This window comes from Cygnus olor, chromosome 2 (genome assembly GCF_009769625.2).
Source record: "Cygnus olor isolate bCygOlo1 chromosome 2, bCygOlo1.pri.v2, whole genome shotgun sequence".
Taxonomy (NCBI): Eukaryota; Metazoa; Chordata; class Aves; order Anseriformes; family Anatidae; genus Cygnus; species Cygnus olor.
In genome coordinates, this window is record NC_049170.1 from 17044698 (window position 1) to 17188876 (window position 144179).

Here is a 144179-nt window from a genome sequence, read left to right on the forward strand (position 1 = left end):
CAGTTCAGGGAAGACTCTGTGAAGCCACTGCAGACTTCTGCACTGATTCAAATGCACTCGTAATCTGAGTTTTAGATTAATACTGCAAGGTGGATTCAGTTAATTTTTTTTCCCATTATTCAGAAGTGTCCTGTCACTCATTCCAGGAGATTCCACAAAATGGAAAAGCACACAGAAAAGATGGTGTTGTCTTGAAATTTTATCCACCTTCACTGAAAATGTCAAGCCTGTGCAGAATTTGAGTGTGCAACAAAACAAACAAGCAAGTCTGATTTCATTTTTAGACTTTTTCCTCCCCTCAGGAAAGTTATAGATTCTCATGGCTTTTTCTGAATTTAAGGTTTTTAGGATCACAGTATTAAGACTTTTCTCGTGTATGTATGCTTTGCTTACTGCATACAAATGATTGAGGCATAACAAAAATAATTTACAACTACATTAGATTCACTGATAGAAACTCTCTCTTGAATAAATCTGTGTTAGTGAGTGAATCCCTCCTGCTCCAAAGAGAAAATCCTGTAACCCCTATTATGAAGAGGCTGAAGATATGATATTATATTAACGTTTCTACTTGTCAACTAGGGAAGCCGTCGATGAAAAATGCATATAATTATATTTCCCTCATGAGAACTCCTCTAATAATCAAAATCTCACCCAAGTTCAGCAACATGAAAGAGTAAAGTGCCATTAAAAATACAGAATACCGTAAATGCCTCTTTGATAAAATGTTCATGGCAGGTTTCTTTTAGGTGGTCCCCATCTAGATTTGTTTAACTGTGCAGTCTTGAAGTTTTAAGGTTTAAGTCTCTCTACATCTTGATGCTTTCACACCAGATCATCCAAAATCTAGCGCCCACGGCTGAGCGTATTGAATGTAAGCCCACGCTATTCTTGTGAGTAGCTTACCTAAAAATAGTGACAGATATTTGCCTCAGTGCTTGATAATGGAAAACTCTTTTCAGACTACAAAATACTGAGTAATTTATCTATAGCATGCACAAAGTGAAGTCCTTTATTAACTACTATCCAGGGATGATGTTTATCATCCTATTATCCGCTCGTTTTGTCAGATCACAGCTATGCTTTACCAACGCCATGAAGATCAGCCACGTGCATCTGCAAAAGCACATCATAGCAAGCCCTGTCAACCAGCTACCAAACAGTTGTCTCCTGTTCTCCGAATTATACTTGTAAGCCTAAGTGTCTTGGAAAAATTGCTGCCATTTCAGATAAAAAACAGAAAGGCGTAGTCAGAAAGCTACACCTAACACATTAACTCTACTTAATTTTATACTGGTCACCGATCCTGTAACTGAGCAGTAGAGGATGAAACAGCCTGAGCTGGCGTGGGAGCTGTGGGAGCCCCCCGGCCTGGCAGCCCACCCCTGGACCAGCAGTGGGACATGTGCGTGCTCACGGGGCTTGCAAACACCTTCCCAGAGCAGCTCAGGTGTTCGGGAAATGCTCCAGACTCCTCAGGTGGCAGATGTGGATAGTGGAGATGATTTTTCTTGTTGTTGAGAGATGGTATCTAAAGAAACCATCAAGGCATGATCAGCGGCTCCATGTCAGTCTAACAGGGAGCAACAATTTAATATCTTATTTGAGACACTCCTCCATTCACATTCCAAACCTGCCAAGATGCACTGTTTGCCCTGGGATGGGTGCTTTGTTTTAAACACGTTATTGAGAGCACGGTTGATAATTCTGCCTTTACTTTTACTTACTTGAAAATTCATTGTACAGTTAATGCAGCAGTTTGACTGCTGGGTCAGGACTTTTTTCTGCTTGCACACACGGATGTGATATTTTCGGTGACATTTTCAGGTGAATGCATACCTGCATTCAAACCTCAGAAAACTATATAGCCATCTTCACGCCTCAAGCTCCCCTCTTTCCACACGTACCTCTGTGTTTTAAGAAATGCTAGACTTTACCATTTGAGCTTACTGCTGCCCAAAGGGTTATTCTGACCTCTCCTTCAACAGTGGAAGGGCAAGGGCCCTTGCTCAGCCTCTCCAGCCTGTGAAATCAGCAGATACACGTACCACAGGTTTCTGCTGGGGTTCGCTCCCTGATCAGCTTCAGAGCTGGCAACAGGAGCACATCATGGGAAGGAGGGAAGCGATAAGGAAGGGTCTGCTCTCATTGCAGGGAACAGGATGTTAGGTAAGCTCTCCTGCTGTGTGAAACCTCACCTCAACAGGCAATTCTTCTTGATGAAACCACCCGTGAAGAAAAACAGGAGTACTTATGTCCTATTGCAGTTACATACAGACTCCACACTCACCTACACATAGCCTACATCTCTAATTGCTCTGGTGAAGAGATGCCATGGGATGTGACATCAAAATATAGAACAAATTATAAAAAAAATAATAATAATTTAAGTGAAATTTGGAAAACACCCTAGGTCAAAGTGAACTTTGAGGATTTTTATTCTAGAAGAAAGAATAGTATCAAGAGGTTCACCTAGCCATGTTTCTACTGGCAATGCTACTGCAAGCAGAAAGGCAGTTCTGTTCAGCAAGTGAAGACAGGGACACACTGCCAATGGTTTAACAGCTTTCCCGTTTTAAAAAAGAAGAGAATGCTAAGGAATTAAATCCTGACAAGAAGAAAATTAATTAAACTTTTCAATTAAACTCTTCAAAAGGTGGAAGAGAGAAAAAGCCTTTATTCCGAGCATGCATAGCAGCAGCTCTGTGAACCTGGATCAAAGTGGGGGACATCAGAGCCCCTTGGCACCACCACGCAGTCCAGAATTACTGACAGCATGGTCACCTTCTGCAGCACCATCTGCCACAGGCTTCGGTCCCTTTGCCAAATAACTCTTCCCAGTGCACAAGCTCTCTGCTGCTAATGAGGACGCATCTAGCAGAACAGGAACCCCAAGCAAACTCTGACAGCATCCCAATTACACTGAAAAAAAATATCCAATCATTGATTTTTGGACAAGGAACCGTGTAAGATCTGGACAACAGATCTGCCAGGGCAGGCAGAAGGAAGCTGTTAGGAGGTCTGAAAGGCAACACACTGACAGACAGCCACATATCAACTTTTAAAATTTAGTAGGAAAAGGGGAGGAGAATTAAACATAAGAGACTTTGCACCATTCTAGCTACTTCTACAGATGGTGGTGACAGTATTACCTGTAATTAATTGAACTTGTAATATACAGTAAAAATGGAAAATGAACATCACGGACCATTCTGACCACTCAGTCCAAATCCTGAGATTTCAGCACAGTGCTGCACACAGAAGTAAACAGTGTCCCTCTGAAAGTGCTCTCTGGTACGTGTGACTAACAGCAGGTGACAAAATACTGTCACATGTATTGAATAACCATCTGGAAAGATAAGGTTGTTCAAGCCACGTTTGCAAACCAGTTATGCAGATATAAGGAGCCATATAGTACCTGCTGTCCTGCGCCCTAGGGGATCAGGCAGGGCCTGCCTGCAATGAGATGACAAGATCTGCTGGGATATTCCCCTGGGAGACAAGACCCAGCAGCTCATTCTCTAGGAAGTGCTAGAACAGATAGGTAGAAAATCTAGGTCAGTCCTTTCTCCCACATGGGATTGTCAACCAAAAAGCCACAGCTGAGAAACACAGGAAAAGGTAGCAAGGAGCGTCTTCCAGGAACCATCCCTGCCGAATTAGTAAAGCAACACAGGAATTCAGGAAGGTTAGAAAAACAGGGCTAGGTGCCTACAGCTATGAAGGATGCAATCTTTCTAAAAGCCTGTTGTAACAGACCAAAGAGATGCAAGAACTTAAAAGATACCTTACAAGAATGATGTGTAGCAGGAATTCAAAACTATCAAAGCCGAAAATTCTCTCTGCATAGTAAGTCGACATGCATGTGGATCTTGGTTGGAAATGAAAGCTTTTGCCTGACTATTTCAACTGCAAAAGCAAACAGCTGCCAAAAAAGTTGAACTGGGCAAAAGAAACAAGTTCCTCCTAGATCAAAAGCTCCAATTCTTAAAAACATGTCACACGACATATCATTCCTAAGTAATTATCAGCTGAAGGGCAGTGCTAGTATCAACGAGATGGCACCTTGGCTCAGAATATTCCTTGGTAACTTTCAAAAGTCAAGGCACTATTTCTATAACACCCAGAATTACCTGATTATCTTATGCTTGTACAGGAGAGAGAGCATTGGTGAGGACAGATTATTGCTTCAGAAACAGCAACAGAGATGAAATATTCACAAAAATTTCCAGCTCCTAGCTCTAATAATGGACTAGAAATTTTGCCACATATTCAGTACCAAATATTAATTTAGGGTTGAAGTGAATGGCCCTTATGTACAGATGACGTGTGAATATCCCCAAAGCACAGTGACATTAGGACACTCAGGGCACACCACTCCTTTCATTCAGCAGAATACGCAACATTGACCACCGTGGCTGACCACATAGCAGCAAAGGACTCAGCAGAGCATCAGCATCAAGGTGAGACTGCAATGAAAGGGGAGACTGTAAGATACAGTCTTCTTTGATCCACGGACTTAGTAGACATGACATAAATACCCACTTTGTTCTCAACTGTCTTTGGAGGCTGCAGGTATAACATCTCCTCCCACCCCCCCCCAAAAAAAAAAAAAAAAGCAAAATGCTTTTAATTCTTTTGCCTCAATTTGAAGGCCAAGCAAATAAAATATACTATTTCTGGATGTGTTTTTAACTGCAATAGTGAAGACAACATTGGCGTCCACCAAAAGAAAAGGCCCTTCTACCAAAGGAAATACAGTTAATAAAACAAGTCCTAAAGGAGACTACATTGCTGTAAAAGAACATCCATCTGAGCAGCGGAAGCTAACATTTGACCATGTCATCTTAATGTCCAGGCTAGTGAGGAAGATAAACAGATCTTCAAAGACATCGGAAGGCCTGTAGAGTAGCAAAAACAATAAATAAATAGTGGTGTTACAAATCAACAATATGGGAGTCCCTGGGACCAGTTGTGGTTTTAAAGAAGGGCGGGCTTCACTACCAGGGCTCCTTGAGCACACCACCAGATGGTTAAACACTGGCCCAGCAGCACTGCTTGCAGCTGTACAATCAAACTCTTGAACTAACTCTTAACACCTCCTCTTTATTATATTAAATAGTTGCTTAGCGAATACCTAAGAGGAAAACCAAATGCAACACATTCAACAACTGCTCTTTTTATCAGATCTTCAACACTATTGCTTGACCAGCCATATCAAGTAATTAACGTAGGAAACACATCCCACAACTCCAGTAAATGCTTTCTGAACATCTGCCTAGGAAGAAAACAAGCCTTGCCCCAGAGGAAATTCACTCAGTATGACTTGCAGGTGTAACATGAGCCAATAAAGAAAGCCCCTTCCAGTTAAAAATGTCAATTACATCGGAATGGATAGCATCATTTTGGGGACAGATAATAAATGATAAGCTGGTAATCAGTTCTCAGTGCACCTGCCCATTCCTTTGTTGTCCAGCTTCAGAAAGATTTGTTAGGAAAAAGCAAAATCCTGCTTCCCCCAGGCCCTGCCAAGCACTATATGGACGGACGGTTTCTGTGTGTCGCTTGAGATCACGTAGAAAAGCCCAAATTGCATGTGTGTTAGTGAAGCTGTTTTGAAGGGCATTAACTCGGTCCCTGCCATTTGGTTGGCATCTATTTTAAAGCAGCGCCCGCAATCCTCTTCCCCAAATTGCCTGATGAGTTTGGCAAGCTGTCGCTCTTCTGCTAACAACAGCTCCAGGTTTTGGAAGGGGGAAAACAAGCTATTGCGTGGTGAGCAGAGCCAGGAGCCAACAAGCTTTCTGTATGTCATCTGAGGCTGACAGAGCAGTCCTTACTGCATTAGTTCAGAGGACATCACCTGACGAGCGTGTCTGTGTGATGTATGTGCATGCATCTTAAACAGTTAATTAGCAAATTAATCCTCATCCCTTCCAAATTATCTGTGACCACTCATGCATTATGAAATCCTGTAGTGTGAACTGTGTTGAAAACATGCAGCAGATCGACTAAGGCTACACAGGGGCTCAGAAGAATGATCAGGGGTATGTTCATTGTGAAAAAAATGACTCAAACCTTTTAGGCTGGAAGAGACTTTTCTGTAAAATGGTGAATGATGAAAGACCCATAGGCAGCAGCTAAGCATATAAGAAAAGTCACTTAAAACAGAGGGTTATTTAAAATAAAAAAAAAAAACAACTCAAAGGAATTTTCAAGTAGTAGAAAATTAGCCTGTGAAGTTCATTGGCAGAGGATGTTATAGCGGATAATCTATGAATCAAAAGGGAATGAAGTGAGCTCATGAAAAATAGGCCCCCCTTACCTATTAAGAGAAGCAATCTGTCTTAGCTAATAAGCAATGTGCAAAATACCAGAACTAAGGACTACCACTGGTGAAACACCACCTATACTTCCAACTGTTTCAAGTGCCAGTTCCCTATCCTAGGCAACCCCAAGACCACACGCACCACAAGAAATAGGATGTTGGGCAAATATAAGAGTCTCAGGAAGCCTTGAGTCACTTTGCCTTGGCTGTCGGAAAAGGCAGAATGATGTATATTAAAAATAATGCATTCAAGATTGTTCTATTCCCAGTTTCTGAGCAAAACCAAACATTTGCATGATACAAAACACAAGAGCAGAGACTACATTAAAAAGTGAGCAACAAGTTAATCTGTCCTGATGTCTGATTTTTTTTGCTGTTATTTCAATTTGCTCCATTCAGAATGTCTTCTTAGGACAGAGCATTCAACTTCCACGGATTAAAAACTACTTAAATAAATAAAATCAGTCTGAGCTCAGGAAGAGAAAAGGCAAAAGAAAATCAAGTACTATTTCTGGTGCTGAAAGATAGGATTTTCTAGGAACACAACATGTAGCATCACATGTCAATACCTTTATCATTAAGGTTATGGATTAAAAAAATGAACTATGAACTTACTCAAACTACTGTAACATACGAACCTCTGCAAATAAACTGGCAGTGCCATCACTATTTTTGTTGTTTTTAAGCAAAGAAAAAGTCACGTTATTTTGTAGTAGCAATAGTTTCTTTTTTATTTTTAATATACTTTAGGAAACAATATACAAAGCTGAGCTTTGCCACCATTTTCAAACGGTGGGTTGCTCCAATTACACAAATTCAGCGTTTTGTGATGGTTAAGAACAGCAGTCAGCACCAGACTTAAACAGTTAGCTACAACACAAACATCCTTCGAAATGAAATGTCATAATATCAAGACAAGTAAACCAGGAGTTAACATATGACAACTGTTGGGGAGGTGTCTTAAATCATTCTTGTTGAATTTTATATTTCGTTAAATATTTTATACACAATTTCCTGTTTACAAGTTTTAAACAAAACCTCCCTTGAGGAATTATTTAAGTACAAAAACGTTCAACAAGAACAGTTCTAATAAAGAGTCCCCAAACAGACCAAAATTTAATGTGTTGACCAAAGGAAATGAAAACCAGTGTTTCTTTGTTTTAACATGTTTATTACAACAGATACAATTCACATCTGACTAGCTTTTTTTTTTTTTCCTCTTTCCCCTCCCACAACCATGTTAACATGTTCATTGGGCTATTTCTTTATATTTGAGCAAGTAATGTACTTTCAGCACACATGCCCAGCAGTACTATAAGTCCATTCTTACAGGGTGCAAATGGAAATACGTTTCAATAATTTATACAAACAAGTGGGTTATGCTCAATCACTGCAATTTTAAGCTACTGTACACAGGAATGAAAAGATTATAGAAAAAGTGCCATAGCAACAGTGCCTTAAGAAAAAGAGAAAATTAGAAGCATTAAAAAACTGATAAAATCAGATTTAGGATTTCACGGGGAAATGGAACACAGAAAATGAAAAACATTTCTCTGTAAAACAGAAATGGAGAAGCACTGCTCTTGATTCGGTGCAAGTGTGGAAACAGTTGTTTCATGATATTTTTGTACATTACCCAAATTGTTGCAGCCTTAGACACAGATCGCCTGGCGCTTGCATTGAATTTTAGGAAATGCAAGATTTCTGAATGATAAATTAACTAAAAAAAAAAAAAAGAAAGCTAATTTTTGCAGACAGGTTTACATGTAAAAGGCTAGGTATTTAGCCACCTCAGCATTGATTAGTTTTGGATGTCTAAGCTCTGATACACATGGCTTCCCATGGCTTCACTCTACAAAACATATTTACAACGTGAAGAATACATCTACAAGAAATCTACATTTCAAGGGTTTTACAAATCATTCTTGTATCTTTCCCCTGAATTTGACTCCCTCCTGTCCCCTTCCCCATGTCATCTTTTTTTCTGCCCAGCTCAACGGTCCAAAGTCTACTCAAATGCAGCTCAAAAGTGTTAAGACTGGGCATCAGTTTAATAGTTCCTGTACTCAAAACCATGTGCAATTGTTTACAACTTTTCACACCATGAAGGAATTCTGATTCTTTAGCTTTTCAAGTTCTTTGATTTGTTGTCTCAAAAATAGTATCCTGCAAGAGGAAAAAAAAAAAAGATTAGTGTAAACATTTTCATCACACAGATATTAAGTATCTACACAAATACTTTACAATTTCCTGGACGCCAAGCTTCTTAGCTCCATTAATAAACTTGAAGTATTTTAAAATGAATTCCCAATCTATTTAATCACCTACAGACTCCATGTGCAGGTGCAGAAACTGCAGTATTGGATTCCGTTATTAAAAAAACTAAGCTGCTGAGTTTCATTATGACCGAAACACAGTGACATTTAAGCCTACTATTCAGCTGAATTTAACTTCAAGAAGAAGTGGAACACAGCAGAAGAGTACACTAGCTCAATATTCTAAAAAATGCTGTTATGCCTGGGATGCAGTCTTCCAAACTGTGCAACAACCCAAAGCACTCAAGTTTTCAGTAAATACAATGCTCCTCTGTCCCCACCCTAAGCTCAGTACCTCCAGTGGTACAAAGGTTAGTTTTTTTTTTTTCTTCCCCCATGGCCTTGTTTTCTATCTAAACTTGCCTGTTCTTGGAGACACAGTACCACCAGGGAGACAAGCCATTGCTCTCACATCTTTCAACTTATTTCCTCCCATTGTTCTAGAGGATTTTCTACTGCACTAGATTTAGGTAACAGTGCAGGCAGAAGGGTTATACATGCTCTTGCTTCCCTAAAACAATTATCTCCTTAACACGGCCCGATGTATTTTAGTTTGATTCAGCCATATACAGAGTAATTTAGTGAAGAAGTTTTAAACAAGGAAACTTTCTTCTAGGCAAAACACTTTTTTTTTTTTAATTTAGTATTTGGCTCTGTGACTGGTAGAAGAAAAAATATTCTGAAGTTTGCCTCTAGTTATGGAAAATTCCTATATTAAAAGATCCAAGAAAAAAGCTGCAACTACACTTGACTTAGAAATCAATTACATTGCTAGCACTTCCCTTATGAACTTTTCTTCTACTACTGCACTGGCCTAAACAATTATTTCAGTTAACAAACATGTGGTTCAGATACCATTTCCTACAGTTTTTAATAAGTATTTTGTAACAACTTTTCATAATGCTGAAATGTAACGCAAGCATGTGAATGAAGAAAAAATTAAGAAAGAGTTGAAACATGACATAAATATTCTGCAAGTCCAAAGCAACTTTAATAAGATAGAGAAAGTTCATCCACTTTAGCAGACGTTTGCAGAACCCTTTTCAAATACATCCCCAGTTCTGTAAAAATCAATTTTCTACTGAAAAGTAGATAAACAATCAGGATAGACACACTGAAAAACACATTAAGCTCAAAAGGTATAGGCGTATGAAATGTATCAGTGAGTGAAGAGTGTCATTTCACAAACTGTCAGTTCTGGTTCAAACAACACACTTGCTATGAACAAAGATCAAGATCCTTCTCACAACAAACTTAAATAGTTCTATTCTGTACAAAAATACAGAAATTATATCATTATTCAGGTTGATAGGCTTTGATAATCCCATACTTTGTGAAGGCCTCCCCCCTATCCACCCACCCAAATTAGTACTTATGCCACATATTCATTGTCTTTGGGATGGCAGCAAAAACAAAAGAAACGTATTATCAGAGATTCAAAGTCGTAATCATCGCTATCCATTCACGGCTTAAGGATACATGGTGTACAAGAAACAAGGTGCCATTTAGGGAGCTCAACAATGACATTTGACATGTTATGTCAGATAAAATGTGCCTCCAGATACAGAAATGAAAGCTTAAGAGGTTTTTACTTCATCTGTAAGGAACCAAGCAGTTCCTACAGAAACTGTAATTTATGTAATGACACTATGAAGCTATGAATAAAAAAAATATAAAATGTTCATTCTTTAAGGAAAATGTAAAAATATTTTACAGCCTACTTCTGACTACAATGATTGTTTTTACCAACTACCAAAAAGCAAGAGCTTCTGGTATAGAACTAGCTGTTTAAAAGGCATACAACACTATTAAGGCTGCATGAAATAGGAAATAAGAATCACAGTAGTCAAACTACAGTGTGACTTAGTATACAGGATAACATCATTCAGAAAGGAAACTTAGTATGAAAGTTAACTCAGGATCATGACTACCAGTGAAAAATGTTTCAGCACATGTTTTAAGACTAAACTTCTCGATGTTGCACAACAGTCTCTGAAACAATATACAACCATGCTATTAATAACAAAGACATCCTCTATTACTGATTTACGAAGCAGAGTCTACTTTGCCATAATCACCTCTTTCTCGCTAAAGAACCCCAAGACCTTCTCAGATACCTCCTACCCAAATAACAAAAATTTATTTTTCCTTGGCTTGTGGTATCAACAAGAACTTGTCAGACGTGTTTGACCCAATAAATGTCTCATGGACACTATAGTGGTTAAGGCCAGTATAAACCACATCGATGTGTATCTATGTAATCTATGCATCAAGTATGGACAGGTATTTTAGAATTATTCTGAACTACTGTGAGAATCTTAATCCACTAATATATCTGGAAAGATCTGCCTTTTCCACTTGTATAAGCAAAAATATATACAGATGTTGCATATCTGCCTCTATTCACTTGACACTATCAGGAGTTATCTGCGTGGGAAACAGGTAGAACGTACAGAGGGAAGACAGCTCTCAAACCTGGTAAAGATGAGCATACTTACAAAGTCATCGGTAAATACAGCTCATGCAAAACAATACTCAAATGGGAATTCTAATGCCACCTTGAAAATTACCTTTCTGAAAACAAACACACTTACCTTTGCTCACGCAAAGTTGCTTGAATTTCACATACTCGAACTAAAGATCTTAAATTCTTTAATTCAGTACAAATTTCTGACATATGAACACTTCCCATGTTGTGGGCTTCCTCACGTAGTCTTGACGCCTACAACAATTAAATATAAAGGTTAGGATTTTGACTCAAGCACTGGAAACAACTGGCTGTAGCCAAAGGACTGTTGGATGAATGTGTCTTGAAACAGCAAAGCACTGTAACTCTGAAGTGCTATGACTTCTAAACACACTGTAAATTAAATCAGAGGAGCATTGAGTTCTCTACAAAAGCCCATTTAATATCAGAAATTAATTATATCGGATGTCAATAGATTCTGTAACTCAGGCTCATGCAGGAATGTTTTACATTTCCTTGATCCTAACAAATGTTTGTTCAATCATCTTAAAGTTAGCACATGACAGAGTTCTGAGTTTCCCAATTAATTTGTTCAAGTAGTTAAAACCCTCCAGCCACTTTTTCAATGGCCAGCTTCAATTTCTCATCTAAATTAAGCCTCAGTGACAAAAACAGTTGAATGCCACCTTCTTTTCACCTACTTCATATAGAAAACAAAACTTAACCCTCTTCAGGAGCTCTCTTCTAGACAAACTCCATTATTTCAGTATTTCCACTTAGCCATGCGGAGATGAACAGATGTGTATACTCAGAAGGCACGACCCATCTTCCCAGTTTGAAGATTTCTTAACCTCTTGTCACTGAACTAGATATATGACTCCAGCTAACTAACTCAACAGCACCAAGAATAGTAGTGTAATTTCTCAGATTGCAACATAGAAAGAGGACTTCTTGCAAGCAGCACAATGAAAAAGTTTATTTCTCAACTAGATCCTTTTCCTGCAGTATTACTGTTTAGCATTGTTCTCTGCTGCACTGGGCCTGGCTAGGATGGAGTTAATTTTCTTCACAGCAGCCTGTATGATGCTGTGTTTTGGCTTTGTACCTGAAGCAGTACTGATAACACAGCCGTGCTGTAACTACTGCTGAGCACTGCTTACACGCTGTCAAGGCCTCCTGTTTCACATGCTGCCTACCCAGCAAGCAGGCTGGGGGTGCGTACGAGGCTGGGGGAGAACACAGCTGAGAAAGCTGACCCAAAACCACCAAAGAGATATTCCAGATCACATAACATCATGCTCAGCAAGAAAACTCTGGGGGCAGTGGGAGGGTGGGTGCAATCTTCCAGGGGTTGCTGTTGCTTCAGGACTGGTTGGGCATCGGTCAGTCACTGGTGGTGAGCGATTGCTTTTGCATTGCCTTTTTGTTTTGTTTTGTTTGTTTCCCCTCCCTTTTCTTTATTAAGCTATCTTCATCTCAGTCCAGGAATTCTCTCACTTCTGTTCTTCCAGTTCTCTCCCCTATCTCAGTGGGGGCAGTGAGCAAGTAGCTGTGTGGTGCCTAACTGCCTACCGGGGTTAATCCACAACATCTGCTGAAGTACTTGTACATCTCATGTTTCCCTTCTTGAACAGAACTGTATTTAGCACAGGTCTTCATCAACTTCTGGAATTTATCCAGTTCAAAGAACTTTGTGATCTAATTCCCTCCATTAAGTTTTCTTTTCTGAATTGTGTTGACAGCCAGGAGTACACCTGGTCTCCAGTAGGACATCATCATCTCACATCCTACATACACAGCTCCAAAGCCTTTTAGAGCGATAGTGAACTAGCAATAACCAACTCTAAGTAGTTTTTTAAGCTGTCCAGCCATCCATCTTAAAGCAACTTCACCCAGAAGGTCTTAGAATCATTTTTGCATGTAAGATTCTTGTTAAAAGGTGTTAACAGCCTTGCTGCAAATCAGGATATAACATTTGTTATTTTCTAGTATTACCAATACCTGATCATCAAAAGAGAAAAATCTGACATAATTTTAATAAAACATTGTCCTGGTTTCAGTTAGGACAGAGTTAATTTTCCTCCTAGTAGCTGGCAGGGTGCTATGTTTTGGATTAGAATGAGAAGAGCGCTGATAACATGCTGATGTTTTAATTGTTGTAGAGCAGTGCTTACACCAAGCCAAGGACTTTTCAGCCTCTCTCTGTCCTGCTAGCGAGCAGGCTAGGGATGCAGCAGAAGCTGGGAGGGGACAGACCCAGGACAGCTGACCCAAACTGGCCAAAGGGGTATTCCATACCATCTGACGGCATGCTGAACAATATATAGGGGTGGCTAGCCGGGGTGGAGGGGGGGGCCGGCTGCTCGGGGATAGGCTGGGCATCGGTCAACGGGTGGTGAGCAATTGCATTGTGCATCACTTATTTCGTACACATTATTACTATTAATACTATTATTATTATTATTATTGTTGTTATTCTTTTCCCTGTCTTAATAAACTGTCTTTATCTCAACTCACAGGCTTCACTTTCCCGTTTCTCTCCCCCATCCCGGAGAGGGAGGGGGGAGGGTGAGCGAACGGCTGTGTGGTGTTTGACTGCCAGCCGGGCGAAACCACAACAAACATCCACGCTGACTACCATCAGAATTTTCTTTTTAGGTATTTGTAAATTATTTTTCTTACTGGAATGTTGTTCAATACTTGTATTACCTCTATGTTTACTGAGTTGAGATTGTCAACAATTCCCTTTCTCATATTACTTAAGGAGGAGTTAATTATGCCAATTATTTTCTGATTAGATACATTACTGCATTATTTTCCAGTTTTCTACATTAATCTAACTTTTAGCTACGTTCAGGATTAGTTTCAGCCGCTAATTACTGTGCTGTACAGACTTCAAGAACTGACTGCTTTAACACACAATTTTGGTGAGCAAGACCAGATATTTATTTTGATGTTTACTCTGGCACATGCTCTTAGGCCTTAATTTCAATGTCAGCTAAGCATCTGGTTAGACATCTAAAGAAAAAAAGGCACTGTAAATTGCAGCCCCTACACTTTCACCTAACTTACCTTCTTCGCTATGTATTGGAACCTATACTTTCCTTCATTTTTCTTTTATATATGTGACTTAAGTCCCTCAAGTACAACTATTCAAAGCTGATCTGTTAACACTGTCATGTGAAGTCATTGGAAACAGCAGACAGGACAACACAGTATTTAACAACTGGTACAAAGGTAAGAGCATCCAACAGGGTTCATGACTCCACAGCATTAGCTGGTTTTCTTTGATCTCTATTATTGACACTGGAGGGAAAAAATGAGCTATAAACTGTATAAATCTACATTTTCTATGTTACAATAACTCTCAGTTCAGTACACAGTGAAAATAACACTACCACTCTGAACTCTCCAAGCACTGGGCCAAGACCACGGGGAAAAGTGACTGTGCTGCATCATGTCCTTCCGTAAGCGCACATTCCACAGCAATGGTGGTTTGACTCAGCACAGCTTTTCAGTATCTTAAAAATGTATTTAAAACTTAATGGGGAAAGAAAACAAGGCAACAACCAAGAACCCAAAGCAGAATCCACACAGAGAACGAGTCTAGACTGCGCTTCTAGGAGTCACCCTGCAAGTCACTTGCCAAAAACTTCCCGTGTAGGCTTGAGCCAGCAGGCAGCCACTCTTCAAAGGACCAAAGTAAGCTGGGCTAACTAAGGTTAATACCGGACACAGACTTTGTCAGACAGGTTTGCCTGTGACAGAAAGGACTTGAACTGGACTCAGTATCAATACAGTTTCTTTGAGTAACACATTTCAAGTAGCTGACATGCATCCAGTTTCCCTATATTACCACCAAAAGGGTATGTTTCGTGCACTTCCTTTTAACAATGACAATTTTATGGATTTCCATTTATGGAAACAAACAAACAAAAAAACAAACCAAAAACAAGGTCCGAATATAGTCTGAGACCCCTACATCACCTTAAAAACCAGGTACCACAAACAAGGCGCAGTTCTTTTTTCACTGCAAAGAGTTAATAACTCAGTGACTCAAACTGTGGATTGGTCTCGCATAGTTTTAACTATATCACCTAATTAATGACATCTTCCACATCGCAAAAATACCATTGTTATTGAAAAACTATGTTGAAATTTATGTTCTTTGTAAATTTCAACAGACCTTTGGCAGTAAGAGAAAATAGCTATGATGACTATTCTTCCATTGGAGAGAATTTCAAAAGCACTGGTACATTAAGCAAGAAAATACCCAACTGCTAAACAGTAATCACATGTAAAGCCTGCAAGGTCTGGCCTAACCTCCCACCTCCTTCTGGCTGAGGACAAGCATGGGGTTTTGTTTCTTTTTTAAAGATACTTCCAATTTCTAGAAAAAGCAACCTGGGTAACAAAAGAGTTTTTAAGCTACCCGTTTAGCACCCTCAGAAGGAACAGAGTAGAAGCGTACTCACCTGCTTTTCCGCGTGGTCTGCAGGCCAGCCTTGAACATGCTTTATAAGGTTTTCATTGAAGTGTGCTGCTAGCGTAGGTGTTAATGAACAAGTGGGTCGTACAGATGTATTCTGCGGTGCAGATGTTGAATTCGATGCACTAGTGCTAGAGGTATGATTTGGACCTGGTGATGGGCTTCTTTGACTACTAGAAGAAAGAATTTTTTAAAAAATAAGCATCTAAAAACATACATAAACATGTAGAGAAACAAACAAAAATCACTGCTTCCAGCCACAAAATACATGAAGCATTTAAACTGTAAATATTTCTGGTAGATCAACCCTCTGGCACTTTTCCACAAACCTTGTGGTTGTATGGGAACCACCTGAGTGCTACAGCATGGCAGAGTTTTTTTTCTTTAAAGACTCTGATAGCTGGTCAAGAAATGTAAGCTGTGCCTGTATTTTAGTGTTACACAGAGAACATATACACGTGTATTCCACCTTCTTGTTACGTATGCAAATAGCTGCAAACCTAAGATTTTCAGTAACTACGTATCAGAGTCAGGCAGGCCTATTCAAGAGATTAACAGCAAGTGCCACCATAGTTATAAAGCACAAAGCCTGATCTCCTGATCTAAAAATACACCCATATGGGCTTTGAGGGGTTTAGCCATTTACCAGTGGTGCCAAAACACCAACGCCTAGGGGACTGTTAACACAGCACATCCTCGTTTCAGGTGTTCAGGAAACCAGAAGCATCACAGCAAAGCATCACAGAAGCAGCAGCACATTTGTAGCTACCAACTCGACTGCTTTACTTGAGCATATTCACATTAGTGCACAAACCAGAAAAATGGCAATCGGTTACTGGAGAATTTGTTCACAGAAGCAAAAAAAAAAGTGGGAACAAAAGATGTGTTCAGTTAATAACTCTATACTGTAAGCCAAATCAAAGACACTGTATCCTGAACAAAGCCTTTTACTGTCCTCTTTCAGATCTCCACATGCAAGCAAAACTGACTTCCACATTTTCTGAACATGACTGCCATACACGGCTTTTCCAATTCTATTTTGCAACTGTATTTCTTGGTCAAAAACTCTGCTAGTTTTTACTAAACAAACCCTCTCATGCTGATCTTTGATAACAGTCTTTTGCCATCCACTGAGTTCAGTATTACATTATCTATAAAGTATTCTAGCTATTGCTTTAAGCAACTTTTTTTTTTTTTTTTAAAATCACATTCCTCTAATGGTTGCCCTCTCACTCCACTTTACAAGACACTTTTCCCCTCTACCTCATGATGCTCCACGTGTATGGGAGAATCATACAAGTTCCTTTCGAAGAATCCCATCTCATTAAAGGCCTATTCCTGCTGCAACGTCTAAAAGAGGTGGGTACTGCTCAGCTATATCTTTGGTAAACTGATATACCTGGCTAATAACCCTTGTACTCCCAATTTCCAAGTACCCACCCTTCACCTTACACTTAGCCTGTAAGCTCTCAAGTTAAAGAAGTCTTTTCTTGTTCCGTTTGTACCACTTCCCTCAACAAAGCCGTGGTATAGAAGCTGAACACCTAACATTAAGCCCAACAAGCTACAGAAGTTCCCCCCAAAATAAATGAAAATCACTAGTACTTAATTTCCAAGTGTCTAGAAGCCTAGGCATCAACACCAGCACAGACATCATGCTCACACCGTATGGATCCAACCACATCTGACAAGTGCCAGAGCTGCAGCTACACAACTCTGCTACGTATGGAGGTGAAGTTTCAGCACATATCCTTTTTCACTCCCTTGGCTCTTGCCAAAACAAGGCTTTTATATTCTTACATCCCTTCCCAGTGCTCTCAGTCGCTTCCACAGCCCCTCCACTCCCAGAGGGAGGCTCTGCTCTTGCACTTAAGTGAGAGGCAGGAGTAGCACTGGTTAAAGCATGCTGTGCGGGCACAGACAGGTCAGGATGAGTTCAGTCTGCCTCTGTCCTCACCATCCTTGCAAGGGAAGACAAAGGGAGCAGCAATTTTAAGCAGGAAAAATAATATCACTTTATATATAGTATCATAAGAGTGATGGTACCTCACAGTTATGATTTTCTTTGACACTCAATATGCTGAGAAATGGTAGCACTAATTACTTAAGTACCTAGCCATTTCACAAGATGCACTTGCTCACACTCAATTTCCTCTTGCACTGGTAGTAGCTTTCAGTGCAGCCCATAATTTCAGTCTATTTCTTAAAATTTTCTTGCTACTTATCTGCAAGTAACGTAAAGAAAAAACAAGTCTGAGAGGAGCTATCATAATTCATCGCCTAACCACCCCCTTGAGGACTGCCACAACATCCCAGCACAATGCAACTATCTTCACAGCCCAGTGCCCAGCCATTTACCCTAATCGCTCACACTTGCAAAGTACAACAGCTTTCCAAACAAACAGCCTACTAATTAGGTATGGCACACTGCTCTGCAGCAACAAAGACTTTTGTGTTCCACTCCAGGACTTTGTTTAGCCTCACTCCTTTCAGTGCCCCCTAACTTGGGTAAAAGCTTATATTAAAAACACTTATGCAGAAAGACTTTGTCAGGCAGCTTCCTTACAGTTGTGTACATAAATCTCCCCTGATTTCAGACAGTAGAAGTTGTAAAAAGGAATGTAAAACATAATGAGGGAAAAAAATATTACTTTATGCTATATGCTCTTCAGTAATTGGCTTAACCACTTTAAAACCACTTACAAGTAAAAATGACTAACAGTAGACATAGGAAATGTTCAGTTGATAAGGAAAAAATGAAATTTAGATTTTGAAGCTGGAGCTCAAACTATCCAAGAATGTGAGGGTAGCAAGGGCTGCACATCAGCAGCAAAAGAAAGGCTAAGGAACAGGTGGGGCTGTCCCTCGGTAAGGCAAGGGAACCTGCTGACAAAGGACATGGATAAGGCCAGAACAGTCAGTGACTTTTTTTGTCTGGGTTTTTACTGTTACAGTCTGCTCTCAGGCCTCCCACACGTCTGAGCACATCCACACAGCCAGTTCAAGTGAAGCCCTACACTGCAACAGAGAAACACGTTAGGGAGCAGTGAAACCAACTGCATGTTAAGCATACGCAACCAGACTCTATGCACCTGAGGGCAAAGAGGGAGCTGGCCAGTGTAACTGAGGTGCTGCATCAAGGTGAGCAGGAACTCTGCCTGATGATGTGGGAAAAAGGCAGATGCTACATTACAGCCATCTTCAGGAAGCACCCAAGGAGGACGACCTGGGGAACTACAGGCCTGTAGACCTAATCTCAGTCTCTGTGAAGATTATGGAGCAGGTCTGCCTGGAAGCCATTTCCAAGTACGTGAAAAACTAAAAGGCAAAATAAAGAGAGCCAGCACAGATCTGTCAAGGGCAAATTCTGCCTGACCAGCCTCATTTACTTCCATGATGAGATGATCGGCTCAGAGGAAGGGAGAAAGCAGCGATGTTGTTTATCAGCCTTCAGCAAGGCCTTTGACATGGTCTCCTGTAGTTTTCTTACAGCTTAACTCCTCACTTACTGACGTCCGTATTTCATGCGCAAGGTGAACACAAAACTGACTGGATTGTCAGGCTGAAAGGGTTGAGTCAGCAGGACAAAGTCCAACTGAAAGCCAGTGACTAATGCTGTCCTTCACTGATCCATACTGGGGCCAATACTGTATTATGTCTTTATTAGCAACACAGACGATGCCACAGAGAGCTCCTCTGGTGAGTTTGCAAATGGGAGGAACAGTCAATATGTTGTGGGGTGGGTTGTTATCCAGAGGGACCAGAATGAACAGACAGGAATCAATTTCAAAAAGAAAAGGCAAATGCAAAGTCCTGCAGCTGGGCTGGAATTCCCCTTTGCAACAATACTGGAACCACCCCACAGAACAGCACAGGCTGGCTGCTAAGGGGGTAGAAACGTGCTTTGCAGAAAAGGATCTGAGCATCCTGGCAGACAAGTTAAATGCGAGTCAGCAGTGGATCCCTGTGACAAGGCAGGCCAAGCACATGCTGGGGTGTATCAGAAAGAGCACGGCTGAAGAAAGGAATTCCTCCTCTCCATAAGAGCTTTTAAGAGCCACAGTACCTGGAGTACTGTGCAATGTGGAGCCCAAAACCGGGCAAGAAAGAAGCTGTCATACCAGAGGAATCCAGCAGAGGACCACAGAGCTGTTTGGGGGCTGAAGCACACACCAGGAGAAGCTCTAAGAACTGGATTTGTTCAGTCTGGAAAACAGAAGACTGGGGGAAGGGGGATGAAGGATCTTCTTACTGTCTTCAACTACGTATGGGGAGCGCAGACAGGGCCAGACTTTTCTCAGAGATGCACAGCTGTAGGCCAAGAGGCAGAGGTGCAAGTTGAAACAAATGAAACTCTAATTAGACGTAAGGAAAAAAAAATCACTGTGAGGGTAGTCAAACATTCAAAGATGATGCAAAGAGAGGCTGCAAAACCCCTATCCTTAGGGACATTCGAAGATCACCAAAACAACGTGATCTTCGGTCCTATTTTGAGTAGGGACTTGGACTAGATCACAACCAGAAGTCTTTTCCAACCTAAATTATTCTGCATATTCACACAGCATCAGCATACTGATGGTTTAGAGAAAGGCTGTATTTATTTACTAAGCAGAACTGAGGCACGACCTTCAATGCTTATTTACACCTTAGCTGCAATAGGATCAAAGTCCCCCCGTAAATTGTTTCCCTCATTTATCATCCTGACTTCCCTAACTCCTACCTAACCAGTAGGAATCTCAAGACATCAAACATTTCAGGGAAATAACTAAAGTCTGTAGGTTTCTCAAAAATACAGTTTTATCTTAATTATACGTAGAACACTTTTCATAAAGTATCCTAGCATTGCTACGTTAGCAGCAGGGGGAGCTACTGATGCAGCAATGATACGAAACTACTGATATGTTTTTTAATGCTTCGCTAATGCCAAATACCAGCCTTAGCTGCTAAATGAATTACAGACTGTCTGTGCCACAAGTAATGAAATGTTTCCAGACAGGCAAAAGCATCTGTACAAGAACATGAAAACAGGATGGTTGTGAAATACACTACTACAAAATACAGAAATCTTACAACACGTAAAAAACTGGGGGAAAGACCTCCCGGCAGCAGTTTTGCATTTTCTGAAGAAAGGGAAAAATATTCCTGGCCCTTTACAGAAATAAAGAGAAAACAGTAACCTGATGAAACTAATTACAGAGGCGCACACATTTATTTTTGTTTTTAAAATGGTGATAATTCATGGCATGTCTTTGGAATCATCTCTTAGAAAAAGGCTCACTGTATGCCTACATTGCATTCATTTCCTAACTAACAGCAATGAAACGTTCAAAACTTCTGCAAAACGGATCTGTGTTGAAACTAGCACCATGCAGAGAAACAGATCCTTAACTGTTACAGCCTCTTTTCAGACCACCCATTCACAGTTCAGGTGGTGAAGCTGTTGTTCGTTTGTATAAAAAGACAAAAGGGAGTCAGACCTAAGAGCAGTCCAAAATCCAAGCGATTGCTTTCTCCTACAAAGAAAAAGCATGTTCTTAATCAGTTCAGAAGCACTGCTCAGATGTAGGAAATCTGCAGATGAGTAAATCTGCATCTCGGCTGGTCCTTTTTTGTTCAATTCCACAGCACTGACCAGAACAAAATACCCATCATACAGATGTTTCCAAATCACCTGTTCTGTTTTTTTTTTTTTTGAACAGAGACACTTCTAAAAGCAGCAGAAACGCACGAACTTCCAATGCACAACATACCACTATCACATACATGCAACATTTCGAGAGATACAGGACACTAAACAACACGAAAACCTTTAGATAAAGATACTGTCACAGCATCTCTGATTCTAGACTGCATAACTCTCCTCTACTTGTGCGCTGTCTCCTTTGTCTCCTCCTCGAACACAGGAGGCTGCTGCCCCCATGACCCTTCTAATTCGGCTGTTCAGTCCTGGGTCAAACCCAGCTTCCCTTCTGCAGCACAATGCCGACGCCAAGTGGAACACTGGTTTGTAGAGGGGCAGTAGATACCTGAAGGCAACTGGATGTGGGTAGTGGTTACGCCAGCACAGGAAGACCTAAAACCCAAAAGGGTGAGGGTATGGGACAGCAGACCAAATGCTAACCAGCATCACCTCACACAGACTCCAACCCATCGTGAGCGTGCCCAAGAAAATGTGTGCCTTCTTTACCAAGATTTCCTATGGGGAAAAGGTGATCAAAGGACAAAAAGGTCTCCCGACCGACCCCCAACCCCTAACCGCTACTTACAAAAATATCAATTTATTTTTAGTACTACTATTCAGAAAGATTTAAACAGCACCATCCGTAATTACTAGACACTGAAGCTAGTGCACTGATAACACACGATCAAAGTCCTCCTTAATTAGTCCCAGAAGGGCAGCCAGAAGGACCTCACTATATTATGATATAGAAAGCACCGCTGCTTTCGAGGATGTTGCCATGGGGAGAGGTGGGTTTTTTTTCGTTGGTTGATTTTTAAATATCACATTGCACACCTTATTCAACAACTGTAAAAATCTAGTTTTTAAGTGCAACACAGCTTGCAGGTTTTCAGGAATCCACTGCGATGCTGCACTTTTTAAAGACAAGTATCCCTCCTGCCACAGTTCTAGATCATGACTGCACCACATCAGTATCTTACAGCCCCTGGAGCCAACATGATTAACTACTCAACATCCTACATACACAATGGAAAGAACGTCTCCTCAAAGAAAAAATTCAGACAAGACACAGATTCTAATCACACCTCGTAAATCAAAGGCTAAATGTTGGTAAAATGCAACATCTGAATGGGCTGCAATGTTGACAAAAAAAAAGGCTAACCAAGGAAAAGCATTTATGAAACAATTTTTTTTTCATTAAAGCAGCAAAATCGTATGTTAGAGAAAAGCTCTAATTTAAAAATCAAGTTACACTACAGCAAGACAGCACCAACATCTAACAAGAAGTCAGCCACACAGTTAAAGCACTGAATCCCAGAACTGCACAGGAAATAAAAAATCCCGAACTCAGAATCAGAATACAAGGAATCACTTATATAATTGACCCCAGAGAGACAGGGCAGAAACAAGAATTTCGTTTTGCTTCTGTGAACAGAACTCTTAGAAACGGTCCTCAAATGGAGGAATCGACCACATTAGATCTGTAATGAAGACGTGTAGCTGCATCCTCTCTGCAGCAGCAGAGCTAAATCATACGTTCAATAGATAGCCAAGAGGAATCCACGAATTGCAACACATACTACATAGCCTGGGTTCAGAAGAAAAGCAAAAAGACAGTACAGAGAAATATTTCAACATACCTTGAGCGCTGAAGACTTCGAGGAGAGGCAGGTTCATGGCCTGCCTGCTTGTCAGCTATTACCGGCTGCTGCGGTGCTGACTGCGAAGCTGGTCCTTGTTTAACTCCTGGAGTAGCAACCTGAAAAGTTGAAAAAATTTCATTAGGTTTCCTCCGCAGTGAATATCAGAGGAAAACATGGAAATTACAAGGTACAAGACCATTTTTTTTTGGTACATCTTACGTTGATGGAATTTTTGTATTTTTCAAGAGGGTTTTTTTTGTTTGTTTATTGTAAATCATCTCTTCTGAGCATCAAGCACATTTTAAGCCTCAGAAGAGCTGATCATTATTTTAAGTGCTACTGCCTTTTTTCCTCCCTTTTTTTCTGTGAATTCCTGAACTACAACAGGATGAAAAAAACAAGCAGGAACATACTAATGTATGCTCAAGTTACAGCATCTGGAGTTCAAGATTTTTCTCCCCCATACATACACCCCTGCCCTTTTTAAACAAAGTGCAAGAGAGGCAGCAGCTCCAGAAGTTTTATCACCCTCTGCCCCCTGCAAAAAAAAAAAACAACAAAAGAACAAGGTAACAATTTTAAGCAATAGTGAAGGAGGCCAAACAGATTCTAGAGATCCATATAGACAAAAACATAAAGCAGGGTGCCTGTCTAGCATTTGCTGACATCAAGTTGGTGTAAATTAGCAGCTAGTTGTTATCAGAACCTCAAAAAAATCGCTCTATTTCAGAAACAGATGCCAGTGAAACAAGCCGCAGACAGTCTCTGCTGAAATAAATGAACTTAGCTCCTGAGTCTATTTAAATACACAGGAAATATTAATGTAATATTAAACCTACTTATTTGTCTAAGAGGAAAATCTACCTATTATCGCAAAAAGCCAAAAAAAAGTCTGACTAGTACATGAAAGCGTCTTGGTTCTAGAAAGAGAAAGCAACATTACTGTAAGATTACCCAGTGATCATTTCAGTTGAAATCAACTGAACTATACAGTTCAGGAGGATGAAATACTAGTAATTCCTAAATTGATTTCTGAAGACTACCTAAGTATCTTTATGAAATGTGTGACATGAAAAACTTTGCTGTCAACGCCTGGATTTTGCTCACCCTGTGAGCAGACATGACAACTACTGAGGCTGCTCTAACAGAAGGAATCATTTCAAAAGGAAGGTCCATCACAGATAATACTATACATACAGCACACCTCCAGGCAGCCGTACCAGCTCAAGTTTAAAAGCAGTTTAAAAAGGCACCTATGTGCAGCCCCTAAGAAACAAGCCCTGTTGTGCAAATAGCACTACGTTCCTTCCAGAGCCAGCCTAGAAGTAACCGCTTATCTGGCGCTGGGCTTTGCTTGCATGGTGCCAGTTCCTTTGCCTACACCTGCTGCAGAGAAGCCCCCTAAACCAGGCAGATTGTGTTCTGAAACAGTGTCCCGGCATCACACCACATCTGGATTATGCATAATTTACCTCAAATTCTTAGTGCTGGACAAACTAACCTGACTGAAATATCCAAACAAGTACTAAAACAGGCATGCTTACATTGGAGCTACAACCACCAAGGTTCCCATCTTGATACTGTGCTCAGAAATTTAATTTTGTGAATACAAGAAACATCAAGAAAGTTCTTTCCTTACTGAACTGGAAAACTATCTGCTGCTGAATCAGAATTTGCTATTTCTGGGACTAACAATTCATGTTAATATTCCAACAGCTCTGTTGTTAGCATGAGAATTGAGGAACACCAAAACTAAAAAAGGCTCCAGCTGTCAAGCGCTGCCACTAGTTCTGTTTAGATCTGTTAGGTTACTCAAGGTATCCAGAAAAAAGAGAAACTTCTACTGCTTATATCCTAGTGTAGTAAGAGCTATAACTTCTTCACAGAGGGATGAGAAGATCAATACCTCCCCCCAACCCCCCCCCCAAAAAAAATCCAGGCAAAATTTTTGAAGGAAAGGTGGATTAAAATATAGCAATTTCTAAATATATGCCACAGTATGGTCATCAAAATACAGGTAACAGTTTTGGAAGATCTTCTACGTATATACCAATAAAGCACGCAATATCCCTACCTTGAAAATACCAGAGGTGAAAACCTGCAAGCCAAGCCAGTGACTACAGGTAACCACACAACCCCACAGAAGTGGAGATTCTCAATGTAACAAAAACGTGAAATGACCACCACTCTCCCACCAAGAGTGGTACCATTACTGTAGTTATGACTCGAGCTACACTTAACTCTCCTCAAACCTCCATTTAGCTTTTAAGTTTTTTGCTTCCCCTGGAAACCTGAGGGAAGACTTGTGTGCCCAAAGGCATATTCAATTATGCAGTTGGTCTACCAAGACACACTGGCCTTACCTATGACACTTGGCTTGCCTTCACTTTCTCTTAACACATACTGGGCCACCTATTTTATAGGTATAATGCTGGCCTTTGTACTGGTTGAAAGGCAGTGGGTACACAGTCCTAGGAAAACACCTGTACAAAGCGTGAGTACTAAAGAAGCTGTAAGACAGGGATAAATGCCTTGCAAATAAAAATAGAAGAAAATATCCTGCTGAGCTGTCATTTCTTCATGATTTCTTTCAGAAAGTACTGTAGGTAGAGACGATCCCACAGAATACAACTTTTGAAAGCTTTACAGTGTAGCTGATGATCAGAACTTTTATAAAGTTGATCCAGATCTCTAGACTGTAGAGACCAGAACAGACCAACTTTAGATTACTGAAGCTAAACAGCTTAAGAGAAAAAATATGTATATTTTCATATTCCAGCATTTGAAAACGCCGGGCATCATCTTTCTTAGTTTCGAGCCTACTATTTGATAATTTAAATACTTATCACCTAGATATAGGACGTGACCACATAGATTCATGATGCTCTCCACGGACAAAAACAAAGACAACAAATAGAAGGATTAGTACACACTTCAGGCTTTCAGATCATCAAACCATTGTGAATCACAAAAAAAAAAAACAACTCTGGGAATTATTTGGTTTTCTCTACATCCATGAAAGAACTCAAGAGTAAGAAAATTAGGTGTTTAGGAGAAAATGAGGAACGTGATCTGTCCTCCTGGAGATAAAAGTATTCTGTTAAGGCCATCAAACTACAAGAGGTTCTCCTCCTAGCAGAAAATTGAAATAAAGGCATCTTAGCTAAGCACAAGAGTCAAGAGGGGAGGAAAACAGATTTTAGGAGAGGAAATAAAAAGAATCCCAAAGTCTACATTCATGCTTCTTACACTGATGAAATACTACATACACCGAGCAACACACTGACAGACTGGGTTAGAATTTGAGGGTCTCTATCTTAAAGATCTATGTATACAATGAAGAGACAGGACGACAAGTCCCCACTGCATGAAAAACAAACCTCTAAGGAAGTGTCAAACTCCTCTTTAACTTTCTTCCATTATTCACAGCCAAAATTACGTCGATTTGTTCCATTATTTTTAAAATTTGCCTAAAAGGTGTAGGGGCAACCTATCTTGCATTTAAAAATGTTACATTCCACCATGAGGTAGAAATCAACAGCTCTGCCTTATACTAAGAATATCCTCCTTAATAGAAGGTCCTATAGCCCAAGGTCTCTTCCCACCTTTGATCTATGATATGACTTTCAAGTTTTAAAAAGCAGAAAGAAAAACTCTTGAGAAAAGGGAAAGAAGTTCATCTTCAGTACCCAATTACATCTATGTTCCTGATCTGCTGGACAGAGAAATTCTATAAATGAAATAAATAAATCTATCTTCGCTTCAAAATTATTTATTCCTCAATATTGCCTCTCGTAGGATATGGAATACTGAGCTCAGATTCTGCAAAAGACTTTTCTTCCTCTGAACAGGGACCCATTAGTGGGAATCACAAAAAGAAAAAAATAAGTCACAACTTTGTTTTCTTCTGCATATCCATCCACTTCTAGGAAGAGAAGCTTATTTTTAGCTTCAATTAATATTTCCTTGTCACTGATCTGATTAAGAAATTCTCAATGAATGGGGAGTTGGAAGGGAAAGGAACATGATGTTATTGGCCTTGTAAACACCTAGAACCAAATCTGAGACTACATCAAAGAAAAAAAGTCAACTTCCCTAAGAATCTCTCTCTCATTCTAACAACCTTTTTTCAGCTGAAAGCCAAAGAACTGTTACCTTCATAGCAAGTTTTTCTTCTCATACAAATGCGCTACAATATTGATCTCTTACTACTATATACGGACACTACTATTGCATAAGATAGCATCTGAAGTGAGCACAATATTTACTTCAAGAACAAAAAAAGTGTACTGTAAGACCATGCTAGAGCTGTACTGAGAAAACACAGCTGAGTAGTTGCTTCCAATTGCTTCTGTTTCATTTGGGAAAGATATACTTATTTTATCATCCTGTTTGTAACAGTTAGTACCTGGAAATGTAAAGCAGCAATACTTACTATTACCCTTAATGGTTTCTTACTGCGATATGCCATAAATCAAGAGGAGCTTACCACCTTCTGCTGCGATGATACCGGTGGTGTAGTCATCAAAGGTTTAAGTGGAACGGTGTTAGTCTGAGGCGTGCTTATTCTTGGAGATACATATGATCTTGGTGATGAGGCATCAGATGTTAAAGACATTGGAGACTGATTAGATGGCTGAGCTGTAAATAACAAGATTGTTTCTTATAAAACCATATCCAATCTTAATCTGAAATAGATCTTGTATTTCACAGTATCTTATATTAGATAATATACAAATATATACAAATATACAAAAAGATTCAACTTGGAAGGATGGGGGTGGGGGTGTGAACAACTGGAACAATCTAATATTCAACAACAACCCAAACTAAATAATTGTATTTTCCCCAAAATGTTCATTTCCAAAACTTGGCAGAATGGAAGAGGCCTTTGCTCAATGCTTTTTACACATGACGAGATTACATTAGTTTCACTTGTGATTTCTATTTTCGAGTGCTCAGCTCAATGTAACAGAGAACGCATGAACACTGTACCTAGAAACCTATTCACTCATCCTAAAACAAAACAACCAAAGTCACATTTCCATCATTAGTTAAGTTAGTGTAAGTGTAATACAGCTTATCTACTCAGTATGATGACAATATTTATGATTTCGATTTCAGTTTCTAGCTTTAAGTTACAAACCACAATGTACTACAGACACCTGAAGCAATACTATGCCTGGAAGCTGAAAATTATCTACAAAAGACTAAAAAACACCAGGTAAAATAAACTCCTTTTAAGAATTTAAGGTCTCCCTCAAGAGTCACAGCTGCACAGGCTTACAAGAGGGTTGTTCCACCACAGAAGAGTTACATTTTCTATTAAATATTAAGTAAGTCTCATTAAGGTTCAGAACAAACTTGCAAGTTTCACATTACTCATATAAAGTTAACAAACAAAGAAAATCCCAAAAGGTGAGACACAAAAGCACGTTTACTTGGTTGTTTGCCAGCTTCTTGATCCCCAAGTAAAGACTTCTTATCCTATCTTTGGGAAAGGAAGTTGTTCAAGATCCTCTACACCATGTGGCCAAAGATATGACAAGAAACAGCTTCTACAAGTTTCAGTTGTATCAACTTCTATAAAATACAACCTCACCATTTTACACGAGTGAGAAGATAACTTTAAATACCTTGCGTAGACAGTTGTGCGGCTTGAGAAATAAGGGAAGTGATATTGAAAGCAGATGGTCCAGCCGTAAGAATTTTATGGAGTATAGACTGCAGAGAGGCTTGTGTCACAGCTGCTGTTAGAACTAAGAACATACAACATTTTACTGAGAATTCTAAACATCAGTTTAAACTGTTCAAACTGGCTAAACATATATAAGCTGTTCTTTTATCAACTTTTTCCCCACGTCCACAATAAATCAGAGCACCACCTGATCTATTTTTCAATGACATGAATTCAATACATGGATGCTTTGCATGTCTAACCAAGTCCTTTTTACTTAGCAGCTTATGTTGAAGACATACATTTTAAAAAGTCTTTTAGAAACTGTTTAACTCTTCAACTTGATCTTACGGATCAATTATAATTCTTGCAAACAAAGAAAACATTTGTTCTATTTGTTATTGTTATAAGCAGAATAAGCATTTTTTTTTTTAAAGTTACCATAATTATGAAATACTAATAATAAAAAAATAAAAGCTGTATCACTTAGCACCCCAAAAAGAGATTTGAGGGGATGGGGGAAAGACCATTCCCAATTCAATAAATAACAATACCTTAAAATACCAATTGTGGTAAAATCAAAATGCTCTAGTTTTTCTTAAAAAAAAATAAAATGATTTGTTCTGACTTTCAGTTCCGTTTGCTCCCACCTCATTAAGAAATTATTAATTTTCAACCAAGCTGCACTACACAGTTAAAGCACCTTCCAGTCTGAGCCAAGGAGATCCAGCCTCTGAACTATCTTTTCAAAAAAAGGTCTAGAGTCTTTGCACGATACTTACATACACTACCCGTGAATAAGTCTGAAAGAAAAAAGACCCACCAGCACAAACACAAAGTAACCCTACACTACGTGCACAGTGAGGGAAGCCCTGCTGTGCAGGCTGAAGTCACATTGCCCATTTGTATCTGTCAGCCATGCCCTCATGCTATCAAGGCAATACTAAGCACTTTTATTCCAAGACAGACAGGGTTGCTGCTTAGAAATGTACAAAGAAAAAGACAGGGAACTTAAGTTAGCAACCTTCCAATAAAATACAATCAGAGTCTTAACAAGACCTGTCATTTTTCAACACAAACTATGACACTCCTACTTTTTCAATCCAACCTGGTATAATACAGTTTTAAAGATTTCCCCCAACACAGGCAAAAAAAATAGAATAACCTACTTGCCTACTAGCACTGAATGAAGCCATAAGATTTGCTGATTAAAATGAAGCCAACTGAGAGTTTTTCCTCAGAAATGATTGTAATGTACAAAATCCTAAGTTTTAAGTAAAATTCTACTATTTTGATTTTCCTGGTGTGCACTTTCAAAAAGTTCATTATCACTGGGCACTACATGTAAATGTTTTTCTTCCAACTTTAATTGATGATCAGTGCAGAACACGTTCGAACAACAAAACCAACAAACAAAACCACAACCCAACATCTCCTCCTCCGATAACTTGACACATGCAGACATCACGAGATAAAATTACAATCAAGACACACCAACTCTACCTGTTCTTGTACTGAAAGGCACTACAGCTAGTTCTAAACCTTCTAATAAAGTCTGTGTGACAAAATAGCTGAGGGACACGGAATAGATGCGTAAAATTTAGCTGGTTGGAAAATTATCAATATGCTATCTTTATTCAGAGCAGCTAACATGTTACGTTAAAGAAAAAAGTTGCCAGGCGACAAAATTTAATAATCCCTAGAAGTTTTGGTATTTGAAAACATTATTAGAATAGGAGCTCAAACTATGGAAAACAAAGAATATCACATGAAACAAACAAATAAAAAAACTAAGTAAATTCTGGGCAACAGAATACTGATACAGTGCCTAAGTCACCAATCTCAATGAAACTGCTCACGTACATCAGAATTTATTAGCTTAGTAACCTTAAACATTCCTTGGCTTGGCTAAATTAAGAACACTTAACAGATAAACAAGCTAACAAAAATAACTCCCACTTTAGCTAGGGATGTGTTTACTTTTTACTGAAAGCAATACTAACATTTACTACTACTTAGCACCCTATCATACAGTAATGTGCATAAATAAAAGATTACATCAGCTTTAAAGAACCCTTACCTTCATTGATTTTGGATATATCTACGCTAGAATTATTAAGCTGCAATGTGGCTTGCAGAGCAGGCAGCAACTGTCGAAGGAGATTTGGGTCCTGAAGTAACGGAGGAATTGGTGATTGTGGGACAGGTGAGACAGGAACTGTAGGAGCAGATGAAGCAGGTGCAGAAGCTGGATTCAGTCCAGAAGCAGAAGATGTAGAAGGAGTTGTGCAAGAATGGGATACAGACTTGTCCACGGATGTAGACTCTGAACAGAAGACAAAAAGTAATTTTCAGTTTCCTCAATACAACCTCACAACTTCTCACTACTCTAATATTCATATTCAATTCAAAAGATCAAAGTCTTAACTGTAAGAAAAAAGCTACATATTCACATAAAAACTGGAGATATTTGATAACTAGTGTAATTTAGGCAACTGAACCTAGTATTTATTAGGAACACACAAAAAATACTTTTACTTCAAAGATTTGGACTGAAAGCTGCCAATATGACAAATGGGATTTTTTTCTACCATTAATGTACTCCTAATTATTAAGACAAACTTTAAAAGAAAAAATCACTGAGGAATTTTTGTCTGCTGTGCATATACTCATTTTGTATGTTTTTACCCATCGTTCCTATCTTTCTTCAGAAAACATATAATGAAGAAAAACTTTTTGTAAAATTAATGGACTTTACAAACAGACTAGTATGTCAAATTTGAGGGAGAACAGAAGTCATACTTCCTCTATTCAGAGACCAGACTAAGAAGCTACAAAATAAAGGCCAAGTCCATCATATACAATTCGCCTAGATTGCTCAGGATTACAATATAAGATGGCAAGCTGTTCTGAAAATTTAAAACGAGCTCCTCACATCCTGTGGCATCCTCACAGCAGAAGGGAAAAGCCATCTAAAAATGGAATACCATTTCCACACACTATGGGTATACAGTCACTTCAAGTATCCTTTCTTTAAGAAGCCTGGATCTCTGTACTTTAATTTTAGCTTCCCTTTCTCTTGCCCCCATTAAACCACACCAGAAGGCTTGACCCACAAATTCCATCAAAATGAGCACCCCTATAGCACCAACAGGTTGAATGAAGAATGAAAAGATGAATGTGGATCCAAGATCTCAACCAGGATGCTTGCACATTATACTGAAGACCTGATTTTAAACCCACCTCAAACTGGACAGAGAACATCAACCTGGATATTCCACATTTCAGGTAAAATCCAAACGAAAGCTAAAATAACTGGTTGAGAAACTCTGTCACTTTTTTATTATTTTTTCCTTTGGAGAGAAAGTAAAGGTAATAAGAGGTTGACTTTTAGTATAGAAGAAAAATCAAAAGGCCTTGTTTTATTTTACTACTTAAGAATAACATGTCACACAATTTCTAAAAGCTGTTGTTGTCTGACAGCATTAACTGAAATTTTTTAGTTTGACACTTCGTGGGAGAATGTTAAAAAAAGTGACTGAGATCATATATCTCTAAGAGAAACAAAACACAGAAGGGACACATGGTTTCTGCAGTAAGATCATAACAGGTCACAAATACTGCAAAAAAAATTTAAAAACAACAGAAAAAATAACTTTTGCTGTCAATTAGTTGAGAAATCTAAACCAGAAAAAAATGCTGAAGAACCCTATTTTGACTGCTTGTAAGGATGCAACAGCCAGGGCACACAGACATTTTCTGATGTTTCATGCAATCTTCTAAAAAAGGATGTGGCCTTATCTGGTTAGAAAAGCCTTGGGATAACAGATTTTGTTTGGTTTGGTTTTTACTGTATTTGTAAAGGGACCTGGTTATTTGGCAGGAGTGTTCATAAGAACGCAGAACTTCCAATAACACAAAGGGACAAGAAGCATTACAAACTGAAAAGAAAAATGATGATGTTACCAAATTTTTTTTACATTTTTCAGTCACACGACTAGGACAACTGATTACATATTAGCCCTCACCCTAACACTGATAAAAGTCTCTGTTATAGAAGTATTACATACAAAATCCTACAATGCTATGGTGTTCTAAGTAAACATATCAAAACTACTGCAAGTCAAGATACATCAAGTAAACAAGTACCTTATCATACTAAAAAACACGTAAAGTTTGAACTAAATCTGTATCTGCCATAGTGCACTTAAGGAAAACAAGATATATTGGCAGACAAAAGCAAGGGGATAAAGCAGAGTGGGGCATGCTAGTACTTTTAAGTTTTTTACCGCAGTTTTGAGACCCTTGCAGGGGGGACCATCCTAATTTAAAAAAAAAATAAAAAAATGAACAGAACAAAAATAAATAAATGAAAAAAACACCTAAGCAACTGCTAGGACTAGTTTTAAGACATATTTAGTGTAGCTAGGCATGTCTTCACAGTTAGATTGCATTATTTTACTGGTGTTAGATCAGTCCAATCATGTTCCTATGACCGGTGGTAAAAAGAAGAAATTAACTACTCCAAGTAAAGAAAACACTCACTACTGTATTAAGAATTCACATAGGCAATACCTGAGCTTCAAACCACAGCACTACACCATTTTTCGCCCATGTTGCAGCTTTGTACACAAAAAAGAAACTGAATCAAAGGCAAACTTTAGTGAGCAACACATTGAAGGCAAACCTCAAGATCAATTCTGGGTATTTCTCATTTCTTGTACAGAAGGACTCAAAGTCTGTCCTACAAAACCACTGAATGCCAGAGGTCTTTACAAGTACTTAAGTTTGGGTGAGCTTCTCTGCTACAAGAATACAAACCAAATTGTATCAAAACAACCAACACAATCCAATTAATTCTTTTAGAGAATATGAAAACGCTACTCACTATTCTGTAACTGCACTATTACAGACATTTTAAGTACATGTTAAAATACACCTATGAAAGGTATGTTTTGTTTATTTCTACCCAAATTAAACACCTAGAGAAAATGACGTGAAAACATTCATGGCTAACGCTAACATTCCCATCTTTTGAGACTGCTAACATCACGAAAACCACAGTCCAGATATAACATACGAATATATCTCTATGATCACGACTACCTACATGTACTTAGTAATATAAAGGGTACAAAAGTGTTTCTGCCATATCAGAAGTCTGAAAAGTATTTTTGTGGAAGTATTTGTCATTTTTAAGAAGCCTGAACGGCCATTTTCTTATCAATAATGGGAAACTTCTTTGTGATGAAAGCAAACATGCTAAAAATACAGAATACAGACTATTTCTGTAAAATCGCATTTTTCATTACTTATTTTAAACCAAACTACTTCACTCCGTCGCTTCCAGACTGGACACACTATTTCACAGAAAGAAATAAATATTAAGAAATTAAGAAAAATTAAGAATTAAGAAAATTAAGAAAAAAGCTTCTAAATACTTATATAACTGTTTTTGTAGATTTAAAATTTGTTTCATTTACGATACCATAAGTTGCAAGTTCCACCTCTTGAGTTAACATAACCAGTCAAAACTCCTCAAGATGGAGTGTCAGTTCTACAAAAATTGCTCACTGCAGTGTTTCTCCTGCTTTTCCTACAAGTAGGAGCAGAAACTTCTCACCCTTTTCCTCCTCCCTAATAGCCCTTCTCTGATCTGCTTTAAGTTCAGACTGTTTCACTGTACGAGTTGCCACACAGTTAAGTTTGTTTTTTCAATATTTAAATGATTATTTCCTAGTTCCTAAAACATTTAATCAATTTAAATAAAGCATTAAGAGTTACAGGACCGTATAATTCTAAACCTGAAATCACAACCATCATGGAACACGTTAAGTGAAGACTGCATACTGAGAAAAGTTGGATTTCTTTACAAATCTAAGTCTCTCAGAAATACAGCTCTGACAAGCTGTTCTGTACTCCTGAATCAATACAATTTCATGTTCATACGCTATGTACAGTATTATTGCAAAATAAGGCTTTTGATTGGCAGCCATTCATAAATCTGATTTTAAGCATTAATACATCTATCATGGATTAATTCTGAAACTATGAAATTTTACGAAAAGAAAATGCAAGTTTTGTGTGTGCTATAGAATAAGCATCCTTAAAGAAAACATATTGCAAGGCCTGTAAAAAAAAGTCTTAGATGATGATGAGTTAAAACTGCCTGCTATTGGACAAGGCTATTCTCAAGTCCCTTCACATCAACACCAACTTCTACACAAACTACACAAATGACTCTAATCTCGCATAAAACTATCATGAAAGTCCCAAATAAAACTTCCTTTTAAAAAAACAAAACAATTAAAACCAAGAGCAGAACATAATCCACTGTGATCTTTTGACCTGTTGGAAACCTCATTAGCTGGTATTTATGTTTTAGCTCTTAAGATCCCTGTCCCAAATCAAAACAAGCAAGCAAAAAAAAACACCAAACAGATAAACAAGCTAATTAGATGCAGGCTATATATATTTTAAGACCAAAACAAGTTTCTGGACCAATATCTGTTATCATGGGGGAGTGGGGGAGAAGCAAGAACTGAAGCCATCCTAAAAAGTAGTCAAACAAAGTAACCAGATGGTAAACAAAAAACAGGCATGGAGATTAATTTACAGTAGTACAAAGGGCTAGTAAGCGGTTTTACATTAGAAAGAAGCATTTTTGAAGACCACAATGATTAGAGGAGGGCTTTCTATTTATAATCATTCTGCTGGACTATGAGAAACCCAAGATGTACAAAGGTGCGTCTTGGTTGCAGGTTCCACAAAGGGGAAGCTGAAAGGAAATGAACTGGAGGCTCCTGCTTGCCCTGAAACATCATTTCAAGGCAGATCTGAAATACTATGCTGAACATTCCCAAGCACTATGGATTTATTTTTTTTAGCGAAAAGGACAAGTAATCCTTTCAGAAAAATTCACCACAGATTATTTTTGGCAGTTGTGCCACAACGTTCTTCAATTACAGCCTAGATACAAGAAGGCAAAAGCTTAGATCCTCAAAGTTTGAGGCAGTAAATTAAGACTGCTGAATCTTGCTGTCACCAATTGCTGCCTCTCGTGACAAGACCACTTTGCTCCTAAGCAAACCAGGATCTACAGGTGAAATGCAGTTCTTGGCCTAGTACGTTGCCACTGAAATAAAGTTATTCTGACTAGATTTAATGCAGGGAAGTGAAAAACTAAGTCCACCCAGGCGTCCTGTTCCAACAGAGCCCTGTTAGCACCACACTGTGCCAGCTGGAAACCTCCGCCCCCCCGGGCACCTGTAGCACGGGGCCTGATCTTTTCGCCCCTGCGCTGCGCAGGTGTGACAGTGGGACACAGAACTGAAGGGGGAACGACGAATTTGTGTGTGTGGGACACAGAACTGAAGGGGGACGAGGAATTCGTGTGTGCGCACGCAGCAGCTTCCTTCACAGGCCTTCTCCTGACAGGCAGCATGCTGAGGTACTCCTTGCACATTGTGGCGAAAGACTGCTGTAGATGGCTTGGCTCTTATTCTGTCATGTATGTGGACAGGTGATTTATTCCAACAAAGATATATATATATATATATATATATGTATGTATGTATATAATAATGATATGCAAATTACAGTTGACTGGGTAATTCCCAAGTTATCAAAAAGACCTGTTGAGCATTCCAATAGCTCTAACTACTCAAGTTTTTCTGTTTTGCTTCTTTTAATGATGTCAGAAAAAACAATGCACTCCAAGTCTCCTAAATTCATATATTTTGAGCTTGGGTTTTATCTCTGCCGCTGACAACAGTCACACACATGCTCTCATGCTGTGCTGTCCATGGGGGGAAAACTGCCCAACAAAATGTTCAGAAAGCCAATGGCTTCCTGCCCCCTAAACCTCACTTCTGCTGTATTGATTGAACAACTACCACCCAGAACAGCTCACCAAACTACTCTGATTCACTACTAATGGCTAAAAATCAAAATGCATTCACTTGTGCTGAAGTACCTAAGTGCAGAGCCCACTAAACATTCTCCACCATGTTCTGAGCAGTGAGAGTGACGTTTAGCTTTTTTACACAGCTCAATTACATCTGTAAGGACCTTAAGCCCTACCAAGATATGCAAATATTTAGAAGCAAAGCATTTTGTAAATACTTTAGGACAAATGCAACTAAGGCAACAGTAACTGGGTTCTCAAACGTGCTCAAAAATCTCCAAAATAATAAAAAAAATCTGTATTCTATTCATGTTGGATTACTTCAGTCTCAGAACATAATTTTTATAATTTTTCTCTATTGCCAAAATAAATGTAAAAGCTATGCTCAGCAAACAAGTATGAAATAGTGGAATAAACCTCTAACAACCTCACTAATGTCATTTTTTGTAACCACTGTATGAATGGAGTGAGGTACTTAGAACTGCAAAACTCAGCCAAAGAAGATGCAACAATACCAGGAGCAACGTTAACAACTGACTGCTGAAGACTAGTAAGTGTTAGAAATATGAAAACCAAGAGGGTGAGAAAAGGATAAGGAAGAAGCTCAGCTGTCACTGACCAACCACCTCGATCTGTCAGCATCAACATCACCACCCACACAACGCTGCAGCGGCCATCCTGCTGAATTCTGCCAGGCATTTTTCAGAGTATTGCTGCACTAGAAACAGAAGTGGACTTGGACTAGAAACAGGACGGGACTTGGAAAGGTGTGAGAATTATCCTACAGATACACACGCTGTTAAGATACAGACAGTAAAATATTTCATACAGTAACTGAATTAGAAATAGGAAAATATGTGATGTGCCCTACAGATAAAGCAGCCAAAAAGTAGGAAAAGCAACCCCACACTTTACCTGCATAAAGCACTCACAGTGAGCACAAACAGAAGCAGCAGATTCTGACTGGAACATTCAAATCAAAGGGTAGAGGTCAAATAGTTCCCCAGGAACTCTCCACCACTGCCAGCCATTGAGGGCAGAGGACTACTGCTAAGAGCTGAGCTATAGTTCAGCCAGGGATTTTATTCAATCTCCTTGTGGGACTACAACATACCCCTGCAGCAAAAGAGATTGAGCTGAAAAAAGTGTTCTTGTGTTTTTTTTTTTCCTTCATAGCTATTACTGCATCAAAAAAAAATACATACAACAGAACTATTAAAACAGTGGTAAACATATGCTGGTATATGGCCACCAGCAACACACTGACAGGAACGAAGAATTCATTTAGGCAAGATAATTCACATATTATTCAGTCATTTGGACCAAGCTACTTTTACAAGCAATGCTAAAAGACAGCTTTACCTCTTTTTAGAAAGAGATAGTGATGGCATAGCTATTGACCAGAAAAAAAATGAAAATGAAAATAAAAATAAAAGGCTGTTTGCTCTACTACCATAAAAATGAACCTCTCAAAGCATTTTCCTATTCTACAAAGACATTTTTAAAAGATTGTTTGAACTGACTGTCTCAGGACAACAACCATGAACAAATACTTGAAAAATGACATACCTATCATTCTACAGGTTCGCAACCACATCTGGGAGAATGGGTAACAAAAGAAAGCTAGACAAAAACATTGCAATGTACAACACTGCTTACTTCCTTCGTTCAAACACACATGGTGCTACAAATATTATATTGGTCAAATTTCTTATCCAAAAACCAAATGAAAGTCTTACCAATCACAAAAAAAGAAAAACAAAAGACTACTGAACACCCTTTTAACGATCTTTTATCATATTACAAACTGCACTGAATTTTTCTGTTTCTGAAGGAAGAGAGAGTTCAAGCAATATGTCAAGTCAAAACTCATGAAGTGTGTCAAGCCTAATATTAACCTATTCTAACTCTTCAATTACTTACTAACTTTAAAACTGCAATCCACCCTGTCTGAAGCTCAGGAAGTGTTATATTTGCTCATAATTGTCATGAAACATTTACATCAACTAAGCATCATTATGGCAGAATCTACCCATTTCACTCACATAAACTTAAAAAAAAACACTATGTAGGAATACAGGAATTATGTGATTATTAAGACAGAAGCATCCAAGGGAACACAGATTGACAGGTAAGATTTATAGTGTTAAGACTGCCCCATATGGTCATCTTTGCTGTACGTACCCAATTGTATATGCTCAGTTCTCAAACAAATGTCGTATGTAAGAAGTACTAGAACTACCTGCCAACATTTCTAGCAGTTGTCACAGTGGGAAATTCCTTCAGCTGCAGTAAAATTCACTTGCTCAGTTTAACTGGAAGCAAGTAATAAAGGTATGTGGTAAACAGGTAAAGAATACCCCGTCTGAAGTCCAACCACACACCAAACAGGAATCAAACATCCAAAATGGAATAAAAAGAGTTTTCTTTCAGTGTATTTTAAAGATAGCACTGAAAAAAGAAATAACATGCTTAAGAATAGAACATTTCACATGGACATTTTGCACTGTCACATTTAAAAGAGTGCAAACTGCACTCAAAGCACAGAGGTTGAGCTGAAGCAGGTAACTTCATGGTGTTCCGTACAAGAACCACACAGACACCTTGCTTCCTGCTTTACAGTGTTGAATAGGAAAGGGCTTGCCTCTGTTCCTCTGCATTTATAGTCAATTATGTTTCAGGACCTGTGAAAACTGCACAAAATCTAATGAAAAACAGAAAAATTCTTCACATGTGATTTCCTTACATTGCAGTATTTGCCAACGAACAATACTGTTTGGATTATCTGGATTGCTTATATCTGCACTAAAATCTGCATTTTTTTTTTTAATTAAAAAAAAAAACAACTGGAAGGCAGGAAAGCAAATGCAGAGCCTAAGACCAACATCAGACCTGAGTCTTCTTGGTGTGCTTTTTAGGACTCATCATTCTTCCTAGACAGACTCACAAATTTCAACAGGGCAACAAGCTGTCGTTCAAAAATCAATTTAGTGTCATCCTAATTAGGTAACACTTTATATTAAAAACAGATTATCTTTTTTTCCCTCTCCCAATTCCCCAAAAACATCGTCATCTGACAAAATGTTATTCTCTAGGAGCTCAACTATATGCAAACATCATTAATAATACACTTCTCCAATCCCACACTCTTCTTTAGCTCTTCTTCCCTAATAATGAAGTCAATCCAATTGATTTGTAGACTTTTGAAAGTTCACAACACACAGACAAGTCATGATTTTTGTTTGCTTATTCTAAATGTTTAAGGTATATTATATAGAAATACAAACTTCAGCAACCTAGCTCTGAAGATCCAGTATATCACGAAACACAGATCATAACAGAAGAGCAGCCATTAAACATATGTAGAAAATTTTGTTGCTTTCTGTAAGAATGGCACTTGCAGTTTGACACTAGCATTCCAAACAGTAACAGCAGTTCAGAAAATGTAATGGTCCAAAATGACTTTCAAACAGTGTAGTTACATCTATGTTAAGAACTCAAAAAATGGCAAAGATCCAAAACAACATGAGGGAGGAAAAAAAACTAAAATGTATTACTAAGAGATCATCTGAAATGATAATTTGCAGAATAAGCCAGTAAACACTACAGTGTCAATTTAAAATTGTGTAAGATAGAACCAATGTGGTTTAAGTAAGCACATCAAAATACTAATTAGGTTACAAACAAACAACACAAGAAGTATCTCAGTTCCAGAAGTAACATATTTGAACCAACAAAGCAGAGCAAAGCATTGCATCATTTTAAATACTACAAGGAATTGCATTAGACATACCTTTTCTCTCTGTTTTCTGTGAAGGGATGGAAGATGTGGATGTAGGCAGTTTTGATAAAGTAGATGCTCCATTAGCATCAAAGGATTTCTTTGGCTGGTGATCGGATTGTAGAGAAAATGGACTAGGAGGAACAGTGCTTGGGGTAGCAGTTGGATGAACCACCGGTTTGATGGGATGCTGTACTGGAGTAGAACTACTGTGAGTCTCTGCTCTTGGCAGTCTGTAGTCTCTGTCATTGTGCCTGCTTGTTTGAGATAAAATATTCTGTGGGAGCATACTACTGGCGTCACTGGAATGCTTGTCTTCCACTTTTTTCAGGATTCCCCAAGTAACGTTGCAAAAAGGAAAAAAAATAGATTAGAAACTTGTCTAAGATTACACTGCGATTAATACAGTTGCACATCAATAACTAGAACTGATTGAACTTGTTATGATTAAAAAAAAACCTCAAGCAGATTAGCATCAAAAAAGGCGAAATTCATTTTACTCACTGACAAATTGCATTTTCTCTGACCTGTCCTTGATTTAGAGTTCCGGTTAGGCACTGTGTTTTGATGAAAGGCTGCTTATAATGAGCGTTACAGTCAAAGTTAACTTTTGAAGTCTCCTAAAATAAATCTAAATCAAAATCTATTATATCCATCTTATATTACATCCATCTTAGTGTTAAAAGGTAATTTGCACCATTTTTCTTTTGTTCATTAAAAATACTGAGCACCAAGTATGATTTCATAGTTTCAAATCATAGCCTTCAAAGAATTCCACTTCAAGTTACTTCAGTACTACCACAAAGAATTACTTCTTAGTTTAATTAGTTCAAGACCACCACACACGAAGTAAGCAACTAATCTGCATCTGTCGCATGCTAATGCGAGTCCTGAACATTTTTTTTTCCTCAATTCCTAGATTTTCATGTGTCACAAACCAAGTAGTTACTGAAATATGCAATTACGCTTTTTGGTTTAGCACACAGTTTGTTTTAGCACTGCAATACTTTCAGTACACACAGAAAAACAGTCCTTTATACACCTCTGCTTTGTCAAGTCCCTTGCAATGCAAAGAAAAAAGATACTTTAGAAAAATAAACTTTGGTTTCTACTTTTAAACCATCTTGAGACGTATGCTACAAAAGTTAACAAAACTAAATCTGCATATAGAAGAAATCTCACCCGTTTCTAGGAAACGGTCATGCATTTCCTAGAAAAACTTGGCAAAGATTAAAGCTAGGTATGAGCAAAAAGAAAATTCCAAATAGAAATTCACGGTCTGAGAAAGGCTTTGCTAATAATACTGGCTCAGTACAAATACCCTTTCAATAATGTATACCAGCTTCTGAAAACCCCAATATCATAATCCATCAAGTTACTTTACTATTCTCAGATGTTAAATCAAGGTTTTAGAAGAGACTTCTTTATGTCTAATTTCATGCTCAAAATTGACAAGTCTCAATAATCGCAACACTTCATCTATACCATAAACCATGCAAGCTTCTATAACTACATGGAGAGATTAAGTTACGCAGTGAAGCTGCAAAAAGGAGTACCATGAAAAGCATTAAGCAACTGTTGTACTAATAAATGCTCAGGGTTATTTTAAGAAACATTTGGGAGAGCTGTCCGCACCATCAGCTTTGGCTTTTTTATATAAAGAGGGGAGAAAAACAGTTAAGGAAGAGGAATTATAAGTTTGGAAAAGAAAACAGTAAGGCAAGCAAGACAAGAATATATTACTGTAAGAAAAAAAAACAAAAAACACATACTTCCACTGGCAAACCCACTGGCAGCTGTCGCCTGCATCACCTCTCTTCTGTAATCCCTATCTTTTGGAAAACTGTTAACTGACATTTTGCTTGCTTCTTTTTGCCTCTGCTCTCTGAAGAAAAGAAAACACAATTTAAGTGAAAATTTACATCACCTAGTGATACTTTCTACCAGTTAAGTTATGTAAGATGAATTAAATCATGCAAATAGGTCACTGCTGCAGATGGGGTTGGCAAACTCCATCTATTGCTTCCTGACACCAGCACTTGTTGAAGCCCTGTTTTGGCTTGCTAAGATAGCAAAGAAAATTTGCATTTCCCTCCCCTGCCTCTGGGATCATCGAGGGCTGAAACAGGTGCAAGAGGCCACGTAAGGGTGCAGAAAGACTAGACTTGGACCGCGATCTTTTATAGCAGTAAACTACTAGATAAACTCAACCACTCCCTACATGATCGTAAGAGTATCTGTTCTTTATACATTGATAGTAGACACACACAAATACCTTTCCAGCCATTCTTTTGGTTTTTCCCACTGTGAAACTTCTGTTCGGCAGTTGTAATAGTACTTTTTGCCTGAAGAGCTGATGTGTTCAGACCAATCATCCGCAGAATCGTAAGCCTTTAAAATACAAACAGTGTTGGACAAAAGACTACCCCAGAGTTTTAACATACGCGTTTAAAACTATGTGGTGTCCTCATAGGCACCCATATCACTGTTTTCCATTTAGACCACCTCTAAATGCCTGTTTCATTTTGGATAGTTTAAAGATATGACCACTATACTCCTGTTGCATTCTACAGTAGTTTCTTCTGTTTTGTTCTCACCAGCATCCCCCCCCCCCCCCAAATATAATAGTATGTTTACTGGGATACAGCAATATCAAGATTGTTAACATTAGTTTTTGCACCTTAGAATTCCTCCACAAACTTTGCAACTACATTATCAGTTTTTTCTGCGCTTTGCAAATTCATCTATTCGGTTTTCAATGCAATTTTTAAGCAAACACCACCCTAACTAGAAAGTCACAATAAAGTGACTAAAATTCACATGTAGTACATCTTATAAATAATTAAACCTAGACAAGACAATACGATTTTACCAACAAAGTTCATGGAAATATTTCTTTCTGTATCTACTTCATTTAATCCTGTCATATTTTAAATTCAACACATATACCTCAAACGATTATCAATTAGCATGGCTTTACAACATGTAACAACCGCAGCTTGCGCATGCAGAGTGTTTATAAAATAAAGCCCAATGTTGGATACTTCAATAAAACAGGTAATGTACATCCCCCTTCCCCCCATTTTAGACAAAGCGCTATTTAAAATTCTGTTTGACTGGGGTGATCGATGCAAGGACAAATACCAATCAAAAATACTCACTGCATCAGAAGTTTTGCTTGGATTATTGCTGGGATTAGAAGAATGTGAATTTGAACTATGAAGAGCACTGTGGTTATGTGAATTTTCTTGTGGAGAGTAACTGGTCCCTAAAAGAAAAAAGAACGACAGTTACCATGTTTGTTTTCAAAGAAATTGAGCATCTGCACTCTAAGGAGGTGGGAAGGGGGCACATCATCCACAGCCTGGACCACGACACAGGTCAGATGCAGAAGTATTTCAGAAGACATACACGTATTTCTTCTGTTGCATAAAGGGTAAAGCTCACTTTGTTCTTCCAGTTACAATAATGTAGGTTGTCCTTGCGCTATTCTTACTCTCAAATCACACTCCACTACAAAATATGTAGCTTGTTTATTTGCTTTTATTTTTCTTTTTAGTAGGCTGAAAAAATGCTAATGTGTCAACTCAGAAATTAAGAAATATTTTCTCCTCAACATTCAGTTAGAAAGTTCAAATGGGTTTATCGTTAGCCCACCGTGTTACATGCACAAAAGCAGTTTTTAAGTACGCTGTTTTCTTAACCCTTTTGAGACTCCCTGTAACTATTTCTATTTATGCATATAGACTAATTTTCCTGCAATATAAGTGCCTACATCTAGAGTACTAAAAATGGCCTTTCCCAGAGGGCCACACGCTTCTGGCCTTCGAACAACTGCTTCTTGAGATAACCTAGTTTTCTTCCTTGCCATGATAGCACTCGAGCATAAAGGAATATCTGGGATATGAGAAGGGAGACAGTTTTAAGCACTTTTTACAACCACATTTGTGTCTATGCTCAAGTCACCAATTCAACCTGAACGGTTCTAATTTCCAGTTAAACAATCCCATCTATTTACCCTTTGTGATCTTATTATAAACATCCTGCTCTTTCAAGGAATAGGAGGCTGTAGTAAAATTCTAAGTAAGTAAAAACTGTTCAATTTTTCTATTCTTCCTAATTTTTAAGTGTTCACATAAATCACACCAAACTAAGAAAAATCTTTTATATTCTTTTTGTCTTTTCCTCTACCAAGTTTTTAAATACCCAGGGATACTACAATAGGAACTACTAGCTTCATATACCATAGAGCAAACTAAATACGAAGTCAAAGAGCTTTGTAAATAGCAAAGACTAAATCTTATGAGCAACTACAATAAACATCGGGAGCCCCACCAATACTGGAGTAATAGGTAGGAATGAATGGAGCCATTACGAGAAGTTGTTAGGAGTCTTCTGAAAGCTACACACCCAGATGATGACTGGTAATATACCACGTACAGCACAGGAGAGATTACAATACAAATTCTGATTTCTGACCCTTCTGACTATGCAAGCACTGACAGAATTACTATTTCAAACCTGTGCCCCCATACGCAGGTTAGAAAAACAATCACAAAAGAGGTATACCGTGACTAACATGTTTAGTCCCCTACAAAGGATAAAGACTGAGTTGCATATACACGTTACTGGCAACCTGAAGCATCAGTAATTCTAAACCTTTTCCAGCACTATTTTGGCTAACAAATATATGTCATTCACTTTAAAGACTGGGGGCAGAGGGAAGAAAAAGGAAGTCTTCTAAAATGTCTCCTAGCTAAAGCAAGACAATTAGGCCTACACCAACACTACCTGGTGTGCTCAGAGCCAGGTGGAATGACATTTATAATGGGGGGGGGGGAGGGGTGGTGTCAATCTTGTCAGAGCCATACTCATATCATGGGCATTGCAAACATATGAATAACAAAAAATTGAACATATAAACATATATAACATGTCATAACATATAAACATAACATATAAAACAATAACATATATGTTATACATAACATATATAACATAACATATAAACATAACATATAAAGTCACATCGTTCACTATAAGTTAGAATATTCCAGAATTTAGACTTTAATATGCAAAAAGACTAATTCCCTTAAATGCATGAAAGAACGTTATAATTACAAGGCTGTGCTCCACCATCAGCCATATCAACAGAGGCTTGGTCTTTTTCATAGACTGATTACAGAATGAGATAGATGTTTATTATTTTTGTATTAATCATTCTGTTAATAGTCTTCATCTATTTACTGTACCCTTTCCAGACTCTACTGAGATACAGTTACTAAATATCTTCACGTATTTCTGTAGGTTGTTTACCACAGACACATTAATTTCTAGTATGCAGTAAAATCATCCCTGTTTTCAAAGGAAAAAAAAGATGGAAATTTATCAGATGGCTTGTCTAAACAAATGGTTGCTATCAGCCCCTTTAAAATTTCAAAAAACATGAATGTAGTTAATTTACTGCGATCCTCTACTACGGATGCAGTTCCATTACACTATATTCAGCATACTCAAGATGTGTTTGGTGAGTTTTAAATACTATCGTGGTCTAAATAAACAGCCACACTGAATAATCTAATATGCGCTTTCCAAACAAGGGTATGAGCCAACAACGTATGTATTAAATGAATACAATCCTTTAATGCCAATTCCATCCATCCTGTAAACAAATCCCTCGAACTCACAGAACAGCCTTTCAGCCCCCACTTGGTGTAAGAGCTCAGCGGCATCCCCCCCCCACTTCGCACTGTTCCCTCGAGGGCTTTTTTCCAGCCACGGCCGTGAGTCACAAAGCACCGCTGCAGCAGTCACACCCACCTACAGCTGGCCCTGATAATGGCAACGCCTGCTCTGCCGCAGTTCCTGCCCGAGGAGCCCCCGGGCCTCCCGGCCCAGCTGCAGTGCTCCTTTTGCAGGACCGCCAGGCTGCACGCACTTGGACTTGCCCTAAATCAGCGATCTGAGCTGGCCCCAGCCGCACGAAAACCTGTTGTGGCCTCTCTGCAATGCCTCGGGTTGCCAGGACAAGCTCCTTGGGCTTTTAGAAAGGCCACTCGTAATTACATACCTGGTGGTGTCTGGGGCAATTAGAGTGCAATCAGAGGTGCGGCTTTTCCCCACAAACCTCCGTTTAGTTTTATGGTTAATGCCGCTCTACGTTTGGATCAGGCCCAGAACTTCAAGGGAACGAGCACGCAGGGGGCTGCCGACACGGTGCTTGCTCCTAGGAAGCTTTTAACACAGAAGCAGACAAGGCTCTGAAGAACAAGGGCTTTAGGCACTTCATACAAGGTAACGGCTTTCAGACCATATGTAAACAGCAAAAAAAAAAAACCACATCGTCAAATTAACCACACACTAAAACTCTGCGATCTCAGTATAAAAAGGCATGCAGCAATACTGTAGTCACCTCTTAGTTCTGACAACCCAGCCCAGCAAGCACTGCCAGCTCAGGTTCCCAGGGACAACTGCTCAGGATCTTCAGAAGCCCCCCAAGTTAAACTGGTACTCAAAGAGCGACCCACCTGTGGAAGTCTGCCTCTACCCAGAAGGGGAGTTCCCCTCGTACGCTGGCTTTCACAATGCCTAACCCCAAGTCATTTTACACGGCTGTGACTGTTGCAATCAGCTCTGCATTTCCCAGCTGCACGCACAGCAAGCTGCTGACGAGCAGCAGATCACAAAGACAAGATTGCTGAGATTACTTCATGGCCCAGAAACAGGCCTGGTAAGGCAGGCAGTGCTCACTGCCCCTGGAGATGTGCTCTCGTAGCACTTCCTACTGTTTCTTCCTAACAGTTAGAACCTCCTAGTTAAAGCTAGCAAGGCTTCAAGTTTCTTAAAAAAGAGGGATAAGGAGTCTTCTGGATTTTAAAATACTTGTTAGCTCATCTTAGGATGTAGCAATTACAGAACTCCCTATGGAAATCTCTACAGCACCGTCACCGTGACTTTGCTCAGCTCAATCATTTTTTGGGAAGGAGTAAGCCTGGAAAGAGCTATTTCTAACTGCAGATGGCCAAGAAGGGCACGGCACTAGGGTTGTACAGAACTGCAGCAGTGCAACTGTGACAGCAAGCCGTCATTAACACTATCGTTAGTTATGAACAGGTCATAGGACAGGTTAAGGTTAAATTATCATAATTATCTTCAAGTCTTTCAAACAACAACGAAAAAAAAACCACCCTCCTCACTCATGCATGAAAATCAGCAGGAAGTACAAAAAGCATGGTTCTGGGAACCAATTCAAAAAACAGGCTGTGACTTTATGCCTACTACACATTGGAGGTTCTGCCATGCCAAGTCTCACTTTCACTTTTTTTTTTTTTTTAAAAGTACTCTCCAGATCCAAACTCCTGAATCAATGACATTTTGATCTGCAATGAGGCTTCAGTACTATGCTGGACTTGGAAACAGACATAACATAGGGTGAAGAAAATATCACATCCTGCAGCATAGTCAACTTTTTCAGTATTCACATTTAAGAAAAGCTGAAATTCTGAGTTAGGTACGGATCAGATACTAATAAAACACCTAATTTCTTTCCCTCCTTCCCATCTTTCATGAACAAGCTGAAATACTTTCCCAAACCTCTACTAGCAACTACAGCATCGATTTGTAACCACCTTAAACCAATTTTCTCACTGCCTGATTACAGGACTCAAACATACTACCATGCAGTCAACACTTTCCTCTGGCATCCAGGTGTCTTAGCCTAATTAAAACTACTTCTGTCTCATATCATGCAGTATCAACAAACCTCCAACTGAAACAGCAATATCAGAACACTCAGACACATTAAAGTTATCTTCAAAGGATAATCTATAATCCACACCAGCAAACGATAGGAAAATGCTGGCTTACATCCTTTCCAAACAAACTAACACTGAGAAATTAGGCAGTAAACACGACCACTCACCTCCACTGACATCCAAGATTTTGCCAAGCGTAAGTTTACACTAATTGCAGCAGTATACCACTGAACAGTATGTACTATATGTTAGTTAATTTTATACTAACATACACAGAGCACTTATGATCCCTTTTTGTAAGATAAATACCTTGTTAATATCCTCACTTTTGTCCATAATAAAAAGTATCAGTGCAGATAATACATACAAAGTTTACAAATGCCCAGCAGCCAGGCAGAGAGCACAAAAACTGCTCCCCAGCAATAACCAGTGCTGTAACTCCAACTCAAAGCCAGTCCTTGCCCTTCACTCCCTCCAGTGTGGAAAAGGATTTAGGAAGGGCTTTAGGATAGCCTTCTGTGCTCAGAAACCAGGCATAGGGCAAGAAAACACTGGGCAGCAGAAAAGCAAGGAAAGGAAGTTTATTCAACTTATACTCCACAGACAGTGTTCTGTGACTCCCCTTTCCATCCCTTGGCTAATAATACAATCCAATTTGTTCAACTAGAGACGCTACTAGAATGTGAACCTTCTCAACAGCACAGACATTATTTGTTAACAGAAAATTTAACAGCACGATAGTTTATGGTAGTGACACTTGATGGAGATAACTAATTAAGACTTGTTTAAAGAGTGCAAACGGTACAGCCTTGGTATGCCTAAATTAAGACGTCTGAAGTGTATTTCAGCTAACATCGCTGTTAATTCCATGTAAATCTTTGTGCAGAACACTTTCTAAAGTTCTGCATGTGGGAGGGAATAAAATAACTTAATGGGAACACAATACCCAAGTCTCAGCAGTAACTGAACAGCTTATCGGTCATTTATTTGCCACATGTAAAAACATGAAGACAAAACACAATTTTTCTTCAGTGCATTTTTATGTGGCCTGCTGTATTGAAATAAAATATGGCTGTCTTCCATAGGCAACTAAAATCATAAAAAAATGCATTTTTCTAGCAGAGCAATGGCCTCAGAGAATATACCAACTGTGCGGTAACATTTTCCAGAAATTCGTAACATACTAAGTTCAATGCACAGTGCTCTGCCAAAGAAAGAAATCACTAGCCTGATCACTCTACTACCCAATTAAATACTCTTTATGCCCCCAGAAGTAAATGTTTTACACTGTGAGCAAAATAACTTACAAAGCCTCACTTCCTCTCATGCCCTATCCCTTATCTGGAACAGAGAAGTCTGTGCTGTTCTCTAACAGTTGGCTTTCAGGACAATCCTCCCATTGGAAAAAAGTTTTCATCTTTTTCTCCAAGTTACCATTTGCACAAGTTTTAGCAGAAATCAGTCCAAGACCTTAGCATGAACAGTCAGACATATATGGAGTGGGACACATTACTAATAAGGGATGAAAAGGATACTACATGCATATAGTTTTCTTCAGAAAAACACCATAAAAGTAGGTCTTTCTTTCTGAAATGATAAGGAACACCTCCAGAAGGAAAGGCAGGAGCAATAAACCAGTGAAAGCCAAGGACTTGCACTGTATAAGTAATGAAACAGCCAAAGAACTCCAACATACTACTGATCATTAAAATGAAAGATTAGCTTCTAATTTTATCTTACACATTACATAACACAAGTTTGCTATCTTCTGTGTAAATTTCTATTTTTAATTAGATATGTCCAATTTTATTTCAGAAACTGAAGTTTAATTTTTGGCCAAATACTACAAACCACTCTAGAAATAAAACCAGTTATCTGCCCATCAAAAACAAAAGCAAAGGCAATAATAAAATGGCTCAAATTAAATTCAGACTGAGCTCTCACATATCAATATTCAGGGATTTACTACTCCAGCAGCTAACCAGCAGGCTGTTTTCCTAGAGCTGCACTTTGGTCTGAATGGACCTAACAGCTCAGGTGCTGTGTATCACTATATCACTGGCAGAAGAGACATAAACCTATTTTTGTCCAATCATCCCCTTCTAATCTGTTTCCTTCCTTGCTATAGCTACAGCAAAATAATTACAGATTTTTGGGGCTGTTTTCTTCCTCCCCTCAGCCCCCAGCCCATCCCCAGTTAACAGTGAGAAATCATTTTTCAACCTGTACACAACACTGAAAACAATCAGGTTCAATGAACAAAGTTCACTGAATCCAGTGAGCTGCTGAAACACTTCACGTCCCGAGGCATTCCTTGTAAAAAGGCTAGGGGATGAAACACGCATTTCCACTGCACTCCAGAAAAAATATACATAGGTGCCCAAAAAGTGGAGGATTTGTAGCATTACTTCAACTACAAACAAGCTGGCAGCCAAGCCATCTCACTATAGCTTTTTTTTTCTCCTTTCTATTTTTATCTCTTGAAATGCACATCAGTTCACACGCAGAACAGTTTTATTCAGGTGCTTTACCAAAAAACAGTGACTTCCTCTCTACCTTGGCACAGAGAAAAAGAGGATAAACAAGTGCAGGTTGCCTTCCACAGGTCCTTTCACAACAATTAAGAAGCTATCCAGGAATTCATAGTTCAGAGCAAAGAAACAGAAGTAAGATGCATGAATAAGAAGGGAAAGTGAGTAGCTGGCAAAGACAAATGTGTATCATTTCCATTTTCCAAAGGTGATTTGTTTAAGCTCCTTGACATCACTACACTCCTAGTACTGCAAACAACAGATCCAAGTCTCCTGACAAGTAGGTTACACATTTCAAAGATTTTTCTCTTTAACCAAGTTAATATATATGTTAACTCAAGGTAAGTAGTTGGTTAGACAACAGAAACTTCAACCAAGCTACACAAAATGACTTTCTACCAACTCAAAAATTCAAACTGTTTTGCATAAAGGTTTACCTTCCTAAAATATATATATATATATATATATATATATATATATATATATATAAATATACCGTATTTCCACAGGTGGTGCTTCCTTGGCTAAGACTGTGATCCCCCTAGATCACAAGCGAATTAACCACTGTAACGTAGATAAGTCTACATAAACACAGGCACATAAATGTAAAACACTTCTAACATAGTATGTGAAGCTACCACAGAAGTCTCTCTCCCCTCACAAATCCCTGCCAGCTTTTTTTTTTTTTAAAACAGAAAACATGTATTGGCAGCTTTCTTGATATCTCAACTATCAAAATAAAAACAGGCAAAAAAGATTAAAGATATTTAAATCACCTGTAAAAATTTAAATTGGTATTATTTCATTTCTGAAAATCAGTAAGCAGTATTATTTGAATGAATTTCCTTGTTTCTCCTAAAATAAGGCAACAGCCAAACAGATCCTAACCTTTCCTGGTAAGAACACCTTAGAAAGACCCAAGAGTTTCTAAAGCAGACCCATTTAGACAAGTTGAAAAGTACACGTTGAATTTAAAGGAAATTAAGAACTGTAAGTGGACACCAAATTCCTCGTATTTCCATTTGCTCTTTCCTCCCTTTGGATTAGGGCAGCTAATAGAAAACATTGCTAGCAACATCCTCAACACTGCTTAGCATGCCTAAAATGCCTGTCCCGGCATACCTAAGCTGCCTAACTCCTATAGGAGTTGGACTCGATGATCCTTGTGGGTCCCTTCCAACTCGGGATATTCTACAATTCTATGATCTTACTTGAGATCAATCTGCTTGAAAAAACAGCTTAAGCAATTTTACCCATGTAAAGTGTGAAAAGGCACTGTGAACTTCAGCAACTCAGAGTCATATTCCTGACCCTCTAAGAAAAAAACAAAAAGCGCCAACCTCCCTGCTATTAAGTCTTTTTAATCTTGCACCACTTGTTAACATTATCACATTTGCGTTAGAGTGGAACGTTACCCTAAGAAGTAATTAGATGTAGTTGAGCCTAAAGGAAAACCATGCTTTAATTCTGGACTATAGCTCAGAAAACGTATCTCTGATACAGCATAGGAGAGTATAGAAGAGAGATTTCTGTCCTCAAGCAAGTGCTTTTTCACTATTTTTGGTTTCAATTATGACACGCAAAGCAAGAGTGTTAAAATGACAGCCAGAACTCTTACGACAAACTAAAAATGATGTTATCTCAACTCCAACGTGGATCTGCACAGCATAAGGGCAATAGACTGAACTTCCCCATTCTGAGGCCTTGCCATGAAACCCAAGCGAACAGCCCTCCCACGAAAATGCTGTAATACAGCACAAAGAGATACAAGTTCGGTGATAGAAGTCTAATAACACCTCTACCATGAGCTTCCCATGCCAGGCAACGGTATTTTCACAGTCCTGATCAACTCAAAGCAAAGAGAAGACAGCCTGCCACCTCCTCATGCTTTTACTAAAGCCAGGGGGGGAAGCTGACATAACCAAGGAAGAGTTGGACTCCACATCAAATGTGACAATCTTATTAAAAAAACATTACTTTGTTAGAGGTTTCAAGGGTGTGGACACATGACCCATGAATACCAAGAAGACTGAGCAGCAAACAAACACCACTCTTTTCATGCTGGTAAGAGAGATCAAAACAGCAAAGAGAGGAAAAAAACATTTAAAGGAAGCTGGTGCACAAAAATTGTGTATTTAAACCCTCAACACACAAAGGCAAAAATTCTGTTTGATCAATACTGTTTCAGAACTAACAACCTTGCCTCCATACTGAGTGCAGTTATCGTGTTTAAGCTATAAAGCATCTTCACTCAGAAAAAAGATCGCGTACTGAACTACTGGTGACATTTTAATGCTTAAATTCTTTAAAAAAATATACACTTCTGTGTCACAATTTGCCTAAAGGGAACTTTCTTTAAAGTTTAAGCAACAGTCATTAACGAAAAGTTTGTTTTTTAAAAAAGAAAGAAGCATTTGTTCACCTTTGCTTCTTCTGTTTAACATGTTGCTAACATTCTCCTCAAAGAAGAAAGCAAAGAAAGCTAACTTTTATAAAAATCAACAAGGATACAGACTTCTTTTATTTTACCCTATCATAAAAAATGCATTATCCATCCCTACAGTCACGCACAGATTCTGGTCACATGTCTCTTACAAGACTTACCTTTTTCTTTGTCTCAAGCTTTAGATTTTAATTTCAGAGATGACCAGACCATTTAAATGGTCGAAGTACTCTCTTGAAACAAAAAATGCATGAAGAAAGTTGCCTCCAAAGAAATGCAAGTACACAGAAATAGTAACTACATAGAAATGGATCTCCTTGTGCCATTCAAGTAAAATCTAGTTGAATATATACTACATTAGGTCTTTTTCATATGCATGCAGTACAGTTACAGAAAAATACTCAATTATAGCAAGGATCCACCTACAGAGATTGGATTCCCAGCCAGTGTCAGGCTGGATGTTTAGCGTAGCTTAACGAAGGTGCTGTGCAATACAATCCTCTAACATATAAAGCACACTAGATGACAATTCTTCCCTCCTCCAATTAAATACTTCTTAAATATATATATGTATAAAATCAACTGATCTTTCCTGGAATTTCCTTACTGGAAGAAATCCCAGGAAATCCTTACTCTCCACAAAAGCTAAAGGTATGTTTACAAACTGAAAATACGTTTTACGATTCTCTGGTTGCTGAAGTGTCTCTTTTATTTCCCTAGCTAAGTAAACACTGTCAAAGGACTAGAGAGAGATTGCAATCATTAGTACAGACAGTGTTTTGCCAGTAAGAAAGGTGAACTTGACATCACTTGAACTGGAAAACGATCATATTATTTCTCATATTACATCAGGTAAATATAGCATTCTTTCAGAAGAAGTGAGAAGATTTGAAAATTAAGTCTGTGTTAACCTGTCAGCTGCAGGTGCCTGGATAAGCAACGTACTTAACCAGGAGGTGTGTGAATGCCTGCTGATGTCAAGGGTGACAGCTGACATGAAATCACCATCAGCCAGAAGAATGTAATTACGTGAAATTACCTCATTTGTTCCTACTGTGTTTAAGTGCATTACCTAATTTGTATAGAACCTACGCATAAACGTGCGTTACATGACAAAGAGCAAAGTCAGGACCCTGAACTTCAGAAGAACGAACTTGCAGCTCTTTGAAGAATTAGTGGATGGGATCCCCTAGGAAGCTGTCCTTAGGGACAGAATCAGAGCTGACAAATCTTTAAGGACACTTTTCTTACAGCACAAGAACTCTTCACCCCCCTGTGTGAGAAAGCAAGCAGGCAAGGCAGGAAAACAGTACAGCTAAGCAAGGACCTACACGTCAAACTGAGGTGCGAGAAGGAAATGCACAGGCAGTGAAGTAGGGACATGTGGCCTGGGAAGAGCACAGGGATGCCATCCAGATGTGTAGGGACAGGACCAGGAAAGCCAAAGCACAGGTGGAACTGAACTTGGCAAGGGCTGCAAAGAGTAACAAGAAAGGATTCTAGAGGTACACTGCTCAGAAAAGGAAGGCCAAGGAGAGCGTACCCCCTCCGATAAATGAGAAGGGAGAAATGCTAACAACAGACTCTGGGAAGGCTGAGGCACTCAACAACTTCAGAAGAGATGGATTTGAACAGTGGAATATTCAGTGTATGAAGAATTGGCTGGTTGGCCACAGCCAGAGAGCTGCAGTCAAAGGCTCTGTGTCCAGGTGAAGGCTGGTGATGAGTGGTGTCCCTCAGGGATCTGTCTTGGGACTGGTGCTGTTTAGTACCTTTATCAAGGCCATAGAGAGACGGAGGGCACCCTCAGCAAGTCTGAAGATGACACCAAGCTGAGTGGTGCTGAGCGGTGCAGTCAATACAACAGAAGGAAGGGATGCCATCCAAAGGGACCTGGACAAGCTTGAGAAGTGGGTCCACGTGAACCACATGAGGTTCAACAAGGCCAAGTGCAAGGTGCTGTACCAGGATAATCCCAGACATGAGCACAGACTGGGAGAAGAGCTCATTGAGAGCAGCCCTGCAGAGAAAGACTTGGGGGTTCTGGTGGATGAAAAGCTCGACATGAGGCAGCAGCGTGCTTGCAGCCCAGAAGCGCAACTGTGTCCTGGGCTGCATCAACAGATGGCAGCCAGCAGGGGAGGGAGGTGGTTGTGCCCCTCTGCTCTGCCCTTGTGTCCAGGTGTGGGGCCCCCAGCACAAGAAGGATGTGGAGCTGTTACAGAGGGGTCCAGAAAAGGGTCATGAGGATGATCAGAGGGCTGGAGAACCTCTCCTGTGCAGAAAGGCTGAGAGAGCTGGGGATGTTCAGCCTGGAGAAGAGAAGGCTCAAGGGAGACCTCATCACGGCCTTTCAGTACTTAAAGAGGGCTACTAGAAAAGATAGAGAGCAACTTTTTACATGGGCAGATAGTGACAGGACAAAGGGTTTAAACTAAAAGAGGGGAGATTTAGATTAGAGATTAGGAGGAAATTCTCCACTCAGAGGGTGGTGAGGCCCTGGCCCAGGCTGCCCAGAGAAGCTGTGGATGCCCCATCCCTGGAGGTGTTCAAGGCCAGGCTGGATGGGGCTTTAGACAGCCTGATGGTGGCATCCCTGCTCGTGGCAGAGGGGCTGGCACTAGATGATCTTCAAGGTCCCTTCCAACACAAGCCATTCTATGACTCCGGGATTCTCTGGTAATTATTTGCCTTGACTAAAAAACAAACAAACAAAACACACCACGTTTTTGCCCCCATATTCGTAAGTGAACAGATATTTCTGAAACACAGGAGTACAGCAGATCATAGATTTCCTTTCCTGTTTTTGCTACTGATAGGCATGAATAATTTACAACTCAGCTACTCTGACAAGCTCAGTAACAAACGTACCCAGAAAAGTGTTGAAGAGGACTGTCGCTTTTGGAGGACATAAAACAGCAGGGTATTTAAGAAATACAGGAAACCAAGGGAAAGCAACTAATCTGTGTAACTGAGACAGAGATGTAAATACTGCTTCTTAAAAATGTTTCAGAAGACTGTCATGCCCTATATTTTCTGAAATAGATCAGAATTCTACAGTAATATTCTCTTCCACAAAAATAAGTTCAAAGAAAAAAAAAAATCTTACCAGGGATGCTGAAATTTACTTCTAGTAGCCGATGTAACAGGTTTGAAAAAGAGATGGGGGAGATTTTTTTATTGGAAGGTTTAACTAGGTTGAGATCTTTTTTTGTGGTAAAGCTCCAAAAATGGCAATTTAACATACTAACTTAGTTTGAAACCAGTAAAATCTAATGCTAACACACCTATTACTATGGTTATTTTTTCAAATGATCATTTTTTCCTTTAACAAAAAGGCTGATCCTCAGACTCCTGCAATAAGCAGATGTAAGATAACTAGTGGCAAAAGCAGAATCACTGAAACCTCAAATCCTAAGGTACAGTTACAGAAAAAAATGTAAAGCTCTCACTTCACTAAAAGCAGACCAAAAATGGTTTATATTTTTACCTTAACGTTGTTTTTTAAACAAATATTTCGAAGTATTTATTATCTCATTGCATTTTGCTTAGGCCAAAATTAGTCAGCATGCCCACAGCTTTCCTTTTCACAAGCTTTTCTTTGGTAGGCAGCTTCTCTGACACAACAACTGCATGGAGTAATGACAGCACCAGTTCTAAAGTACACGACTCTTCACGGGAAAACAGCATATTAAAGATGCTACTTTACCACAGTAATGGCCAAACTTTTTGGTTTTAAAATAAGCAAATTGCTCATACTGGGGATTAAAACGCACATACAAACACATCACAGATAAACACACCTTCTTCCTCCAAAGTGATGCTACGTCATTCCCTGTTCAGGATCCACTACATGAGAACTTCCATTCTATTAACTCAACTCTACACACATGCAAAAAGAGACGAATCTCTATTCTTCCACTCCTAAACATGGCAGCATTTTGGGTTTTAGTCACCTGCCCATGAGGAGGCACAGACGAGCCATTGTTGTTTGCACTTCAGGTAGGTATCTCAACTCTCTGAAGTTAGGAAGATGTTAAGAAGGAACTTCACTTTATCAAATGAATTGGACTCACAAGAACACCTCGGCAGATTTTACTCCAAGAATTTCCTGAGCCACAAAATCACGTGCCTTCAGCCACTACTCCCTTAAAACCTGAGAAGGTATGAACCGATCAAACACACGCAGCTACAATCTTCTAACCAAAGATCAAAATAATGTCACTTTGTATTGCTGTGTAACACCCGTTTTTTCGCATGTTTTTTAAAGAAATATCAGAAATAGCTTCAAAAAAAGAGGAAAATGTAATTTTACAAAAAATTTCTTTAGAATTACTTTTTCTTGCAATAAGAAGTTGTACTGACTTAACCACAGGCTTTTATTATTATTATTATTTAAAATGTTAGTGAAATTACTGCAAAAGAGGATGTGTGAGCAATTTCCATTCAATATTGCCTTATTTAATACTTAAATAAAACAGATTTGATCTTAATGTAAACAGAAGTAACCTAGTTTATCCTGCTTCTCGTCTCATCCTGTAGCTATCTCTGTCTCCACGCCCAGATCTGTTTCTCACATTCAGTCAAAGCTAAAGCTGAGGAAGGGAATCAGAAACATAGGTAGCAAGGAGCCAGATGTCACTATCAAGCTGTCACCCTCCTATGTCCAATTACTTTGCCTTCTTCCCTTTATGGTCACAATGAATTACAAGAAAAGTATCCAAATAGATAATTCAGCTGTCCTGGCATGGAGAGGAGAAAAACTGACAGCAGTTTCATTTGGATAACTGATCGTGTATCTTGACTTCATTGTCTTACACATAAGAAAAGCGTTGATCGTTTAAAGGAAAGATTTCACAAGTTCTTACAAGTTACGAGTTCTTTCTGCCTATACCATGCCTCTTCAAGGAATTCTGCAAGACACACTAATCGTTTCTATTGAGTGAAAACATCTGTATTACAATTCAGAAAAAAATGATTCTACATCATTTTAATTCTCAGTATACTTAAACCAAAGTTAACTGTAACAAACAAGAAAACAAGATTGGAAACACCAGAAAAAAACACAACACAAACACCAGAGTCTGATAAACCTAAAAACAGCTTTTAAATGAGGGGAGGGAGGATTATTTAATTCAAATTCCCTGAATTCACATTATTCTGCAAAAACACGACGTACACTTGACGAGTTTAAAGAATACAACACTTCTCTAACCCAAACAGAAATCTTTACCTACGGAGTGTATCAATTACTCTCCTTCATATCAATAAATTTAATTTTGAAATCGTATGTATGCTGGGGGGAGGGCAAGTAGAAGGGCCTTATAAATAATTCTTTAAAAAGCAACCCAGGCAAGCATGTCAACCTTTCTGTAACAAGTTCTGGCAAAGAAAACAAGAAACTTAAGAACTTTACATTTGTTTTGGCATATGCAAATTCTGCAAACCTGAAACAGTAAAGCAATTTCAGGATACTCAGATACTGTCCAAATAGATGAAGCTGTGTAGTTACAGCCAACTCATACTAAAATCCAATCTGGCAAATATAACAACCAGTCAAGCAAATCTAAGCATATACGCTGCCAGTAGATCTGTCACAGTTTCACTCGACCTCAAAACAGCACTCAGAAGAACATACTCTCAGTGACCAAAAATCCTACAGTGCAATACAAAGTACATTCACAGGTTTGTAACTGTTGGACTTGATGATCTTAAGAGGTCTTTTCCAACCTATATGATTCTACGATTCTATTCTATGATAACCTTCGTGTGCCAAGAGCTAAGTTCAACCACTCGGAAAAAAAAAAGTTATCACAGGAGTGCTACTTACAAAGTTAACTAACAATTTTTAATCTGTTCCATTTTGAAGAGGCCACTAATCTAGATCATTTGAATAACAAATATTCATGCTACTGTTTTATCTGCCAATGGATCTCTGAACAGCTAGTTCAACTTTCTGCACTGAAGATGCCTCTGGGAACCGTCTTTAAGTAATTCTGTTTTAAAACATCTAGCCCTGCAAAAATTGTCACAGTAAGCTTCCCCAATTGTTACTGACAACATCGAAAATTGTGCCAAATTTCTATTTTCTGAATACTTCAGTTAAGCTAACAGGATCTTGCTGCATCTTTGTTTGCTAAAAAACTCATTACAGTTCTTTAATTTGAATATTAAAGCATGCCGTTTCTTTTCCCTGTAATCATTAGTTGAATTAAACCCTTAATGCTTCCATTGTAACTAAACCAAGAGTTCACCAAGTCTCTCCTACTAAGGCCCAAGTATCAGTTACAGCCTCTTTTTTTTTTTTTGCCTCTTCTCTGAAAATCTCCACTTGTGCATCCTTTCCGAACTGTGAAAATCAAAGCAGAGATTGTATTCCAATAGCTGTCACATTAGCTGTAAGAGGTAACCTCTCTCTGGTCCTACTTGATATTCCTCTGATTATATAGCCTTTCTGGCTAACACTGCACTCAATATTTATGCTCTTAATTGCGTCAGGAGTTTCGTATCTGTTTTAAAAGTCATCGCTATCTGCAGTCATCTTCCTTCTTTTAATGCTTCCACTCCTTCCTGTAACATTTCACACAGCAGACCACTGTTTACCTGCAGAGAAGTTAGCATTTTCACTTTCGCATAACTTTGCTAGCTCTGTACAGTTGAACAGTTTCTATTATTTGTCATTCGGTCACAAATTATTGACAATTTGTGAGGAATCCTAAGACTTCTTCCTCATAGATAAAAATGCTACTACTTCGGTCTAAGACCAAACCCATCCACATACAAAAAAAAGTTCATTCAATGATCACAAGTTTTGTACTTGCACGTTTTCATCTATAAAACACACAATGTTGGCAATATTTTTAGTTAAAAAACTCCAAGTATTTAAATTCAGTTGGTAAGAATCACCAATTTCACATGTACCTGAGATAGCAGGTCAGAGAAGTTAGTTTACAGGTATCAGAATATTAATGACAAACGATTAAAGAAAAACGACCTGCGAAGACTCCTGCTGTACCTCAAATGTTATGAGTGGAGGAATTTAGCTCTGGAAACTAGTTGTTCATATTTTTGAGTACCTTGCCTTTGCTACTTGGAGCAATACTGCATTACATGCCTTTTTTGAGTGATGACAAAAGCAGGAAATTATCATTTTATCGTATCACTGTTGCAGAAACAAAATTAGGTATGTCTTAAAAGCAAAACAGAAAAATTACAGCATCAAACTTTAACACACTGCTCCTTTTCAACTCTTCTCGTTATAACAGACACAGTCAGAAACAAATTATTCTGAAGTAGCATGGGGCCTAATCAAGAAAGGTATTTAGGTATCTTGTTTTCCATTCACTTAAAACACACTGTAATGCTACTGCATGCATGGAGTCACAAGTCAAGGCCACAAACATTTAGCAGATTTCTCATAAAGAGAAAGAGTGAATAATGAGGTCTCTTGTCAGTCATCCACTCAAAAATGCATCTCCCTTTCCAATAACTTGGAAGTCAGAATGTCCAACTGGGTGTTATTTTTGAATACTGCTCCAAGAGTCTACTCTTCATCAGTTTCTAGTTTCTAGAACCAAGTATAATTTGTCTTAAAACATGCATCTCAACCTCACAAGCTTGAAAGCAGTAAGAAGAATCAAGTGCTGTCCAAGAGAAAGAAGATGGATACATAAGCATCTCTTCTTTCAGACCTATTAACCTGTGGCAAGATGATGGGAGTCTGCCAGTATTCATCCACCAAACTCTGATTTGCAGGAGATCCTCCCTCAACAGAATTTCTCGTGAGACACTCGTATTTCTCCAAGCTATGCAGGAGAACGCCAGGCTGTTTCACTGATAGCCAAGTTTTCTGAAGAGCTGAACTGAAAATCAACAGTCAAGGGTTTTATTTTTGTTTTCATTGAAGGCCTGCGAAAAGCTTTCTGCAGCAGAAAAACATTTGAAGTGAATGTCAGGTTCAAGAGATGTCTTTGGAATAATTTAAAACGCTGTTAAAATTTACAGCATCAACTATTTATTTTACAAGCTTACACCTCAGAAATTGATGCAATTTTGTCCCTTACGTATCACCATAGATTTGCCAGTTACTGCAGATGAATGAATTTTAAAGTATTGTTCCACAAAGCAACACTTGGACAAAAATTTCAATAAATAAGTTATAGCATATGGTGAAATTCTTCCCTGTGCATAGAACTGCAGACAGAAATGCAATATTCAGCAAAATTCTGGTAAGCCACAACTATTATTGGTTAATATTTTTAGCAGCACTGAAGGACCACAGGTTTATTCCAAAATCTAGACAAGGATTCCCTGCATCATTTGGCTAGTCCTTTCAAAGGGAAAAAAAACACTACTTCACTTAAAGAAAAAAAAAATGAAACCTGTGCAAAACAAATAAGGAGAATAAGCCTGGTAGTAGATAAACAGTGTTCTTTTATGAATACTCTCTAACAAAGTAATATTGGGATAAAGGAACAGCTAGTGAGCTAGTGAACTTAAGCACTTTTTCTCAGGTAGTTTTATTGTGAAAAGCTAAGAAATCTTTTAAAGGTCTTGAAGAATGGAAACAGAATCATCTAATGCTGAAGTTACAGCAGAAACACCTACAGTCAAATAAAACAATGTTTTAAGACCCTTCAGAATTCAAGAGAAAACGCTAGCAGGAGATCAATCTTGCTCAACATGTATAAATGCTTCTCTCTTCAGATGTTGGAAGTCCAGATACTCATTTTTGCACTACAACCGTGTATTGGCAATGCAAGGGCCTAAAAGCATCACTGTCAAGAACTGTTTTTCACTGCCAGAACACTTTTTTCCCCTTACTGAAGAACTTACATAAAGAACAATTTCTCTGTACACCAAGAATAAAGATTTTCCTAGGAAGTGCCTACGAAACTTGTCTAAGAGCCTGCCTTCATAAATAAATGTAGTTCACACTGCAAGTTTGGTGCCATTAAACTACTGTTTTCCACCAGAAAGTTACTACAGCACATTGAACTAGAAGACTCCTTGCAGAGGGCTAACGATACTTCAACAAAAGCACCTCTTCTCTCAGCCAAACCAGACAGGCCTTTCCCTGCAAGTTCTGCATCATTTAATGATACATGGCTTACTTGATAGTCTGTATGGATTAGGTAAAACAGCATGAAAAACAAATGTAAATTGTGAATAAACATTATTTCCTCTCAGAGAAAACAGCACTGTCACAACCAGCAGTTATGGAACTAACTTTAAGCATGGGCCGTTGGTCAGTACAGTGATTCCAGCAAAAAAAACTACATTATTTACAAATTGCTATCTTTACTATTGCCTGGCAGCAGGCAACTCATCAGAAACTACCAGTGTTCGTTGTTGCTTCTCATTTCCAGAAGAGCAAGCCAAAAGTACAAGTTCAAAAGCCCAGGCAATAGTTTGCAGCAGCAGAATACACAGGCTCAGCCTAGAAGCATACCTTCAGAAAGCAGGATGGTAAGTAAACTCATCACAAGGGAATGCATTTTATGTACCAATGACAGGAATTAAAAACTGAGAGCAATTTTTCATTAACATTCTGCACTTCGAAACTAAAGAAAGTGCATACAGAAGTTACATCACTCACTGTGATTCTATTATCACACTTTCCAACTTTTTTCTATTAGAGATTCTCACAGCAGAAGAAAAAAAATGAAAACAAAACCTAACCAATCCAGCAAAAACTCATTTCAGAAATGCTGCCAAACATACGGAGTAAAGTTATCATCTACAATTCCCAAATTTTTGAAGCAAACTCTTAAAATTAAGTGCAACCGACTGAAGGTACTAGTATTTGTGAAACAAGAAAGCAAGCTTTTATTCAAAATTAGAAAGCCACAGAAATCGACTTTTTCCATCTTTTTTGTGTGTGTACGTGTCTGTAATCCAGAGAAAAGCTGCTAAAGAACTGAAGGGTTCTGGAAACAAATTTTTTAATTAAAAATAATAATAAAAGGAAAAAAAATCCCACCCATCAGAGCCATCCAAACTACTAGCAGTAACTAGCAGAGATTCTTCTTATTTAGTTATTTATTTAAAAAAACACTTGGATGTTGGGGGTGGGATGCAGCTTTCAAAGTATGTGTCAGGGATGATGCACTCTCATTTGGATCCCAGACTTCTCTCATCCCAGCTATCTCACGGTTACTGTGAGAAAACTGTTTTCATAGTACTGAATAATTACTTTAACAGCAGTTAACAGTGACTCAACCCTTCACTATGATTCACTATTCTCAGACTTCCCTCTTTCCAGCAGTCCTGTAATTTCCTCTCTGCAGTGAGTGCTGCACAGGCAGCTTCCACTCTTGCACCTGCTCTAATGCCCCGTTCATTTCTGACTGGTGATCAACGATCGTGCTAATTTATCAATTTATTTATCATTAGTTTTTCAAATGTCAGCTTCTTGTCCTCCTCTAATGTGAGGGTTGCTCACACAGGAAAGAAAAGCTAGCTTCCTGCTTCCAGCTGTTCCGTGTTCCTTTTGCAACGAGCATTCTGAACTCCTTCAGGAACCACTGGAAACAAAGCACGAAAACAATTCATGACAGAAGCTCCCAGCAGCAATTCCATAAAACTAGGGACTCATAAAATATTCCATTCAGGCCCTGCTAGCAGTAGGATTTTGAATGTTAGAACTGTATCACAGAGCAGAGGGAGTTGTTATTGAGAGTGTTCTTGCCAATTTAAAAAAGCATGCAAAAGAAATATTCACTAAAGTTCAGTGATATTTTGGAACTTCAGTATCACAAGTTACAATCAAATTTTATGAAAATAGCATACACAGCATACAACCCAGCTAAAAAAAATCATGCTGTGCATACTAATGTTCTCCACTGATTTTAAACAATGTATTATGATCATAACATGAAGTAAACATACACTTCCAAAGTCTCAAATATAAACGTAGCAAAATACTCAGTGTTTTCTTCACTATAATAAACAACTGAGTATATGTGGTTAAACTGAACTCTTTTTTTTTTTTGAAAAAAAGTTTTGCTAAGTATCTTTTCTATCATTAGTTGGTCTTTCTGGCACATATATTTAAGTAGGAAGAAACTTTAGAAGGAAACAAACAAACAACAACAACCTGAAGGCCACATCTTGCAATTTTTACTCCTAAATACTGTGTAAAAAAACACACACACACTCCCTTCCCCCTCACAGCATTCCCAAAGCTACCCTCCATATCTGACCTCTTTGCTTTCTTTCCCGTACTTTTACACCGATATTATCACCTCATTTATAGCTTTGAAAAGACCTACAAGGATCATCCACCATCCTTGGGCACTGGAACGCCAAAATCTCTGTACTTCCCTTTTCTCTTTAATGGAAACACTCTTCCCCTTCTACAAGGCCCTTCATACTTCTATTCCCTGTAAACAATGCTAGCTGTAATTCCCTATTTGTTACTGTTAAGGCACTTCACACTTGAGTTGGTCTCACAAGACTCCTAATCTCTTCAAACTCCACACTTGCCTATAGCAGCTGACCTAGAAATAAGAGATACAGAGAAGGGGGTAGCTGTTCATTATGTTTCAAACCCCTGCACACAGGGACAATATCCCCATGCACAGGGACCTGAAGGCAAGCCCAAAGTTAATCCAGCACTTTTATATGCTAGACTTACAAGTACTCTTCGGAAACCAGGGATGTGACAAAAACTTGCAAGTTTTAAGATCGGTACAAGGTACACTTCGAAGTCCCTCTCTGGAGAAACTCCTGTCTCTGTACGTAGTCTCTTTCCACAGAAACCATGCGGTAAGCAACTCTGAAAAATGCTTTGTTTGCACTGTATCAGTATGGAGGGCCTACCCCAACCTAAGTTTTAAAGCCTTAATTGTAAGCAGTGAAATTTCTCACCATGGATACAGTTCTACAAACACAAAAGATTCTGCTACAAATACCACAGAAACAAGGGATGATGACAAATACCTTTATACAGGTACCAAAGCTGTTCGCACTGGGAGGTTCTACCATTTTTGAGGTATTCATTTGAAATCAATTTAATTATAGCTCTTACACTTTATATGCATCCACTCAAATCTTTAAATTACACTTAGCCAGTTCTGTATTTACCACAAAAAAGTGAACCAGTCATGACTAAATGAGTCCGAAGTACCAATCAGCATGCTGTACTGGTGTATCTTTTTTATCACTTCAGAGCAAAACTTAGTAAGAGTTATACAGGAATGACTTCTCAAAGACTAAGTTGACAGGGAGCAGGTTAGGTTAATTCAGCTTTATGTTCAACGCTAATACTCCACAGTTTTGTTTTGTTTTGTAAGGGATGAGAGAAAAAGAGATTGTTTGGGGCTTTAATGCGGTTTGGGGAAATAAATACTGGAGATTTTTCAACGTGATTTGTTTTGATAAGTTCAGCTAGATGACAGGAAGGCAGTAATACCTTTGTAGTAGTTACAAATCAAGCACCACTTATTTTAAAATAATGCAGGGCAGCTACAAAAAAACACAAGCAAACCTATTTTACGCTCATGAAGTTGAAAAGTCACACTAGGACTTTGAAGAAAATTTTTAGCTTTTTAAAAAATTTGTTACCTGCTCATTTAAACAAAGTGAGATTTTTCCTTTTTCCCCCCTTGTATGTCTGCACCTGCAAAACTATGTGAATATTATAACAACAAGCAGTACCTCAGTGCAATTCAGCAGACAGAGGACATGGTAAATTATTAGATTATGTCTTTTGGGTATTAGCAACGTGCAAACGTCCACATTTACCTACATTCTAACACCTACCTTCAATTCATACTGACAGAAAGATTCAGTAAATCATAGTAGGACAGAAAAAAAAAAGATCCAACAAGTTCATACTTGCATGTAGTTACTCTGGAAGACAAAGTTAACATCCTCCTGCTCATATCTGCTCAACTTTGGTTTGCTATATACAATGCACAGTGCTTAACACAACTTTGGTTGTTTTGATTATGTTCTATAACACTTAAACTGGCACCAAACCACCCTTATTAACAACAAACACACACAAAAATCACTTATCCGTTCCATTACTAATGCTTATGTTTCAAAATTACTAACTTCCCTCAAACCGTTTAAGACTACTTCCTTCTCCTAGTCTACTAACATGCAATGTAAACAGGACCACTTTCAGATCAAAATAAAGGATTTTTTTTTTTTTACTGTGTTTGCAGCCTGGGTATGGAGAAGGGGCAGTAAGTTTGTAAGTGTTCCTTACACTTTCAAAACTACAAATAATTCATTTTCCTCCATCATTAGTGTAAACACCCACACATCGGGTCACTTACTAGCTATTCAATCCAGCCAGACTTAATGAGAACTTCAGAATGTCTTTCCTGTCCTTAAAAACAGTTTCAGTACTCAAATAAGCAAATGTGCTCCCCATATAGAAACTCATCCTCCAGATGTTTTCATATACGCATAACTCCACTAAATGTAGCTCCACTGAAACAAAAAAAAAATACTGATTGCAGCAAAACTCAGCAGAATTACAGGAGTATGTAGGATGAATATCTTTTGGACAGGTGAACTGGAAAGAGAAGTCTGATTTGTGCCTTGGGAAGTAGCACAGAACAGCAGCCTACCAGTTTTACACATGCATTTGATTGCGAGATTCCTATGCTTTCAAGTATGATCAAATATAATGAAAACCAGTGTACTAACGGAAGATGTATGCTTTTGTAATCCTTCTACAAAACCGTATCACATTATCAGTGGTCTACAGAGCCTCTGTGTTAATCCAAAAAAAGGAAAAAAATTAGGAACTATAAGAACACTTGAGTACCATAAATATCCTTGTGGTAGTGAACTAGTATATTCTAAACGGGACTTCCAGACATTTTATTTTACTTTAACTATTACAACAAGTAACAATCCTGCAGCAATAAATATATCTGTACATCACATATTGTTAACTTTATACAGAACTTTAAATCAGTGCTTCTTTGTTCCAAGTTCTCTACTGGAATACTTTATAACTTCATATGAAGAACAAATTAATACTTACAAAACTGAAAACAGGTTTCCAAATTCAGTCAGTAACCACGATTTTCTAAACTATACCTGTTGCCATCTTTTATTAAAAGGAAAACCCTATTCTTTCCTGTTTCTAGGAGGTGGGGATAGAAAATACTATCAGTTAAAAAATATCTGGGCATGTTATTACCATCTATTATGTCCTGCAAAAACACATAAGGTTAGCTGATTCTAAGCTTCTGCCGAGAGAGATTCTAAGTGCTATCTTTGATTATTACTTTAAGATTGTTAAGAATTCTACACAGCATCTAAGTATGAAGCTTTTCTTCCTTTTTATGTAGTTATGTGTTTCAGAGGCTAAACGCCATAGTAGAGCATTACAATACACAAATTTGAGAACAGCAATATTATAGTCTCTAAGACAGCAGATACTAGTAAAAAATCTAGGATACCATTTCACGTGTTGCAGTATGTCTAAAATAAGTCAGACACACTAACTTAAAAAAGGAAAGTTTACATAAGCTTTATGATATAAACAGAAACTACTACACCTGTAAAAATAAGAAAATTAATCGGTATTATGTTGCCAAAATGACTACTTCCAATGACACGTGCGTTTTGGTTTCTCTGTGATTTTCCAAGCACCAAGGCATACCATTTAGTGCAATGCTCCCTTCACCTGAGTGATAACTGCTCAATTTTGATACTTATGAGGATTAGTAATTGCTTAAATAAAGGTTAATTAAAGATAACTCACCACCATCCCTCTCTCTAACTCTGTGAGTATGCACACTTTTTGCTTTACTGTGCCCTGTGTTGTCACCGTATTTGTTTTCAGGGCTATCAGAGCGCCGCAACATTTTATTTGGTGGTGAAGGATCTGTGGTGTCTCGCATCTTGTCATGACGGTGATCACCACCACTGGGGTGACTCTTGGATGAGTACTTAAGAGCCTGTAACAGAAGATCGCAAGAGAGCAGGCGTTTACGTTAGATAGAAAGTTACAGAAATAATTTAACATCAGATCTAAATTTTAGACCTCTTTCCAAAATACTTTGAAAGGTAATTAATTTTTCATTTCCCATTTATTAATCAACATTAGCCTTTCTAATTTTAATTACCTACATTAAAGCAACAAGTTCAGTAATTAGAACTCAAACCATTTGCTCCCACCATGATATCCAACGTAACAATTGCCGTTAGGATGAACCTAATTTCTTTATCTTTCCAGTGATGGACAGCATACTTTCGGCAGTACATAGGCCACAGTACTTCTGACGCTTTTGGGAAAAGCACAAGTTCAACTGATATTAAAAAATAAACAAAAAGTTGCATCGAATCAGTGTAAACTTTGAATATGTCCTCCAGACTGTAACCGAGGGTGCTCAGTTTCACCTCTACCTTAAATTTTTGCAAGGTAGATTTGAGTACTAGCAACCTGGTAACAGATGTAATAAAAATCTAGAGTTTGGGGAGCATGTAACTTGACATTTCACTTTAGAACATTTACCAAGAATGACATTTCTGCCTCTCTTTGACATGCTTGATTTTGCAGCTTGAGCTTCTGAGGGTCAAGTGTTTACATTTACGTGAACTGTCACTGACAGCTGCCCTGGACTGTCAGATTGCACTTCACAGTGGCACAAATACCCAGAAACATAATAAAAACAGTTCAATTATGTGCCCTAAGTAGAGCAGTATCACAACACGCAGCATTCCCCGCATTCACACCCCGAGAACCAATATTTTTTTTCCGTAGCCAAGGCAGAGGAATACAGCATCTGCCTGACGGAAATTGAGGTTGTTGTCAGCAGCTCAAGGCTCTGATGTTTAGCGAATGTGCCCAGCAGCTGGCAACCGTCGAAATTAAGCCTCGCCTGCCCCCCCCAGTTATCCAGGGTCTCAAATCGAGCCCTGCTCAGGTTTCAGCCCACAGCCGCAGTTTTGGGGCAAAGAAAGACCTAAGGGGGGGGGGGCGGGGGTCCGAACAAGCTTCCTTTTGTTTTTGGAAGGCCAACACTCACCTCCCCCCGGGGGGGCTCCGCTCCTCCGCGGCCGACCCCGAGCCGCTCTCCCGCCCCTCCCCGCCTCTAGGCCCGAGCCCGGCCCGGCCCGCACTAGGCCTCTCCTCCTCGGCCCGGCCCCGGCGGCCTCGCAGGAGCTCCGCAGCCCCGTCCCCTCCTCGGGCCGCCTCCTCCCGGCTCCTCACGAGCCCCGCAGGACTCCGGGGGGCCGGCCGGGGGCTGCCGGTGGCGGCGCGGCCTGCGGCGGCGGCCGAAGCCTGGGCTGGAGTAGCTCCCCCCCCCCCCCCCCCCCTTCCCCTCCCCTGCTCCTCCTCCCGGGCCTAGCGGCCGGCGCTGCAGGTACCTGGTAGGGCTGCGAGTCCCCCCTGCGGTCGTGACAGCTGGAGAGAGAGCGAGAGAAAGAGAGAGGCGTTAGGCGGCGGCCCCGGGGCGGCCGGCGGGGAAGGGGGGCCCCACAACATGGCGGAGGGGCCGGGGGCCGGAGGAGGAGGAGGAGGAGGAGGAAGGGATTTACCCATCACTGAGTCTCTGCTGTTTCCTCGCATACATTACCATCAATGCCCGGCCTGTGTGCGTGAGTGTGAGGGCACCAGGAGGCGACGGCCGCGGCCGGGCCACGGGCGCCGAGGGGGGAGGAGGAGGAGGGGGAGGCAGCGCTCCGCCTCGCCGCCGACCGGGGGCAGGCAGGCAGGCAGGCAGGCAGGGGGGCGGCTCGGGGCGGCTCGGCTGCGAGCAGCGCTCACGGGCCCATCTCCTCCGCTCGCGGCCGGAGGGGGAGACGCCGGCAGCTCGGCCCCGTGCGCGCTGAGACGCCCCCGGAGCGCGGAGGCCGCCGCTGTGGGTGCCGCCGCGGCCGCCTCCTCCCCCCGCTGCGCCCGCCGCCGCCGCCGCCGCCGCTCCTCCAACTACATCCGGGAAACTCGGGCGACGCCGCGCTCGGGTAACGTCGGCTCTTTTCGGCTCTTTCCGACGCGCTCCGTCCCCTCTGTCCCCTTTGCTCTCGGGCGACTCTGCCTTCGGCAAACATCGGCTGCCTTCGCCCAGCCCAACGCCCTCCGCTCCCTCCCTTCGGCAAACATCGGCTCTTTCCGTGACTCCCCCCCCCCCCGCCCTCCGGCCGGGCCCTCTCCCGAACGCTACCTGTCTTCGGAAAACATCGGTTGTTTCCGGAGCGAGGGCGCTTTTTTTTTTTTTTTTTTTTTTTCACCCTCCCGCCGCTTTCGGAAACGCTCGGCTATTTCCGTCACCCCGCCGCGCTCCCGCTCGGCGCGGCCGTTGGCGGGGCTGACGGGGCGGCGCTGAGGGGAAGGGGGGAGCCCGGCCCTGAGAGGGGGACCGCGCCGTGAGGGGGGCGGCCGGGCCCTGAGGGGGGCAGTAGGCGGCTAAGGGCAATGATGGGGAGCCGCTAGAGGACCGGCGCCAGCTGCGAGGTAGGAAAGGGAAGGTCTCGGCTCGCCTCCCCCCTCCTCCCCTTCCGCCCGGGGACTTGATGTATAGGCAGGAGCCATTTTGTGCGCGGCGCGGCCCCGGCGAGGAGGCGCCCGGCGGGGAGGAGGTTGTTATAAGATGTCCCTGGGGGGCGGTGGGGTTGCGCTGCTTCCCTCGGCTTCCCTCAGGGGGATGGGGAAGAGGTTGCTGGAGGCTCGGGAGCGGTGTTTGGGAGGGGGGGTGGTGGGTCTGTGAGGGGCTGGGGGTGTCAAATTGGATGGTTTGTGGTAAATGTGGGCTCTGGGTGTGAGGGGAGACCCTTCATTTTGCTTAAGACCGGGTGGGTGCTGCTGATTGTGCCTGCTCAGCCCCCCTGCTCAGCCATCTCCTTTTTGTTTTGCCCCCATTCCACCAAGGGATGCGGTGTGGCCCACCTCAGAACCAGCATGTAAACCTTTAACAGCGTATCTTCACCCTGTCTCAGCGTTATCATCGCATTATATACAGTAACTATTACAGAACTTTCTATTTTCTTCTTCTTTTTTTCTTTTTGTTAGAGTGCAGAAGGCTGTTGCTGAGAAGGGGACCTCAGGAAGCCGTGGCAGAGCTCGGGGACAGGAGTGGAGGATGACTCAGCCGGGAGCTATTCTTCAGGGTTACAATAACGAGCTAGTAAAATACATTGAAGACTTGTGTCTGCAAAAAGAGGAACTGAACAAACAAATCCAGCAAGCAGAAGAGGAAAAAAATAAGCTCCAGCATGAAATTCAAGCCCTGAATGAACAATTGGAGCATGTGTGTGAAAACCTGGACCAGAAGATAGCTTTGCGGAATGATCTTAGTAAAATTCTTAATGAAGCTGAAACTGCTTACATGAAGATTTTGGATAGTTCTAGAACTTTGCTTAATGTCCTGAAGAAGGAGGTGGGAGACTTAAAGCATACACCAGAACTGAAAAGTAACGTAACGTGAAACTGTCAAGTGCTTGGACTCCAAAGTACTAAAATTCTGCTAGGTGAGACGTGGCTAGCCGCAGAACTCTATGTCAGCAGTATAAATAGAGAGGGACTTTTCCTCCAACCTTCCTATACCATTCCCATGATTTTTAAATGCATTAGAAAAAATGTAGATTAAATAGACGAAATAAAGTTGCTGTTTTGTTACTAACAAAATCTATATAGTCACTTAAATCACTACAAAGTTATTGCAAATACGTAGTTGAGGCAGATTTGAGGCTGTCAGTTTTTCACATGGTGATGTTTCAAGGCTATTCTGAAATACAGGAAAAAATGTTTTACTGTTGAGCTTCAGGTGGTTGCTACTGAATGCCTGAATATTACGCTAAATCTGGACAGATCTCTTACCCCTGCCTGCCTTCCCCTCCCTTTTTTTTCTTTTACCTACTTGCCCAGCTACAGAGAAAACCATTGTAAAACTAATGGATGCAAGTAAATCAGATAATACTTCTTTTCACTTTCTGAACACTTAGGGACCAAATAGGAACCAGCTACTTAGCTTCCTCCTTTTTAAGGAGTTTGGAGTTCTCTCTCTGTTGCATGCACAAAGACAGCCAGTATTTACAATCATCTCCTACCTGGAAATAAGAAGAGGTAAGGTAAGAAAACATGCATAGTGCAGGGTATGGAAGGTTAAACCATAAGAATACACATGGTTCATGCATTTTCTGAAGCTATACTCAAAAACCTTGCATAGAAAGCAGTCACACTGGTGAAAGGTTTAGGTACAAGTACACATTCCCTGCTTGCAAGGCACAGCACTACCAGCAGCTATATATACACCATGTATACTAATGCCAACTAATACTGTAAAGAGATTGGAAAGGAGAGTGAACAACCTGGAATTTAGAGAAAGAAATAAAAATGGAGCTTAAAAAAAAAAGGAGATTGGAGGTAGATGCACAGCTGTTAGGCATTCTTATGGATGAGGTTAAAATAGAATGTAGTTCAGAGCCTTGGGAGGAGTACTCTGAACTGGTAGAGATCTCAGTCCTGTTTCCTATTTCTAGAAGTCACTAAGTCTCTCTTTGTAAACGCATGCATTTTGTCCTGCTCATTCACATATAGCAGCAACTTTAATCTGTTTTGTAAGTCAAATCTTCGTTCTATAACAATTCACTAAATTGAAAGAAGTGCAATTGCAATCTCCCTACTTGATAACCATGTGTCTCTCAGGTACAAGTATAAAGGGTATGCAGATGTGAATGGCTTCAGTGACAGCTCTGCACCAATAATTATACGCAAATTTTATATCCTTCTGATTGCTATGCTACATCTTTTGCAGCAGGGATTAGCGTGAGGGAGCTAATCAACAATTGTATAGCATTTCCATTGGCTTCCCCAGAGTAACGCTGAGGCGATAAAATTAGATAATCTCAGGAGTGCTGTTATTGTTGTAGTACCACCCTATTCATGGCACCTTTGTTTATACTGATTTGAAGCGTAAAAGCAAAAATGTTTTTATTTTAGTAGCAGAAAGGTGATTTGACTGGATGTATCTTGGCATTCTCTTTCCCCTTGGTCTTGTCATGGTAGTAATTACATCACAATAGGATGTCTCTGTAGAAGGTACTAACTAAATAGCAAGGACTTGTTTTTTAAAGTTGCACATGTAAACAGATTCATTTTATTACCTGAAAGGGAGCTTGAAATTGTCTACTTTAAAAACAGCTTTAACTGTGGAAAGTTTACAAAGAGCAATACAGTTAATTTCTTATGTTATCCATCTCAGACAGTAACTCAATAATTACTGGTTTCTTTCCAAATAATCCTATACTATAAATAATGTCTCTCATTACTTTATTTAGTATGCTAAAACCTTTTTTTTTAAAAAAAAAAAAAAAAAAAGGTGGGGTAAGCATTGTAAGTCTTTAAAGATACCTACCTCACGACATTTATTACCACCAAGTGTAGCTCTTGCAGTTTCAACTGCAATTGCAACTTGAGATGTTTGTTTTTTTTAAATACAAAATCAAGGGGGAATGTAACTGTTAGCTAATATTTACTTCCATTGCACCTCCCAAATTTCAGATAAGAAGTTAAGCTGTTGTTAGATCTCTTTCAGTAGTCCCAATCTGTAAATTTTCTGTTTAAATTCAGATTCACGAATGGAGAGCAATAATAGCATATCTCCAGGGCTTGTTCATTGTAGAATAACTTCCAAGTGTGGCAGTCATTGTGAAGTGCACCTGCAGAATGGTGCTTAAGAATGGCTCCTGCCAGAATATTCTGTATTGACTCAAAGGAATTTAGTGTGTCTTTCAATTGAAGTCATAAACCTTTTTCAAGTGTGTAGGTCTTCCATATTTTTATGGAGTGTCAGGTATACTTACAAATCTTGACATAAATTTTCTAAAACAGCTTCAATTTGTTCAGAAGACATGAACTAAAACACTTGTAGAACAGAAATGGTAATTTGGAGATAACAGCAGCTCTGTGGGGCTGGCTTGTGAAAGACAAGGCAGGTTATGAATCTGAAGCATCATATTTGTTCCTGACTTAATTTTTTTATGTGGATTTTGCATGGCTTTCAGGGTTAGATCCAGTAAGCTACTTGACTGTGGCAAGCTAGAGGCTTTAATGACAAAGTTCAGGTTAGCAAATTGTAGCGCTGGATCTGAAGTGCTGCTCAGGGTGTCTTGTAGCTTATTTGGTTTGTGAGGAGATGTGGTTTATGAAACTCATATCTGTGCTTGATTCAGAGCTCCCGTAAAATGCATGCTGAGCTCTGGGCTCATTTCCTGAACTAATGTAGGGGCTCTTCCACCTGGCTTCCCAATAACAGTACTTAACTGGAGGAGAGATGATGACTCCCAGCTTTTACAACCATGCTTCAGTGCGCACTTACCACATAAGTTCTAGTGATCAACAGGCTTTTCAAACCGTTCGAGTATTGACTCCTGCCAAGTAAACCAAGTTTATTATTTATGGTGGTGTTTGGTGGTTACCAGAGAAACTGCTTTTGGGTGGTATGCTGAAAGGAATTCTCTGTGCGGAGGTGGTTACACAAACCACTGGCTGAAGCCCCAGGTACAAGCAGTCACTCTCAATCTGTAGCTCTGTGGAGACGCTTGCTCTTCAGGTACCTCCACACAAGCAGTTTTTGCTAACCACATTACCAGGAAAAGGGCTGAGTGGGCTGGGATGATTGCTAATTTTGGGGGTGGTAAGTAAGGAGAAAGTGCGGATGTGGAGTGCTAGCTTGGGAAGCCAGAAGGTTAAGGGTGTGTGACAGAACTGGAGGCCGACCTCCTCTTAACTTCTGTTTCAGCTTTAACTGTCCTTGTACTGAGCTACAGCCTGCATTTCCTGCTTCCTGATACATGAAAACTTGGAAATCAACTGAGGTTGACCACAAGTCTGGACAACCTGCCTTTTCCTTCCTCTTTCTGGCTTTTTACTTCTTTCTGGCCAAACTGGCACGTTCAGCTGCTCAGTGGCCATTTCCAACAGGAGGCTGCGGAGAGAACTCTCTCCAGAATAGCACAGGATCCAACCGGCGGCGTCTTGAGAGAGGCGATGCTTCAAATCCCCCAGATGTGAGAGAGCCCGATGGTCTGAGCTTCCAGCTCCTTGGGTAGGTGCACTGCCAGGCTCACGCAGGACAAGTTCCTTTGTTCGACCCTGGCAGCTCTCTTAGGAACAGTGATCAGTGAACTACTGAGTTTTACAGAGAACCCAGAGTCTGTCAGTATATTTGACGCCCTTGGAATGAATGTCACATTGATCCTGAGGAATGTAGATATGTTTTTTTTACTTTGAACTTGGTGAGTGCAATAGGATTGTTTCCCCAGACTAGATAGAATTTCAGATGCCCAAAGAATTGCTCATTCAAATGATGAAGCAAGTTATAATTAACCAGACGACTGGGTCTTAAAATGCAATTTCAGAATTCGGTATCTCAGTTCCATCTAGATCTCGTGGTGTGAGTGAGACTTACTCCAAATGGATTAAGTGGATTAAGCTAAATTGGAACAAGACACTCTTATTCTGAACAAGAGAATTCAAAGACAATGAGAAAAAGGATTGAATGTCTACAGTTAATTCATCATCTAGGTGAGTCCCACACGGAAGACCAGTACCTAATACTCCTTAGGTGGTTTTGTTTGTTAGGAGAAATTTGAGTTAGGAGATGTAGCTCATGGCAATTGCTGAAATTATCCTTAACTTGGAGATGGACTTTGCAGCAGTTGCTGAAATTATCCTTCAGCTTGAGAGGTTCCTGGACTGTAGGGTTATGTATGAATTAGGTAAAACAGTTTATTCTTTTTACAAGGTTTCCCTTCCTCCCCCATCTTTTTAGTTGTTAGTGAGAGTAAATAGATGCTTTAATATTGATCTGGTTGCTTTTTTAAAGGTATGCGTGGATATGGAAGTTTTCCTAAAATCAGAGTTTATTTAGCTTTTTTAATGTATGTGTGTGTTTATATATAGATATTTATAATTTTTGTCTTTACAGGGAGAAGGACAGATTAGCCTTAGGTTCAGTTTATGCTCCAATTGCTCTGTCAGTCATTGTTGTTTTGTGGGTAGGGGTACGGCACTGCATCTGCCTCTCAGGTAAGTGCTCTACAGCTCTTTTAAAACTGAGAGTTGTTGTTACTTTGCTCTTCGCCCCTTACTACTTTATAAATCTGTCTTTTAAGTTCAGTTGCCCCTGTGTTTTCCTTGACTGTTGTATTTCTCGGTTGTTTTTCAGATCAAGTCTCATTCAATATCCAGCCATTAAAAAAAAAAAAAAAGTGTGTAGGTGACACAATTTACATGCAAGTTAGCTGTTAATATAACATTACGGAGAGGTTCAGGCTTGCAGGAGAGAGTTATGTATTATTTCGTAGCTTTAGCTTATGGGATTTGTGTGAAAAGGAGTTAAGTGTTGTAGTTTGATTTTACAAAAATGTGATTTTAGAAGAGGTAGGGCTAATAAAAAGTAGTTTCATTTTGTAGTTGAAAAGTAGTTTCGCAAGATCTTGTAGAGCAATAAAATGTGCATCTTTTGTCTATTTCTGCAAGACGAGGCTACAGATACACCACAGTTGCCACTACAGTAGATTAGACAGCAAATTTTAGTACAGACTTGGATATCTTTCTGAGCTGCAGGACTGAAAATAATGGTTTTAAATCTTTGCACCATGATCGTCACAAGCCTCTGTCTTGCAACGTCATTCAAAGCCAGTATTGTTTGTCAGTATGCCTGATTTGCACATCAGAAAGGGGAAAGTATTATGCTTGGAATAGGATTCATCTGTCCCCGAGCAAAACGGGCATCTACAGCACAGATCCATCACGTTCAGGAAGAGGCCTGTGAGAGAAGTTGGATCAATCGCCCTCTGGAGGTGGGACTGGTCACGATTCCTCTGAGTGTAATGGGAGCTTCGGTTTCCCTGGCACACATCGCACCCCAAGGCACCTGAAGTTATATGGGATGACTTCTCCCCTCTGCTTACTTCCATTCGTGTTTTATAGAATACTTGCACTTGTCTCTGAAGTACTTACGACAGTGTTGAGTTTTCTCATTTGTTTCTTTTTGGAGACAGGCACGCAGCTTTCTGCAGTGGCCAGCCTAAATTAAGAAGGTGGAAGTGTTACCTAGTGGCTGTAAAGCAAAGTAAGAGGCTCAGCATTTTTCAACACTTGATTTTAAACATTTTTTTCAAAGTATGATAAAAAATAGACCACTTTAAAGTTTAATCATCATGGGTGTTTTTTTTTTTTTTGAGTTTCATATGCATAGGTTCTCATGCTCCAGAGCACCATGCTTGTTTGTATTTAAAATGAGAGCACTCTTGTAGTGAGCTCAACATTTTCCTTCTCCTAACAGACGTAGATATCTGGTATATGGGAACATTTAAAAATTATTTGCATTATAGTCCATGATGGATCTGCAGCTTTTATTTTTTTTCAAACCACTTCATATAGTTGATTCAATTGAGCATAGTTTAAAAAAAAGAGGGGGAAGGCAAATTTATTTCCTAATGCTTTCAAATCTACCTATCCATATTCAGAGTTAGATCAAAGTCTTATTTCTATCATTCGCTTTTTGTTGTTCTATTATCAAGTTGATATAACATTGATGGAGACCTGTACCGATCAGACATGATTATCAGTCTCAGTTCCAAAGACAAAATCTTTTTTGTATTCTGCAAGCTTTGCATTTTTAAAGCCTCTTTTTTCTTGTACAGTAAGAACACTTGACTTGAAAATCAGCACGATTGTTAGGCACTCATGATGCATTTTTATATAGTGCTCACATCTGAACTGTATTCTAAGTCATGTGCTTAAAAAACCAAAAAGGCAGCAGTAATTCTTTGTATGTTTATGCAGTTGTTCAGTAACAGAAATCCTGTTAGAGATTTGTGCTGCTTACTGTGCAATAAGAAGCAGGATGGTTTGCTCTAGTAGACAAACCCAAGGTACTTTTCATTAAATGTTGGTCCCTCATCAAGAATTGTTGCTAGCTTGAAGGGAATAGATACCTCATCCTTCGGGGCATGGGACAAAAGGGGAGCTGCCTGTGTAGCAGGGAACGCCCACCTATGGAAAGAGAGGAGTACCTTTGTTAGTCCAGCTCATCGTAAAGGGTTATGAGACAAGTCAAAGCAGGTGGCTGTAATGGTTAGGTTTCATGAAGCAAGCTGAAAAAAAGAGCACCTAGTCCGTGCTGTCAGTCACAAGGAATACCTGGTGATACCTGGTCACCATCAAGTTAGCTCTAAGTGCAGATGCGCAGGTCTAGTTAGAAGCAGCGCATGTGATGCAGTGCTCGGCTCAGCAAGGGTTAATTTACCCTGCCAAAAAGTGATCAAGGACGTGGAGGCTCTCATGAGTGCACTCAGGATTCGTTGGACTGGCTAGAAAAGTGTAATCTGCTTCTTTCCTTCGAACTCGGGAAGTTCTGTCCTCTAGTGACATGCAACTCCATGTGAAGGATGTTTGTTTAAAATCCTATTACCTTTCAGGGCTTTTATTTGAAATCTCAAGTGTTCTTGCTTCAAATTCAAGTTGTTCCAGTTCAAAAACCCATGGCTACAGGGGAAAATCCGGATGCCCAAGCTCCACGGAAGCCTGCATGCCTGTAAGTGGTTGGTGTTCATCAGTTAGTACTCCAAGTTCCTAGACAAATGCTGTCTAATTCTTCAGTTGTAAATGATTTGCAACAAGTGTTGCTTGTTCAGTTTGGAATGTACTTTCGTTTTTTTGTTTGTTTTTTAATGAAGTGTTCCACTGTGGCTTCCCATGGTGACATTTTTGGCACCATGCCGTCTACATTCATGTTGTGCATATATGGCTTTTGGTTGGGATCATCAGAAGGAAAATACATGGATGTAACTGAAACAAGATTTGGGTTTATGACGTTCTGTTTTTATTTTTAAAAGTGTTCACAGATGCCAAGTATTTGTGTATATGTACATATATATACATATGCACACAGGTATGTGTATGTTAAGAATGTTAATACCTTTATCCTCTGTTTGGTAGACAGTGACACTTGCTGGTAAGCTGCCCAAAACTGGGGACAGATCTGGAAGCGGGGGCTTTGCTTTTTCAGCCTCAACTGAACACTTTGACTGTACCACTTCCCCGAGTCTCATGTCTTGCTTGGTGTTTGGTCTGCACTAATGGGATTACACATTGTCAACCTGTGAATTATGGGGAGGGATGGAAATAACTGAATAAATGCATACTTCACATCGTATGCAGTGTCGTGATGATATTTAGAAGTATTTTTCCGTTTCTCCATGGATACACCCAGCATGACAAACTATCCCTGCTCCAGAACAGCTGCTCCCACTTTCCAGACCTGCTTTCTCCAAGCCCCTGCTCAAAGATGTTTGAGAGCTGATTGTAGGAGATGGGTCACAGGAACAGAACCATGCTGGTGGTTGATAATAAATTACTTTCACAAGTCTAACCTCGTTCAAATACCTTGTCTTTACAGATCCTCCTGTTTGTCTATTTTCAAGAGGCTACTTACTACCTTATATTAGTCTATTCGAGACCACCAGGCAGTGTTACCAACATCCTTTAACGGATTTCTAGGCATTGAGGTTCTGTGATGTTTACATTCAGTAGGGGATCTGAATTCTAGCCCATATATACTCCTTACAACAGCATTCTGACTGTATATTTGCCCAGAGAAGCTGTGGATGCCCCATCCCTGGAGGTGCTCAAGGCCAGGCTGGATGGGGCTTTGGGCAACCTGGTCTGGTGGGAGGTGTCCCTGCCCATGGCAGGGGGGTGGAAGTGGATGGGCTTTAAGGGCCCTTCCAACCCAAGCCATTCTATAAATCTATGGTATAAAAGCAACAGGCTTTTGCAGGTATAGATGAAGAAAGGTATGCCAACCTTTTTCCATCACAGCTCTTACTTTGGGTTAATGGAACTGAAGTAGCCTGGCAAGTAAAGAACTAGTGATGTGGATGGACAGGGCTCTTCTGCAGGGAAAAGAAGCTGGTTCTAAACCTCTTTAATGTAGGATAGGTGACACCTGACAGCAGTATTCTCTTATTTCACACACTGCAATAAATATATATATTTTTGAAAATACTAAAATGTGCTAAGTTCTTAGTAAGTTTCTGCTGAGTGCGTTCCACACTTATCTGATATTTCAATACTGTGCTACTAAAAAAGACAACTTAGGTCATTAGAGACTTGCATTAGGTTGTGTACCCTCTGCTTTCAATAACCCCCACACCCTTGCTGCTTACAAACTCTCACTTTGTAGCCTGCAGTTATCCTATTTCCTAGCCCCTTGCTTACCATGTTTGTAGTTTTTCCAAGCTGCCAACCAGAAACACACTGCTCTTCTGCCACGTGGTGGGCCAGAGATGCTTTCATTATCTTCATATTGTCCAGACGTGTTCTGGCACGTTTGTTTAAAAAAAAAAAAAAAAGTTTGCAAAGATAAACAGGTTTCACTCAGTTTGATAGTGCTACAAAAGTTATGGCTGGGCAGGGTAAGAACTCTGTATGGTGGAGAAATAACAGACACCTGATCTGAGAGGATTTGCATCCTATGAAGAAAATGCGTCCTAACAAGACTGACTTTTAGGCTGAAGTGATGGGTGGATGGAATGTTACGCTCCATCTTCCTGATGCGCTGTGGAGATGAAAGTTTATCATCTGTGTGTCAATGAGAATGTCCTTGTGCCAGCAAATTCAGACTTTATTTAAGGTCATCAGCAAATACAGAAATAAATACGGGATGCGGTAATTTAGTCAATAGTACTGCTATATGCAGAGTGACTTGAATTTGCTGCAGAAATGATTGCACTGTGTTTGAGAAAAGGCTATAATTTGAAAATAAAAAGAGGAAAAAGGATTATAATGGTGGAGCTTGCAGATCAATGATCTCATTGAGGAAGCTTTGTAGATCTTCCAGCACTGAATACGACCTGTAAGCTCTGACTGTGACCTATATTGCAGAATAATAAACGTGTGCTATGCTAGAGTGGAGTATGTTCACTGTAAGGCTACTTACAAAATGACACCACGTGCATTCAGCGCTTTTCTTTGTAGTCCTGCTCTATTTTACAAACTGATATATTCCCCAGTACGGTGCACTAGAGATAAATGCTCCAGATGCCTTCCTCTGCCAAGTGGAAGGAGAGGCAATTAGCAGTCTGCATGCTGTGAAATCGCTGGGTACCAGCACTTTTTGCATATAAGTTTTTAACGTTTTAAGGAACAATTGTTTTTCCTGCTGTACTGGGTTACGGAATGCAAACAGAAAGAGGACAGCAGCTCAATTATTGTCACAGTAGCTGAAATCCTGTATGTTTGCATATCGTTTCTACTTGTATTAACTAATAGCGAAGTCTTAGTGACAAACTGGCTCCTCCAGACCAGAGAAAATTTGCTTTTCTTTTATTGGCATGCATCATTTCAGCTCTCACAAGGGAAGGGCAGACTTCTGATAATGCAGGGAAAGAATCCAGGCCAGAGCAGTGTCTGGTGCTGATCTCCAACAAACAGGAGGAGAAGCACAAAAGGACAAAATTGCTGGCCTTGATGTGAATTGAGCAGGCTTGCTGGCAGAAGTGGCAAGTGAGAGGTTTGCTTCTTTCTTTTTATTCTTTTTTTTTTTTTTAATTCCCACCCTCCTATATCATTATTGGGCTGAGTAAGGAAAGAATTTTCTTTCTCTTTAAAGGTATGAATAATAATAAATGGGACAATCTGCTCCACAAAAAGTCAATTCCACATGGGAGGCGGGTAAAGCTCCCCCATGGGAGCGCTATTTTTTTCCTTCAGAGAAAAAAAAATGTCATCATGCAAATGCTAAAAGCCAGCAGCCATTGCAGGGCAAGGGTAAACAACAAAACGCTGTGTTTGCTTGTAATTGCGGACCAATTATTCGTCCAATAGCTGCCTTTATGTGTGCAGCTTCTTGGTTACGAGTATTGCCTGTCCAAAATGTTTTTTTTTTTTCATTTTAGATGAACTTGGTAATACAGTACCATTATTGGTGCTTATATATATATGAAATTAATCTATAACTGTTCGTAAAATCATGTATTACTATGCTGCAGTAGCTAGATTGAAGCTCAGCTCTGATACCTTAAGATGAACATTTTAACTTACATTTTACCAATGCATATTTTATAGTTTCAACTGTTAGTGAAGTCATCAGCAAGCAAACACAATGAGGTGCTTCTGTGGATTTAAATTAAATCTTCCCTTATTGCCTCGCATGAACATTTTTGTTTTAAACAAGTTCTGCATTTGAGTATTTGGTGGGAAATGTTTTAAAGAGGTCTCAGAGACCATTTGTTTTGGCTGATGTACGTCCTGCATAAAGCACTGCTGGTTCCTGCCTCCTCAAGCTCCGGTCACTCCAAGCCTCTCCTAGCATCGGCACGGCTCATGCCCATGGTTTGGCCCCAGATCTGAAAGGAGAGCTTTATGAAAAATGCCATTTGGATCTGAATATGGCAGCAGGTGACTGCTTGTTATCTTCTCCCCAGCTTTATCGTTCTGAAGGGAGCTCTGAGGCAGCCAGGGCTGCACAGGCCCTGAACGGATTGCTGGATCTGGACATACACAAAGAGTTTCTCCCATTTTTCCAAGTTCTGCCTTTGGATTCACCTGCCAGAAGCTGCTTTAAGTATGGTATTTGTTCTGAGCCAGGAGCGCTCAGCACAGCACAGCCTCAATTTCCCAAACCACTTATTCCCACCCGACACCAGCGAGCCAGCAGCTCTGCAGGGACGGCGGGACGAGCTGCTGCGAAGGGAGGCAGCAATGTCCCACGAAGCCCCCAGACAGGCACGAGGAGCTGTCAGTCTCTGCTCTGCTTCTGCTCTGTGTGAAGTGTAAATAAAAGTGGCCACGTGTGCGTGTATCTATGCTGCCTGAGCTATTTGATGCTGCCTGTGCTGTTTGATTCTGCTACATCAGGAAGTTCTGATTTAATCTGTAGTTAAAATAGGCTCATTTACAAAAGCACTCAAAGCCAGCAGAGCAAAGTAGCTGTGCAGTGTTACTGATTTTCAAAGGCTTGAATTTCCCCATCTGTAACTTCTGATTCTGGTGCTGTTTCCTGTACAGCAGCAGTACTGAAACAACTACGGCGCAAAGAGGGTAACGAAGGTAATTTTAAAATTCGGTGATGAGTTTGAAGATAATACTAAGAATTTAATAATTTACCAAAGCTTTTTTACACCACAAGGCTTACCGAAAGTTCATGGGTCTTGTGCTCTGTTCGCTGTGTCTCTGGACTTTATGATTCAGGATTCTTGGTGTGTGTCTGAGAGGCCCAGCTCCTGAAATCCAGGCATTTTCTTTGGTCCTCCTTCCCCCTTTGAAGTTATATTTTTCCTTCTGGTAAAGCAAAGGTTGAAAAGACAAAAGCAAGTAAATATGAGAGGCTCAGGAATAAAAGGCAGGTATGAATCATTCTGGATCTTTTTAATGACTTAAAGACAGTCTCACACTTTGTGTTTGGCCTGATGTGGGTTGTTTTGAATGCTGGGTGCTGGTCACGCTCAAAAGTCCTACCAAAAATTCCCCCCCGTGTTATGCTCCCGTCACAAAAGAAGCAAGGTTTCACAGGTTTCACCTTGGGAGCACTGGAGGAGCCCACATTTTGGGGCTGAAGGAGGGTTTAGGCCATCTCCGAACATCACAATACATTTAACTCACCAAAATCAATACAGGGAGCGTAAATGGGATGATGACTGAAGAGAAGGTTTCTCTAATAGTTACAGAGCTTTCTTTAGAGTCTGAAAGGCCGAAAATATGATCACAGCACCTGGAGACTGAAGATGGGACTGAGAAATGGAATAATTTATCAGACTGGAGCTAAAGATAGAAGTAAGTGTGCCATACTTGTACCGTGTAAAGGGCAGGATGAAGACATTTTAGGAAATCTGACGTGGGAAAACAGAGAACAAGCTTCTGAGAACATCCAGGGAGATCAGGAAAAATTTCCGTGAGAGGAGAATGTCACAAGGACCACCAAAACTGTCAACCTTTAAACAATATTTTTTATTAAATATATATATATAAACTTATTACCTAACATAAAGAATCATTTATCATGATAGAAGTGATTAAGTCCTCATCAGCAAAATAAAGATGAATTTTTATGCCATTCCACAATTACTCTTGACAAATGTTTTTAATTTGGCCAAAACAATAGCAAGGAGGCTTTGTGGGTATTATAATAAGAGATCTAGACCTGAATGATTTGTTTCAGTCATCGCAGAGAGGGGACAATAAGAGGGAACAAGATGAAAATATAGAAAGCAATGAATAAGGCTGTACATAATTTTGGCTCTCATATTTTATTAATAAATCTCATGGTAGTTTGTGGTTTGCTTAGAGCTTCAGCTCCCAGATTCATTTAGTAAATAAGAACCTGAGTTGCCATTACAGAAAAACCAGTTTCTAATTTTCACAATTGCAAGAACACTTAAATTAATGCAGAGCAAGAAAAGGAAGCAAAATACATCTTCGAGGAGACAAGTTTGCAAGAGTTTTAACTCAGAACCAAAAAATCTATCTTTTACTGGAAGAACCCAAAGGCACAGAGCTAAACCTTGGTCCTGCCATTAGAGCTCCAGTCAGGGTTGTATTTAAAGTGCATTTTTTAAACAGACATTGCAAAGTCTTGTGTCCCCATCTTTTTCTTCCTGTGGGACAATATTTTAGAGCCTTGAAAACAACATGCCTTTGCTCTCTATTTTACTTGCTTTTTCCTTCAGGAGATGCTGATGAGACCAGATTCTCACTTTGGTTCCGATGTGGAGTAAGTCCTTGGGCTTGTGCAAAGCCACCCTGTTTCCCTCCTGATGCGGTAGTGGCAAGGAGTACCATTTTATTGTCCTCTATCCTTTTGTCCCTCCCGCAGCAGAAGCCACCATTGTTCTCTTTTATTTACTTCCCTCTCTCTGTAAACCAGCAGGGCTTGAAGCAGAGGGACCCAGCTCTCCTCGTTAGAATAATTGGGCTGATTTATGAGAGCAAGATGCAGCGAGGCTCTTTGGCTCCAGCGTTTCCCGCTTGAGCCTGGGTGCCTGCTCCCTGCTGCCTGCCTGGGCTCTCAAACCTCTGCTTCATTACACGTAGTTAAAATGTACAGAGAAATACAGCATAAAGCCTTTTTCCCTTCACGTGCTGTTCCTCACAAGTTGTTCATCTCATGGTAATACTGAGGATCTAATTTAAATACTAAAGGAAAGGGAAAAATTACATGTTGGACCCTTCCTTAGCATTAACTGAGTGGAAATTTTGGCTTGTAAAATCTTCCTTGAGCAGGTTCACTACAGCACAGCAACAGTTAGAGCTGGTGCTGCTTTGTTCCTCTCCTGCACTGTGAAAGTTTTGCATCACTTTTAGGAAAGGGTTTTGTATTAGGAGTTAGGAAATTTCCTTCTTTCAGAGAAAGTGTTACAGATATCCTTTATTCATCTCTCCTTTCCTTGGTACCTCCGTGGCAAAACACAGCCTGCACCCGGGATGTTCTGCTGCTCCCTGGAAGACACATTTCAAATGCATGCAGACATGTTTAAAAACACATTTAAGGTTTTAAAAAAGTATTATACAAGCAAACTTAAAAAATAAAAAAATAAAAATAAACAACACTCCCACTCAAAAAAAAAAGATGACTGGCAATTCTGGCGCTGTGTTTCTGCAGGCACCCCAATCAAACAGCGACCAGCAGGCAGCCTCGGCTGCCTGCATTTCCCAGGGAGATGTTTATGGTCACCTATTCAAAAGAAACCATACCCATCACATGCTTTTGCTAACTGGATGGCATGTGTAGTGCCTGAAGGGCAATTGAACCATTTTGTGAATCGCACTTCCAGTCTGCAAGAATATTTTTTGTTTGGGGGCAGACCGATGGTGCCAGAGTTTCAAGAGCAGTTATTCATATTCAAGAGCCCTCCACATTGTAAAAGCCACTGCAAACCCTCTGAAAAGCCTCAGTGAACTTGGAGAGCTTACGGTGTAACCAAGGCAGAGGAGTGAAAGCAGTAAGGGAATTAAGCATATGTTACAAACTGGCTCGAAAACCCTCACTGCAATTGCAGCTGTGTGCCAAAACGCCTTGTACCACCCATGGCCTTAACATGTCACAAAAACAAATTGGCACCAACGTTTCTGCCACCTCCACGTTGCCTCAAATGCTCCCAGCACCGTGTCCCCGGCTGGAGCATCCCCTCTGCCTGCTGCACGTACAGAGAAGTGGAGCTGGGACTGGTTTCACCCATCCCGCTCTGTGTTCACCAGGAAACAAAGCATCAAAAAATACACCCAAGCCACAGCTTTATTGTTCAGAGCTTGGCGTTTAGACACGTAAATTCACAGCCTGATCTCTTCTGCCTCCAGACACAGTGATTTTGCTGGTGGACGTGGGGCACTGCCATAGGAAGGGCTCAGTATTAATGCCGCTGATCGGTGTGGAAGAACCACAGCTATAAAATGGAGAAATGGTTAAAATGCTCTGCAGCATGCCCCTCTCCTAAACAATCATACTGTACTTGCTTTCCCTCTCTCTTCTCAAAATTGCTGCCTTGGGGAGGTACAGAATTACCATTGCCATAAACCGTAATCAAGATCAGATGTGCTAAGGGAAAGGCCTTGCTCAAATATCAAAGAGGCCTTAAACTGCCAAAACAGAGCGAGAGGGAGAAATCCCGAGGGAATCAGAGATGTAATTTACGACTGACCTTCATTTTAACTGGGAAATGCGTGCTCTCAAGAGGCAGTGCCCCCGTGAGTACGTGTTTTGTTGTGTTTCAGCTCGCTGGGAACCCTGGCTGCAGCGGTATTGATCCCAGCTGCCGGATCACGCGCCGGGGGACTGATCGCAGACCCCGTCCAGGAACATTTTTCTGTGCTGAACTCCTCACAGCAGCGACAGTGCCCTGCTTCATTGTCCCCTCTTCGCCACTGCTTTGTTTTTGCAGCAACTGCCTGAATGCCTCTGCATTTTTGGCATTCTCATAACCCAGTTGTCTGGATTTGGGAGCAATAGGAGATAACAACTCTGCAAGGGGATTTGTGCTGCCACAAGAGCAGTTGATGTCTGGATAAGCTCTCAGTCATTCAATTACAGGGCCAAGCATTACAAGAAAAACCAGACATATTACATCTCTGCAGTCTAATGTAAAATGACAGTGTCGCAGTGCCTCAGCCCTGTACGCGCTGCCTCCTTTTCTCCTTTTTACAGGGTAACATTTGGCTGGAATCTCTCCACACCTCAAAAAAGTTCAGATTAAAATGTAGCTCCAAGCTGATCTTTGTAATGGACACAAATGGCACGCTGAACTTCGGGGAAATTTGGATCCACATTCATCTATATTTCATGGCTCAATTCCAGCCACGGTGTAAATCAAAGATACTTAGGTGCTGTCAGCTGAATCCAAGCACTGAGCTCCTGGCTTCCCATCGAGTGTGCTATATTAAACCAAACATTCATTTTTATCACCTCAGAATTACGTTCTGGATTCTTTTTCAATTCCGATTAAACATTTTGATTAGAAAGCTTATTTTCTGTAATTCCACCTTTCATCTAACAAGGACTGAAAGACATGACAGCGCTTAGCAGGCACAATGAAAAGTGTGTCAGGAAAGCCCTGAGAGATGGCTGTTATGAAGAAACCTGTCACCAATACAGCAGCTATTTGTAAAACCCACGGCTTGTCTGATAATCACAAAAGTACCTTCGTCTCATAAAAGCCACAGCTCCTTCACAGCCTCCTGCCTCAGCTCCCTCTGTCAGCAGCTGTCAGTGTGCGTGGGGAACTGAAACAAACAGGCACTCGGGTCTGATGGCTGATGTGAAACAAATTCATCTTTTAAACGGAGCTTTTCCAGGTAGAAAACCCCTTGGAGTTAGCTGAATGAGAGAAATCTCTCCTCCCTGCAACATGTTGTTTTGCAACACAAAATATGTCCATTTACAGTAAATACAGAGATGTCTGCAATAAATTTACTTCAGTTTCGGAAACACAGATGGGATTTCTTGCACTTTCCCAAAGGGCTACATTTGCTCTAAAGAAAGCAGCGATTTCAGCTATTCTGTTATTTTCAGGAGCTCGCTCATCCCCAACATTTCTATTTCACTAAGAAGAGATAAAATCTGATTTATAGTTTATCTGCAATCAAGCAAGGAGATGAAACAATTCATCTTGTCACTTGCAATATGTTTCTGCTGCCTCCAGCATGTAATTTACACAACGTACATCTGTAAAAGCAATCACAAGCCCCGTGTAATCTGTAAGGAAAGGCTCAACATTCAGCACATTTTGGTGGGGAAAAACGCGGATTCGTGGCGTGACACAACCAGTGCCAGTGACAACACTTGTCCCCAGAGACCCAGCCTCACCCCTCTGCTTGTTCCAAGGCCTCCGGCCTCATTTTTTACCTCAGGGCGGCCCGAGCCCGCCGAGCCCCGGCCCCCGGCCCGAGCAGGGCGCCTCCAGCAGGGGGCGCGGGGGAGCCGCGGCCGGGCTGAGGGCAGCCGGGGCTGTGCCGGCTGGGGGGGGGTCAAGCACCTCCTCCTTTTTCTTTTTTTTATTTTTGTGTGGGTGTGGTTTTTGTTGTTGTTGGTTTTGTTTGTTTGCTTGCTTTGGGGTTTACAGTTTCAAATAGCTGAAGGATAGAATTGTAGAGTCCTAGAATATCCCAAGCTGGAAGGGAACCACAAGGATCACATGGAGTCCAGCTCCTGTCTCCACAAGGACCACCCCAAAACCAAACCACATGTCTGAGAACATTGCCCAAACTCCTCTTGAACTCCAACAGGCTCAGTGCCGTGACCACTGCCCTGTGGATCCTGTCCCAGTGCCCGACCACCTCTGGATGCAGACCCTTTCCCTAACACCCAGCCTGACCCTCCCCTGTCCCAGCTCCATGCCGTCCCCTCGGGTCCTGTCACTGTCCCCACAGAGCAGAGCTCAGCGCCTGCCCCTCCACTCCCCTCGTGAGGGAGCTGCAGGCCGCCATGAGGCCTCCCCTCAGCCTGCTCTGCTCTGGGCTGAACAAACCCAGGGCCCTCAGCCGCTCCTCATACGCCTTCCCCTCCAGACCCCTCACCACCTCGGCAGCCCTCCCTCGGGGGATCTCTGACAGCTTTATGCCCTCCCTGGCGCACCCCAGGGCACGGCTGGCCCTCCTGGCTGCCAGGGCACACCGCTGGCTCGTGGCCAGCCGGCCTCCACCAGAGCCCCCAGGCCCCTTTCCGCGGGGCTGCTCTCCAGCCTCTCGCCCCCAGTCTGTGCGTACAGCCGGGGTTGCCCCTTGCCAGGTGCAGAATCCAGCACTTGCTCTCGTTAAATTTCATGAGGTTGGAGATCGCCCAGCCCTCTAATTTGTCAAGATCTCTCTGCAAGGCTTCCCTACCCTCGAGGGAGCCAAGATGGAGCTTACACTCAAAAAGCACTAAAGATATAAAGGGATCAATCCTTTTTAAAGATTTAACATATCTATGAGTAAGCAAATGCAACATTTCATATTAGCCTTCTTTTCTGCTTATGTTCATGAGTGTTGTAAACATTTTTGGAATTTTCATCCCTCATTATGTTGCACAAAAATTGATTAAGAGCACTCCAGGGAGGGCTGAATTGCTGTGTCCTTTAAACAGCAAGGGTAAATGAAGCATACAGCTTATAGCAAGGCATTCATCCCACCTAATTATAGGCATCTAAGAGAGAGGTCTGACTTAGAAGCCAGCTTGTCTTTGCTTCCCTCTAGAGTCGATGGATAGGTCTGGCAGCTCCAAAGAGTGATTCAGCACACACAACTACCAAAAAAACATGCAAATAACTCCATTAAGAAAATAAATAAAAAAAGAAAAAAAAAAAAAAGAAGAAGGATTTAGATTTGGGGGCAGTACAATAACAGTACATTTTTAATATATCTGTAATTGTGGTACTTAACTCGAAAACTGTAAAGTAAAAATCACTACTCTTATTTATTACCTTAAAAGACACACAGGATGCCTTATAGATGTAACTTGCCTGTGGCCACCTGTTGAGAAGTGAGATAAATAACCCTAGCGCAGAATTGTCACTGATGGCCTGCAAAAACCTACAAGTGAATCTGGGAAGTAATTCACAAATCCAGAAAGGTCTCAAGCAACAAACTGAAATTCTTGCTCGCAGTAGACCAAGTTCTGCTCTCCCAAATTACACATTTGATTTAGCTATGTTTATAACAAGCAGGTGGTAACTCTGAGGTAACTGGTAGGGCAGAATGGGAATCTGCGGCCTGCTTGCTCCTGGCAGGGGCAGCAGCGCGTCCCTCTGATGCCCTGCAGATTCCTTTGCTGCCTGGGATTCTTCTGCCCTTTCTGATTTGACACTTTCCTTGCTGTTTCTGGGATCAGAGCAAACACATTTTAAACATTCACCTTTTACACCCCGGTTCCTGTAGTGCTACATCTGCCTTTTGGCTCAAGGCCCTGATCCTAAAGGTGTTCTGAAGCTTGGCAAAATTGGTTTCTAAGTCTTGGGGACATTTAAAAGCCCTGATGGATGCCTACCTGCATGCTAAGGCACCTGAAATCCTTTCACAGTCTGGTCCCTGCATAGGCCAGTGGCTGCTTTGTTCCTCCAGCTGACTGATGACAACGCAGAAGCAGGATTCAAATCAGGTCTTACATCTGCAGACAGCCTGATGGCAGTCTTTTTCCACAGGTCCAACATTTTTTTTTGCATTTGAGATTTTTCTACCCATTATATGTTGGCTTTTCCTGTTCTGTCCGCAGAGAAATCTGTTATTTCTCCCAGGGAACAAATAAAAAGACCGACTCAGCTAACTTAGCATCATCCTCAGTAGCCCACTTGCTGACCCTCAAGGAGCTGTGTGGCACCCACTACAGTCCTTAGTAACTTAGTCAGTGTGCGATGTGGTGAAATCATGGACTGGCCACTGCCCAAGCACAGCCTGTCTGGGCTCACGTGCAGGTCCAACAAGCCCAGAATATGTCAGATTTATCTGCATCTCTTTGTCCTCTGCACAGCTGCTGGGCTGGTGAGTTCAGCACCGCCACATGGTTGCTCGCAAGGCATCCTGAGGCTTTGTGTATCAGCCTTCTTCCACATTCAGGCTTTCTGCCTGCAGGAGGCACAGGTTTATGTGGAAGGGGTGCTTCTGAGACTCTCTGGTGCCAGTCTTGATTCCTCAGTGCCATGGCTTGTTTGTACTGATCGCTGCTGGGGCGAAAGGGAACACTGCTGCCCTTGGCGGAGATATAAATGGGCAAGAATTGAAAACCTCTCATTAGCCAGAGATTATAAAATATTTCATGTTTCCCACAGTAGTACATTCAGACTCAAATCTTCACAAGGTATCTGGAAGGCAGTGCTACCCCCTCGTCCTATTGTCACAGACCTGTCTAGTTTTATCCCATGCAAGTGAACCTTCCCCTTTACAGACTTCTGCAACAAAGCCATAAACGTCCACCTCTGCTGTCTCTCTCTTGCTCTTGGAGGTCTTCTGACGTGCTGATCAACACCTGATGTCTCAGGCAACAGGGCGAGCTGCTCAGCAGGCATCCACACACATCCTGCCCTGCAAGACCTCATCTCCCGTGGTGTCAGACCTCTCTGTGTCTCATCTCGGAAGAAATCTGAATAAATACACTGTTGGTATAGAAGTGAACCATGAGGTAGGCAATTTCTTCTCTGATATTTGCCTGCTGGTTAAGGTGAGGATGTATGCCATCAGGAGCAGTCATGAGAAAAGGAAAGCAGCAGCTGGGAAAAATGGTAACAAGAATTCGAAGAGGAAGTGGTAGATGTTCGCTCGTAACTTTTACGTAACAGCTTGTTTTCTCTTGGTTCCCTATGTCAGGAAAAAACATTACAGTAGTTAGGAAAGGGAAATATTTCTTTCTGTTTCTAAGCATGAGAACCAGACTCCCCACTACCAAAAGCTGCCCAGCACATTTTATTCAGCGGTGTGCTCAGGCTGCAACCGTACATTGCACCAGGAGCGAAACGTATTACATGTAATTACACTTCACAGTCTGCACAGGGGCCATGTGTTAGCTAAGTCCCACTTAGCTCCTGCTTTATGTAAGCCCTTGTTTTCTTTACAAAAAGGGTAAATTCCACTGGTATTTCATTTCCCTTTCTAACAAATGAGAAGTTGGGTGTTTTGAGGATGTGGCTGACTTCTCAGCCACAATTTCAATGAGCGTGACCACCATGGAAATGGCAGGGGTGGATGGAAAGAGAGGGGATGTGTCTTCCAGCGGCAGGTTGTGGTGTCATGCTCTGCACCTCGCCAAGGAAGGGGTTTGGGGTGGCTCAAACCTGCTTTCAATGAGAGCCAGCACTGCCCATCGCTCCTGGCTGATTGTAGGCTCTTGTAGCTCCACATGTGGCCATGCTGGAGCAACTTTTTGTGAAGCTGCAGCCTGTTCATGAGAAAAGAGCTCACGCAAATGTAACCTCGTGACAAATGACAGTCTTTATTTATTAACTTTGAAACAAGTGGAAAAGACCTTCAAGGGATATTGGTAATTACCAAATTTCAAAACTGTTTATTGGTGTTTTGCCTCTGCAGTTGAAAACAGTGTCTTTGAAGAAGCAAAAGTTGAAAGGAAAGGTAATTTTTTCTTTACTCTTTCACGGTCACTTCTCTGCAGATAATGTTCTTTCCACTTGCATAGTTTCCACCTCAACTTTCTTTTTTCTTTTCTATTCCTCCAGGATGAAACTGTGATTGCAAGTACAGAGCATATCTAGGGGGACCTGAGGACACGGGGAATGCCAAATCAATTTCATATTGCAAGCTGAAGTCCTCCTTTTGTTCTCACTTGCAAATATTTTGCATCTACAAACCTGCCAGTCTCCACACTGTAAGAATCTCATCATATAACTCTATGAATACTTTTGCCCGCTGACCATAAGATAAAATCTGGCAGCATGTTACTTCCTTGCATGAGACCTGGTAAACTCTGCCCCAGATCTGAAAGGAGGAGAAACTTCACAGATTCTCTTTGAAAATTCCTTTTGCTGCTTGTCTGTAAAGATCAAGGACTCAAAGGTGTAAGAGTCCAACCTCCAGCACTCAGAGGGCCCGGGGAAGCTTTTGATGTGGGGAATCCCATGCAGAGATGTAGCTCCTGCCTTTGCAATTACTTTCCACTCCCATGAAATTCTTTCAGGTTCATCCTTTCACAGCCAAAAAGCCTCTCCGGGCCCTTGTTTCTAGATCCTGTCCGAGGCTGAATGAATCTTTGCATCTCCTTTGGAGAAGTTGCAGCATCTGGTGGTGGGAAATGTGGGAAGAGTTGCTACCTGCACCACTGTCATCAAAGCTAAGGCAGTCACACCAGACTGGGCATCCAACCCTCTACCTTTGGCGTGTGGTAGAGGACAATGAAGGAAAGTTTCAGAGAAAGGACTTACAGTGGTTGAGGCCAGAAGCACTTGGTTTTGTTTGTGGTGGCAGAGGGGACTCTCGGGCTCACTATCTGGAAGGCAGAACTACCTCGGTGGGAGAGGTCCAAGAAAAAACTCTACCTGCCTGGAGCAAAATCTGAGAAAATCTGTGATGCCTCAGCCCAAGAGAACAATTGCAAAAGGCCTGAGTTTATGGGCACCTGAGCATCATTTGTATCTAAGCTTCTCCTGCCACGCTTGTCCAGAGACACAGCCATGTTGCTGAACTGAGCAGCTCCACGTCTTCCCGTCTAAGAATGCAGAAGCCGTGACCACTTTCTTTTCAACACACATCAGGGAGTATCTTCTGCTGTTTGCATAACAGCCTAGAGGGCAGGGCTTGTGCTCTGGAAATAAGAGACCACTTTAATTCCCATCTCAGCTGAAAGGATTTAAATCAGTTGTTCCAAAGAAAGTAAGTCAGTAGACTACAAAGTGATACGGGAAGGGAACAAAGTCTGCCTCTCTTTTGCAAGGTAGGTCACTGCTAGTCCAAGAGTGACAGGGCTGGAAGGAAAGGAAACATAATGGAGCCAGTCTGCAGCCCACAAGTTAGCCATTGAGCTGGGAGTGTAATCCCAAAGCAGAAGACATATGGGAACTATTCCCATAAAAATATATAAGGTATGTTTCCATGGCCTTTGGAGACCAGATGTGGGTTTGCACTGCATTGCAGAAAGCAAGCTCTTTGTTGAAAGAAAATTCAGAAAGATTGACTGACATTATATCAAGAGGTTAGAAACTCTTCAGAAGTCTGAATGTAAAGTCTAACCCAGCTTTTTACTGCAGAGTTCACAAACTCCCAGTTTAAGAGTTCATTTTTTAAGACCACGTCCCCCTTCTGTTCCCTACAAGCTCTGTATCTGCCATGCTGCAGCACGTCAAGTCCTCACAGCCCACAGCATCTCAATTTCAAGAAGGGTTAATCAAAATTTTTGGGTTACTGAAAGGCAACACTGATGTAAAATAAGCAAACAGAGTTTCTAGGTCACGTGGGTTTTTATTTCCAGCTCTCAAATCTTAGAAGTAAAATGCCTGAGTACTTATTTCCAAAAGAACTGCAATTAAGGAAGAAAAATCAAAGCTGATTATGGGAAAAATATTTATAACCTCCCTCATGGATCCCTGTTGCATCTCCAGAAGTTGGATTGTGTACTTCTTGTAAAAACCATGCATAGTTTCTCAGTGAGAAATTCGCTCCTGGCCTGTACCTTTGTAGTCACAGCACTCTTGAGCTGCTCCAGTAGCTCTCAGTCGTGTGCTACTGATGAGCACGGGAGGGAGAACAGGAGGGCACCACGCACAGGCTCCACTTCTCCTAGTCCCTGCCTGACTTCATACAGCTGTGAGCTCTGTCAGACCTTACCCTTCCTGGGAGCCTCAAGGCACTGCTGGAAAACTCCACAATCCTCTCTTTGAACTTCTGCAATTATCTATGCTTTATTCCCTTTTAAAGTGACGAGTGGGAAATGAGCTGTCCTTTTCGAGCTTCCTCCTGCTTGATGCTTCCGAGGGAGGTGGGAGAGGCTGCTTTTCAGAGACGTGCAAAGCGCTGGCTCCAAAATTCACACTGCTCCTAACGGGCTGAGATCCAGGCAACCCCTTGAGCACGCAGGATGCTCTCTGTGAAGCTGTATAGTGCAACATTCACCAGTCATGCTGCTGGAAACAGGCCTGCTTTTAAAACACAGACTTCTAAAAAGCAAGCAGTAAAGGTAACGTAGTAATAATACTGCCAGCCTGTTATTTGCTCTGAAATTCTCAATCGCAGTTAGCACGTGTCTTGAAAAATCCATTTTAGCTGAGGGTGGTGTATGCGATGAGGGACACGGGGCTCTGGGGCTGTCAGAGGCTCATTTACCCCTTATCTGTGGCACTGGGCAATGAAAGCTGTGTCTGTGACTGCTCCCTTATAGAAGTGCCAGTGTTATTGCACTCACTGTAAATTCACAGGAAATAAACTCCCATTTTTTTTTGTTTTCTCTTGAGAAGTGCAGGCATGTTTGAACCAAGATGTTCGTGCTTCTTTCAGCTGCTGTTTACAGCTTTAACCTGCTGGTACAGCTGCATCGCTATTTATTATGGTAACAGCAAGAATTACTGAACTTCAGCCTTGGCACATCAGTGAAGAGGGACTGAGTCCTTGGCTCTTTGGCTGCAGAAGACAAGTCTCCGTGGAGCGTGCAGGCACGGCTGGACCAGCTCCCCGCTTTCCCCTGGCACAGCTGCACGCTGCCAGCAGCAGGGAGTCAGTAACCAGGGGCCTCAGCCACAAGTTTTTCACCCAGATTTTTCCAGTTTAGTTTCTGAAAGAGAGAATTTGAAATCGCATGTGAAGAAAAACAGGAATTTTCTCTTAAGTTGTTAAGGAGGACTTGGCCAGGGAGAGCAAGAAAGGAGCCGTAGCTGACGCACTGGGGCTGACCCTGGAAGAAGGGGAGGCTAAACAACAGTATAAATATCCGTTTGCACAGGCCCTTGAACCGAGTCACACACAGCAGTTCTCACATATAATTCTTCCACACAATGCCCTGGCAGCGAGGAGCCCCTTTTTATCCCACTTTCCCTGGGAAATGCAGCCTCTTACGCTCCGGCCACCTGCCTGTCACTTCTCCCCCGCCCTCCTCCTGCCACCCGTCATTTTTCCACTTGCTGGCTGTGACACAGCAAGCCTCAGAGTGGGAATTTCAGTGAAACCTGGCAGTTTACAGCGGAGATGAATCCACGGCCTCCCCAGAGGGCAGAGCTCGCCCCCAGAGAGGGGGCACCCGGGGATGCTGCAGGGAGGAGCAGTGGCACCGGGACACGGGAAGGAACTGGGAGGGTAATGGGAACGTGGGAGAGAAATCCGTAGGAAACCGGCTTTCACGGGCTTTGCTGCACACAGCAGCCAAGTCCGGCACAGGACAGGCTCTAAACCAAAGCCCTTTAAAGAAACACACGTATTCTTTCCAAAGTATCTGCTGATAAAATAAATGAATCCAGTTAAACTAAGCTGCCATGGGGCAGCACCGCTCTGATTCACCAGTGTGCTCGACAGCAGCAGGCAACGTGAAAGCAGCGTTTTAAAACGTAGGATATTTGATTTCAGCGGTGCTTGACGTGCTGTACACAGCTCCCCACTTTAAAGAAATGGGGAACGTGAAGGTGTCCGCTCGCCTCTGGAAAAGGAAATAAATATTAACTTATCTGCACAATGCGCAAGCGGATCTAGCCCTGTTGCAGGAAACTCATTAATCTCACATGGAAAATAAATAAACCAGGAGAGAAAAGGATGGGTGGGATTTTAACTTCCTCTATTTCCGCAAATCATTATTTTATATGAACAAATGCATGCCAAGGGTTTTTAAAAGGAAAATTACTGCAAAGGGCAAATAAAGTTTCTGGAATCTTTTAAAAGATTTTCGGTGGGGGGATAATTTTGGGTGGTGTTGGGACAATTCACCTGCTAACTGCTGCCCGATAACTCCCATTATTATATCACATTTTCCATCGCCTATAACATTGTCAGACTCGAGCCACCAGGACGAAGATTTTCCATGGCAGGTGCCTGCTGAAGGCTGGATAGGTGTGATATGTGTGTATGTGTATCACGAATTGCCTCAGGCTGAGCACATATAAAAATTTCAGCCAAAATGGGTTTGCTTTTCACCAAGTGCAAGAAAATATGTGCTGTTCCCCTCATATTAAAAAAAAAAAAAAAAGGCAACCTCTTCTTTAGACAGTCCCGAAGGCCCAATAGTTGAGAAGAAAAGCTTGAAATTTGGCAGGACAAGTGCTTTAGTCACTCTGGAAATCCACCTCAGTCTGACTGGCTTGAGAAAGATCAGTTTGCTTTGATAGAGCCTCAGAGCTCGGCATTTCAAATATCCTGGCTTCGGTGAGTCTGTGCTAGCCCGGGGCTGACCGAGGTGTTTTTCTTCTGCCAGTTTCTCCTTCGGAGCCTGCTGCTGGTGTCAGGCAGTCCAGAACTGGTCACCCACAGCGGGGCCAGGCTGTGGAGGTGAGGGGAGAGAAGAAATGGGAGGATAGGAGGGACGTGGGATGAGGGAGGGGGGCCAAGAGGAGAAACCAGCGATAGTGAAATAGCAGAGCTGGTGCAAGACCAGGACGGAGCAAACGAGGCCTGGGCTGGGAGAAACGCCCAGGCTCTGGCTGCTGTACCCAGAGTGAACGACATGTCTGTGGGCCACAAGATAAGATAGGGGCAGCTTTGTTTGCTGACAGGGAAAATGTAGGTGGTCACTGGCAGCCCATTCAGAATTACACCGTTTGGAGAGTGGCAGAAAGTTCAGGGCCATTCTCAGTACAACCACGGAAAAGTTGCACATACGGCCTTATACAAAAATGAGAAGAATTGGGAAATGCACGTGGTTGACCCTTACCTTCCAGAAAAACACCACTTTGTATCTAAAAACAGCCACTGTGTCCTTGCTCTTCACAGGTGGGAGAGATTGTTGTCCAATGCCTTGAAAATTCACTCACTCACTTTTATTTTAAGGCCTTTTTATATGGCTTTAACTGCTGGCCTTTCCCAAAGACGGACATCTGTGACCAGGGTGGTCAGCGCTTCCACGATCACGCCTGTATTGCTCAAGAAGTTTGCAGAATTCCAGATTCGCTATCACATCATTTGCAAAATTAGAAACAGCAGGGAAACGCTGTGAGTGTTATGCACGCTGACTGACTAACTGTTCTCTCTCTGAGCCCAGCAGTTTATTCTCTGATCACTAAAGCAGCTTAAACCCGAGTAATTTGTATGGCATTCACCAAGCCTATCCTGCCAGGATGTGTCTCTTTCTTCACATTAATCTATAATCTTTGGCAGTCCAGGATCTTTAATGGTAGTAATTTTTTTAACAGCAAAATACTGCTATAAATACTCTTCTTTCACGGTTTATGACGTCCAGACCATTATGCCCTAAGGATCTCGGAAGATGTTTGTCATGATTCAGAGTTATATTTTTATAAAGATATAAAGCTTAGAAAAACAAGCATTTGTTTCAGCAATTTAGAATATTTATGAGAAACAGAGAATGGTAAAATTAAGGTAAGAATTTTATTAGTGAGAATGCCTATCCATGGTCAAAGGATGGGTGCACCACTCATTTAGACAAATGTGCTCCTGATGAGAACAGGGGCTGGAAAAGGGAAGGAGAGCAAGTGTGAATGGCACAGACAGCCTTAGGTGAGCGCAGGAAGATTGCAATCAAATTAAAAGAGCAAACAGCATATGACCACAGGATAGTTTTTTACAGTATATATTTCGGAGAGTAGGCATGAGGTAGTTGAATTGTTGTTTTGGATGGCAAATGTACAAAATCTAAATCAGATTCCGTACATTTCTAGCAGGTAGGGAGGGAGGCAGGAACGAAATTTCAAGGGTACTACTCAGGGAGTCTCAGGACAGCACAAGGCAGAAAGGAAAAGGGGGCACACACATCATATGTAATGGTCCATCTTTCCTTTTATATTGGTCAAAGAAATGGCCATAGTACAACAGTCTCTAAACCAAGAATCCATATTAATTGCCAGTTGTAATGGGTTTCCATCCAATCAAAACTCTGACAGAAGCTTTTCTTATGGTTTGGATGCTGAGAAATGTTGCTCCTCCAAACAGATCCCCTGACATTTAATAACAGTTGAGCTCTTGTAGCCTTTTGGTGTGGGATCCCCAGTTTTGGTTGCTTTCCTCTATCAGCCTGCTAATTTCATGAAATTAAAGCTACCTTTGAGTAAATGCAAGCCTGTCTTTGAGACCTCAGTCAACTCCAGTTGATAGAAACTTGCTAATAAGTCCAAAAATTATTGGAAATACACACAGATACATATGCCAAAAATAATAAGAATAATAATAAAGTCTTCTCCTTAATGTCTGAATGTATAACATAAGCTTGTAATATTAGCTAGATGTAGTTTAAATTAAATGATATAGTTTTGCTGTACCAACTATTTTGGTGAGGGATAAAAAAAACTGTTTCTTACCCAGTCGGGTGGATATGACTGCTCTGGGTTTCAGCTGTCTTTAATTTAGAAGTTTTTTTTTTTTTAAAAAAAAAAAAAGAACTGAAATTAACTATACTCTTAAGTTTTTGATCTCTATCTTGAGGATCTCTGTGAACAGTATCTGGTAGATGTATAGTGCCGAGTCCCACAACAGAGGAACTGGAACTTTTACTCAGGGGTGCGCAGCTCTTTGATTCAGGCATAAATGTTTCCTTACTTATTAAAAGTTGGCTGGGGGAAATGAAGAATTCTTGGAGAAGAAATTTTACATATTTCTGATCATGTTGATATATGTCTGAAGCTACTATTCCCAAAACAAAAATGGGTAATTAAAAGTTACGCTTTGTGACTCCAGAATTTGAAAAAAAATCGCCCGGAATCTAATTAACGTCTGCAGAATTACTTTCATGTCTTTTCTCAGGGCTAAGATATTTATAGCCACACACAAAAACAAGAAGAGGGCTTAAGGGAACGCAAACAAAACCCCACCACCCAGCACCTTAAGTGCAGCATCTGCAAGGCAGCAATCGTGGACTACTTCATGAAGTGCTGAAGGCAAGGAAGGTTGATAATGAGATTTCTTTTAAGTTCACAGCGCTGCACATTAAAGAGACATTGCCAACCTGATCCTGAAGGGAAAAACATGACAGAGCACACATGAGATGACTTTGTTTTTATAGAAGAGGCTTTTTCATCAGCATTTACCGGGGTCTAGAAAAGCAAACAGGTTTAGTAAGCAGCATATTTGGTCCACGAGTTTCCCCCGGTGTTTTTCTTTTATTTGTCCACCTTGTGATGCTTCAGTTACAGGTCTGGTGCTGCGTGTGGCCCCAGAGAGGAGAGTGGATCTGAGCTCCCAGGGGGTGCAAAAAGCAGCAGCTCCCTGAGACGGTGCCTTAAGCAGATTGCACCAAAGGCCACCTGCACACGTTGACACCGACTGCATGCAGGGTGCTGTCAGGTGCACAGCCCCAACAGCCTGGAACCAGACAGTTCCAGCTCCTCTCTGCCCCGCTCCATTTGCTGCAACATCAGCTCTGGCATTTCCAGAGTTACACATGAATTAGCTGGTTGAAGAAAAGTCTAGATGACTTATTAAATCTATCTGTAAATATTTTTTTTATAAAACCAAATAATATTTTACGGGTGCAGAAGCCATGTATAGAGGGACTATAACCGTGCTTATAAAACTGCTTAAGTGTAATCTTACATTTATGCCAATGTAGCTGCTTCTAGGAGCTTCTCTGTACAAATGTCCTTTAACCCTTTCCATTTGGCTTTCCCAATCTAAATGGAGGTGGTAAGGCCGGCGTGTTCCAGCTGCCTGTGTGGACTAGTCCAAATTATCACAACTTTCCTGTTTTTTCTATCTCCTGTAATTTTTTCTCAACATCCTGTGGGAAGAGAAAGAGCATGAGCTGACAAACGGGTAGAGCACATAAATGCATCTGTATTCAGAAGAAAAATGCATTCAGACAACACTACTAAAGTCGCACAGCCAATCATTAAAACTCGGGAAAGCTAATTTTGTAATTGTAACTTTTAGCATAGTTTCTACTTACAAAATCATGTTAGCTTTTCAGTCATGCTATGGGTATGGATCAGTTTCTGAACCAAAAGCATCCGTTGCCTGCCAGCCCCTTGTCCCGATTATTGCTGAAACTGGAAAACAAATAATGAATGCTACAGGTGTACTGCAGGAAGAAACAGGATTGTTTTACAGTTAAGAGAGCAGGATGCTTTTGCCGGAGAACTGCAGTCTGCTCCGCTTCTGCTAGACAGTTCTCGCAGAGGAGTGCTCGTGTTAGTCTCTAATTTCACATCCCTCCTCTCGGTGCCAGTTCAGTAAGCCGGGAGCTGACTTGCAGACGCCCTCAGATAGCAGTAACTGGGGTGTGCAGGCACTGCTCTTTGAACATACAAGGTGATGCATAACCCTAGGTACTACCAAATAAAAAAATTTAAAAAAAGGTCCTAAGAACCACAGACTGAAATTAGTCTGTGCTTTTCATCAAGTTAAATATGCAGGTTTGATGATATTACGCTGTAATTGCTGCGGAAACTGGAAGAAAAACGCTCGCCCTGCCTGTCTGTCTGCACACCCAGCTCATGCTGCAGAGCTGGATTCCCAGCACACAAAAAAAAGGTACAGAAGGCAGAGAGATGTGAGGGTGAGCCTTCTCCTGCCCTGCCCGGCGCTCCCTGGGCTGCGGTGACACGTGCCCTGTGCAGGCGCTCCCGGCGGGGGGACAGGCACCATCCCTCAAAGGTCTTGTGGGTGGCGTCCGTCAGATTTCCTGCCAGAATGAAATATCGTCAGGATCACGTTCATTAAGTATGTTAACAACTGACTGCCAGGAGACAGAGAAAAGTGAAGCTGACTGCACCTCTGAGTATCCCATGGTACCACCTGGCGTGCTAGTCTGCTGGTCAAGGCTTCAGTCATCCTCCCTCAAGGAGTACCAAGGACAACCGAGGTGTTGCTCTGCAGTAAATGTTTTCACGGGACTGTGGGAATCCAAGCCACCCCCGGAGCTGCAGGGGAGTGATTCCCACAACGCTCTGTGCGTTTTGAATATTCATAGTCTACAAAGGACCACATAAAAGAGATTCCTAAATGCTGATGGTGCCTGGTTGATCTTGAATGACAGTAACTACTGAAAGACTGGCACGAACCCAAATGGTGACAGGTCACTGCAGAAAGAAATGAGGACCCGTCCCTGTCCCATCCCTGGAGGTGCTCAAGGCCAGGCTGGATGGGGCTTTGGGCAACCCGGTCTGGTGGGAGGTGTCCCTGCCCATGGCAGGGGGTTGGGACTGGAAGGGCTTTAAGGTCCCTTCCAACCCAAACCATTCCCTGATTCTCTGTTTCTGTGATTCTGTGATGCTAAGGCACGCATCAAGTATCCCAATGTCTTTTCAGGCTAATGTGCTCTGGCACACAGAGAGCCCGGAGACAGCTGGAGTTTTTGTTAAACACAATCCGGAGTAAGAGGATCAGCCCAGCCTGAGCACTCGCAGGCATGGTCATACCCGTTGGTTGGAGAAGGAAGATCAGGAACTATTTCCAAAACAAGCCCATGAGTCTGCCCAAGAAGGCAGCGCTAGGTATAACAACCATTATCTGCTAGTCACACAGTGAGTCCTGTGGCTCGTGAAAGATTTCAGCCACAGCAGATTTCACCATGTTTATCTTACCATGATTATTATTATTGGTAGATTAAGGTCAGAAAAAGCCATATAGTTACCAAAACCTCCCCACTGGTACCTGGCATCAGACTGCATCCCCCAGCCCGATCACCCAGCTGTGCACACAGAGAGCAAGGACAGGTCCTGGTCGCACTGACAGATCTGGAGGAGCCTCCCTGGGAAGGACGCACAGGCAGCAGGTGACACCTCCTTGGCTCGCCGTGCCACCACCACCAAGCCTTCCCCTGGGGCTCCCACATCCCAGTCCCCTGGGCACACTGGAAGAGCCTGGTGTGGGCACACACGAGGGCTGAGAGGACATTTAGGGGACATTTTGTGTCCGGGCTGGGCAGCTGCTCTTGCCCTGGGCCCCCTCCTGCCTTCTCAGACTGAACGCTGAGCGGCCTTTGACAGTACGATCATGCAGCTGCTTTCGGTTTTGTTGCAAGTGCTGCCTTATTTGTTTGGCTCACCAGCATTCATTGAAAACAACCCCTCATATTCAAGCTCCCACTGAGCCTACACTCCCTGTCTCCTTGTCCAGGTTGTCCGAATTCCCTCCTGCCCCTTCTCCCTGGCTGTCTCCCATCCTGTCTCCCATCCCACTCTGCACACTTGCTGATGCCACCCACCTCCTCTGCTTTCCAGTGCCAGTCCTGTGCGCACAGTACACCTTCCCTCTCCATCCCAGCCTCCTTAGCAGCTTCTCTCACTTGTGCCTCAGTTTCCTGGGCAATTTGTTTCCTCCATCCTCCATCCACCCACACCAGCCCCGTAGCCTACAGCCCTAACATCTGGAGCTTCAGCCTCTGCCCGTCGTCACTTCCTTTGCTGGCTTCAAAACCTAGTATTCCCGTCCTGCCAGTCCTGCATATCTGCCTTCCCTGCAAGTCCTCGTGTTCATCCCACGTGTTCCCGATTCCAGTAGCCTGCTGGTTCTCCTTAGATCCAGCTCTCGTCCTGCCTGTGAATCAGATAGCTTCTTCCTTCACGTTGCCTCGATGCCAGCAGAGAGGTCACTGAGAGTGCAGCGAAGTGTCCCCGCTCTCGGTTCGTTGCTCGGCTCCAGCTCCACTTGTAGCAGCTGGAAACAACCAGTACTGGGAAATGCTGTCTCCATCGTGTAATCCCGGGCTGGGGCATGTGTGGTAGCTTTGTGAGGAGGGTGCGTGTCCGGGTGCGGGGCTGCGAGGGACTGGAGAGCCTTATGTGAACTGTGGGAAGGATGCACAACCAACAGGACTGGAACTGCCAGAGGCATAAGCTTGCTCTGGGACATTCTTAACCCTTAAGCGGCAGCAAGTGTCTCTGTAAACTGAGATTTAAAATACCCTAGAAGTTGGCTGAATTCGAGTAGATTTTCTTTGGAGCATTAAACAACATCTGTCAAAAGCCTCCTTTGCTCAACTTCAAAGCAAACTTTTTCCATAAAACATTTCATTCCTTTTTTTTTTTTTTTTCCTTTTCCTATCGAAAAACAATGTACTCTTCCTGTATTTAACTTCTGAAATGCCAAAATGCTTTGGCTGATATTTTCCACAAAGAAGACACCCCTCTCATGACGCAGACCATCCGTGTCGACGCCTGGACCAGTGTAGCCGTGCTGTGGAAGGGGCTGCCCGGGCCCCCTAAAGCCCCGCGAGCTGCTCACCCTACCCTGTGCCTGCCTTGGGAAGCAGCTGGAGGGCTGATTCCCAGCAAGCTGATTTAAATAGGATTCCAGCTTAGGGAGAGAAATGGATGTTTGTCTCTTAGGGGAGCTGCTCCTTCCTCCCACCCCTCCCTTAGATGTGCACACACATGCACCTAAATGAGCAAAAAGGGGATAAGGGCACTTTGCAGGCGGAAAAGAGTACTCCTCTGTGGAGGCAGAAGAGCACTTTTGGCAGACCTGAAAGGTAATAGAGTTTAACTGAGTTGAAAACAAAAGACTGATAATGAGATTTTGCACTAGATCGACTGGCTTGTGCTGGCAGGCAGCGAGCACAGCCAGCCTGCTTACAATTCACCCTAGCTGAGCTAACCAAAAATAGAAACCGAAGAACCACAGTGCGTTATCCAGTCTCAAGCGGTAAAAATGTTGACTTGGAAAGACGCAGACGAAATTACAGCTCCGAGCTGCAGCCGCTTGCCTTTTTCTTAGTGATGTTAAGGTTGTAGCAGTCCTCCAGGCGCAGCAGGAGCCCCTGCCTCAGCCCGCTCGAGGGCTGGTATGAGAGGAGCGCGAGGAAGCAGGAGCACGGCGCTCACCAGCTCTGGTCTGACTTACGGTCCCCGTTTCTGCTGGTCCCAGGTGTCTCACAGTCCTGCTGTGCCCACATCACCTGCACAGGCAGGAGCTCGTGCCGGAGCACGGCGGAGGAGTTCTGGGAATTTCGAGAAGTGATGACTGCTTCGCCTGGCAAGGAAGAACAGGTTTGCCAGGCAGTTGAAGCAGCAGACACCCACGATCCACTTCATCCTGGGTGTTAGCTCTGCTGCAGCCCGAGCTCAAAGCATCTCTGCTTGTACTTAGGAAGAGGTAAATTTGAGACTATCTCACTACTGCCCACGAGGCATTTGCCTGTGCTTTAGTCATCCAGATCCAGTGAATGAGCGCAGGAGCTGGTGCTAAGGCATCTGGCACATGTCAGGAAGGCATTCAGCTTGTGCTGTTGTGGCCTTTAGGTACTAAGTGTAACACAGCTGGGTGCAATCCTGGCTTCAAGAGTAGGCTTGACTACACCTGGCTAGGTGTGTACGAGGAAGGTGTAGATTTTGTTGGGTCTTGGAGGAAAATTTATGTTAATTTGTGGTGTCTTTCCTGGTATCTGGAGGATTACAAGGCTCTCAGTTTTTGTCAGGCAGCTCTAGTAAACATCAGTTTGATAATTTGGTACAGAATGAGCGTGCTTTATAATAACTGGTAGCAGACCAGATTGATAATGAGCATCTTATCAGTAATAAGTGCTCATTTTTCAGCCTGAAATATCCTCTCACTATGCACTAAATGCACAAGTGCTGGTGGTACATCTCAGGCATTATGGCTGCTGTAACTTTGTATAATTAGGGAGACATCCCAGAGCTGCTAACTTTTGCCTGTTCTGCACTACCCTCTCCCCAGTTCTGATATTCCCCAATGTCGGCCACATACAGAACATTTGTGAATGCGGAGGGCCAGGTTAGCTCCAAACCAAACATCCCTCCTCTGGAACAGCTTGCTATAGGCACTCAGCATCTGTTACTCCATTTTCCTGTTAGCGTAATATCACTGATTTAGCCGAGATGTTTTAATTTCGTAACTTGCCATAATTGTGTCCCAGGTTGTGAAAAAATATGGCTGGCTCCCTCTTCTTTATTAGGTAATGCGCTTTTGTGAGATTATAGTTGTATTTTTCCTGTTATTCTTGGTGGCATGTCTGTACCTGAGCAGTTGCCTCTTTTATAACGCATTCCCTAAAGGTTATGCTCAAAATACTGTCAGCTGCATCTAATGATAACTTAAGGTAATGCCAAAGGGAAATCTGCTTTCCATTGCACAGCCGCTCACTGCCCAAAGGGGAAGGAGCAGTGGTTTGTGCTCCTTGCCTTAGCTCTGTTTGCACAGGTGTTCTGCACTCTGCCTCCAGGCTGCAGGAGGGGATTACGCAGGGTTTAGGGGAGAAAAAAATAAAAAGGAAATTAGATCAGTTTAGAGGAGAAAATACAGGGAAATGAGATTAGGCAACCAGATAGCAAATGAAAACGAAATGATAGCTGCTTAACCAACCACATTTTAGTTTTCTTCCTACTTCTGTATGCTAGGCAAAAATTCGTGTGTGACTGATGGATAACGCTCCATAGCTTCTGCTGTTGATCTCTCAGCATCAGAGTTCTCTTTATTCTGTGAGTGGAAGAATAAAATGCACACGCAGGATCAGTCATAAAACTGCACATTCTTGGCTTGCAGCCACATCCTAATTCATTAATAACAGTAGTTCCCTGTAACTGCCAGAAATGATAAAGAAAGCAGTGACATTTTAACTATATTGTGAAGCAAACAAGGCAGAATAAAGCGCAACACTAATTAGGGATGATACATCCTAAACATCCCATTCATTATGCTTTTAATTCTTTCACAACTCCTCCATAAACTCTGAAGTTGTCTTAAAAGAAATTTTAAGATCAGTGTTTAACACATAAGTACCCCTTTGTTTAGAAGTAGAGCAAACACATTTTTGCTTCTCTTAGTTTTAACTGTATGTTTTTCTCCTCTCCAAGCACTGTATTAAAATATAGTATGAATATTAAGAAGTATAAGGGACATGCCTAGCTTTGGTACATCAGTGTCCAATATGGTTTGGTGACGGTAGGAGACTTAGGCAAATCCAAACCATTAAACAAGATATCAGTAGGTGTGCCAGGGATCAGGAGGTGGCAGCAAAACTCTGAGGAGACGTTTGATCTCTGCATGTCAGTAGTGGAAGTGTTTTAACTGCAAACCAGAATTAATAAATGATTAATCTGTGAGATTCTAATAGGAAAAGCAATGGATGGTCAGGCATTGATGATACAATGAGGAATAATATGAGAGACAATTAAATTAAATGGACTAGATGGATAGAAGATAACAGCCTCCATTTATACGTGAAATAATATTCTTAATTAAAATAATTAACATTTCAGAACAGGATAATTCCAAGCCAGAGAAGGCTCCAATATAAATTCTCAGGTTGGATGGAGTAGCATCACTGGATGTATTGCAAAATTCAGCAAATTGAACAGTAGCCTGACAATTGGGCAAGTTTGTATATGTTTATATATACATATAAACATATCAGATGCATGTAATTGAGTGAAAGAGCATACGAATTACAGAACAGTTTATCTGGTACGGCTTTGAAGCAAGATCATGAGAAAAACATACAGGAAAGCATTCAAACAGCACTTGAAATATCAAGCTGCCAGGTAGGATTCAGATTTGGAATAGGCTTGACTTTATGTAGTTTCTACTTTATAAGTGAGATGTTGGTGGAGAAGTGAGACCTGCAGAAAGGATAAGTGAGAGCAGTAGAAAGGATATCAACATGGTTTGCAGTAAGGAAAACTGTAAGTCTGGAAAAAAAGAACGAGATATTTGGTGAAGGGAGAAAATCTGACCTTGGTCACATCAAAACTGTATGAATATTCAAAGTAGATTATGCACAGCAAAAACAGCCATGGCAAGCTCACCAAGCTTCATAGTGAAGGAATTATGAAGTGCAGGATGGATGAGCGGATGGGGAGGTGGACTGAGAACTGGATGGATGGCAGAACTCAGAGGGTTGTGCTCGGCGGCGCAGTCTAGTTGGAGACCTATAGCTAGTGGTGTCTCCCAGGGGTCAGTGCTGGGTCCAGTCCTGTTCAAGTCCTTCATCAGTGACCTGGATGATGGAACAGAGCACACCCTCAGCAAGTTTGCAGATGACACAAAACTGGGAGGAGTGGCTGGTACACCCAGAGGGCTGTGCTGCCATTCAGAGGGACCTGGACAGCCTGGAGAGCTGGGTGGTGAGGAACGTCATGAAGTTCAACAAGGACAAGTACAGGGTCCTGCACCGAGGGAGGAATAACCCCAGGCACCAGTACAGGCTGGGGGCTGACCTGCTGGAGAGCAGCTCTGTGGAGAAGGACCTGGGAGCCCTGGTGGACAGCAGGCTGACCCTGGTGGGCAGCAGCCAGCAATGGGCCCTTGTGGCCAAGAAGGCGCATGGTAGCCTGGGGTCCATTAGGAAGTGTTGCCAGCAGGTAGGGGGAGGTGATCCTGCCTGGTGAGGCCACACCTGGAGTGTTGTGTCCAGTTCTGGGCTCCCCAGTACAAGAGGGACACGGAGCTCCTGGAGCAAGTCCAGAGGAGGGCTACTGAGATGATGAGGGGGCTGGAGCATCTCTCATACGAGGAGAGGCTGGGGGAGCTGGGCCTGGTTAGCTTGGAGAAGAGAAGACTGAGAGGGGATCTTATAAAAGTGTATAAATACCTGAAGGGAAGGTGTCAAGAGGATGGGGCCGGACTGTTTTCAGTGGTGCCCTGCGACAGGACAAGAGGCAATGGGCACAAACTGAAGTACAGGAGGTTCCAGCTCAATTGAAGGGGCACCTCTTTACTGTGAGGGTGACGGAGCACTGGAACAGGCTGCCCAGAGAGGTTGTGGAGTCTCCTTCTCTGGAGATATTCATGACTCATCTGGATGCCATCCTGTGCAGTGTGCTCTAGGTGACCCTGCTGGGCAGGGGGGTTGGACCAGAGGTCCAGATCTCCAGAGGTCCCTTCCAACCTCAACCATTCTGTGATTCTGTGACAATAGTTGTGTCCTGAAGAGAAATGTGCACATACTAGAAAATGGTGGTCTCACAAAAAAATACTGCAAACTCAAGAGAGTAAAAGTTCACAACATGAAGGAGAGAGGACTGGAGAAAAATGATGTAATTTGAAATTTTTGTAAATATAATGAAGAAAAGAAAGTTAAAATTACCTTGAGTGTAGCTAGAAAAAGATTCAGAAATTGCTAAGGGGGTCTCATAGACAGATTGTTCATGAACGTTAAAATATCATAGCCCTGTTTCCTTAGGAAACTAGCCTAAAACAACTGAAAATAATGTTTAGCATATTTTAGTATTTATTCGTATTAATGTATTCAAGCTCCATATGCCCTACATAAACACGATAGGTTTCTACCATATCAGCCAGAAATGTGGAGCCTCTAGAGCACTCCTTTGTTTTTACAAACTAGGATTTAACTGCAGCTGTAATAGGAAGACCAGGCAAATAATGTGTATACATGAATGTGCATGTTCTTGCAATAAAATAATTTGCATAATTCATTTACTGCACCTAGATATACTTCAGGCTTTTGCTGAACCACAAGTTTCAGGTTTTGCAATTATAGTAGGAAAAAGTGTTAGAAAACAAAATGAACATGTTTTCAATAAATTCATCTATTTTTACATATCTTCAGTTTGCAATGACTGAAACAGACTTTTTGCTGGTTCCAGCTCCATTCAGCCAGTCCTTCGTGCCAGTCACAAGCCTGTCTGTTTGAATACTACGAAGATGAAGCAGTAACACAAAAAACCAGCAAGCATTTTCAATGTATCAAGAAAAAAAAGCCTAAGTTCACTTGCTCCAATATTGCTGGAATTTGAGACAGAAAAATAAATAATATTGATTATGATTTTGTCAGACTAAAATCAAGGAATTAAAAAAAATGCAGACAGCTGTCATTTATAAATATAAAAATTTTGGGAGCCATTCAAATATACGTGTTTAAAAAAAATCTGTTTTCTAGGAAATTCTCTAAATAATCAAAGTTGGTAAGCTCTTCTAAAATGTAATGTGATACAAGCTGCGTGCCAAAATCTGGAAAGGAACACAGCTCGAGTGCTCTGAACAGAGTGGGAGACACCTGAGATGGCTCCATTACATTATGCAAGAATCTCAGCTATGCACAGCAGAAGTGCCAGTGTCAGGAGGTGAACACCAAAGCAGGCTTTATACACACACAACTAAATGTATTTAAAGTAGGAGTTCTCAAAGTTCTCCCAGGAGTTCTGGCCACATTTTGCAGAGAAACCGTCTTACTTTCATTTCCCATTAATGATCATAAAACATCTGTGTGCCAGACACAGCATTTGCCTGCATGGAAAAATAATTTTAGGAAAGTATTTAATAGGTTTTAGCTGCCTTGTAACAACAACTTAGCAACTGCAAAGAGAGAGGCCAACACCTTTTGATCAGCTAGCTCTTTAGAGACCACCAGGAAGGTTCTGTGGGTCCTACAGCGGTCTGCAGACATGGAACCACCTGCGTTGTCTTTCTGCGGCTGCATTCCTCCAAGAGAGATGTAGGATGCTGTTTTTGCAGATTTCCAACCTTGTCAGCAAAACAGAGGAAAATTCCTCAGCCACATCGTTCACGTTTAAAGTGTTTTGAGTGCTGGTGTGTCACAACAGCTTCTCTAGTGCCTTATTTCTTCTCATCCTTTTCCACCAGAGAAAGCAGTAGGAGGAAATCAAAAGGCCTTGCCTTTTCAGGCAAACTTGCCTGAATTTAACTCCATAACTATCTTTTGCTAATCTGTCTCTTAGACTTCCAGACTTGGGGCACATTTAATGACATTGGGATGTTTAGTTCTTAACTAAAGCTGTGCTGGAGAACATCTTCTGGAGACAGTCATCTCCCTGGGTTTGGAAAGAGCACCGAACTGTGGAAAGCTCTTTACTCTCCTTAGCTTCACCTCCTGTGCTATCAAACGGGAGTGGTCAGCTTGCAGGAGCTGCTTTGTGTTGGGTTTGTGGAGAATATGCCCTTTTTCAAAACCGATGGAGGGCTCAGCCCACTCTTGCCAAACACTGTTTCCTATAATAGGAAAAGAACGGTAATACTTGGATGGGTACGATGGCAATTCATCTTTCTGGCTGGAAGCCTTGTTTTGGAGTTTTGTTGCTTAGAATCTGTCAGCGCTCTCATCCCGAGGAATTTAACTTTCTCCTACAACAGCTTGGCCTCAACTAAAAGTTTGCATACAAAGTGTCAGAACTCAGAACCTAATTTGCCAAATGAGGTTAAGTCTGCAGAAATGAAAAAGTACTTGGGGGGTAGTCAACATAAAAAGAAGGAAATTATTAGCTTGGCACTTGTTTAATCTTGTTTAATTTATTTAAAAGGAAGGTGAGATGAATATTTGAAGTATGGTCTTGAAAAATGCAAAAACTATGGATTTATCCTGAAACTGGGCTGTATTTCGAGGTGTCTATCACCTCTAGGCATTGTAATTACTCTACATTACAATAATTTATGCCCAAACTAATGTTATTTGTTCAACCAGTTTCGTTTCAGAAATGCTGTGGATGCTGATGGATCACAAAAGGAAGGACCACGTCTCGAGTCTTTGAAGATACGGATAAGAAGGAAGTAATTGTTAATAAGTTGCTGATCTAAACCAAAAATGATGGACAGCATAATGAAACTGTGATTCTGTAGAGTGCCAAAAACTATCATGATAAATTGAACAGGAAGAACAGAGGAGGTTGAATGAGATTAGTTGCATTGTAGTGATAAATCTGTCCCCAAAACCAAGAGTGCTCAGCAACTGTTGATGCAGCTCGATGGGCTGTTGTCACCATCAAACACATCACTCAAATTTCTACTTGAAGACAACCCTGAGAAGCCCCACTCAGCACGGAATTAAAGCTGTCCAAAGCCATGTGCAACGCTCTATTTTGAGGCCAGCAGAAACTAATCACACCAGTACAGCTTAGGGCTGCCCTTCTGTGAAGGGACCATCCCGCACACCGAGTGCTGGTCCTTGTGTCCTTCAGACAGCTGTGCACCCGAGTGCTTCCTCCACATGTAAAGGGCTGGAAGAATCCTCGCCATGACTTGTTACCCGAAAAATAACCCCACTAGGCAGACACCTGCCCAACGCACAGTGATTTATGTAGAGGTGGGAGCACAGTGTGCCCTCAGAGGGTACAGAGCCCTCCCCACGGCCCCCACACACCACAGCCACTTCCCCGGGGGGGGGGGCTCGGGGCCGCCTCAGCCCCACACACCGCCCGTCACTCACCGCCCGGGAGGCGGGCCGAAGTCTTCCCCTCGGCCAATCAGCGCTCCGCCCCACGCCGCCCTCCCAGCCCTTATCCAATCAGAGCGCGCGAGCCTCTCTCAGCCTGGCCTTGCGGGCGCGGGGACGAGCGGCTGTTGGGCTCTGCGCGCTCCCGCCGAGCCCGACCCCCGGGGGGCGGGGCCCGACCCGGCCCGGCGGCGGCGGCGGGGCTGGGGCTGAGGGGAGCGCGGCTCGGCTCGGCTCGGCTCTGCGGGCACAGGGAGGGAGGGAGGCTGCGGCGTGACCGCCGCCACCCGGCAGTCCGGCCGCAGGTAGGAGCCCGGAGCCTCCCCGGGGCCTTGGGGGGGGGGCCGTAGCACCGTGTGGGGGGAGATATGGGGAGAGGGGAGGGGGCGCCGGTGTTGTCCCCCCGCTCCAAGATGGCCCCCGGGGGGGGGACCCCGGGTGCTGGGCTGTGCCGGGGGGCGCACCCCGACAGCGCCCTCAGCCCCCGCGAGGTCTCCGGCACGGAATTTCCTCGCCTGTTTGTCACGCTTTATTTCTTCCGAGCCGGTTCTGGAGTTCTTATTTCGAGTTTGCTTAGCTCCAGATCCCAGTTTTAATGGGATCCGCTCATAATGCGTTGTTAACCCCATCTTTCATATATATTCATTTAAAAATAGTAATTAACATTTTACTCTGATCCATTATCATCCTCCTTCAGGGGTGTTTACTTCTTGGCAGTATTTACAGGAAGGTCTTACTTAATTTACAGCTTTGTTATATGCTTAATGAGAACAAACAATACTTTCGGGGATGCGGGTGATTAAATCTCTAATCTCACCTAGGACCAGCCTGCGGATTTCGCTAAATGTCACCGTTGGGTTGAGCAAGTCTTTTTGTGCTCCGAACGGTGATTACATGCAGGTTCTGAAAGCAACAGTTAATTTGGGTTTTAGGATTTAATCTCTTCGGGCTAGGGAATGAATGGAGGGGACCCATGGGTTTCTGCTGTGCCTGTCTATCCATCACCGTGGAAAGAATAGAGCAGTAACCGAAATGGTGAAAAGTTGATTTAGATGAGCTCGGACTCAGAATAGCCTCAGACTTTAATATGAACATCTTTCTACCTTCATGTGTACGCTGGAAAGGAGGCAGAGGAGGTCCCAGAGCCACACGTTGCTGTCAAGTGGCAGAGAGCGCTCAGGAAGCATTGCCGTGTGTTTGTGCTTGTTCTCTTCTTTAGGCATCCATTAGCAGTCCCCATTAGAGGCAGGACACCATGAGATGGGCCTTGGACCTCAGCTAAAGTGGCTTTTTGTGCGTGTAGTGAACTGTCTTCTGTGTGCTAACATTCAACTTGGAATTAATTTTTATATTAGGCAGGTGTTGGAGCTGTCAGCTTGTAGCTGCACAGGATAAAAGTCAATACCAGATGGAGAGAAAGCAGGATGATGTGCTATTATATTAGATGCTTATTTGCAATTTTGTTCAAATTTTCAGGACTTCCCAGCTCCTGATAGGAAACAGTCACAAGTAAGCTTGCTAAGGGACAGCTTCCAGCCCTTTCCTGCGTGCCTGGTGGGAGTCCTGTGATTCTCACAAAGATGCTGTTGGAAACTGCTGGAACGCCCATCTGTTCTTATGCTGTTGCAGCGTTGCCTTTCACGGAAAACTGGAGTTTTGGTTGTGCTTTCCTGTACCAAACCTCTCCTTTTTATGTGGCAAGCACCCGGGCACGCTCGAGCCTTTCATTTATCTCTAGCATATGGAAGGGAGCAGAAGGGATCTAAGAAAAGTAGTTCAGTGGCATCTTTCCCCCATAACTGGTTCTTCCATATTAAGGATTACTGTAGAACTTGCTATGATAATAAGTAAAAGTAGAAAAAATCTGGTCTTGCTGCTAGCAAAGTGTCTGTTAGCTGTCTCCCAGTGTACCTCCTCTTGAAAGCTGTTGCAGTGAATTAAGCGAGTTTCACCATCTAGAGCCAGGTGAGTTACGTGTAGAAGTCCTGAAAGCTTCCTGCATAGTTGTGCTAATACAGCTTAATCCTAGCCCGTGGTGTATATATTCTTCCTGCCCCATCTCCGGGAAAGTTTTCTTCCTGGTTGCTACTGTGCATGGTTCATTAAGGAAAAGTTACAGTATATTCATTTGTCCTTCCCTAATTTTAATCTTAGAAATATATAACAATTAATTTATACCTGGTTTCAGTGGGTCGTGGGTATTTACCTCACAAGCAATATCTTACTTATGTAATATTTCTTTGACCTGTACTAGTACTGAAGTACAGAGGCAGGGAGCAAGCATTACTTAGTACATTTCAAGTAACAATTGCAGTGCAGTGTCCTTAACATCCCTTGACGGCTCAGACCACTTGCTCTGTCCCATGTGGTTAGGGCAGGTCTGAGAACAGCTCTGGCTCCACATTTTTGTATTTTCCAGTACCATTTTGAGGGTTACCATGAGGCCTTCAGGAAAGTTCTTTGACAAGTGAGTTTCCAAGGACAGTGATAAATGTTGCTTTGACATGCTCTTTCCTTCAGTTAGCAGTCTTGCAATTAGGGGAACACCGAAAATAGCTCGTCTGAAGATGCACAGAACTTTACTTTGATGTTTTTGAAAAATATCTGTATTCATTATGCCTAGCTAGCAGGGAATATAACTTGAATTTCCCCCCCTCTCTGGAAGGATAACAAATTCCATGTGTTCTTGAGCAATAGCGTTAAGCAGACTAGTTTTGTGGACCCCAGGTTTTGTCCTGAAAATGGTTTAACAATCTATATTATGAATCATGTTTATAATGGACTTCATTACCCAGTTGCTAGCTATGGAGAAAAGATGAGCAGCTAATGTAAAAGGATTTCAGTATCTTTAATCCCCTGGGATCGCATCTTGTTACTGTGGCCTATGTCTTATTTCCATCACTTTTCAATTCAGCGCTGTGAGGGCTAATAAGATCCTGCTATTGCTGTTCTTGGGTAACTTGAGTGAAATCACAAGTCAAGTTAAAATTCAGCCTTAATAAAAAATTTGGACAGTGCCCCCTTGAAGTATGTTATATCTTAAAGAAAGAAAAAGACTATTTTAATAGAAGAAAAAATTGTCAGCCAGGCAATTCTTTGCTAGTTTTAAAGAACAAAAACTTGAGCTTTCACAGATCTTTAACTGTGTGCAGTGTGGTCAGTGGTGCAATAATTCTATCACAAACCTGAAGTGAGAAGCTCCTGAAATTAACTCATTGTTTATATCTGGAATGACATCAGTATTTAAAGGTAATCACTGAAAAAATCTATGAACTGTACCTACAAACGACGCTGTAAAGCCACATAGATTTATACAATGGGAGGTGTGATCGTTGTCATATGCAGCGTGAGAAGGATATGGTGAAATACAAGTGCTGAAAGAGCAGCCCTGTTTTAAGGTTTTCTGCTGTTTTGACTGTTAAGCTCTTGCCATGCATGCAGAGGGGTTTGCCGTGGTTCTGTTCCCCAAGCACCCTCCGTGCTCTGTTACGCCGTTGCTGCTCCTGCAGCCCACTGCCAGGAGGGAACATCAGGCCTGGGAACATCAGGTCTTCTGCGTCTGCATGAGGAGTAGGCAGCGCATGATGCCAGGTGGAGCGTTGAAAAAGACACTTGCTAGATGTCAGCGTGCACGGCTAATGATGGTTTTGAGGTTATTGTTGACTCTCCAAAGCAGAATGATTAGTTGTCACGAAGCAAAGAAACGAGCACCTTTACTGTAAGCATCAAGTCACGCGTGCTTGAAGGGTTTTTGAGTTTGGACTTGAATAATAGGAGAAGGCTAACCTGTACTAGTTTGTACCCAGACTTGTGGTGTTCACGTGTAAAATGTGATTATGTACGTATGAAGTCTTGTGGATGTTTATAAGGTAGACGAAACTTACCTATGCATATTTTGAAATAATTTTGTTTAATTACTCCTTTAAGATGAATTTGCCTAGGGTAGGCGTGGATGCAGAACAATTTGCAACTCATCATCCCCCCACTCTACACCCTAACTAAAAATCTCTTCTGACTCTTCTTATTTTTGCAAGGCTTCGTAGAGAAATGATTGTTAGGAATACATGCTCTTAACATTTAGAATAAAAACATGAAGATACTTCATGTTTCCAACTCTAATGTCATAATACTAGTAGCCTTTCATTTTTTCTTCAGGTTCCATAGAATCTACAGTCTGGAAAATGTGTATCTTAAGTCCATGTTGAAGTAGAGACGGCCTTACAGGTAGGATTACTTTATGAATACTCTTCTGCCAATAGTTTTCTGATACTGGATTAGACTGTCATTTGTTTTCTCTGGTCCTTAACAGTGTGTGGATTAGGATGAGAGACCAAGAATAGTTTTATATTCTTCTCAGTATTAATAAATAAAGCTGTGAAACACTGGTGTACCAATATGTGGGATAAGAATTCTTAATTCTAATGGTGTGCTGCTTTATTGTCTTATAAAGACAGCCTCTTTAAGTCAAGAATGATTAAATTTCTTATGGTGGTTCAGTGTATATGATGGAAAAGTTCTGAAAAAATAGGAAAGCGTGTTGCTAATTCAGCCAACTGTTAATGATGACTAACTACAAAATAAATTATACTATAAATCATATAACATGTTCAAGAGTAGAGTAAAACTGCTTCAGAGCTACTAATTATTTCTTAGAGCTTGGAAATGTCTATATCCATTTATATAAAGAGCATTGAAAATCTTTATTGCACTCGTAATGTATTGTTTGGTGGACTGAGCTTGGCTTTAGCAAATGAATCTGTTCCAAAAGGAACAATATTGTTTCATATATGAAATCCAGAAGTGCTGTTTCATTGACAGCACACCGTGAATGCTATCTAAAGAAATGGAACTGACATTGTTAATTATAAATAAGAGCAGAGTATAAATATTTCACACACTACGTGTGGCCAAATCAGAAGCTTCAACTGACTGGTGGAGAGGTTTATTTTTATTTTTTTATTTTTTTTTAAGAAGTTGCCAGTTCAGCTGATAGAAAGCCTTGCTTTTTTATCACAGTTTATAAGTCTTGCAGAAGAGAACTGATCTAAAGCAAGAGCCTGAAGTTTCTTCTCAGGGGCTTAACAGATTCAGTAATGAAGTTTTTCCCTGGCCTAGCAGATACAGCGATAGAGGTTTTCAATGAAGTAGCTGTTGGCGAGCAGTTAATTATCTCCTTGTAATCTGGGCCAGTTGGGAAGCTGTGAACACAGTTAACTTCTGTGTTCTGATGGCGCTGGGAGTGAAGTGTGTGCGCGCAGGGGGGAAGCTGAAGCTGTATCGTCCTGACACTGGCACTGCTGGAGAAGTCACCAAAACCACCTTCTGAACAAGCAGCTCGCTCTCTTACTAAGGTGCACAGAGGGTAAAGTCTATCAGGGACATGAAATCTGTGTTGTGCGCGTGTCGGATCTCAAGTCCTCGCTCCTCCCCTCGTGCCCTCACTCCCCACTCGCCCTCCCACCAGCCCAAGGCGCGGCTGCTGCTGCTCCCACCGCGGGAACAGCAGCCCTTTGTGAGCTGCCTTGTCTGGGCACTCCCTGCCCTGCCCTCCCTGCTGCTCTCTTGCCATCTGTATATCACGGAGGCTCTGAAAGGAGCCCTTTGCTGCACAGTATCCAAGGTTATCTGGTTCGATAGCTCCTGGTGGACGTGTAGGTAACCCGGAGCTTTGGGCAAGCCGACTTCGGTGCTAGCAGGTTCTTTCTGATGGGGAAAGGAACATCCAGCCTGCATCACTGAGCTGTTGTAGGTTTCTTATCCAAGGATCCAAATCTGTTAAATAACATCAGAATTAGATGCTAGATTTTTTTTTCTTGTGCTAAAGAGACCCTACAAGTGCTACAGCCCAGTAGTCTTACGCTGCTCCAATAGAGTGGCAGTGTGTGACTCCCTGCTTTGAAAGCTTGTTATGCGTTTGAAATACAACACGAACTGTGATATGGACCACCTTCCAGCTGCCACCACCAGTCCAAGGGAGGGCATCAAAATGGCAAACAAGCCTCAGGGGATAAAACTGTGAATGGCATGCTTTGAGTACAGGCTGAGGGGTGCATTTGGCCGTCATCTGATGGCCCTGCGAGTCATGCGGCTGGGCAGCGAGACCTGCGGCAGGTCAGGCGAGGCGAGCGTGCTGCTTCTCAGTTGAACTGTCTAGCTTCTAGAAATTGTGATGTTTCAAAAGGAGACCAAAAGCAGCATGCAGCAGCCGAGTGGTCAGTCATCAGGCAAACCAATTTTTGGAAGGAGCTTAGGAAAGATGCGTGCTATCATCTGTGTGGAGCTCTGGCTACAACCAGCAAGTGCCAGGAGTTCCCTCTGTTCGTGTCTGCTGCAAGACAGCTACTTCTGATCAGTGGTGTGCACCCAGACCAACAGAGAAAATGTGACCAGAAATAGCTGACTTCAGGACTGCAGCAGTGGAGGAAGATGTCTTCCTGGACAACTGGACCTGGAGACTTCTGCCCTAAGTGTGGCAAGGGAAGGGTCGGCAGGGCAGTTACTGGAGGGAGCAGCGGCCAAAGGAGCAGCTTGACAACGGGGAGAAGAGTTGAAAACTTCATTGCACCACCTGCAAACAGCTTTTGTTTCCTAGAAACTATGAAAAATGTTTTAAATGTTTTCTAACACTGTATTGTATTCAATGAGTTGTTTGGATTCCTGATTTCATGATAAATATGTGTTTATTACTTAATAAAGATCATTTAGATTCATTCGTATTAGGGCTTTTCACTGAACTTTCCCACCACGATAAATGCAGACTGTTAAGTACCTTCATTTCAACAGGGGAAAAAAAGATGGGAAGGGTGTTAAGCCCATGCAGAAGCTTGTTGGAAGGGAAGAGTCTGTAGCTGGGGTAGCTGTGGAGGAAGAGTTCAAGTATTTTAGGTACAGAAAGACATTGTATCAGAGTTAACTAACTGGAAAAATACACAGGAACCGTAATAACCAACGTCTAATACAAAGACAGGTGGTCTCAGTCCAGGAACTCTACCAGTGGTTACCTTCTGTTCAGCAAATAAAAGGCAGTAATGGATTTATTTCTGTTACTGTTAAGAATTAAAACATCTTGTAGGCAGATAGTTTTTTGTTGAATACTCTTTTTACTGCTCTATGAATAGAGGCAGACAGCATCTGTAACATTATGCTTAATTCTGTAACTTGGTTGTGTAGGTGGCCGAGCGTAATCAATGATGACAGTTGATTAAATGCCACTTCATTAATGTTGAATTTCCATTTCATTCCTCAGACTTTGAGTTTTATCACACTATATAATGAGTTCTGGCTAGTGGTTTTGGCTTCCTACGGGTGATGGCAATTAGATTTGAAAGAAAACAGGAGACATTCTGGGTGCTTTACGTGAGTAGTGAACTCACCGTTTTGCATACCGCTGTCTTTCTTCAGGGAATTAAGTGCCCCACCTTAATCAATCACTTATTCTAAATTCCCTAATGCTTTCATCTAGCTTGGATGTAGCATTAATATTTAAAATACATGTATCAGTTCAATAGGCACCTACATTACGTATCAAAACACTGCAGCTTATTAAAATCAGCCTGCTGTCATCACAGCTAAAAGCCTTGGGGGTGACGTGGAGCCAGCAGGTGCACTGCATGTATTCACAGGATGGAAAATGGGGCCTGTGGTACTCCTGGAGAGAAAACCTCTTCATTTTATGAATGGAATATTTCTAGGCTCCTGAAAACATTGCGTGCCCATTGATACAGTCTAACGTCAGGCTAAAGCTAACACGTTTAATGCCATACTCTGTGTTCATTTAAGTAATCGGACCTCGTGTGGCTGCTCAGTGTGTTTGTATTAAGTTTCTAGTATGTTGCAGCAGCTACATAAGAAATCTCAATTAACACATTTGCCCACCCTGTGAAGATCAAAACAGTAAATGAAGTTACTCCCAGTTGTCCAAAAAGCAAACGTTGTCTTCCAGTTTGGTGCTTCTGGCTAAATATTTGCCTGCTGGTTTGCAGCTTGTGCAGTTCCTCAGCATTGGGATGAGAGGAGGAGTGTGTTCAGTGTCTGCATCGGACATGGTGGGAGCTGCTGTGGCCTGTGCTGAGGGCTCGGCACGCTTCCCATGCTCCTGGCTCCCAGGCTGCAAGGCAGGTGACCTCTCTGGGGAGGTCCTAGAATTGTTAAGGTTGGAAAAGGCCTCCAAGATCATCTGGTCCAGCCATCACCCTACTACCAATGTCACCCACTAAAACAAATCCCGAAGCACCACGTCCAACCTTTGTGGCTACATGTCTCTGTCCCTTTCTTTGCAGCCAGCTGCTTCTGATTCCCTGGCTGGTCAAATGCAAATGCAGATTTCCCTTCTCTTCAGGTGGAATTGAGAGTGCAATAAGCAAAGGGCTAAACTTTCCTTTTGTGCCCAGTTAGCGCTGGCCTTGTGACCTACATGCTCTTCTATCTTATATGAATTAAAAGCATATGTTACCCTCTTTCTCACAGGGGTTGTTTCTCATTCTGCCTTAACAAATGTTAGTGCCTCACTCCTGTTGTTGGCTTGCATCTTCCAATGAAATGTTCTCTTCCTCTTCATCTCTTTTGTTGCCATCAGAGAGACAGATTTCTACGAAATTCTCAGAACACTTTTTAGAGACCTTGTAAAATGTAGTAACTACTGTAATAGTAGACTACTAAATGTAGTAATACACTGCTCTGAATTAGTAAGTAATGGCTGGGTCTGTTCTCCTCCAGAACTCATTCCTGAGTAGTATGCCGAGATGTTATCTCCGCACTGGAATGCAGGCTGAAGAGATGAGCCTTGGTATGGGCATAGGTGGCAGCTGGCAGCCTTGCTTCCCCGGCAGAGAAGTGAGAATGTGCCACAGCCAGCACGAAATCTTCACGTCTGGTTACTTTTTGCCAAATGTTACATTTTTTTTTCCACATTGTTATCTTTGCTGGATAGAAACTGTAATAGAAAAAGTAATCTGAAATCTAGTGTTTGCATTGTTGCAGAGACATTTAGAAGTAAGTGTCTTAAGTTAGAAGTTACACATACATGGGGAGCTACACATTTCCTCTTACTTGAAATTACATTTTTTTCCATGAATATTGGATGTTTTTATGCATATACTCCCTCTTGCATGCACATTTGCTATACATAAAAATTATTTTATAGTGTAAGTACTCAAGCACAAGACAGCCCTTACTGTAAGGAGCATGGATTTGTTTGTGTGTGTGCGCGTGCGTGTGTCTACAACTCCTACTTTTGACCTTGAAGTTGAGAGAACTGTTGCAGCACTCCTCTCTTACTGATGAGTCTTTCCTGCCTCCTTTGGCAATGAAACATTTCCTAGGCCAAGGGGTGAATGGGGGAAAATATGTCGGGTGCCCACCATTCTTTTGATAAAATCAGCACATTTCGGGAAAAAAATTGTTGGAAGAGAATAGAGTATCCTTGGAAAAAGTAAAGCTCAAGGGAAAGCTAATGTAATCTATTGGATCCTACATGAATCTTGTAACTAAAAGAGGGATGGTAAAGACTTTAAATAAAAAAAAAAACACTTTTTGAGGAGTCAAGGGATGAGCTACTCTGGTCTCCAAGTAAGAAATTGGTTCCAGCCCTAGCGTTTGAATTCTGGTTATGAGTTAATGTCACAGTACCACTGTCAAGGTCAGTGGTTCCTAGTCAGTGACCCGTTTTGTCAAAGGGCATAGTGTACTGCGTTTCCTTTTTTTTGGTTAGACAAAGCCAAAGAGAACAGTATGAGCAGGCTGGCTTGGGCTTCTCCTTAGAAAGTTCCTGATGTGATGCTGAGACCTTGTCTCCTTGTCGCTCAACCAGGCCGTGTTCCGGAAGTCAGATTTCTTTCGCTATTGCTTAACCCTCATCAGAGGGTCGCTGGTTTGACATTTTGGTGTCGGAGTCTTTAGCTTGTGACTTGGCATGCAATTGTACCAGCTGCCAGAATGACCTATGTAGGTCTGGGAGCTTGGTATTAAATATAAACGAAGAAGGGAAAAATAAACTTGCTATTAAAACTGCAAGTTTACGTGACTTTATCAGCCTGACACTTGGCATAAACAACATGCTTGAGATCCAGAATTTGTGTACAGGAATCACCCCATTCAAGTTTCAAAGATGGCATTTCTGAAAGTATTGTTTCAAAATAACATACTTAAACACACACACACAAAACCAAGAAACCAAACTTGCCACTTTGGACACGGGTTTTTGCTGTCACTGCAGTGGCATAGCAAAATCCTTCAGGCTGCTGGAGCCTGGCCAGGGTTCAGCATAGGATAGTAGGAAGGATGTCTGATGGGGAATCCTGTCAATTTTCCATGGGTGAAGTCTGGAAGAAGCAGAAGAGGGTAAGATAGTGCTTTTCAGATAAGTGTAATTCTAACTGCCCAAATGTTTTCCAAGTGCTAGAAGTTAGATTTGTATAGACGATTTTTCCTTTTATTTGCTTTGCAATGTTTACAGTGTTTCTGAAGAGTTCAATTTTTATGTTTTTAGTACAAACATGGGTAAGGACCCATGGAGTAAAGGCCTTTTGTGATCCAAAATGCTCTTTCTAACAATTCTAGTTTAACTTAAGTTTGTGCAAAGGTGAATTACACTTCAAGCAATTTGTGTGCTTACGGTTTTGTAATATTCAGAGGAATGAAAGCTGTGAACGTAGATTTCATCGTACATTTTAGCTACTTTTGGGTCAGACTGTCAAATATAAATGGCAGCATGCACATATATGGTATTGTAGTAATTCTGTAATTTGGTATCAAATCCTATAGCAAAATAACCAAAACAGTCTCTGAACTCCTTAGATCTAAAATTTATCTTTGTATGCCAATGTATGCCTTTCTGTATGTGACAGGGAGCAATGCAGCTGAAGTTGGGAGCAGTAACCCTGCTTCTGGTACCAGAGGTCAGCTCCTGGACTAAGAGGAGCCTGTTACATAGGCTAAGGAGCACAGGTCCATTCGGTACTTTCAGAAGAAAACTGATCAAAGGCTGGAGGTGGAGCAGCATTAAGGATTTGTAAGTGGTCACTTGAGCTTTGCATCTGTTGCTGAGGTCCAATTTACTGAGATTAGTAGGGTAGGTCAAGTAAAATATGTCCTCTTACGCTTAGCAGAGCCAGTGGGAAGTCCTTGGTAGTATCTTCTTTCAGCATACTTTTTTTAAGCTTGTCTGAATTATACAGTCATATGTCTGGAATATACTATAAATCAGATCTGCAGGCACTTACAGTGAATGTAAGTGTGTGCTATTCTGATGACAAGTCTAAAAAAGTGTTGGTATTCTAGTATAACCAGATGTACTGAAATAGTAGAGGAAAATGTGGTGGTGTGATACAAACTAAGAATGGATTGTAGCATTCTTCTGCAGCTACCTTGCTCTGTGCTTCACCAGGAGAATAAAGCTGGAAAAGTACAGTTTTATTTTATGTCAACTTTACTGCTCAGACACGAGTTTTATTCTTGTTCTGCTAAACTTTTCTGTGTTTGACCACAACGGTTTTGCAAGGGGGTAGGGAGAGGGGAAATCAACTGCAAAAAGGAAGCTGAAATGGTGTGTTAATGAAGGAAGGTCTCCTGATGAGAATGTAAGAGCTGTCATACTTTCTTCAGAAATGATCAGGAGAGGATGTTTAGGAGCAAAGAACAATAATGGCTATAGAGCAGCCTGGGTTTTGGTGTAGCAGCCTGCCTGCTGACAAAGACTGTTGTCAAAACTTTGGGCTCTGACAGGCTGTGTCTGCTCCGTTCTGTTCAGCAGCCACTGAAGGACTCGTTCTAAAGATGTCTTAAGTGCTTACCTGAATAGTTGGGCTATGGCTATTATAACTTAACCTAGATATTGTACAGAAAAAATATTTCCTATAGTTTGCTCTTTTGGCTGCTGCCGGATAATTTCCTTGAGTATCCCGAGCTTGTGTTTTATAAGAAATAGTAAATAGTTTTGTTTCAGTTTGCTTTACATGTACGGTTCCTGATGAGCACTCGTGCTACACCCTCAGTTGGTGCGTTTTGGTATGGGCACGTAGAAGAGGAACAGTAGATGCGTGATGTGCTCAGTGACTTGGTGCATAAACAGGTGGAGCCAATCAGCCAAAAATATTGTGCTGTTTGTCTTCAATTTCAGGTACATTGCAATAATAAACAAAGATACCAGATCCTCCTCCCACTCCCCACCCCTGGCCTGGACCCAGTAGGAAGAAATGGGCTCCTAGCTTGCAAGACTCGTAGGTGGAGGCAAACATTCTGTATTAGACCAGCTTGCGTACTTTGTTATGTATATCTTAGATGTCAAGCAAGTGGGAAGGTTGGTGAGCCTGAAAGACCATCTGCTCTTCAACCTGTAATGCTTGGTCTGAAGGGATATGGGGTTTCTGTGAGCAGATCTTGTCTTACCAGGGAGGTCCTACACCACGGCGGTTGCGGCAGTCTTCTGGTTAATGATGTGTGCAGAAATGGCTGTGTGAAGCCTTCAGTAGCAAAGCAGGTGCCAGCTGGTTCTGAATCATCCTGCCCGAGCTGAATGGTAAGTGACTGCAGCGAGCAGAGGGACTGCTGGGTGTGCTGGCTGTAACGCCGTTCTGGGGCGGCCGATCCGCTGCGTGTGTGCAGGATGCCGGGCGTGCAGGTGCTGGGGCTGCTAGCTGCGTGGAGACCAGCTAGGCTGAGCGCTTCCAGATCTGGGAACAGGAGGTGTGCTGGGTGCATCTCGTGTTTGCACGGGGAGCAAATAAATTTCTGCTACGAAATTACGGGAAGCGTGGTTGTGAGTCTAAGACATTTGTGAAAAGATCCTCTGTGAAGTTTATTCTTGGCGAAGTTTGTCCTGCTATGACATTGATATGTTTTTGCTTTCTCTGGTCTAATTATTGTTTGGTACTGCCTGACAGATGGTTGTATCTTCGAGCAGTATCGGAGCGATGCTGTTGGGTTGACAGTTATTGTTCTCTTAGGAATGTGGGACAGGAAAGGACCTCCCTATTCATCAAGTTTATTTCCATGCTCTTGTAAGCTTCAGCATACAGCCATAGACATATGGAGCTCTGCCTCAAAACCAGCTGGGCCTTTTCCCCCACGACTTTAATTAGAAGCCTGTTCCAGAGCTAAACTTGCTCAGCGTGGGGAACCTACTTGAAATATTCAGCCTCAATTTGTTCAAGATCAGTTGGCGATAACCAGGTCTTGTGCCAAGATTGTCCTTTTAGTTTAATTATTTTTTTCTTCTTCTTTTGGAATTACCTTGCTGTGTTTATGCCCAGGCCTTGCTTTTCTTGCTTTTCTTGCGAGGTGAAGGTATGGGTGCTCGCTTGTCTGCTTTCACGTAGCAGGTTTTTCCAGTTGCTTCAGCAGGGTGTGCCTTACTCTTTGTACTACTGCTGATAAAAGGAGCAAATAGTAGCTTCCTTGTTGGTGTAGTGTACTAGTGGAAACGTGAAGGTAGAAAAATGGGTATTTTAAACTCTGAGACTATTGCCTAATCAGCAGGGACTCGGTGAATGTCCTCTCATTAAGAAATGCAGGCGATCCTTCGAAAGTGTTCAAGGCACCCCTCCAGTGCACGGGTTCCACCTTTTTTCCCCTGCAGGATGTTAAATGTTCAGATCACTCTTCTGTGGCTGATCTGTGCAGGCAAATTCGTTGTGCATTTTTAATGAGTTACTGCAAAAATCTGTGATCAAAGATAAGCCAGACCTAGTACACAGTAACAAAAAAAAAATGGACTTATGCTTAAATATTTCTCTAATATTTATAGATGCTTGCTATTCTTAAGGCTTTTGGTAAATTGAAGTGCACTTCAGAGGTTTGTATTCTTAAGATATTAATGAAGGATGTAAAAGGCAGATGCATTTTGTAGAATTTACAAAAAATTAAAGAGTTTGAAAAAGCTTCAGTAGGAAAACCTGACCTACTTTCCTTCCACTTAGAATCCTAAGTGCTGATGTGTTGGAAAAAGTAAAACAAACACTTAGCACTGTTTATAATGCACTAGAAGGTTTTATATCCCAGGTTTAAAAAAGAACTTAAGCCTTCTAATGTTCAACACTGCAGCTCGTAAAGATTAGGCTCCTGGCTACAGAAGTACGGAGGCAGGCACGTTAGGGCCATATGCTGATGGGACTGATTGCTTGGCTAGAATTTGACATCCATACCGTCGAGTGCTGGGGCAGTGAAGCTGGTTAGTAGGAAACTAGGCTATACCTTAGACATTCATGTAAGCCTTGTATTAATTAGAAACTAAATTCCTTACCACTTTCTGCAGTCTTGTGTTAGGAAGATGCTTTTGCTACCTGTATGTGCAGGCTGTAATGGAAGACCCGACTATGAAGCTACTTCCAATTTTAAGAAACATTGTTCTTTTTAGTTCCTAAGTGATGTAACAAGTGCGTGAAAAATACCTTTTCTCTTCAGATGAAGAAGGCAGGATTACAAAAAACGGGAGATCTTAGGAGGGGTAACCTAGCTGGGAAACTTATTGGCTCTTAAACTTCCAAAGCATTGACTTCCAAAACCAAACTTACTGGGTGTGTTTTCATATATGTGTATCTCCACGTTGCCTGCTCCGTATGTGAAATGGGAGTTTCATTTGGGCATTCACGAGAATGAAATTCAGCCAACTTTGGCTCTTAATGGGTTATTTGCCTTGGAAAAAGAAGTTAAAAATTTTACTCAACGAAACCATGAACATGTTATCTATTGCTTCTTAGCTGAAGCCTGTTAGATCTGGAGTTCTCAGTGTGAGGCAGTAGTTGTCTGAGTGAATGAATAATTTCTTTAGCTCTACAATTCCTGCACGCTATGAAACACGTGCTGTGATATCAGAAAAAGGTGCCTTGGCTTTCTGTGACAGTGTGCACAAAAGGTGATGGGATCGTCCTTCCTTACTGGAAAAAGGTGGTGTGTCATGGCCTGAATGGTTCGTATGGATCAGGTGAAAACATGAGAACGGACACTCAGCGGCAGAATGTATGGGTTTGGTATGTGCCAAAAATTCTGCAGCTCCAAGAGAAAGTGGCTTATATTCAGTTTACCTGGTTCCCAGGGTCTGTATATTTAGTGTGCTGCAACAGGATGCATTATTCATTTTGTCTTTGAAAGATAGTCTATAAAGTAAGTAAAGAAGCACTAATGAAAATTATTCTGAACACTCGTATGATTGCACCCTTTTGAGCTTGGCTGTGAGGTGGGAGGAAAATGCGTGTGGAGGGCCCTTGTGGGTTTGTTTTTGTGCCCTGTGTTGTCTGGAGTATGGAGCAAGTGCAGTCCATACATGTGACCTGTAAGACATCTTACCTTAAAGTGGTGTGGTTTTCAGAGTTGGCACAGTGCATTGCAAGGAGCACGTGTGCAGTGTCTTAGATACCTCAACACATCAGCTTCTGCCAAACTTCACTCGTGTTTCCAAATGTAATATTATGCTTGTGTCCTATCCTCTCTTTGGCACTGGATTCAAACAGCACCTGTTAATGTTAAGAGTAAATGAAGTTACTGTAATGTTGAGGATAAAGAGGTTTTGGTGAAAGAAAATTGGATACGAGATTTAGATTTTCTGCGTAATTAAATATTTCAAATGGAGGTGTTCTACTTCAGTTTTACTTAGGAGTCAGAAAGTGATATTTTAATGTTAGGACATGCCTTTTTACTGAAATCTCCCAGGAGCTGATGTTTACCGATACTCAATCCAAACACTTTTAAGTAACAACCTGAGGCACACTGGAACATCACTCTTCCATGGAGAGATGAGTACGTTTTCTGGAAGCTTGTAATTCCTCTGTACACCGGCTGATTCTCCTTTTGCATTTTAATCAGCATTTACAGATTTATGTGGCTTATTGATATTCCTCTTCAGTTTGACAGCTGAAGAATAACAACTGTAAGTATGAACCTCAGGTTAAGGCTTGCGTTCTGTAGCCAACAATAATTTGTCCTGGCACTATACAGTAGAACAGTAAAACAAAGCTTTTTTGCTGCTTCAACCAGTGAGCATTGGGGAATTTATTAAATTCAGTAGTGCTTTGGAAACTACAGTGCTGAAACTCCTTAAACCAGTGAACGTCTGCTCTGTGAATGCTGCTACTGTGAGCAATGGAGGGTGATGTTATAGATGCGTGACTGTTTTTCTGTCTAATGCCCTACCTGTCTTTTCAGAATACAGTTTTAAACTAATGTCTTCTCTTTAAGATTGAAGAAAATCTTTAAAAAGAAACCAAAATGTTCTGAAGGGTCGTAGATAAAGAAGCATAATGATCTAAGCACTCTTCTGTCTCTAATGGGAAGAAAAGAGTGTGGAGTGAAGGAGATGATGATACCCCTATTAGGATGTAGGCAAGGAAATGACTGGAAAGAGGAATCCAGCGCACTGCTGCTCAAAATCAACAGTACGCAGATCTTTGGATGGAAAAGGAGCAGTAGCAGGTTGTTAAGGACCAGAAGATCTAAAGGGATCATAAAGAAGTTGGGCAGTGTCTACCTTGCACCGAGAAATGCCATTAACAAGACAGATGTTCACCTAAGTAAATCACAGAGGAAGTTGTAAGGGCAGAACTGATGTAATGGTGGAGAGCTGATTGCATTTCCAGTACCTTCATCTCTTAATAATCATACAAACACTTGAAATTCTCAGAAAGGAATTAAGAGAACTAGCAATTTTAGCTGAAGAACATAGTTTTTAGAAGTTCTTGTGAATGCGCGTTACTTTCATTGGAATAAGTGGGGTAGAGGGAACCTCTCCCACAATTTCTCGTTGTGATAGAAATACCTTTCTCCTCTCCATAGAAAACTAGGCTTACTTCAGTTTGATTTACTTGTGCCTGGTTGTGTCCTGTTCAAATGTCAGTCCTAACTTAGAAGCTCCAGAGGCATCCTCCCCAATAAATCATTAATTGAAAGTAACACAGCGCTAGTTTTTTTTTTGAAAATTGAAATGGCTCATGATAGACAGATACTGTTTTAAGATTTCTAATGGAAGTGCTTTCTCTTCCTATTTTTTCAGTTGTTCACTCACTAGAGACATGTGAAATAAATGTATTGGATTAGTTGATCTGTTGGGATACAGAAAAAAGAAGATAATGGATTCTAGTTTGATCTGAAGGAAGGAAAAAAAAAGTCTTATATTAGCCACATTTTTAGCTTTTCATTGAACTCAACAAAAGGATAATAATACTGCTTTATTTAATTTCATGCACAAAAATCTGTTTAATTTAGAAAGACTGATTGATTTCTGCCTCATTTTCCTAGATCATCACTAACACTTGAACTACTTTGCATACTTTCTGGACGCAGATTGTGAACTTTGTTCAGTTGGTTTCGCTGCATTGCCATCGTGCTTCAAATGAATTCTCCTGACATGTAGTCAGTAGCTAAAACTGAGTATACCTGTTACAAAAACTTAAAGCAAATTTTTCATTGTCTGCAATGTCTGAACATGTATTACCAGATTTTCTAAAAAAAAAAAAAAAGTGTTATTGTCAAATTGCATTGGAAAATGTTTTATTAGTATTATTTATTACTATTAGGGGCGAAATAAACTATTGGAAACTCTTAACTTATGATTGTTAAAAAAGCGCATTACTTGCTTTCTTGAATAACACAATTCATGCCACCATTTTATCACCATTTCTAAAATTCCTCTTACGTCCTTTCTTAATTTGCTGTGAATGATGCCATTATTCTGCCTCTCGCTTGAGCTCATAAACAGGAAGATGTTTTCCAAATTCAGCATCATGTCAAGGCTGTATTTAAATCCTACTCATTTCAAATCACATAATAATAGCTATGAGATGTGCTCATTCTTATGCATTTGAACATTGAAAACACTTTGGATCACATTATCTCTTTTGTCTGTTATTGCAGCATTTGTCTTGCAATATGCAGCATCTAGTCATGCTTATCTCTGCAACATAATTCTGCTGCAGCGATTTTAATAGGCTGTTGCTTTAATTTTGTCGTTCTTCTGACTCTTCTCTTCTGCAGGATTCCTCTTCTTGTTGAAGTACAGCTAGCTTGACTCCGACTTAACTTGTGTTCTGCAGTACAGTACTAAGGGATGGTCTCTGCATCTTTTCAAAGCACCTGTTTTGTACGGCAGTCCTTAGAGCATCTTGCATAGCTGGGTGGTTGCTTTCTGAGTACACGTGTATTTTGGATTGCAAGTAACGTTGCACTGTAATTTTTAGGGTGTGTACTTTAATTTTGTAGTTCTAATTAACTCTTCTAGCTTTTCGGAGGTGGGCAGAACATAGCTTGGAATTTGAGCTTAATCACAAGTAAAATTCTGAAGGAGATGTCTTAAAGCTGCTGACCAAATGTACAGTATCTCTGCAATGTGTCCAGCCTAAATCTTTCATAGTTAAGGGATCTGAAGTCACAGGCTGCAAAATTAGTTACAGCTGCTAAGTGACTAAGAATCTGAATATTTTCATACGTAGAACATAATTGCCTTAATGCAACTCCAAGTCTAAATTAAATTATTGTTTTCAAATAGACAACTAAGTTGATCAGGTATGAAAAAAACAAGATATAATTTCTAGTAAGATCATGTAAGGTTCAAGAAATGAAACATCAACCTAAAACAGGAATTTTCCAATTTGTTTTCTAACAGTAATTTAAGTAACTAGCTGATTTTTGATTCTTTTTAGTGCACCTAAACTTCTATTAATTCATCTAGGAGTTGGTCACACGTTTAACATGAGTAAATGTGTAGGACAGATGGAAAAAAGTTAAGTATGTTTGCTATGCTGAGACATTCCAGTTCAAAACAAAAGTACAAGTGCTTGGGCAGACTTGTTTTGCATCATGATGTCTGTGTATTAATGGAATTCAGAGAAAAGAAGGCAAACTTAATTTGCTAAGATCCAGTGAATAGATGTATTCAGCTTCCTATTAAGTAATTGCATAAGGCATTTTTCACTTTAATGAGCACTGAGTCCTTTCTTGTTTTTCCCTTTTCCCATTAGATATTTACTGTCTTAAATGTTTCTTATCACCTTCATTGATATTGCATTTATTTCTCAATCAATTAAGAAATGATTGTAGCAGTAACTTGTAATGACTAGCTTAAGGCAGTGTTGAATTTCAGGGACTTTATTACATGGTGGAGGGCTGTGGTTTAATGCGTGAACTTGTTAACATCTTGTTTTCTAAAAGGGGAAAATGTTCTCAGGCAGAAGCATCTTACAGAAAGGATGAAAAGGCAGATCTGTGGTTGTGAGTTGGTTAAAAAGATGTTATGTTGGTCAAAACTTAATAGTTAATGATTTTCTTATTATAACATGAATAAAAAATACTCTGGAAAGACAGTTTGTTGTTACAAATGATCTTGGTGGTTGTATTCTAGAGTCTTCACAAGCTGTAGACGCCAATTTCACATTTTGTTTGCCATGTTCACCAGACAAGCCAGGGAAAACGACTTGTACATCTATGTTTAAACATAATGTCGAGCTATTATTTTATATGTTTATTTCACAGCTGACGACTGTGACAGCCTGCATGCCGATATTCGCATAAGAGTTCTTCTGATTGTGATTATTTTCATATGCAGTTAGGAGTTACTGCACATGGTACCATTATGCCATCTCTCATCCTGCTGTAAATGGGTTTGGTTCGCTTTTATCTGGGATAAACATAGAAGAATTTTCTGTATGCTCATATGTATTTGGCTATACAAATGCTGTTTTCATTTAACTTATTTACTACTATCAAAACATATTTTTGAATTGCACTGTAAATAAAAGCCCCCCTTTTGCTGTTTCAGTGACAAGAAATAGTTGTGGGTTTTGTTTTTGTAGTGAAAGAAATTAGGGACAAGGAAGACAAATTGAAGTAGGGTGGTGAGGCTGTGGGCTCTTTCTTTTTCCCCAATGAGGAAAGACCGAAGAGGCACAGCATCTTGGAATCAGAAGTGGAGCATGTGTCCCTGTTCCATCACCCAGTGCACGTCACGTGAAGTGATGGGTGTTGAGTTGTGTGACCTAGTTACTGCATAGGGGCAGGGACTGGGCACTAACTCCTTCTCACTTGTGAAAATGCTGGGAAGTTCCTGAGCTTTTGTACAGGCAGATAGGAATGGAAAAAGCCGTAGCCTGTTTCTAAAATCGTGGGCAAAACAGTATTACCACCAAAATTTTGTCAATACTCTAACATTTGCATCTCCTCCGGGACTGGCAGTTCTAAGTGTCCTGGGGTATTTAGCCAGTGTAAATGTAAAGAGAGGTAACAGGCTACATCAGAAATAGGAAGTGGCTTCTCCATTAAAAAAAAAAAAAAAAGAACCAACTAATTTTGGTTCGGAAAAGGTGTTTGAAGGAAGACATGAAGGATAATTATAAATAATGGAAGGAAATTAATAGTGAATTATTTATTCACTATGTCTGAGAATGTGGGGTACCAAACAAAATGCAAGAAGGAGTGCTTTACACGTGGCATAAGTTTTAGAACTTATATTTTCACAAGGTGTTGCGAACAAACGAGGCTAAAAATGGCCTCAATGAGGAGCTCTACAAATCTGGAGGTATTGTTTGTGTTAGCCCAGAGTCAGACTCAGGTGCCATACTGCTGGTTGCTGGTGCAAGAAATAGTTTTAACCTGCATTGTCTTCAACATGTGTTAGATACTCTGTCGTGGCCACATAGTGCAGAATACAATCATTGGGATTGCCCTTTAGTCGAAGTATTGAAGGGTTGGTATTTTTCTTAGTTATTGTTTTTATCTCCTTATAAGAGGTTGGCTGAAGAGCAAAAAGGTAGTGTCAGGCCTTCGCTAGCAATGGAAGAGTATAGGTTAGTGTGCTGGGTCATCAAAAACTTTTAGATTACCAATATCTTCATTATGAATCGAGAACACAGAGCTGACTTTCAGGTTGTGTGCATGTTATTCAGAGGTGGATCAGAAAACAATTAAACAGAAACAGTGTAGTGATGGCATTGGAAATAACATTCCGGTTTGATAGAAGCCTGAAATAAGTTCTGAATATCTGTAATTTTGTGCTGAACTAGAAGTCAGATACTTCCCAGGTATTTTACTTCTCTTAATCTCTGTTTTTCCATAAAATCATCACATCAGAGTATTATAAGGAGGACTGAAAGCAAGCACTTTCACAGCTGGCACAGAGCAGATGTGGTTTTTATCTCTGGGTTTCAATTTTTCCCAGGGACAGAAGAGGTGGCCCAGCAGCACGCAGGCTGGTTAAAACGTTTTGATCAGCCTTCCTGCCGTACACACCCAGCGTTGAGAATTTGGACTGGCAGGTTCAGAGGAAGGACTAGTAATTGTTGTTTCATTAGCTGCATTTCAGACTAGATGGTGGCTAATGAGTGCTGCCTGAATAGGCAGTGTAGGTATTTTACACTCACTAGCATAGTATTTTAAATACTGCTTGTTAGGAGAAATTTTCACTTCTACAGTATGATTATACCGCCGCTGATTAGAGACAAATGAGCTTGTCCCTAGTGATGGCTGAGTCTCTACACAACAAAATACTGTACAAAAAGCTACGGAGATGAAAATGCTTAGAAAGTGTGGAGACGTTTGGTGTGCTAACTGGGTAAGATGCACCCTCTTCACACCTGAGCAGCATGGTGTTTTGCTGTGCTTCTCTCAACTGTTAAATCAAAGCTTTTTATGTAGCTACTTGAATTACATGAAATATAGAAGATTGGGACAGCTGCTTTTAGGGATACTAAACAAAATTTTAGTCTCCAAAGTATTGGGATGTTCCTATGTATTGAAGATGGTGCTTTTAATGCTCAGTGTAAGGAAAGAAGGAAGGAGAGTAGAGACACCTTGTAAATAATTAATATTGGGATCTATTTTAAAGCGTGGTTGTTCAAATGTATTTTTGTTTTTGAGGGTACTTGAGCTTGTCCTAAAATAAAAACGTGTTGACAGAAAATCCAGTTTTTATTCAGTAGCCTTTCCTCCCTGTGCTGTTGAATCCAGCTGCAAAAATAATAATAAAAAAAAATAAATCCTAAACTTCCTGCTTCTGCAGGAGGGGTGGCTTCATGGGAAGATGCTTGATTGATAACAAATCAGCCATGAATATGGGATTCAGTTCTGCTTGCGTACTACTCTGTCCTCAAAACGAAATAAAAAAAATGCAGTGGAGGATGTGAATGTGGTTGAAGGAAGCGGCAAAAAGGCTTAGAGCGATTCTGTTCGTGTCATATATTTTTTGATTACTAGGACACAGTGGCAAGAGATTTGTCCTTTTAACAGTGATTTTAGAGGATGATTTTCACCAGAGAGCTTAGGAAAGCTACGATACACGATACAACTATTTTAGGAAATGTTTGTCAGTGGATTCATAGAGTTCTTTATCCCATGCTTATGAAGGTAGTCTGAGCCCGTCTTTAGGTTGTAAGCTGATGTCTCTACTTGTGAAACTAGAAGTAATCCTTTTTTGTCATTTAAGTTTGAAAACATTTTCAGAAGGTGAAAAATTTCCATCTTCTCAGAGAGGCTGATGATTTTTTTACTACATTAGTAATTGACTGGGAAGCAAAATGTTTTCATATGTGTCTTTAAAGCCAGGAGTCAACAAGTATTTTTTCCTCCTTGGAGAATTCAGGTTTCTGCTGTCTGGTATTTAGATACGAAAATTTTGTTACGTGAACATTTTTATACTTGATTTTTTTTTCAGTTTGTGTAACAATTTCACTTGTATAGCAATTGATATGTAAAACGCAGCAAGTTCAGGAGACAAGATTCTAGGTTTGGTGGATGGAAACTCAGACCAGGTCACAATTTGACCTGGTCCTCAGGGGGTGCATGATAGGGTATTCCAGAAGCACTTGGTAATTTGGGTGCTGCTTAGTCTGAAGTTTCTGTTGTGAATTCACATCCCGTGATATGAAGGGATGCAGTGGGATTCTCCATGGGAGGTTCGGCTTCTTGGTGTGTGTCAGAAGGTCAAATTAAACTGCTTTTGAAATACTTGCGTTGAGCTCTGACATACAGGCTGTTTCTTAACATTTTCCTACACGGTGTTTCCTTCGGTGTGTAAATCCAGTGTTGCTCCCTCGGGTCATCATTAACTTGTTTGTGTGTTTGGATTAACTAACTTGGCGCCCTCCCAGCGCCTCCCCGCAGATTAGTAAGACAGCAAGTCCTGTCTTGTTTTTCAGTCCTTTCGTAACTTTACATGGGACTTGCTTTTTGCTGGCTGTCCGTGACTTGTTCTGAGCTGGTCTTTTAGAGAAGACATGCACTTTCCTCCAAGTAGGGAGAACATTGTGTCCTACAAAGTAAGGCAGCACCTGTATGGCAGGTAAACCAGTCTGGATACAGTTCTCCCCCGGCCTCCGCTGTTGGGCTGATTTGTGTAGTCTCTGCTCTTTCCCACTGCTGAGCTAAACATCCCACAGACATTTGGAAGTACAGGGGAAAATAATGCATTTTCTCCTTCAGTTTGAACAGCTTCTCCTTTCTGGTGCAAGGAGAGCCTTGGACACCAGGAGATCACTATGGACTATCTTCTTTATCTTTATCTTCTTTTTACCTTTATCTTCTTTAGGAGCAGGCCAGATTTTTTTTTGTCTTTTTATGTTTCCGATTGCACCGTATTTCCTTTCTTTATATTTATATATATATGTATGTATATATAACATATATATAGTTGGTGTCCCCTTGCTGCTGAGCTGCCTGCATGGTGGCCAACGCCTGCTGCTGATCTCTGCAGTTGCAAAGACTCCTGCAAAGGGTCATGAACCGCGTAGGTGTGGATTTGTCATACCAAAGCGTGTATTTTTTCGTACAAAGACTGTAGGAAACGGTATTGCTTCGTGACCAGAAAGAGTATAATTAAAAGTGGTAAGTCAGGTGTGCTAAAATTGGCACTTAGAGCTTAATTTAGTCCTGTTGGTGTAAATGTTTTGAGGGTCCTGAATGGCACAATTTTCGAGCAGATGCTTCAATTTCAGGTACTGTCAAAGCTGTGGGGCTTATAGCTATTGCAGAAGACTGTGAGCAGGGGAAGGTTAGGGATTGTTAGGGCAGTGGATTACGGGAATGGGGAACTGCATTGTGTTCTGCCTCTGCAACAGAGGTGCTTTCTGATTTTAGACTTTAGATTTATGATTAGACTTTAATTGGTGTTTCTAGGTAATTAAACTTTTCAAGAGTTACTGCTAAATTAACGTATTTCAGCTTGAGATCCCGGTGTGAGCCTTTGGTAGCAAACTTTCAGAAATCCTCTGTGTGTTCAGCAAGGGTTTACATTAGTTGTAACTGTGTTTTTGCAAACACAGGTCTTCGTTAAGGAAATGTTAGAGCGTCTCAAAAAGGGCAGTACAGATTAATCAGTGCTCGGGGATTAAGTACAGTGCTGTCTTGCATGAATATTTTGAAAATGTATGAAAACAGTAAAACAACAGTATAGCGCAGATCACTACACAGTGAGCAGGATTTGCCCTGTACAGTGAGTGAGACAGGTGAGTGGGAAAGGAGGGAGAATGATTACTTGTAACTGTAAAGTATGAGCTTGGATGTGGGGTAACTTCTGTATTAACAGGGAATGTATGTTGCTTCAATTTGTGCTTGCTAGATTTTTATAGGAGGAGCAACCTCCTCTTCCAGGCTGGATTTTATGATGAGGTTGCTGGATATTACAGGTGTCTTTAGTAAAGTTTTTTTACAAACTTGATCACAAATTCACTGATCATACTCGTTTGTTCTATGGTTTCAGCACCTCCCTTGGCTTTCAGCAGCAGCAAGGACTTTTTTTTCGCACGTTCACTTCATGCTCTTCTCTTTCCCCATTTCTCACATGAAGACTTCGTTTTGCAGATTGGCTGAAACCTGCAGGCAAGGGTGGGTTTATTCGGGGTTGGAAGATAAGACAAAAGAAGATACATAGGAAATATGAATTCATTGTATATATACCTATATAGGTATGTATATGTGTACAAATATGCATCGAGAGGAATTAACCATGTCTTGCGGCCTTTAGCCTACCATCAAGTAACATCAAAGTTCCTGTTTGGGAAGTGTTGGACAAAAGTGTTGGGTACAGTTTGTGGGATGCAAAAATCTTCACCACCAAATCTCAGTGTGATGCATTTGTAACCTTACCTTTTAGCTCTAAGGACTGTTCTTTGACTATGTGACTGGAATAGATCCCGCCACTTGACTTGCTGAGCTGTATCTCAACGAAGTAGCTACTCATCATAGACAGCCCTTGCTTTCCTTGATTTGGTGAAGGCTATCACTGGCCTTCGCAAGTCCTGCTTAGCCACTTCCAAGAAGTGATGGCTGCTTTCTGGTGTTGTAAAGCAAGAGGGATGGTGGTAGGGCTGGTCACTGCTGGCATTTTGGCTTCAGGAACCAAGCTGACCTGCTGCTGCTGGCTGGTTGTCAAACTCTTGGATCTCAAAAAGCAAAGGGAGAAGGAGAATGGTAGCTAGCTCTAACACAACCCATCTCCACCCAATGCTGGGCAGCATTTTTGGGTGCTTTTAGTGGTTATGAAAAACTTCTTGAGTGCCTAGTTGGTGTGTTTCGTTCCTTTATTCCAAGTTAAATTTACAACTAGAGGCATTGCTATTTCCATATCCTTTTCTTTCTCTTTTTCCAAGTTGCCCCTCATGTAGCTGTATTTTTCAGGTAGGTGTACATTTTCACATTGACAGTTGCTGTGCGAGCACGTGACATTGCTAGTAACCTTGGTCTTACTCTCTTCCTTTGACATGCCATAGGTTTTATGCCATTTAGTCTTTTGTGCTGTAAGTACACAGTTCTAGTAGTGTTGTCACAAGGTGTTTAGTGAAGGACCATGTGTTAGCTATTCCGTAAAACCTGTTGTTATTCTCTGACTGTGGGAAGCCTTGATGCTGGACCACGTCCACTGTGGTTACTCTAATATTATTCATCAGTACAAGAAGTGTGTTGGGTTTTGGGTTTGTTTTCTTGTTTTTCCTTTTTCTGAAAACCACCTAGCAATACAGTGATTCCTTTGCATTGGTAAAACTCCTACTATTTTTTGGTATGTCTGTAGTTCTTGAGGGCCTCAAGGGATTTTGTGTGCAGGTAGAAGAGAAGAATGAGATTAACAACTCTTGCTCATCCTCTTTTGTGTCAACATGTATGATATATGTTCAACACAGAAGCACGCTCTGATCTTCAAAATGCACCGTTTGATTATTTACACGTACTTACCTGCATATTTTGTGACGAATCCTTTTTTTTTTTGTATTTATTAACATTTATCTATCCAGTTTTGTGTACGCTCTCTACTTAAATAGTGTGACATGGCACATTAAAAAAGTTACTACTTTAGTAAGCTGGGATTATATCTACAGCCTGAGAAATTACAGGTTTCTTTCCTGCCAACTTGGGACCACTAAAACCAGTGTGAAAACAGAATTTTCTTTCTTCCTCTCTCTGCCTCATTACTTTCCCAGCTGGGGGCTTCCTTGTGATGCGACTGTTGGATATTGCAGGTGTCTTAGCAAAGTTTTATCTGACCAGCTCTAAGCAAACCTGTTATGCCATCTGCTTAACAGCGAAGACTACCAGACATGTATTGTTATGGCATTCTGTGTGTTTGGTTGGTTTTTTCCTTGGGCTGTTGGATGTGAGAATTTAGAGTGCACTGAAAAACTCTTCCAGAGTGCTTGATGTGCTTTTGTGGTTGGGTTTCCTTGCCCCTGCCTTGCTGATGGCGGCTCTGTTGCTTTCAGCTGAAAGGTGGTACGTTGGTTTGGTTCCAGCTGGTGGGCCAGATAGTGAGGAAATATCTTCTGGTATCCACTTAATAACTTATAGCTAATTAACTCCCAGGCCCAAGTGTTTGTTTAAACTAGTTTATGATGTTATGAGTAAAAATTAAAATATTTGTGGAAATTAAGTTACATGTCAAAACCTTCTTGGTGTGTTTTAATCACACTACCATACCTGAAATGAGCTGTGACAGTGATATTTTGGCAAATAATATACCATGAAAAATAGCATATACTCTGTAATATTTTCCATGTATCTGAAGCCTACCGATGAGTGAGACAAGTAATTATGTAACTGTATGAAATTTAGACTACATAATTATATTGCTATGCTGTAAAAGCTGACAGCAAAGTGAAATTTGGCAGCAAATATTACTGCTCATTTTGCCCTGTTTTTCTTCCTCTTCTCCTTCAGCACCCCAGTTAAAGGTCAGAGCAGATACAAGGGGAAATTCTAAGCATGACTTTTCTCTCTTTCTGGCCAAATTTCCAGATTTTGTTGAACAGACTGTTGCAGTTGGGCTAGCTTTGTCGTTGATGACTAGATCCCAGCACATATCGGTTCTGCTTTTAAGCACAAATCATTCATTCAAGAGTATTAAGACAGACCAGATGGCTAATTGGTTGCTGGAATATGATGATGCTAAGTTTTAGATTTCTGATTAAGCTGAGAGTTGTGCGGGAAATGCTAATACAGACTTCAGTAAAGAGAAGAAGAAATTTGCTTTGGGAAGAAATCCATTATGCTGTCACTTTTCTCATGGTAAAATGAAACATTTCAAAGTCAGTTCTCTGGCCGTGAGAAACCAGAAGGCTGAGGATCTTAATCAAAACAGCAGAAAAAGGACATGAAGTGGGAAACCAGAGTGCTTACCTGGAACTCAGTCCAGTGAAGACTGAAATATGTCATTTCCTATATTCCCAACAAATTGCATCTTACATCTTAAAACCTTTCCTCTTGAAACTGGCATAGGTCTTCTAGAGATAAGTTTTCACAGATTATTTCAATGGGAACAAATTTCTTGGGCATTCTTTACAAGACTTACAGGTTAAAAAAAAAGGCTCAGTCTTGGACGTTTATATTGGGTTTTATTTCATTTCAATAAATAGTTCTTAATTAATAAAGAAACAGGAACATGCAAGAATTTCACATGGATGAGTTTATTTTCACTGAAACAAATCACGGGTTATCTCCACAATTAAGGTGTGTTCAATTGCAAACCAAAGAATTCACTTTGTGTATACTTAGAAGAGAAATGACTTAGACATTCACTGTAGGAAGATCTTTCAAATATCCAATCCATTATATTCCATAATATTCCATGAATTTTCCCTCAGCCTAGGGAATGTAACTACCAGATTGATCACAGTGATACCGAAGTCTTAGGAAAGTATTCTGATGAAACAAGCTATGAAAAGTTGTGTTTCGTCCCCTGTGACTTTTCTGTGGTCTGAGCTCATTTTGGATAAATATTGTCTTTATAATAAGGAACCAGACCACAACATCTGTGAAATACTTTTCATTTATCTTTGTTAGAAAAGCAGAAAATGAAATGATTTATTGATAACTATTCTGGTTTGAGCCATTTCAGAAAACACTAACTTCTTAAAACAGTTGCAAATATTTAAGCGACATTTCTTCTGTTCCCAACTTTCTTAAAATTAGCAAAATCTAGTTCCTTATTTCTTATAATGGTAGATAAGGCTCATGTTCAATTTATTCAACTTTAAAAGAAAGGTAGGAAAAACACCACTGTTAGAAAGTTCTGTGGCTTTTCATACCTATCACCTGTCATTGTGTATAGGTCGGGTGCCTTCTACTGACTGAACTGGTTGCAGACGATGTGATTTCAGCTTTGCAGTGCTGTGTACATGATATGAAAATGATCAATTTTACAAGGAGCAGGGGAATAAATCTATTTTAACCATTTTTGATCTTTATCAGTCATGCATATACATTAGTTTCATATTGGATTCTTGCTGTATATTTGCTCCTTAAGTGACCAGATGCAAATGTGTGGCATGAGATTGGAAATCCTTTCTTGCTAAAGACAAGATGAAATCCATGCTGATTTATTTGTAAAGTGCAGGAGCTCCCTCTTCTGGCTGTGGCATGCTTTAACTTGAAAGTTTATGAGAACATCCTCTATCTCATTTTGAATACTTATTTGCAAAAAAATGTTTCTCTGGTATGTTGGCATTCATGTTAAAACTTGGTTTGATCCTCTGATAACCATTTGGATTCTGCTCCGTGTTCAAGAGTGTTTCATTAGCAGAGCAAACCAACCCTTTCTTAAAGATGTTACCACGTGATTCTGTTTTTTTATGTACAGAATATGTTAAACCACGTAGGGAGGCAGCAGCTCAAGAGGAATTAAGAATATTTAGTCTTATTTGGTGTAGATCAAACTCTTTTCGTCTAATATAAGGTGATAGCTGTTACATATTGTAGTTCATTTCTAATTTGTTTTATGGAACTCCCCATAGCAAACAGCAACTTTTGAAAAGGCGAATATTATTTAGTCTTCCTCTGCACCATCACAGATGGCAGATTTCCTCACTGTCGGTGTCACGTTGCTGCTATGGTCATGACGGCAATGGTTAATGTAGGTGTGAGTTGCAACTCCAATATCATCTCTTTATTTAAGTCCCACCTGAGCTTTTCACAGCTGTTAACAGTAATTTAAGCTCTTGGTCAGGACTTGGTACAAAGCCCTAAAAATTATCTTAGGTTTACAAAAGCAGAGAATTAGCAGTCTCTTAAGCTTGTTGAAAGCTCTTTACAGTTATACTTGTTGTGACCCCATCCCTCTTCTCCCGTCCATCCAGGGAGCTCTAGGAAAGAAGAGCCTTTCGGGCTGTTTGTGTTTTTTTCAAGCATTCTGCTTTCGTAGCCTCTTGAATTTTGCAAATCGTTGGGAACCATTATAGTTCTGTTGATATTTAAGTTTAGAAAAGCAGCATCTGTCTTTCATGCAGCATCATTCCCGAAGGCAGGAAGCTGACTGGAAGATTGGCATTGGGGAGAGACCTGTTGCCTTAGCTCTTAAACAAACAAAAAACCCAACAAAACAAACAAAAAACGGCACGGACAGTGCTGTATCAGCATGGATTTCTATATGAGTGGAGCAGCAGACTTATCCCTGTATTGGGGACTGCCTGCGTGCCAAGAAGTGGATCATGTTTTGTTCTGCATAAACAGGATTATCTCCAGCGATTTCGCTGGTGAGGCCATCTGCCCTGCAAGAGGAAGCAAATCTGCACAACAGGAGGGAGGAGTGCAGCAATGCCCCATGTGTTGAGAAAGTCAGTAAGGACAGGGGAAATTTCCAAGAAATAGATGCCTGGTTACCTAGGCGTGCTCTCATGCTAAAGGGTCGCTTGAACCAGAAATAAATGACTGCTGTTATATTCCTTTCCTTGGTACTGCCTAAGTGTGTTGCGGGTGCCATTTTAATAGGTATTAGTCAATCTGAATTACCACCACTGTCTAAGATGCCAGAGTGTGTCCGCTTTGGGTATTAGTAAGTCGGTTAATTCTGTTCTTTCTTCCTGTATCCTCCTTATAAGCCTTGGATTCAGAAGTGTCATAGCCTTTATCTTCTTTCTATTTGTGGCAAGGTATCACCCATCTCATCGCCTCTGTGAATTGTTTAGGAATAGAAATTTCTGAACGCTGTCTGTCTGATCTTTCCCCATCCAATTCTTTGTCCCTATCTCTAAACTGTCTCACTGGATTTTGCAGGTCCCATAGGTTGCTGCAGTCAAAGGGAACTGTAGCACCCCTGGTCTTGCTGAAACAGTCATTGATGCTGTTCCCAGTACAATACTCTGTGGGCTTTTGTTTGTATTCACTTTTATGATCTTACTGGGACACCAACATCTAGTAACATTAAGGCATATTCAGTTATGGCCTATGTAGCTGTCATTTCTACTGTCTGCAAGGCAGCACTGTAAGGTTTCATGTGTAACTTTCCCTAAGTCTGTCTTAGTGCAAGCGTCTGTTTCATAATCTTTTGGTTGGGCAGTACTGAAGTCAGTTTTATAGCACAGCTCTGAATATTTGCCTCCTGATAAATGCCATAGAAGCTAGCCACACTGATGGGTACAAGACAGGACGACTACTCAGGCAACAGTAGGATCAGTTCTAAGAAGACGGACATCCCAGTGACTTGGAATGTATTTTGATGCTGTGATAGGAGTTGCTGGTCAGGAATGCTTGCTGTGACAGTCTCATGCAGTAGGTATTTCTGCAGAAGGGACTGGTGGGCACGGTGGTGCTCAGCATCGGTTTTCAACAGGAATTCTGTAGGACTTCTTCGGGTGGAGTGAATGGAAAGGATGAAGCAGGTACCAGATAACCAGCAGGTTATTAGACTCCTTCCTTTTAAAGTGATCCCAAGAACCTCTACAATTTTATATATTTTCCTAATTCTGAGAATGTAGAATGATTTTAAATATATATATTTATATTCAACTGATCTCTGTTAACATAGTGCCTTTAAATCATCTGTCAAAGTAGAAGAGAGTGCCAGATCAACACTAGCCACTGTTCAGCTCTGTATCTTACCATCTCAAGGGTGCTAATGCAAGGAACACCCCATCAATATGTACTGGAAGAGGCCATTTGCTTTGTAGTAACTATAATTTTTGTACAAGTAGCTGCACTTCAGCTGAATTCAGCTACCCGCCATCCCTCTATTTTTCAGAGTTTCAAGTTATTTTAGCTTTTGAATTTAGAGGGAAGATTGAACTGCCTCTTTTTTACCCTCTCGTAAGTAAGTTTACATTAACTGCACATTCCTGTTTTGAGTGCTATTAGTGAATCTACAGTGACACCATCTCAAAGAAATGTTTTTACTGTAGAATATTTTCCTTTGCTTCATCAAAATTTCTGTATTCACAATATTTTAATTTTAAAAGCATCCATTTTTTAAGATGTTTCTACACTTTTATTTAGCTACGCTTGCTGAAGCAGGTAAGCTTACTGATCTGTACAGCATCACCACCTTCATGATTGTCTAATAAACTGGAAGATACATAAGATGGATAGGCCTCTGTGAATAACAAAAAATGTCAAAAGCTCATTATCAAACTGCTTAACTCTCTGATTTTTACAGATTCAGACAAAATAAGGACAAATACTTCGGTATCTGTAGCAAATGCCAAAATAGAATCAATGCAGTATTGTTCACCTTGTTGAAATTGCAAAATCCAGGAAATGCAAACATTAAGTTTCCAACAGCAACATTAACTTGGACTCTTTGCATATCCTGTGTTTTCCTGGTATACATTAAGGCATAAAGTAATGTATTAAGCTGTGAGTTGAACAAGAAAAACAGAAAATTCTTC

The 144179-nt window shown here is 41.1% G+C and overlaps 3 protein-coding genes and 2 long non-coding RNA genes across 13 annotated transcripts in view; 2 read left to right on the plus strand and 3 right to left on the minus strand.

Moving 5' to 3' along the window:
• Window positions 1–7030: 7030 nt before the first annotated feature.
• WAC (WW domain containing adaptor with coiled-coil) lies at window positions 7031–69666 on the minus strand. Of its 4 annotated transcripts, none has more exons than XM_040547063.1 (14): window positions 69530–69666; window positions 69359–69395; window positions 67749–67944; window positions 43448–43554; window positions 42562–42677; window positions 42059–42171; window positions 40299–40607; window positions 30680–30925; window positions 28559–28681; window positions 27415–27563; window positions 22920–23038; window positions 15586–15769; window positions 11238–11365; window positions 7031–8494 (listed from the first exon to the last, which is right to left on the minus strand). In XM_040547063.1, exons 1-14 carry the CDS (start codon window positions 69568–69570, stop codon window positions 8425–8427), a joined length of 1938 nt encoding a protein of 645 aa, XP_040402997.1. In that variant the 5' UTR covers window positions 69571–69666; the 3' UTR covers window positions 7031–8424. The 4 variants fall into 4 exon arrangements, with proteins under 4 accessions (XP_040402997.1, XP_040402996.1, XP_040402995.1 ...); XM_040547062.1 differs by having other exon boundaries at window positions 15586–15772; XM_040547061.1 differs by having other exon boundaries at window positions 27412–27563.
• LOC121064881 (Sjoegren syndrome nuclear autoantigen 1 homolog) lies at window positions 67888–71615 on the plus strand. 3 transcript variants are annotated; one of them, XM_040547065.1, is made up of 4 exons: window positions 67888–67943; window positions 69358–69395; window positions 69530–69589; window positions 71001–71615. In XM_040547065.1, exons 3-4 carry the CDS (start codon window positions 69573–69575, stop codon window positions 71413–71415), a joined length of 432 nt encoding a protein of 143 aa, XP_040402999.1. In that variant the 5' UTR covers window positions 67888–67943; window positions 69358–69395; window positions 69530–69572; the 3' UTR covers window positions 71416–71615. The 3 variants fall into 3 exon arrangements, with proteins under 3 accessions (XP_040402999.1, XP_040403000.1, XP_040403001.1); XM_040547066.1 differs by lacking the exons at window positions 67888–67943; window positions 69358–69395; window positions 69530–69589 and adding an exon at window positions 69338–69354; XM_040547067.1 differs by lacking the exons at window positions 67888–67943; window positions 69358–69395; window positions 69530–69589 and adding an exon at window positions 69816–69955.
• Window positions 71616–75583: 3968 nt separating this feature from the next.
• On the minus strand, window positions 75584–84506 carry LOC121064882. Its single transcript, XR_005816747.1, has 2 exons — window positions 83137–84506; window positions 75584–82348 (listed from the first exon to the last, which is right to left on the minus strand). It is a non-coding gene; the product is annotated as an uncharacterized LOC121064882 (long non-coding RNA).
• A 15798-nt stretch (window positions 84507–100304) lies between these two features.
• On the minus strand, window positions 100305–103778 carry LOC121065402. Its single transcript, XR_005817037.1, has 3 exons — window positions 103192–103778; window positions 100933–101032; window positions 100305–100764 (listed from the first exon to the last, which is right to left on the minus strand). It is a non-coding gene; the product is annotated as an uncharacterized LOC121065402 (long non-coding RNA).
• An 8498-nt stretch (window positions 103779–112276) lies between these two features.
• MPP7 (membrane palmitoylated protein 7) overlaps window positions 112277–144179 on the plus strand; it is a 151668-nt gene continuing 119765 nt past the window's right edge. For 2 of the 4 annotated variants that reach the window (XM_040548046.1, XM_040548048.1), the window contains exons 1-2: window positions 112277–112433; window positions 116284–116352. The gene's annotated coding sequence lies outside the window, so the exon portion shown is untranslated. Of the gene's footprint in view, window positions 112434–114547; window positions 114596–116283; window positions 116353–144179 lie in introns of all 4 variants that reach the window. The other 2 variants (XM_040548047.1, XM_040548049.1) reach the window with 2 other exon arrangements.

Excerpts from the sequence above, each read along its gene's own strand:
- WAC (XM_040547060.1), bottom strand. The coding sequence starts at position 69,570 with ATGGTAATGTATGCGAGGAAACAGCAGAGACTCAGTGATGG. Across the intron at positions 67,945-69,358 it reads GGGACTCGCAGCCCTACCAG|GCTCTTAAGTACTCATCCAA; the intron begins GTACCTGCAGCG and ends CTTCTGTTACAG. Across the intron at positions 42,172-42,561 it reads CCAAAAGAATGGCTGGAAAG|AGAGCAGAGGCAAAAAGAAG; the intron begins GTATTTGTGTGT and ends TCTTTTCTTCAG.